The sequence below is a fragment of the Eulemur rufifrons genome, chromosome 14, assembly GCF_041146395.1.
Source record: "Eulemur rufifrons isolate Redbay chromosome 14, OSU_ERuf_1, whole genome shotgun sequence".
NCBI lineage: Eukaryota > Metazoa > Chordata > Mammalia > Primates > Lemuridae > Eulemur > Eulemur rufifrons.
The window spans coordinates 17,399,093-17,539,667 of record NC_090996.1 but is presented as its reverse complement, the minus strand read 5'-3'; the positions used below and the strand labels follow the sequence as shown (position 1 = coordinate 17,539,667).

The window sequence follows — 140,575 nt, the reverse complement described above, 5'->3', positions numbered from 1 at the left end:
CGGCCTCTGGATGCTGGAGGAAGCCCAGGGTGGAGGCTCTCCCGGGGCCTCCAGAGGGACCAGCCCTGCAGATTCCGGGATGTCAGCCCAGAAAAACTCATCTCAGACTTCTGGCCTCCAGCAGGGTAAGAGAATAAATCTGTGTCGTTTTGAGCTACTAAGCTGTGGTCATTTCTTCCAGTAGCTGTGGGAGGGGGCAGGATGCTCTCAGTCCAGCGCGAAGGAGGCAGGACTTCGATATCATTTACCCCAGAGGCGATGACCAGTAGGTGGGACGACCGGACGCACATCTGGACCGAGGATGACGGGCTAGAGTGGCTGTGCTCACACAAACACACGTGTGACCGGCTTCCAGCTCTGGGGGACGCCCCCAACCCAGTGGCCTGAGTGTCCCTCAGCAGGCTGTGGGGGAGTCTGCATGGCAGCCCCATCATGAAGCAAAGTTGTGGCAGTGTCTGAGCGTCACCGACAGTGAAAACTCCCTCCCAAGACTTCCGAGGGTCTAGAACTTGTCTTCATGCACATTAACTCTTCCGCCAAGGACTGTTTGGGTAGCAGGAATTACTAAATTTGTTTTATCAGTTATGTCTTTGCATCTGTTACAGCCACTAGTGTGCGGCCTGTGTTGCAGAGACAGTTCCTAATGACACTCCAGATGTGAGCACAAGTCCTCTTCTGAACAAACTGCACACATCTGCAGTGTGACTCCCCTGGAGCAGGGGTGGGATCTGTGGCCTTCTAGGTCTTGAGTGCGGCCTTTTGACTGAATGCAAACTTTACAGAACAGGTATTGGCCAAAATTTTATCTCGGAGAGAACAGATAGTTAAATTTTATGAAGAACAGAATCAGCAATGTGAATTATTGAAAGAAGATTTCTACAGGAATGCAGCATTTCTGTGTGATATCTTGTAAAATCTAAACGACTAGAATATTCCTTTGTGAGTTAAACTAATTCTATATATGATATGTGGCAAAAAAAATTCAAGCATTTCAAAAAAAGTTATCTTTTCTCAAAACACTTCTTCAAAAGGAAATTTCAGATGAACATTTTCCCCAGTTAGCAAAGGTCATTGATGAGCAGGATGATATATGCGAATCATTTGAATAATATGCAGCTGTTATAGACCTATTAATTGGAGAACACAGTGAAAGGTTCACTGACTTTGAGAATCATGACATCACACTCAAATGAGCATTTCAGCCTCACCTAGTTGATATCACCAAGGCACCCAAAGAACTACAGATGGAATTGATCGAGTTCTCAGTAGATGATATTTTAAAGTCATCATTTGATGCTAAGAAAGATTCAGTTGAAATATGGAAAAATGCAGTAGAATACCCACAACTTCGGCAACATGCCCGAAAAAAACTGCATTCTCTTACCTAACCCAAATCAAGATGCCCTTGAGGTCACAAATGACTGATACCCATCTAGAGGATCAACTGAAACTTCAGACCTCCATCCTGCAACCAAATATTCAAATGCTTTCCAACAAAAGGCAGACAAACAGTCATTAAAAGATTAGTTGACTTTAACAAATAGTTTTCATTTTTTGAAATTGTTAGATTTTTACAAAACAATGTACATTTTTAAGTATATCTAACTGAAGTTTCTTGAATGTGGCCTTATTTGATTACAGCTAAATTAATGCAGCTTCCAACATGAAAAGGGTCCCCACCCCAGCCTAGAGCCTGCTCAGAAAGTGGACAAGACCATGCCCTCCAGGGCTCTGAGCACATGCAAATTCTCCTCTGTCCTCTGTCCACAAGTAAGTTTCCTGTACATTTATATGGGTTGACTACACGATGTTGAGAAGCTATTTTTATCCAGGAAGGGACAAGTATGGATAAAACCATTTTTAAGTACCGCAGTTCTGAATGCAACTGTTCAGAGGTCTACAACCCCCTGCAGCAGGCTCTGTCTCACTGAAATGAATTTTGAGGCTGAACTCTATAATTTGTGGAAACAAATGCCCATAAAAAAATAGCTGTTTTAAAGAATGCATTCATCAGTTTGCTTAAAATTGGAATTCACCCCCACCCCAGGCCTGCACCCAGCCCTGGGGTCCCCCAGCCACGTTTATCATGGAAGACGGTCTACATGTCCTCCAGCTGCCTGGGAGGCCTTCCTGGCCACCAAAACTGCACCTTCCCCGAGTCGGCCCCAGGGCCTCATGGACCCTGCCTTGTCCATGTGCCACAGCAGTGGGCAAACTGCCCCTATCGGCTCCCACCAAAATGTCATAGGATCTCGTGGCAGCTCCACCAGACAGGTTCAGAAAGGATGGGATCCTATGTCCTTTTCTTTCTTGTTTGAGACCTATATCTGGGGCTCCAACACCAAAGGTCTGTGCTAGGCAGGGGTCTCCCCGGAGACAGGAGGCATGGGCCAGGGCACCTACAGCCTTAGATGGAACCAGCATCTGCTGATCAGCATAGTGGGTGCAGGTCTGACACTGAGGCAGGAGCAGGCACGAGGCAGGCAGAGCTGGAAGGAGATTTCTGTGGGATGCCAGAACCTTCCAAGAGCCCAGCTTCCCTCTGATCAGTCCCTCTCCCCAGTTGGATGCATTATCGAGGAGGAGGCCCTCCCCACCTAGCCCCCACGAGAGCATCTCGCTTCTCTCCATGATAATTTATACTTGCAATTTTGGCCTTGGTCAATAAAAGCACCAGAGAAGATTTACCCGTTCAATTTCAGCAGGAGGGGCAGGCACACACAGGCAGGCGTCTGTGCAGAGCTTCGTGTGGGCTCCTGCAAAGAGAAGCAAAGCCATCAGAGGAAATATTTGCACGCCGAAGTAGGTCAGCAGTTTCCTTGTCCCCGTGGGATTTGTGTTAGCAAGTTTGCAAGTGGAAAATGCATTCGGAACTGCCAGTCCCTTACAGCCCTCAATGGGAAGTGGGATGTTAATCCTATTGCTATTTTAAAACTTGTCTCAGGGTTGGGAGTAACTGAAATCGTTTTGGGCTTAATTTTGCAGGAGGAAGTAGCAAAGCCCGACAGGACGGGCAGGGGAACTGTGGCCAAGGAGACGTGGCCCAAAAGGGCAGCCAGGGCTCAGACGGGGCAGATGTGGGGAGCCAGGGGTGGAGGGGACACTCCGAGTGTGTGTGCAGCTTAGGACAGCTCTCCAGCGCCAGGTGCTGTCGGGAGGGACGGCTGTGGATGGGGAGGAGTGACAGGGAGCACAGGCTGTCATCACAGCCCCCCGAGGTCTGACTAGGAAGTGGCCCTGAGGAGGCAAACCTTTGCTGGGCGACCGCTGTCCTGCGTGTGACCTTATGGCCTCAGTGCCTGCCCTGTCATGCTCTGCATGTGGCTGCCACCCTTGCCCCTGTTCCCTTCTCCTTGGGGCCTGGGCAGTGGAGGCCACAGCGTGGAGGAGGAACTGGACGTGAGTGCGTGTGGTCAGAGGCACACGGCCAGCCCGCAAGCAGAAACCCAAGGCCGACCCTACAGGCTCCTGCAGCACAGGCTTGCAGCACACACACACGTGCACGCATACACATGCACACTCACACACAATCATTCGTATCCACACAGAAAAACACTGCCCACTCACACACACACACACTCTCACACTCACCCTCACAGCCACGGGCACACGTGCTCATGCATGGTCTGGCTCTGTCCCCAGCACGCACTGGCACAGCCTGTGCCCGGCTCACTGGCTCACACAGGTCCTCCCTGCGGGGGAGGCCTGAGGTGGGCAGCCGGGGTCACCTGGGGTGTCCTGGCACTGCCCGGGCCTGGCTTCCAGGAAGGCCACAGCTCTGCCCAGACAGAGCTCATTAACTTGTTTTTCCACAGTATTCTGTGTCCCGGTCACCAGTCCTGGGGCTGGACGCTGCCCAGGGCCAACTATGCCCTGTGAAAGAGAGAGCAGGGCAGTGGCAGCACAGCCGCCAGGGTGGCACCTCTGTGTGGGGCAGTGTTCCTGCTCTTGCACCAGCTGTCACTTCCCGTCACCCCCGAGTGTCCTGTGGGCCGCTCTGCGTGCAGCCCCAGGTGTAGCCTGCTGGAAACCCAGTGGGGTCCAGGCCAGACCCCCGGCCGGGCCAGGGCACTCCCGATTTTATGCTCACCGGGAGAGGCCGCACAGGCCGCCCCTCACTGGGGCTGCGACACCCTCTACGCTTGCAACTGTGGCTGCTGAGATCCGTAACGGAGTTCATTTTTACTGAGCTAGGTACTTTTCTTTTTTAACGCTTATAAAAAAGTTCCGTAACATGGAGCAAATTAGAGCTGATTTTCAGCTGTGAGTGCTGCCTGCAGAGAGCTGTCTAGTTCCTCAGAAACAGCTCCTGCTGCCCCCGACAGCGGCACTGCTGGTCCTCACTGGACATCAGGGGCCAGTTAGCTGTCCTAGATTGCAAGTTCTGCTGGCATTGTGACCTGCGACTTCTCCCTCTGCCTAAGGCTCAGAAAATGGAGAAATGTTAATTTTCCAACCCTGTATTCTCCTAAGTTCAGGGTTTTGGGGGGATGCGGGTGGTGGGGGAGAAAGCACCTCCGTTCCTTCCTTCTCATACATGTATTATATTCATTCAATCACTCAGTGCGAGTCACTGAGCCTCCGCTACACGCAGAAGCTGTGCTAGGCGCTGGGGTTCACGGTAAACACGGAGCCTGTGCATCAGAAGTCTTAGCGAGTGGCTTGCAGGAAAAGATCCGGTTTCAGGATAAGAGTTTTGGGGGCACACCCCACACTGTGGCAGGGGCCCAGACCGTCCTCCCTGGCGAAACCAGAGAGAACAAGCCGCAGCCAGGCCAGAGTAGGGGGAGCCTCTGGCAGGAAGGCCCCTCCCCACCTGCCCCTGCATTCGTGAGGCTCTCGGCAGGCAACAACGGCACAGCTGTATTTCCAAGATGCTTCAGAGCCCCAGCGCCTGGGCGTGGCCCCCAAACCCACCTGCTTGCTTCGGCACGGCCAGGGTGAAGGTCGGGGCTCTGCCCCTGCTGCTCTGGGGCCTCCCTCGCAGCACAGCTGCCGGCCGGTGGCTCCTGTTCACGTGGAGCTGGACTCAGCCTCGGGCCAGGCCAGGCGTCCCTGGGAGGGAGCCACTTTCACCCAGGGGGCATCGAGACGCTGCTACCCTCTCGCACTGGCCTGTCCAGGGGCAACATTATCACCAACCCTTGGAATCTTTGTGAAAGTTCAAGGTGATGCAGTCATTCCTCTCCAATAAACCTTTTCTTCCTCTACAATCCTCCTTGTCTTGGTAACTGGCTTTCTCTGCAGCGAGCAACAGAGAGAACCACATCCCCCACCTTGTGGGCTTGTTACCAGGTCAAGGGCCTCACCTGCCCATCAAAAACGAAGTGGAGGCAGGGCTCCCAGCACCTGGCCGAGGAGGGTCTCCTTTCTTCTTCCAGCCTCTGTCCAAGTCCCTCCCCTCCTTGAGAGCGAGGCAGGCACCTGTGGCGCCGTGGGCAGGATGCAGAGCCCCGGGCACCCCCCCAGAAGGCCCTGAGGGGAAGCTGCTTCCCAGGAGGGACAGGAAAGCGGGACCCTCTCTCAGAACCCTTCCCCGGTCCCACAGCCAGGGTAGTTAGATCGGAGGGGCTGGAACAGAGAAGGTCTCCCCCTGGCGTGCATGGATGGGAAGACAGGGGGGTTTGTTACGGCCCAGGAGATCAGAAAGACAAGTGCCCCCTCCAAGCGCAAAGCCCGGTGGGGTGGAGTTGGTGAGCAGAGCCCTTGGTTTCCCACAGAGACAGGCCGGCTCCTGCGCTCACTAGTGCATCACGAGTTCACTCGACTGATGTATTTACACGAAACCCCAAATTCATGTGGGCTCAGGAGCACGTCAAGAAAAGCCCCCAGGTTCGTCGGTAGAGTCCCCAACCCTGGGTCTTCTGAAGTCCTGCTCGTGCCACGGCTGCAGATGCCCTTTGCTGATAAGAGCTCCTCCCTGTTCAGGAGCCAGGGTCAGGGTCAGGGTTAGGGTTAGTGCTCTACTCGACATGCGCAGAACCCCCGTCACTCTCAGGGGACACGCTCCAAGCCCCCCAGTGGATGCCCCAAACCACGGAGGGCACCAAGTCCTACAAAGACTATGGTTTTTCCTACACATACATACATACCTATGATAACGTTTAATTTGTAAATCAGGCACAGTAAGAGATTAACAATAACTAATAATAAAATAGAACAATTATAACAAAACACTGTCATAAAAGTTATGTGAATGTGCTCTGTCTCTCTCAAAATATCTTACTGTATGCGATATTTCAGCCACAGTTGACCACAGGAAAGTGTAACCGCAGGGAAGGGGGACCACTGTAGCCTCAGCCTCTCCTCACAACATAGGACAGATCGGTCCCCGCTGAGCACAGGCGGAACAGGCTTGGAATGGAGAATCACTCGCTGCCCACCCTGGGGAGCTGATCTCGCAGAGGGCCCTGTCTCGGAATCGGAAGGGTGGGATAGGGTCCGCATGAGGTCTGAGCAGGGCCCCTCCTATGCCATGACTCTGTGCACAGGGGGACAGGGTGGGAAGGGAAGGGTCTCCGCTCCCTGAGCTCAGGCCACCCTCTGTAGCTTCTCTGGGGGCCCCGCAAGGCTGTGGTACCTGGTTGGGGCCTGGGTTCCTCCTCGATGCTGCAGCCCTCGGATTGGACGCCTGCTGTCATCTCCTTAGATCTGGGCCTCGCGGCTCTGACCCCGAAACATGGAGCTGTGGGCCCCAGGGAAAGTGGAGGCCATGTGCCTGCTGCGCTCCGGATTGGGCCCTCTCCCCAGGCCTGAGCCCAGACTCAACTCGCCCAGGGACTGTGCTCTCCCCTGCTTCTTCCAGCAAGCAGGGCAGGTGCCATGGAGACCAGCTCTGTCCTTCAAAGCCCCCACGCCCGAGCCAGGGGCCTGCAGAGCCACAGGACAGCAGAGAGGCCTGCCACTGGTCCCACTGGGCTCCTGCACCTCCGCCTGGCCCAGTAATTAGACTCTCTACAGAAAACCCCAGGAGACTGGCCAGTGTTTGACGTCTTAGGGGGTAAAAAGAAGCAAACACGATCATTGTTTATTTCCCTCCAATATACAAAAAACGAAATGCATTGGCACATGTGGGCTGCAGAGTTTTACCTGTCCCAAGTGCCCCTCTTAATCAGGCACTTGTGTTTTGCTGTGGGGAGCAGTCCGTGCTCATTAGGAGATGGCCAAGAGCCAGCTCAGCCGCTCAGCCCCCATGCGGCTGTCGGAGCAACAGGCAGGTGGCCAGGCATTTGCTCTGCACTCGCTTCTCTCTGAGTCTTCCGTTCAATCAAGAACTTTCCATTCAATCCGAGCAGCGTCCCTGAGCAAGGCTGACTGTGGCTCAGGTCCTAGGTCCAGGGCCCATGAAGGCTTTGTTGCCCCCAGATGCCACGTCACCAGTGCCCAGGGCTCCACCTTTGAAGTCCCTTCTTTGAGCTGGAGACTTTGCTTCCTCCTCTCTGTCGTTGCCGGTGGGAATCTGGCCCAGGCCTGACCCATTTCCCGCAGGAGCCTTAAGTGAGCTTGTCTGGAGCAGAGGACTGAGTGGGAACCGGGGGAAGTGCAGCCTTCCTGGGACAGGGTACCAGGAGATGCTTACTGGAGGCTGCCTCCTGCAGCGGCACCACGGCAGGTGCTGCAGCCGACATGCCCTGGCACAGGTCCTCCACCTGCTCTGCACTTGACAGTGATGATTCCTCCGCAGAACCGGTCAGGTCCTTTCTGTCCTCCAGTGCCCAAGACCAGGCGCTGCCTGGGATTCTTCTCCATTAACTGTGACCCGCCAGGCCCCACTGTGAGGGCTTTGGGGGTACGAGGGGGCTCTCAGCCACCAGCAGGTGACCCACTGGCCCTGGGACCATCAAGCCACCGATGGTGGAAGGGAAAGTGCTTGGTGCAGGTAGCTGTCTGGGCAGTGCCTGCCCAGGGCGTGGTGGCTTCAGGGAGCACGTGCCCCCACTGGACGGCAAACCCAGCTCCCAGCTGCATGCACGCCATGGCAGTCATGGCTGTGGTGGCACTGACACCTGGAAGAAGAGAACATGTGCCCTCTGTCCCCCAAGGCCACTCTTGAGGACCCTGGTGGGGGAACGGGCACTGTCAGTGTTGGCCGGGCTCAGCGAGGAGCCCATAGCTTCACTCCAGCTGTCACTGCCCTACCCCCGGCCCAAAGCTTGGCATGGGTCCCCTCTGCTGCTGTAATAGCACACACTTACTCCCTGGTTCCAGAGGTGAGAGACCCGAAATGCGTCTCATGGGGCTAACATCAAGGTATTGGCAGGGCTTGGTCCTCCTGAAGGGTCCTGGGGAGGATCCCTTTTTGCTCCAAGAGGCTGCTGGGACTCAGCCAGTGTCCCTGGGTCCCTCCAGGAGCCGCATCATTAGGCAGAGTCTGTGGCTCTGCAGTCAGATCTCTCCCAGGACAGCTGTCACTGCCCTCGGCTCACTGCACTCCTCCAGCGTCATCTCCCCAGCCCCAAACCTTAATGTAACCACATCTGCAAAGTCCCTTTTGCCGAGCAAGGTGCCCTATTCACAGACTCCTCGGGCTCCTATGTGGACAAGGCTGGGGCCGTCCTTCCCCCATCACAAGCGTCCTTTGGCCTCGGGGGCCTGGCCATCTCCGTGTGGGTTGCTGGGTCCTGGACGATGCCATGGCCTCCAGGCGCCCTCTCCAGTCAGTTCTCCCTCTGCCACCCACAGAATGTCCATCCCAAAAAGTCCCTCTGAGGACTCCCGCTGTCCTAAAGAGAAAGCCCACCCCACATGCCACCCACCCCTGCAGGCTTTGCCCCCTCCCTGCAGGGCTCCAGCCTCTCACGGTCCCCGATTCCGCAAACCCTCTCAGGCCAATGTCCCACCCACTTCTGGCTCTACGTGGAGTCACAGGGGGTCCCCGCATTGCACGTTTCAGGGGACCCCTCACTTCCCACTGCTCTGTGAGCCTGCAGGGTCGGAGGTGGCCAGGTGCAGGTGCTGGCCTTGGACTAACAGCCTCAGGAGGAGGACCAGGCTGGCCACCAGCCTGCAGCCCTCACCTCACACCTCTGCCCACGGGTGTGTGTGTCTGTGTGTGCCCAAGTGCGTCTGCACATGCGCATCTCTGTGTAAATGTGAGTGTGTCTGTGTGTATGTTTATGTGTGTGTGTCTGTGTGCAACTCTGTGTCTCCATGTCTGTGTCTGTCTGTATGTTTATCTGTGTGTGTGTGTGTGTGTGTGTGTATGTCTGTGGGCTCACAGGACAGTTAGAAGCCACAGCCCCCACCCTTTCCTGTCTGGCCTTCTGCTGGGGCCACGGGGAGGTCAGTGTCCTGGAGAACAGGTCCCAGGGACCTCTGAGTCACAGTACCGCTTCCGCGTTCCCCCTGCCCACAGTGGGGAGCGCAGGTGCCCACAGCCCCAGCCCACGGCCTGACTCACCCACCTGCCGGCTCCAGCTGGACTGTTTCCTGGGAAGGCAGCTGAGGACAGAAGGGGCCCGTGAGGAGGCAGGGCCCAGGGTCTCTCTGGATCTCGCGTGCAGCTTGCTGAGTGGCCTGGGCAGCCCCTTCCCTCACTGGACGGGAGTCCCCAGACCCTGTCTGCCTGAGGCCCAGACTTCCGGGAAGGGCCCTCGAGGCTGGGAGGCCCGAGCCCCCGGCCGGGGCTGGCGTGAGTAAGTGGCATTTCACTGTGTTCTTGGTCTGCGTTTCCAAAGTTTGCAAACACTGTGTCTGTTTCTCCCTGGGGAAAATGCCCCTTCAGGTCTGCTGTCCAGTTTCCTACTGGGGTCCTTTCCCGATTCTTCCTGATTTATAGAAATTCAGTACATATTCCTGAGGCTTATCCTCTGTTAGTGACGTCCTTAGTGAAGATCTTCTCATTTTTAGCTTCTCTTTCACTTTCTTTCAGGTGATTATTGGTTAACAGTTTTTTTAAACATATTCAAATTTTATCAGACTCTAAAAGGTAGAGCTTCTTAGAGTGTATTTAAGAAATCCCTCCCGCTCCGAGGCCGTAAATTGTTTACCTACATTTTCTAGGCAAAGTTTTTCAGAAAAACTCTCACACAGGCCTTGACCCATCTGGGGCTGGTTTTGTATGTTGGGAAGAAGGGATCCTGTTTCTTTTCTGCATGCAGAAAACCATTTCCCACACCCGGTGATTACTCTGTTCTTGTGGGGAGGGAAACCCCACAGGGGAACAGGACAGCAGGGCCCAAGAGAGGGACGAGTGAGCGCCCAGCCCAGACGCCCACCCTGGGCGGCGCCCTGATGTCTGGAAGTTGTGAAATTTTCCAGAATGAATTCAGCATGGGATTGATTTCAATCCACTCTAATCTGAAGAATAAATGTCAAGAAGCCCTCGCTTCCGGGGTGAGTGTGCAGTTTGCACAATCAGCTAAATGCCATCCGCGCCAGATGTTGGGGGTTTTCTGTTTCCTTTCACTGCAAAGCCCCGGGCAGGAAGGTGTGGGCAGCAAGATGAAGAAGGCTGTGCATGTGTGTGCAAGAACATGTGTGCACTTCTCTGTGTGTGTCTTGTGTGTGTCTCTGTGTGCATATGTGACTGTGTGTGTGCATGTGTATCTGTGTGCATCTGTGTGGACATTTGAGCATGTGTGTATGTGCATGCATGCACGCATGTGTGTATGTATCTATGAACATGTGTGCATGTGCCTTTAGTGTGTATATGTATATGTGCACACATGTGTGCCTGTGTGTCTTTATATGCATGTGTGTGCATATATGTCTCTGTCTTTGTGTGCATGTGTATGTGTGCAGTGCATATATGCATGTGTAGAATATATGCCTTTAGTGTGTATATGTATGTGCATACACATGTGTGCCTATGTGTCTTTGTTTGCATATATCTCTGTGTGCATACATATGTGTGCAGTGCATATATACATATACGTATGTGTGCATGTGAGCACTGTTTCTGTGTGTGCATGTGTGCAAAGCAATCGGCACATGTGTATTTGTGCACGTGAGCCCATGTGTGTCTGTGTGTACACATGCGTGTATGCGTGAACCTGTGTGTATGATGGGCTGAGTTGGCATGGTGAGGATAAGCATGTGCTGCTCTAGGCCCCATGAGGCCCCTCCTAGGAATGTAGGGAGACTTGCCCCACATTTTTTGGCGAAGGGGGTGGGTGAGGGTGGCAGGCAGAGTGCAGATGGCAGGGGAAGCCTTGGCTTGTAATGTCTGCTGAGGGGACAGGGGGCATCTGCTGCCAAAGCCACGCTCTTTTCCCTTTGGAGGCAGGTCCTCTATCCCAAGCCAGAGTTCAGTTCTGAGGGAGTTCACCCTGGGCTTTGGGTCCAGAACCTCCTGTTTTAGGGCAGGGCCAGGAGCTCCAGGTCTGGGGACAGGTAGCCCCCTGTCTCGCACAGGTGCCATGTGGCCTTACCCTGTGCTCTCCCAGACTCCGGCAGGTCCTGGTGCACATCAGTGACTGTGGCTCCACCTGCTGGCTCTCGTCAGCCAGCCTGGGGCTGGAGTCCAGGGCCACCACTTCCAGCTAGGGGGTCCCGGCCACGTCCTTGGATCTCCCCAGCCTCCAATCCCTCCTTTCTCCATGGGACAAGCCCCTGCCACACAGGGTGGCTTGGCAGGGGGTGGCGGGTCCTGGGCATCTGGCTTTTACTCCACTCAGAAGCCCCACAGTGAATCAAGGGGAGAGAAGGCAGGTCTGAGAGGATGGTCTTGGGCCCAGAGTCATTCGCTTGGTCTTAATTAAATCAAAAGCCCCTCCCACAGAAACTCCCTCTCCATGCTCAGAGGAGGCAGAGAGGCTGGAAGTGCCTCTTAATGAACTATTTGCTGTGAAACGCCTTTCACCTTCCAAGCTGCAGTCCTGGAATTAAACATGGCATTTGAATGCAATAATGAAGAGAGGGGAGCTCCTCTGTTAGCCAGCAGGACACTATGAAAATCCAATTAAGTTGTGCATTTTAATTCCCTTGCCTGCCTGGGCTCATTGCTGGATGAAGGCGCGAGAACGTGCAGTTCTCTGCGGTTTATCTGCACAGCCCAGAGGCAGGTGTTTTACCCACTGATGATAAAACCCAACAAAGCTGTGACCAAACAGGAGCAAAATGGCAAGTTATTAAAAATGAGCATCTTTAATTCCGATCTTTCAATAATGTAGACGGAAAGTGCTGGAACAAAGAGATTAGTTTGTACAAAAAGGGAATTAATTGTATTTAGCAGACCCCAGGGCGGGGAAAGTCTCCGGCCACCCCACAGGATGGTACAGTGGGATAATGTGGCCCCAAGAGAAAGAGCCTGGCTGGGGACCCCACGGTTGGTTCAGCAAAGAAACCAGCCTGGGTCTTTGGAATCTGAAAGCACCAGGGCGTCACGTCATGAGATCAGAGTGTTCACCTTGAAGTCGAAGCGTGTGGCCTGTGCAGACTTGGGCACAGGGGTAAACAGATCTGTCGATAACCCAGGAAATGCGAAAATGAACGAGACCACAGCTTTGTACTTCTCTGGACTCAGCTGTCCTGTGGAACGGGCTTTGCTCTCACTGGCGAGGGAGGCGTCTCTGCAAGGGACGGGGCACATCAGTTCTCATGAGGACTCCCCTTTGTCAGGAGGAGGAAGAGTGCTCCAGTGCTCCTAGCCCGACATCGCTTCCCAAAAGGAGCCAACTCCCAGAAAGTGTGTTCTGTGTAGGGGCCTCCCAACTATGGTTTTTGCATGAATACATTCTCACTACCTTCTTTATTCCTGAAATCCCTTGAAACTCCTACTCTACTAACGGCTAATGTCTCCGCTGGAACTGTCCTCTCTGAGGCTGTGGGCTTCTTTCTTTCTAGATATCAGTAATTGCATTTCATTTGCACATAGAAATGCTGGAAGCGAACACGCATCCACAGTCTTCCATCACGAACTGCAGATATTGATGGTCAATCAGTCGTCACTCACACTTACTTGCTTCGCAACCCAATGTGCACAACTAATGTTTTTTTTTTTTTTTTTTTGAGACAGAGTCTTGCTCTGTTGCCCGGGCTAGAGTGCCGTGGCATCAGCCTAGCTCACAGCAACCTCAAACTCCTGGGCTCAAGCGATCCTCCTGCCTCGGTCTCCCGAACAGTTGGGACTACAGGCATGCACCACCATGCCCGGCTAATTTTTTCTATATATATTTTTAGTTGGCCAGATAATTTCTTTTTATTTTTAGTAGAGATGGGGTCTTGCTCTTGCTCAGGCTCTCGAACTCCTGACCTCGAGCGATCCTCCCGCCTCGGCCTCCCAGAATGCTAGGATTACAGGCGTGAACCACCACGCCCCGCACAACCAATGTTTTGGACCAGTTCTCCTAGAGACAAAAGTCAAAATATTATCAGTGACCTCTGGGTGGTGGCTCTTTGTATAATTTGATGTTGATGTTTGTGACTATATTCTAAGTTTTCTGCATTGAGAGTAGACTGTTTTGAAGTTGAAAGAAAGGTACAAAAATAAGGAGGGTGAAAGGGAGAGAAAAGGCAGAGAGAATGAGCAAGAGAGAGAGAGAGAGAAGGGGAAAGGGAGGGAAGGAGTCAAGCCCCCACGCCCCACCCAGATCTTGGTCTTCCTGGGGGAACAGGTACATCCGAATCAGTTCACTTCTCAGAACTTGGGGGGGCAAAAGAGGTCCTGCCCTCGCTTGAATTAACCTTCAGATTTAACATCTGATAGTAAAATGGAAAGAGTAAATTATAACTGCAAGATAATATTTTTAATAGCCATAGATTTTATCACCCAATAACCTGGGACTTTTGGGGTCAAGATCACCAAAAATAAGGAAAGTCTGAGAACTTGTCACAGCGGTGAGGATCCCAGGAGACAAGAGGACTAAATATCTCTTCGTATCTGGGTGGGGTTCCGAGACAGAAAGGGACGTTAGGGAAAACTAAGGAAAGCCCAATAAACTCTGGACTTTAGCTACTACTATAGTTTCCATATTGGTTCATTAATTGTGACAATGTACCATGTAACATAAGATGTGAGGAACAGGGGAACCTCTGTACTAGCCTAACAATTTTTCCGTAGATCTAAAACTATTCTAAAATAAAGTTTTATTTAAAAAATTAAACAATAAAGGCAGGGCTCCCTGATATCATTAAACTCTGTAAAAATGCATTTATTAATGATCAGGGGAAAGACCTCCCCCAACACACACATGCACACGCACACACGTGTGTACACACACTAACCGGAGCACAGCTCACCCAGGGAGAGAAGCCCACGACTGACTCTGACATACAATGATCGGAACCCAAAAGCGATCACACCGCTGAGTATTATGCTGATACAATTATTAAAATTGCAAGTCAAAAACAGTTAATGGAATAATTAAGATAGATTGACCTAAAAGCTGATTTTAAATTAACCTGACACGTGCATACTATCTACGTAATTACTCTCTCCTATGATTTAGTCTCTCATTAAAATCACATTTCATTGGGAGAAATGATACATTTTGCACCATGATTGGGAAGAACAAGCCGTGTCCCCTCCCGCTTATCCGAGGAGGCAGAGGGGAGGGAATTTCCTGCCTTCCCAGGCTCAGTGTGGCGTGGTCTGTCTCTGCAATAAACCACCCTCCGCCCTAGCCCGCCACTCAGGAAATGATTGGAACCTGTTAAAACTGCGTCAGCCAGGGACCCCAAGTGGTGCCCGTGTGGGTGTCTATGAAGCTCTCCCCAGGGGAGGGCCGGGCGGGTTGGGGAAGAGAAGTGAGCCCCCCACCCAGACACCAGGAGATCAGTAACACATCTTGGGGGGGGCACCGGAAAGGGAGGGGCTGTTCTAAGGCAAACACCAGGTGCCAAGCAGGGCAGAGGAGGGTCAGCTGTTTGCAGCGTAAGGCTTTTCCCTGCCCAGCGCCACCTCCTTTCAGCGCAAGATTTCCTGCCATAACCCAGATGACATGAACTCCCTGGAGGGTTCCTGTCCACATGCAGGTGTTGGCTTACACCGGGGCTGCCCCAGCGCGAGGTCAGACTGTCCCTGTGTCCCTGAACGGGACTCTGGTGCCATGTGCCCACGCTGGGGAGGACCTCACAAGGTCCCCCTGCCGGAGGTGGGTCCCTGCCACCCTCCCTCCAAGGCCAGGTGCGTGATCCCAGCCGGCTCTGGAACAAGGGGTCACCGCAGCTCAGGGCTCCCTGCTTCATTTTCAGTCCTCAGAGTTACCTCGACAACATTTTAGAAATGGGTATCGGCTTGGCATTTTTATAAGATAAAGAATTTTCCCCACTAAAATTATTCAGATTCAGTAAGAACATATTATTAGGATGCGGGAAAGCGCAGGAGACTACAGAATGATCTATTACTTGGAGAGGTTTAAAATCCTAACGAGGAGAACTCTCCCTGTCACGCGCGCATTCTCTTAGTCTGGGGGAAGCGCAGAGTGGGAACTGGCTGCAACTTTATCCCTCTGATTTCTCTGGAACTTTCTCTCTGTGCTCTGCGGGGACTGTAAGTGGTGGTCACCAGGTAACTGAGATGGTGAAATCAAGAGAAGAAGAGGAGAGAATGGAGTTGACGAGAACCCAGGCTGAGTCAGGGTGGGGACCACCAGGGAGCAGACGCCACAGCCTTGTCTCCGGGGGACGGGGACAGAAAACAGCCAACTCGCCAGGGCCACTGTCAGGCCCTCGGCAGGCGCAGGAATAAGGGTCACAGCAAACGCAGTTCCAAGGGTTGAAGAGAAGTAACGGGAGGTGGAGGCGCCACTGCCAGCCCATTTGGAAGCATCTCTGATGTGAAATGCGGTGACACAGGCACGTCCCAGAACAAGGAAGACCATTGACCATTCCGTTGGTTCCCCAAGACCTGTGAATGCCATGTGTCCCTCAGGCAGCCTCGGGGCCTTCAGTCTTTGGGGTGAAAATGGAAAGAACCAGGCTCGATGTGTACTTTTGAATGCGTCAGAACAACGCTGTGGGATGACCAGTGTCCACCGCTGTGGGGCTCTGGGGGCCGAGGGCCTCCCCGCACTGTGGGCTTTGCCAAGAGGGCAGCAAAGCTCCTGGCCTGGTGGCTGGAAGGCAAAACTGCTGTCTCACACAAGTCCCTTCTCTATGTTTCCCCATTTTTCTAAAGAGGGTTTAAGCCAAGGTCCTGCTCTTACATCGATAACAAGCAGGGGCTCTTTATTAGCCCTTTACTGTATTCCAGTTCTACTCTCAGTGCCATATGTATACGCTCTTGCATAGTTCTCTTGACAGTCCAAAAAAGTAGCTACTTCTATTAGCCGTCTTTTATTAAAGAGCAGACCAGGCACAGAGATGTTAGGTAGCTTTCTGAAGGTCACACAGCTACCTTGCATTAAAACCAGAGGGTGCACCAAGGCAGTCTGGCCCCCTTGGGCTTTAATCACCGTGCTGTGCGGACACCCTCTCCATGGAGACCCTCTGGTGTGGGCCCCCACCCCTCACCCTGCTCGGCTTGGAAGTGAAGTAGCTTCCAGGAGACACAGGGCTCCTGCCTCCCCGGCTGGCCCCACACAGCCTCGAGACCTCCACCACCTACCTGCAGACTCAGGTTTCAGCAGCCCATGCTCTGCCTGTTCTGTTCCCCAGCTTTGTCTTAACTCACATGCAATAAAATCCACCCATTTTGACAACTGTATACAGTCATGTAACAGCCACTTCAATTAAGATATAGAACATTTCATTCTCCTGCCCCCTGCAGAGTCCCTCCTCCCATCCGCAGCCCAGACAGGCAGTGATGGGGTTTCTGTCGTCGTAGCTTTGCCTTTCCTGAAAGTTCGCAGAAATGGTATCATATTGTGTTCTGTTTCTTTTGTATTCAGTTTCTTTCACTAACATAACGATTTCAAGATTCACCCTTGTGGTGGCATTAATATTTTGTTCTTTTTTATTAATGAGTAGTATCTCATGAATGTATCACAGTTTATCAGTTTGCCTCTTGGTGGACATCTGAGTTGTTTACAGTTTGGATGTTTTATGAATAATGTCGGTGTTGGCATTTGTGTATAAGTCTTTGTGTGGACATATGTTTTCATTTTTCTAGGGTAAATACTTAGGATTGGGATTGCTGAGTCATGTGGTAAGTGGATGCTTTATTTTATCAGATAGTGTCATTCTGTTAGGTCTGGTGGGGGGTAAACAGGTGGCAAGGAGGTAGCTGGGGCGGAGAGCGGGAACCGAATTGTAGCTAGGAACCAAACTGTGGCCAGGAACTGTTACCTGGTGGTAACATGCTAAAAATTTCCCAGTAAACTTTAGCTGACTTAGAGCTTATTAGCACCTAATTAGCATAACATGGGTAGAGCTTCTTGGAAAATTCTAGAAAAGACACATGCGCAGGAAGGGAAATTATTATATAACCTACCCTGTTATGTAACCTGCCATGTGATCTGTTATATAACACCAACCTGTCAATCACCCCCCAAAGCGGGAAACTGCAGCCAATCCTGCCAGGGGGAAGGCGGGACAAACTTGTGGGCTTATAAAAGGCAGCTGTGCTCAGACTTTGGGGGTCTTTCTCCACTCGTGGAGACTCACCTGTTCCCCTCTCTCTGGAACGTATTTTCCTTTTGTGTAGCTTCCTTTCCTCTCGTTCTTTCTTTTATGTGATAAACTGTTTGTATTAAGTTGTTCTGTGTCTGTGATCACTCCGTCATCGGCTCGACTTGGCACCAGTGCTCATTCTTGACACCGGGACCCAGGGGACTGGGGAACATCCACAATTCTACTTTCCAAAGTATTTCTATTTTAAATTCCAACCAGATATGTATGCAAATTCCTATTGTTCTATATCCTTGCCAACACTTACTATTGTCAATCTTTTTAACTTCAAACATTCAAATAGTGGTGTGTGATATGACTGGTTTTAACGTGCACTTTCCTGACAACGAGGGATGCTGATCATTTTTCATGTGCTTATTGGTCATTCATATATCTTTTTTGTGATGTATATGTTCAAGTCCTCTGCTCATTTTAAATTACATTTTTGAATTATTGATTTATAGGAGATCTTTATACATTCTGGGCACAAGCCCTTTGTCGGATGTATATTTTGCAAAATTATTCTGCCAGTCTGTAGTTTACCTTCTATTAAACAGCAGTTTTCACACAGTGGACATCACAGTGCAGTGATCCTTAAGAGCAGCGAGAGTGACAGAGTGAGCTTTGCGATGGCCTCCTTCTGGGAGAAAGTTCGGGCTCCCGCACGGGGAAGGAGAGCCCAGGTGCCTGCGGTGGTCTCCTTGAGTCAAAGAGGTGGCATTGGGGTCCCAGGAGGCTGAGGCAACTAGAGCAGATGTGGAAGACCCGCAGAGGAGAGAGGACTGCAGCAAGAGAGAGCGTTCCATGCTGAGTAATTTTGAATTGGTCCCAGACATTAAGATATAATGTTGTGGACATTCTAGATTGTGTCATTTTCCACCAATGACGGGTGTTTCTTTGGGTTTATCGGGCAGCGGTCTTCTCTGGGCATGAACTGCACCCTTGGTTCCTGGTGGCAGCTGCGGCCTGAATTCAGACCTTCTGCCTTTCACTGGGAACTGAGCTGCTTTCATCTGCTGTGTGTGTGGTTCAGGGTCAGCCAGAAAGGTGGGCACACGGGTTTGGAGGGTCCCCTTTGCAATGCTCTCCCTTCCAGATGTCCCCTCACTCTTCTGTGGCTGCAGCTTCCTGTTTCCTCTTGCTGGTTCTGCAGGCCAGGAAGGCTGTGGCTTTCCCCAGAGCAGGGTCCCCCAACCTATGGTGAGTTGTGTAATTATTTCATCATATATTACAATGTAATAATAGAAATAAAGAGCACAATAAATTGGAAAAATTGTCTTCCATGAAAACAGTCCCTGGTGCCAAAAAGGTTGGGGACCACTGCCCCAGAGGACCCTACCTCCTCACGCACGGCCCTGAAGCACGTGGCCCCAGGCTAACAGCCACAAAAAAAAAAAAAAAAAAAAGAATTCACTTCAAGCAACTCCCTTATTCAAGGTGTATGCCCCATAATCTGCTGCTGTTGTTCCCGCCAATGCCTGCAAGCAGCTCTTTTTCTGCATTGTGTACAGATTTTGTAGCTGTTTTCTATGAGGGAGGGAGTTTGGTGTGATCTTACAAAATCGTTACAGGAAACAGAACCAGCAATTACCCGTCCACTTTTAGAAATGCCTTGTGCGTGAACCTTGCTTCCTTTGAGTCACACTTGGAAAAAAAGAGTATGTTTTGTCTTCCCAAAGGTCATGGTGGCTTCACTGCAAAGAAACTTGAGAAACAGATTATTGTCTTAAATCGAGCACAACTGCAGCGTGGCGAAGAGCCCCTGGATAGCCATGGGGTTTGTAGATGAGGGATAAGAAGTGGCTACTACACAAGAAAGACAGAGACACAGAGAGAGACACACACAGAGACATACAGAGACAGAGAGAGAGCGCCAGACAGACAGAAAGCGAGGGAAGGTCTGCCATGCCCGGTCTACTTCCAGGGCCCTGTTCTAGGCACAGAGGCCACTCTTCCCTGCCAGCCCTCTCCCATCCTGCCTTCACGTCCTCAGGAAAATGGAAAGCCTTTCTCTCTCATGCTCGTCCTCTGCAGAGCAGCCTTCCCAGGGATGCTGTTCCTCTCTGCTGCTCTAGCCCGGCTGCACCAGCTCCCTGCTGAGCTAGCTGCTGCAGAGTGTCCGATGGGCCCAAGCCCCGGGCTCAGCCCCCACACTCTGCACACTCAAGGGCCTCCTCAGTGGACGTGGTGCCCACTGGCCCCTCCATCCAGCATCTCGGGGCTCCATCCGATCCCTCCAGCCTATGCCACGTGCACCCACACCCCGTGCACTGCAGGGCTCACGGCTCCTGTTCCCTGAGCTCTCTCGTGCTCTAGGCTGTTACCTGCACCACTGCCCTTGCCTGGCCCCACCTCTCCCGTCTGGACAAGTCCTGCAGCAGGAAGGCCCACGTCCCGGCCCCTGTTTGTGTCTGGAGCCCTCCTCTCTGTTCTTGTGCTTCCCACGGGTCCTCCACCTCACTGGTGGTTGGTAGTTTGTGTCTGTCTCTTCCACCACATACCTGGACCCATGAAAGCAGGGCCCAGTTGTGCCCTCGTGGTGCCCTGAGCATCGGGCTGTGGCCAGTGTGCAGGGAACCAGTGGAAAGTCATCATGGCACATCGTGTTCTGGGTCGAGCACCTGGAGCTGGATCCTGTCCCCGGCCCTCAGGTCTGCGATGAGTAACGTCCCCTGAGCCTGTTTGCTGGTCTATGCCCTGGAGGTGCCAGCGTCTCCCTCAAGGAGTTGTGAGGGCCACACAGCACCTGAATGTCAGGGTTTTTACCGTGTCTGGAGTGTAGTCAGGTGTTCATGCATATGACAGCCACCCAAACCCATCCGTCAGTAGATATTCGAGTGCGTGTTCATTTTCACACGCCCAGATGTCCACGCCTGCACATGCAACTGTGTGTGCACACGCAGGGCACCTGTCCGCCGGGCCCTTCTGGGAGGCCAGAGCAGGACGAGATGCTAACACTGGTGGACGAGAAGAGACAACATGGTCCTAAAACACCAGAATGTCAAGAGCACAGCTCTGACTTTCAAGTGAGAGAGACTGAGGTGCTCTCGGATCTGGGAGGAGAGATGGGAGCACTGGGGCAGCAGCGTGAAGCCTTAGGGTTGGGCTTGAGCCACAGCTGAGCTTTGTCGCTACCAGGACAGAGGAGCCGCGGGGGCGACGACAGGGGAGCCAGTGTGGGTTCTGGGTCCTGGGGAGCACTGGCTAGGGAAAGCACACCGGCGTTTACCCCAAGCTTTTGCTGAATGCCTAGACCTCCCTAGGACCCAAGGACACCCGCGTGAAGGAAGCTCTCTGCACCCCGGGTACCCGGGGACACAGCTCCCTGGCTGGCGCACAGAGTGGCTGTTGTCAGCCCTCACAGGGCCCCGAAACAAGAGACTCGATCCCGGGAGGGACAGGAAACCCTGGAGACCCGAGCTCTGAGGAAGCTGCTTCTGCCCTCCCGGCAGCCTGTGTGTCCAACGTCCGACAGCCCTTTCCAAGCCCCGCTGCCTCTGAGGCTGAGGAGGGAACGCGTGGCCTTGGGGCATCTACAGCCATCGATTGCTTCATTCATTCATCCCACAGCTACAGCAGGGCTCTCCCTGGGCACCGATCTCAGTCACTGACCAATGGGTCACCTTCTGGAATGGCCCACGAGGTCGGGACCTGCCACCCTCCTGGACTTGCTTGTTCAGAATTCCAGAGGGAGGTCTAGTGCTCTCTGTGAAGCCCTCTGTGTCCTGGGTGGGTGGGACTTGGGACGGGGGTGGGGCAGTGCTTGCCCGGATGTGTCTCTCCCCACTGGCTGTAGGCCGCACGGGGCTGACCTGCCCGCTGTCCTGTGAGCACCACCTGGCTCAGTGTCAGCCCATGGGAGGGGCCAGAAAATGCCTGTCTCGCACGTGGGTGAGTGAAGAAAGGAAAGGAGTGGGGCAGGGGGTGCCCCACATTGCCTCTTCTGAGCAGCCGCCTGTCTCCAGCAAGACTGGAGGAGCAAACACGGTGTGGGCACTGTGAGCACGAGTGTGGGCGTCTTTCCCTCTCCCGTCGCTCGGGCGTGCCCATGGCTGCAGAGAAAGGACAAACAACAGGATTGTGGAAACTACCGACTCCTTCAGAATGTGCCAAGTCTCCCCAGCTCCACAGACTTACACTCTCTTGTGCACACTCCTGTCACAAGCATCAGTGACTCCTTTCAGTCCTTCCTGCAAAAATGCTGTCTCGGCCACTCTCTCGCCCTGGCCACGGCCACCTGCTCAGGCCACCGCTGGCTCCTGCTCCATGGCTCCCTGGCTTCCACCCTGGGATCCCTGCTGTGCACAGGGAGGGGGCTTTGCAGACGTCGATCTTGTTACTCCTGCTTCTGCTCCCAGTGCTAGGAACCCTGCTCTCACCTGCGCAAGCCACATGCCTGTGTCCTTATCCCCAGGGGGTCGGCTGGACCCCATTGGACACTGGCTGTACCCTGTTGTGGTCTCTTCCCAACTCCTGCCGGCCAGTTCCCTCCTGTGCTCTGCTCTGCCCCTCCCCACACTCCTGCACGCAGCTGGCGTCCCATGTGCTCCATGCAGCCACCACGCAGAGGTCACACCTGCCCTGAATCACAGCTGAGCCTGGCAGGGCTTTGCTCAGGGGCACTCTGCCCTGGAAATAAGAGGAGGTTAATCCCATGGCCTCTGGGACAAAGAGGCCCTGAGTTTCCTGGTCAGCGCAGCACAGTCCCTGCTGTGGAATGCGATTAAGCCTTTTGTCCTGCTGCCCAAGGCTTACCTGCCCGCCCACAGGTGGCAATCCCTCCACCCCTGGCTGCCCCCACAGCAGCTGCCGCCTGACCAGGGCCTCTTGGCTGTGGCCTTGACTCCTGTGTCTGCCCTGGTTCAGCCCAGGCCCGGGTTCTTCCTCCTGGGCTTTTCCTGGTGCCATCTACTCTGCCCATCTTTTCTACGAATATTTTTTTGAGCAGAGCAGAGCTGGTTTTTTTTTTTTTTTTTTTTTGAGACAGAGTCTCTCTCTGTTGCCCAGGCTAGAGTGAGTGCCGTGGCGTCAGCCTAGCTCACAGCAACCTCAAACTCCTGGGCTCAAGCGATCCTCCTGTCTCAGCCTCCCAAGTAGCTGGGACTACAGGCATGCGCCACTATGCCCGGCTAATTTTTTCTATATATATTTTTAGCTGTCCATATAATTTCTTTCTATTTTTAGTAGGATGGGGTCTCGCTCTTGCTCAGGCTGGTCTCGAACTCCTGAGCTCAAACGATCCGCCCACCTCGGCCTCCCAGAGTGCTAGGATTACAGGCGTGAGCCACCGCGCCCGGCCCAGAGCTGGTTTTAAAACATAAATCATTGTTTTAGCCAAATGCAGAGATTTCTCCCACTTTGAGACATAAATCTCTTTGTTAAAAAAGTCGTGTTTCGATGAAGGCAGGGCTAGGGCACACCCAAGCCCCGACTGGTGTGAGCCCACCGGAAACAGGGGCACGTCCAGCGAGTGTGCAGACAGCTGCACAGGGCAGGATTATAGCTTCACCCCTAAGTGCCAGACTGGATTACGGGGGCTTAGAAGGGAGAAAAGACAAACTCAGGCAGATGACTGCCAAGCCAGGGAGGCGGAGGGACAAAGCTCTCCCATGCGGGAGCCCAAGACAGCGGCACCAACCACGGTCCCTCCGGGAGCAGCCACTCCCTGGGAGACTGGCCTGCACCAGGGCATCATGGTTGTTCCTGCCACTGTGGCATGGCCAGAGGGACATCAGTGTGAGAACTAAAACCGTGAGGCATCACACAGGGTCCCGACCTGAGGCCAGAGAGCAGACTTAGCCCAGGGCACTCTCAGGTGCCCACATCTGCAGGGCGTCTGCACAGTCCTATTAACATACATGACAATGCAAAGGTGTGATAAAAGCCATCTGTCACTCATGAAATGCGACATTGCCTTTCTGCAAAGCCACAAGCCACCCGGGGGCTCAGCTGAGAAATGGCCATAAAATCCTGCATAATGACCTCAAAGTACTTTCTAGTATAAAGAATGTTCCAGGCAGCTGTTTCCATTACTATGTGCGATAATGTTGCGGCCCCCAGACTTCTAACATGTTCACAGTCTGGCGGCCTCTTCCGTTGGCAGCACTGAGTGTCTGCAGTGAATCCTCATCATGTTATGTGGCCTCCTCGCCCATTTTGAGTGTCAGGTGGACTTTCCCACACCAGAAGCGGGACCCAGCCGCCCTGGACACAGCTCCCTCTTCCCCAGCTCATCACAGCCCCCAACGAGATCCACGTGGACCTGCCCTATGTAACCGCCTCCTGTGACCACCACCCTATGGGACAGCTTGTGTGACCTCGCCAGTGACCCCACACCCCAAACAGACTGTGCAGACCCGACACAGCGACCCTCTCTCAGTCCCAGTGGGACCCACGGGGCTCCCCTCCTGCCGGCCCTGCAGGCCAGGCGTGCTGCCCTCTTCTCCTGGGGTCTCTAGGGCATCCGCTGCTCCTATTATTTCAGTGCTTTGTTGGGTTGTGGTCTCTGTGGTCACCTGACCGACACGCCTGGACCTAACTGTCCTGCAGGTCAGTTTGGTCACAGGTCAGACACAGTGGCATCAGGCACCAGCTGGGTTAACCAAGAGCCTCAGCGCTGGAGCTGAGCTCAGTCTGCCGTCTGTGGGGGGCAGGTGTGGCCATCCCAGCCCTGCCCCTGCCCGCAAAGGTAAAGGGATGACAGCAGCGACCCTTAAGCTCGAACTACATCAGAGGCTCGAGAGCCCTATTATTTCTGGAACAGGCACCAGAGCAGTGTCTGGCCTGGTTCACTCCAGAGTGTCTGAGTCACATTAGAAATTCAACATTTGTTAAGGAAATTGGCAACCCCCCCACTTAAGGGCATTGTGAACATGTCATGCACAGCAGACCCCCAAGGAGCCGCCCCTTCCTCGCCCCCGACCGGAGGATCCTACAGGGTCTCTGGTTTCCCTTCGGTGTGGCCGGGCTAAGCATAGCGCTTCCCACGGGTGTGGCCTGGGATCAGGACTAAGGCTGCAAGGGCCGTTGCTCCCGTGTCTGGGGCTCTGGGGCAAGATGGGCTCGTTGGTGCCCAAATCCCACATCGCCTGGCTGTGGCAGAGGGTGAGGACTGAGCCCATCTGCTCACAGGCGCCCTGTGGAATGGCCCACGCTAGGCCCAGCTGAGGGGCACAGTTTGCTCACCAACTGCCGGGTGGGCGCACGTTTTCCAATGCATTCGCCCAGAGGGAGGCTTCTTTCCATTTTGCGCAAAGGTTCTGCATGAGCTATAGTGGCCCTGTGGTCACAGCTCAATCACATGATGGCTCATGGTCAGCGCTGAGCATGACTAACCCTCAGTCTCCACTGACACCACCAGGCAGTCCCTGGTGTCCAGTCAGGCCCTCATCTCACTTCCTGTGACAAAGCCTTTGTATTACTTCTCATCTACGGACCCTACATAAAGTTGGAATATTGCGTCTACTAGACGGTGCTTAGGAGAAGATTACTTTCCCAGCGTTAGTATTAACAATTGAGGATCACACACTCCACACAGAGTCTGACCAGCACACGTGGTCAGCATGAGATCAGGGTAACCCCAACAGCTGGAACAAAATCAAATCTCAGCAGACACATCTGTAGCTAAGCTACAGATGTGAACTTTCCAAAGCTTTTTAAAATATTGGCAAAAATATTTTAAGGGTCCCATTACTAATTTCTTCCTAAAAGGTATAGGAATTCCAAACTAGAAACTACTACTGTAAGATAGCCAGCATAAAAGTGGAAACCTTTGGGCTAAACATACACTTTTCTCAACATTTTACTATGAAAATTTTCACGTACACAGAAAAGATGAGTTTTACAACATACACCACATACACAGATTCCCCCATTATTTTAACACTCTTGTTTTTCACATAATCATCTTTCTTTTCATCCTTCTATACATCCATCATTCATCTTTTTTTTTGTTGATGCATTTCAGAGCCACTGACATCAGTAAACTTCCTCCTGAACTTTCAGCACGCATATTATTAACTAGAGTTCAACAGCTGTTTACAGTTCAATTTTTCTTTTGAGGTACAACTGACATGCAATGAGATGCACAAATCATAAATGCAACAGGGTCTATGATTTCCACCCGAAACCACATCTCATGCCACAATGACTGCCAAGGAAATCCCCACCCTCGATCCCCAGGGGCAATCGCTCTCCTGAATTTTTTCCACCACACTTTTTTGCCAGAACTTACATAAATGGAATCATATGGCATATACTCTTCTACGGCTGCATTCACTCAAGTCGTTTTTGAGAATTACATATGTTATTGTGTTTCAGCTCATTTCCTTTTATTGCTGAACAATCCTACACTATATGAACACAACACAGTTTATCCATTCTCCTACTGGCAGTCACCTGCACTGTCTTCAAGTTTGGTTATTACAAACACAGTTGTTATAAACATTTTTGGACATGTCTTTTTCAGACACATGCTTTCCGTTCTCTTGGGTAAATACCGGAGAACCACTGACTCATACGTACATACTTCATTTTATAAGAAACAGCCAAAACTCTTTCCAGGGACCGGACCATTTTACAGCCCCACCTGCAACGTGTGAAATTCCCACATCCCACCTACGTGTGTGTCGTCAGCTATTCCCAGTGGTGTGTGTCGCTACCTCATTATAGTTTTAATTTGCAGTCCCCTGATGACTAATGATGTTGAGCACTTTCTCATGTATTTATTGGCTATTTGTGTATCTTCTTTTCTTAAATATTCAAAGTTATTTTGCTCATTTTTTAATTGGGTTGTCTTTTTAACACTGATTTGTAGGAGTTCTTTTTATCCTGAAAACAAGCTTAGTCAGATCTGTTTCACAAATATTTCCTCCCAGTGGGCAATCTGCTTATTTTCTTAAATGTGTTTTATGAGGAGCAGGAGCTTTCGCTTTAGTGAATTCTAATTTGTTAAGACAGCTTAGTAGCTTCTGAAAATGTTACACGTACATTTACCGTATGACACAGCTATTCTACTCCCAGGTATTACCCAAGGAAAATGAAAACATACATCCACACACAAGCCGGTACCTAAGTGCTCCTACCAATTTTATTCACAACAGTCAAAAACTTGAAATACTCACATGTTCATCAATAGATGAATGGCTGAAAAAAATTGCGTTGTGGCCACAGAGAAAAACTAGTCAGTAATTAAAAGGTTTCAACTGCCGAGTCACACAATGTAGATGAATAGCAAAAACACGCTGAGTAAAAAAAACCACAAACAAGTACATGCTGTATGATTCCATTTATATGAAATTATAGAAAAGACAGATCTACTCCACAGGGACATAAAGAGGACCAGAGGCTGCCTGGGACTGACTGGGAAGGGGCACGAGGAACCATTTTTAGTGATGCTGTTCTAGATCTCCATCATGGTCCTGGCTACATGGGTGCTTAGATTTGTCAAAACTTAGCAAAATGTTCACTTAAAGTGGTTTCATTTTTTTGCACATAAGTTGTACCTCAATAGAGATAATTTTAACAAAGAAATAAATACTGTATCTGGCTTAATACATCTTCAATGAGGTTTTTTGTAATAGCTCTTGAGCAAAGCCTTCGAGGGGCGCTAACCCTCTCCTTGGCAAGCAGCACCACCCAAGCCACGCTCTTACCGTGTGTCTGCGATCTTGGCCCATTGTCTCAAGATCGATGTCCTCTTCATTCTCTCTAGTTGCTCTTTTCTATAGTGAAAAACATAGTAACTTCAGAAAACATTACATCCATTCATTCAATTAATCAGTCGGCAACAAATATTTATTATGTGTCTACTAGTCTCAGGCTCTGAATTAGGAGAAGATGGAAATGTAAATAAGAAACCATATCTTCTCTGTATTTTACAAGGGGTAGAGAGACATGGAAGGGAGATTTCATGATTATTACAGTAACGGGATCAAAGAGAACAAACAGCAGATTTCATTTAGGCATGAGTGATTAAAAAATGTCACAGTAGGCTGCTCTGAGTAAAGTCATAGTAAGAGTCCTGAGCCTTGACCACAATTGCGTCTTTGTGAGAGAGCTCTTTCCCAATATATGGTTTCCATATCACTGCATTTTCTTGCCTTTTTATCAGTCCACAAATCTTCAGTTTTCACCAGAATATTAACAAAAAAAATTAAGCAGTCATGTTTCTGCAAAATGGTTTTCTGTACCCAAGTTTCCAATACAAATATGAAACAATGACAGGTAGATATTTGCTAAATGTTAAGAGTAAATCATACTCAAAAGTAAAATTGGACCAGAAAGTTAATTTCATGTAAAAGTATTTTATCTTAGTTTCAAAATCTAAGTGCTTGTCATCTGTGTGTGGTTATGAGATTTGCTATAGAGCCTTGAGTACAAAACAATACAACAGAAAAAATGAGTTTGTTTTTAATGAAATATTTGATAAAAGGTCTGACATTTATTTACATGTCAGATAGTATTTCTAAAATTTGATTCAGTTAAAATTCTAATTCTGGCTTTAAAAAGTCAGATAGCTCTGTTTCTGACTCCATTTCTCCTAAACAAAGACATACTGTAGTATCTACTTTTAGTTCCCAAAATTAAGTGACACCAATGTAAAGGGAGAATTTGAGGGAAACCTGTCTTTCCCCCCAAAATCTATGGTGCTGAACTGAAAATCACAACTTGTGACTGAGTTTTGTGAATTTTCTTGCTGAAGGATTTTGTAATTCCTAGTAGAGGTGAGGAAGCTGATATCCCAAAGAGCTCTCCCCAGGTTAGCTACTGTTAGGGTGTGAACTCCGGTGTGCGGGAGGAGAAAGAATTCTCACAGTGATTAGAATATATAAAAGCAAAAGTACACTTTGTTTCTTTGTTTTCCTGAGAAAGAAAGAGAGAAAGCAAAAGAAAGGAAGAAAAAGAGGAAGGAGGGAAAGAGAGAGGGAGGGAAGGGAGAAAGGGAGGAAGGAAGGAAGGAAGAGTGGCTACGACACACAGACGGAGGAAAGAAATGTCGGGCAGGGAGGAAAGTTGCTTGGTCCTTTTAAAGGGTAGAAATGGCTTTTTTCCCCCCTGCCATAAGGGACTGATAAAAAGCAGCTGTGAAGCTGCTGTGTTGGGTTTTTCTGTTTCTCACGTAATAGACTGGCAGCAGAAATCAGTTTCTTCTTTCTTCTTGGTAGTAGGAGGCAGCTGGTACTGTCTCTTCTTGAGGAAGCAAGGGAAGTTCGTGCTCTTACCGTGCACTCGGGAATTTTTCAAGGCTGAGAAAGAACTCAGAGATAACAAGTTAGGCATGCATGTTTTAATTAAACAAAGAGTAGTTGTATTGTGAGTTTATTTCTCTTACTTTCTGTTTGATAGTTTAATTTCCTCTGTTAGATAGGTTATTAGTAAGACACCTTTCAGCTACAAAAGTCAACCAGCTACTAAGTGGCAGGGAACCCATGGGGTCCTGCTGCCACGTGGATGGAAGGGCATTCATGACATGGGGTCATCTGCAAGCTTTGTTTGCGAGGTAGCGAGATACAGAATTTAAAGGCTACAATAAAAGCTATTGTCCATGCGGTATTAATAATTTCTTGAAATTTGAGAACTATAGACAGACTACATAAATATCATAATTACATAAAAAAGAAATGTACTACAAGGTAGCCCTTTTTCATGCTTTTTCCTATCTTTGACAGTAAGAAAAATCACAAAAGTTGCTTCTAAAGAATATTTATTAATACTGAATTCTATTACAATACACACAAAGGTTTATGTGAAGCTGACCACAGAAGAATGTGACAAGGAATGTTGCCGACTTCGTAAGACAGTGAGTTAGTATTTGCCAATTCTGAGAGAAGGGAACAGGCGTATTATTTTATTCTCTATTCTGCATCGAAAAATCCAAAAAGTTAAACATAAACAAACACTGGAGCAATTAAAGGATTGTTTTCTGTGCGGGAGAGGATAAATCCACGCAAGACAAAGGACCGCAGAAACAGACCTATTTTCGGGTAATCCCCTGACCACGGAGCGGCTGGGACCCACAAAAGTCACAGCCCCACAGGAGCGCGAACCGGCCGCCCCAGCCCGTCCGTGGCCCCGCCCCCGGCTCTGGCCCCGCCCTCGAGGCCCCGCCCCCGCACCATGCTCCGCCCCCATCTCGGTGCAGGTGCACAGCGCACCAACCCACTAGCACAAAAAAGGCCCGAGCCCCGCGCCGTCGCGGAGTGGCAGATCTACCAGTAAGCACCCGTGGAAGGGAAGATCCCAGGGAAGAGAAAACCCCAGCAGAACGACGTCCGAGAGCGTCGAGGGACAGAGCGCAGAACTCCCCAGTCACCCCGCCAGGTGGCCCCAGCGCGCCGGACGGGCCCTGCGCAGCGCCGTCCTCGTCTCCGTCTCCCTCCTTCCCCTCGAGTGACGGCGTGTTCCGGTCAGCTCGCACTGACGCCTCTCGGGCTGCCCAGTCCGGAAGCCATGCTCCCCCAGAGTTTTACGCCGGCAAAGGAGGCAGTCCTCAGATCGCTTCCTCCCAGAGTCTGCATCTGAGCGGCAAGACCCTCCGCCTCCCTCGGCCCCACCACCCCTCCCGCCCCGGGTTCCCCGCCCCTCCGCTCTCGCATAATCCACGTCGACGCGCGCTTCCGACTCTGCGCGTGCGCAGAAACCACCTCTCCGCCCTTACGCTCTCACAGTGACTGCGGACCCGCGCTTCTGGGCCCTCCACTCCGCGCTTGCGCAAGAGCCTCCCCGCGCGCCTCCTGGCTTCCGCGGGCGCGCTCTGGGGCCGCGTGGGCGCGCGGGCAGGTTTCTGCTGGTGATAAGCACCCACGCAGACACGAAACGCTTGTTTTATTTTTACCGTAAAGTTTTCCTCTTTAACAAGGGAGTCATAAAAATTAAGTTTTTAAGTAAATACTAATCGTTCTTTTACGTATTTGGGCACATTCATCCTTTTCAATTTCCTGGAACCCGGGTCTCCCCAGTCCCCTCCGGTCCGTTCGGTGCCAAAACCGGGTGTCCCCAAGGCAGTTGGCAGGGCGGGGGCTTCACCAGAAGGCTGGGGACAGTTCTTCGCGGAAGGGAGACAGGCCCTGGGCTGTGGACTCGGCCGTCCGGGTGGCAGACAAGGGAGGCGGGGATGCCCTGTGTCCGGAGTGAGCCACGGTGTGGACTGCGTCCCTCCACTCCTCCCTGAGACCCTGAGCTCCGTGGGGCATCCTGAAGCCGGTGTAGATGCTCCACGACCACCTCCCAGACACTGGGTGGAGCGAGTGTCATTAGGGGTCAGGCGGTCGGACCCCCAGGGTGGGGTGAGGAATTGATCAGGTGTCAGATGGTCGGACCCCCAGAGTGGGGTGCTGAGCAGAATGAATCAGGTGTGTGTGAGGGGGAGGGGGATTTCCACTAGACTGACTCAGCAGGATTCTTGCTAAAACTGAACGGAACCAGACAAGGTCAGGGACTAGCCTCACTCAAGTGCCATCAAAGGAGAGTCTTTGTTGTCTCTCCCGAGGCAGGAATGATATATTCGTGAAAAACAGGGAAAGCCTGGGTCAAGGAATCTGGCCCAAGCCTACAGCCCGGTGTTTGAAGTGAGAACGGGCCGGGAGGGAGGGAGGCCCCAGCAGGAAGGGGGCACCTGGGTCTGCAGAATGGATGGAGCCTGCCAGTCTGTGCAGGGCCACGTGGCAGGTTTAAACGTGTCCTCATTACAGATGTGGGTAAAGTCAGACCAGGATAGATAAATCCCAACCCAGAAGATGGCCTGGAATTTGTATTATAAGTTTCTTTTCTGTGTATTTCTGCCTGATCTGCCTCTTTTTCTTAAAAATGGATTACAGCATGGCAATTATGGTTAATCAAGATTTTAGTGCACTGAGATTTTATTGGCTAATTAGAATTAATTATAATTCTGGGATATTTAACATGTCGTTATGCAATTTCCACTGTTGCAAGTGGAGAAAGAAGTCAAGTGACCTGTTCATCATCTGTACCTATAATGGGCTTTTGAGAGGTGGCCCTGGCAGAAGACCCGCCTTGGACCTGCTTCCTCCCATCCTCCACTCTGGGCAGCAGAGAGGCTCTCAGAGGCCAGGGAGTGAGGACAGGCAGAGTGGAGCATCTTGCAGACCCTCCAGTGCGGCCCTTTTGAGATTCACCGGCCTCCACATCTCTCTGGGCCAGAACCCATCAAGTACCCGCAAACTAACAAAAAAGTGCAATATCTTGGGCCTAATAATAGCAGAGCTGTTCTCACCCTGGTCTGAGGGGGTGCCAGGAGGGGGGGTGAGGTATTTGATGGGTTCTGGCAGGAGAGTCTCATGGAGAGAGTCACCTTGAAAGAGGCTGCGACCTTCCCTGAGGCCCTTAGAGGAACTGAGATGACCCTGTAAAAAACATTGACCTCATCCTCCTGCTCCCTGCCAGTCCCGGCCAGGGGCCCCCACTGGCAAGACAGAACTGAGGGCCAGTGTCCCTTGCTGAGAGCAGCTAGGACTGTCCACAGAGACGTCTCCTCTCCTGGCCATCACTTGGCTACTGTTCGGCCGTGCCCAGGTTAGGGTTAGGGCTGGAGCAGGCCACAGTGGAAGTGTTTGTTTGCACTGAAGACATTGGCAAAGGCTACAAATTGGGGCTTGCCTTACTGCTTTTTTGATTGTCTAGACCTAGGAAAATGATGGAGAAAATGTGAATAATGCAGATTAAACTCGAAAGTGTTGAAGCCATTACACTGTGAATAGCACACAAAAAAATTAAGGAAATAGTCTTCTGGCTTTTAAAAACAATTATCCAATGCAGCAAAGAAGTCATTGACAAAGAAGAGATCAGACTGATGTCTCTGTTATTATTATTAATTGTTTTTGTCTTGCTACTACAAATAAAAACATCCATCCACGTTTGTGTGGGAACTACCTCCCTGGTCAAACACAGCCACAGGTTCCCTGTGGATACAAGAGTTTGCCAAAAATCAACCAAAGTAGTCTGTGAGAATCAATTGGTCACATGGAATTTACAAAAAAGGGCATTGTATATTTTATTATTTGTAAACTCTGTTCTACAGATACTTTATTTTACTAAAATTTATAATAAACTTATCCATGTGTATACGTGCATACATTTTTGTTTCTGCAATCCGGCTACTAAATGTTTACATTATAGCCATTGTTTGCAAATGTTTAAGTTATAACCACATGCTATTTTTACCCAACAGGTAAAATTTTTTATTAAATCAAATTCTTGCAGTTTTTGTATTTGCAGTTATATAAATTTCAGATACCGTTATGTTCAGTTGGTTTCTAAGGAGATATACTTCATCATGCACCTAGATTTGCAGAGTTTTGGAGATTTTCAGTGATTATATTTAACTTATTCCAATTGTGGCAAATCGTGGATTTATTCAACAGACGCACACCCCCGTGGGCTTTTCTGAGCACCTCCTGGCAAAGTGTGTCGCCTTCGGAAAGTAGACCTGGCGGGAATCCTCGGTGCACCATGCCCCACCCCAAGTACTTACAGAAGGGCCAGAGGGTCGGCCCTAAGTTAATGCCACTGGTTTACATAAAACCAAGGTAAGAGAGATTGATAAAACCAAATGTCTTGGTTCAATAAAAAGTATCTTAATTTCATTTTTTTTTTTTTTTTGAGACAGAGTCTCACTCGGTTGCCCAGGCTAGAGTGAGTGCCGTGGCATCAGCCTAGCTCACAGCAACCTCAAACTCCTGAGCTCAAGGGATCCTCCTGTCTCAGCCTCCCGAGTAGCTGGGACTACAGGCATGCACCACCATGCCCGGCTAATTTTTTCTATATATATATTTTTAGCTGTCCATATAATTTCTTTCTATTTTTAGTAGAGATGGGGTCTCGCTCTTGCTCAGGCTGGTCTCGAACTCCTGAGCTCAAACGATCCGCCCACCTCGGCCTCCCAGAGTGCTAGGATTACTGGCGTGAGCCACCGCGCCCGGCCTTAATTTCATTTTTTTAAATGTACAGTTAACCTGAAGGCTTCTTGTAAAACCATTTTATCTGAAGCTTTAGATCAAAGCTCCCCCGCATTTGGACGGGTGACGGTGTGCCCCTCCAGCAGGCTGCCCTGGCTGGGTTAGGGTTAGGATTAGGCTAGGTGGCAGTGAGGTTTGGGATCTGCTATTGACATTGCGAATCCTGCTGGTGTCCTCTGATTCTCTTTGCTCTGATGGGGATCTTTTGCCGTGTACCAAGAGCATTTTTTGGGCTTGGGAGTCAATCTCTCAGTGATCAAGTGTCTGCTCTGGGAATGTCTCTTTTTGGGCTTGGGAGTCAATCTCTCAGTGATCAAGTGTCTGCTCTGGGAATGTCTCTCTTCCCGGTGTGAAGCTGTCAGTCGTCTCTACTAACACTGCTCTTTGACGGGGCCTGGTGGGGCTCAAACACCGAGGCTGGACACACAGCCCTGTAGGCACCTGCTTGGGGCCAGCAGGGAGGGACAGCTTCTCTGTCAACCTCTCCCTGGCTCCTCTTTCATTAATGGAGAGTTGATGGAAGTTTCAAGGTTTTGAGTCTCAGCAAGAATCTTGGGTACAGATATTAAACTTGGGTGACCACGAGTGGCCACTCTTGCATAGTAGATTTTATCTTCATGAAGATGTGGTCTGCACCAGAATCACCAGGGACATGTGACAAAAATGCAGATTCCTAGGACCTGCCTGAACCTACTGAATAGAATCCTTGCCTGGGGGCGGGGGGCGGCCTGCAATCTGCCTTTAACAAGCTCTCTCAGTGAATCCCAAGTATTAGTATTTCAAATCAAGCGCCAAAGGCGTTTGCTTAGTGATTGAGGCCACTGTAGCTCATTGAGGCTGTGCCTGTTCCTAGCTGGGTGACCCTGGGCAAGTCACTCCGCCTATCCAAGCCTCAACTTTCTCTGTTGTAAACGAGAATAATCTCTCTTCCACAGTATAGAAGGAAAGATCCTTTTGGTTTCAAGTAATAAAAACCAAGGCCAAACTAAATTAGACAAAATGAAAGTTAAACATAGTAAAGATTATATTGCATCAGACAGATGGAAAAAGAGATGCAAACAGTTCGCTGTACCCTGCCTCCTCCCCTACAGGCCACGGGGAAGGTCGTGCTGGTCTGGAGAAGGATCACTGAGCAATATTTTATCTTCAAAATCAAAATAAAAAGCTCCTGGTTTCTGTTTACCAGGTAGATAAAGAAATCATAGTTATCAAGGCAGCAAAGTGTTCATTAAACTCCCTGCAAGGTGTATATTTAACGTGTCTGAATGTTCCCTGATGGAAGCATTTTCAAGGGCACCTCGCTCAGCGACTGTTTTTGTTGGCTTCTTGCGTGGGAACCTAACATTTACCTGGAGGAAAGGTCAGAGGCACGTGTCCATGTGGATGTAGAAGGAGAACTTCAGTGACAGTGGGGACCACTCCCAGGTGGACCGAGGAGCTCTCTGTGCAGCAGTGTCCAGACAGCACCTCATGGGCAGCAGCTCCAGGGCCTGGACTGACGCTGTCTGGGCAGAGCCCCTCACCTGGCCAGAGATAGAAGTGAGGGCTGCCATCCCAGGGGGCCAACTCTGGGCCACCGAAGCACCTTGTTTCCCTGGCATCTATCTCAGTTTTTAGGAAGGCAAATTTCTTGGGGGCTCAGAAAATGAATTTCATTGTCACCGGCCCATCCACAGAGCGACGCGCATTCAAACTGCCACCAGCATGAACTTCTCCTGGTGGCCTGGGTCCATGTGCAGAACCCTTAGGTGTGTGTTTTGTTTCTTTCCTATGTCCTCTGAGTAGCTACTGCTGCACATGGAGACTGGAGCTTCTTGACACACGTGTCTTGCATGTACGTGGGTGACAGTGTCTCCTTGACTCAAGGCGCGAGTCCCAGGGGACCTGGGTCTTCAGGGTACAGCTAGTGTGAGCATACAGTTCTGTGGTCAGTGAGTGATTAGTTTTTATGTAGTCATCTGAGCAGAATCGTAAGACTGAATGGTCAGTTTTCTTAGAGGAAACTGCTTCCTCATCCTGGCAAGTTTCTGAGCCGTGAGGTTAATTTTTGAAGGAATTCTCAGCTCCTAGAACCTGGCAGACAGGGATCACCTGAAGCTTTTGCCTGTGACCAAACTCCCCTGCGAGTAGACTGATCTGCTTCTCTAAGGGGTTGGGGGAGACCAAGGTCAGATACTGCTTCTGGGCAGGTGCTGAGTGCCCTCTGGCCCCTCCTCCTCCTTGGACCCACCCTTTCACAGGAGGGCACGTTCCAGCTGGGGAAGGGAGCCTGGTGGGCTCACCTCTGGCCACTGCTGTGACCATTGTGTGCCTGATGCCACCAGGGTTTGCCCCTCTTGGGGGGTGCCTCACGAACCATCAGGGGGTTTCACAGCATCACCTGGGGGTGTGGCATGGGATGCTAAGCAGAGCTTCTCACCTGCAGCAGGTGTGATCTTGCTCAGAGGGCACAGCCAGTGCTTTCAAACTATCATCTCAGAACAAACTTTCACCTACCGGAAATCTTGAGGGCATCCTAAAAAGGGTTAAATCAAACCCACAGGTCCTCACTCCCCCCGTGCAACACTGTGCTGCTTTGGCATAGAAATATTTACAGCGAAGTTCCTGTGAGATCCTGCAAATACACGACTATTTTTGATAACAGTTCTCCAAAGTCTTTTCTCGAAACCAGAGCGAGTTGTACCCTCCTCTGCAAATCACATCGCGCCGCCAGCTTCACACCATCTGCTCAGCTCAGGGTTTTGTCTCGCAGGCCTGGCTGCCGCTAAACTCCCCAGGGTGCAGCACAAACATGGTTTGCACATCCGCCAGTCTTGGCAGCCACGTGGGAAGGTTCCCACCACGTCGGTGAGGTGAGGGTCTACAGCTGAGCCAAGGAGAGCTGGGAAGCCCTTGGCAGGCACTTGGTGGGTTTGCTGGGCAAATGCAACCAGTCCTTATGGAACGACAGTCACACCTATGGGTCCAAGGTCCCTCCTGCCACCTTCTTGCCCTGTGGGGCTAACACTTAGCCAGGGTGACCTGGACTCTGAGCAGCCAGCCAGGGGACCAGCTCTTTGGTCAGGGGCCAGCTCCCTGCTGTGGCCTCCTGGGACCCCACTTCTCTCAAGACAACCATGTCTGGGGATTTACCAAGAGCTCTGCTGGAAGCTCAGTCTCCATGGGCATCACATGACCACAGAATCCCAATTTCCTGTCGCGTTAATGACTTTCACCCATCATATCTCCACGGAGGCAGCCATCTGTGGCACATGCCCAGCTGCGTGGTAAAGTCAGGGGGGTTGGACCAGTTCCTGAATCCAACAGCCACAGACGTCAGATCAGTATCACCCTCTGTGATTGGCCACACTTTTTCCTGGTCTATGATGCTGGAAAGAGATTAAGGCGTCGCTACCCTCACTAAAGGCCCAGGTGGCCAGAGAGTTTGAGCCTGCCAGCAGCACACAGCGAGGGCTGGTCCAGGAAACAGCATCGCCCAGTTCTGGCAGGCAGAGGACTGAGTCACCGGGTGGGCCGAGGGGCTGCCTGCTGGGCGGGAGGGCTCCCGTGAGTGGGGCAGGGAAGCAGCAGGTGCCCGAGTTTCCAAGGAAGTCTCGGGGAAGAAGGCTCAGAAGCCAGGGGAGCACGGCACGTGGCAGGGAGAGAGGGCCTGCGAGGGGCAACAGCACCGCCCTCTCTGTGGACCACGTCTGAGCACCAGGGCTCAGTGGAGACCAAGAGTGGCCATGGCCTGACCCTTGTGTGGCCCCACCACCGTGGTGTGGTGTTGAAACACCTGGCATTACCCAGGGACCCCTGGGACTTCCCTGTGGGGGCCATGTCCATGCCTGCACACACGTGAGGCACCGTGGTTCTGTGCCGACTCACGCTTTGAGTATAGCCTTTGTCTCACTTCCCTGGCAATGGGGACATTTCTGTAACTAGAACCTCCACTCCAGCCCTACCAGGGACCTGAACGTATCTGAGTTCATCTTGTCTTATTAAACTAATGCCCGTTGGCGAGTCATCTACTCTGAGCATCTCTGTGGTCAGCCCAGAAGGCCCGGCCCCGACCAAGTGGCCGAATCCTGACCTGGGAGCCGGCAGGAGGGGAGGCCTGTGAGGAATTGAAACGTGGGGCTCATAGGCCCTTCCTTGGGAGCCATGGCCACATGGGGACCTGTGCCGAGAAGTCACGGGGCGGGGCCGGGGGCAGCTCCTGAGAGGGGGGTGCAGCTGCAGGCCCTGCGCGAGGGTCCGCGGTGCTCACACACCCTCCCTTGCTCCCCAGACCGGGTGTCTGGTACCGTCTTCTGTGCCTCTGAGGCTGGGCTGCCCCCTCGGGTGGGAGCCGGCGTGCCGGCTGCACGGACACTGCGGGTCTCAGGCCAGCTCACTGTGCCCTTATCTTTTCCCAGCCCCCAGAAGTCATCCCCTCCCTTCCAGGGCACTCAAGACAGGGAGGCCACCCTTCCTGCCCTGTCTCAGAGAGCCCCAGGGTCCCCGAGGCAGAGGCAGGTCTGCCGTGGTCAGGGGGGGCGAGCCTGGCGGGAGGGGCGGAGTCTGGGCCGAGACCTTGTCACAAGTTCCCCATAAGCCCCGTGTGGGAAACAGGCTCTGTTGTTCGGTTGCTCATAATATCTCGCAATTTACCAAATGAGCTTCCTATGGCGCTAACCACCTTTCCCACCAGGCTTGCACTTTCAGTCTGGTCCACAGCCAAATGTCACTGCAGCTTTCCCACAGGACCGCGCCCTGCGATTCTCACGTCCTGGTTTTATTACGTCCACTTCCAACTGCAGCTTCAGGACGTCCAATGGTAGAGTAGAAAACAAACGAACAGCAGGAGAATTTGCTCTCTTCCTCCCTGAGTGCCGTTGTCTAAGTCTCGGGGTTTTCTCGTGTCTAACACATATATTCTTCACAATTTACGACCATGCATTTGGGGCTCGTGGACCTACGCGAAGACCCCCCCCCAAATGAGGACAAACAGAGTCCCCTGTGGCCCAGGGGCCAGCACTGGGTCCGGCAGGAGGGGCGGGCGGGGTGAGCCTGGGCTGAGGCTGTTGGTGTTGGGGGGGAAGTACCCGAGCAGAAGCGGACACGCCACGTGCTGGCCTGGGGGCAGTTGGCTTTCTCTGGCTGGCCCTGAGTTGGAAGTGACGCGGGAGGTGGTCAGACACTAGGGGAGCGCAGGTCGCGTGCGGGCTCCGGGGCGCTGCAGTCTCTGAGGCAGCGCACTGCTGTCTGCGTGGGAGAGGTGCTGGTGGCCGAGGGCCCCCGCGTCAGTGTCCCCTGGGCTTAGTGTCTGTCTGCAGGGACGGCTGCGACTCCCCCAGGCCCAAGGTCTCTAACGACGCCCCTCAGGTCCTGTTGGGAGGTCCCTGCTGCTCATGCTGCGGGCTCCGTGGGGGGGACTCCAGCTCCACTTCGATGTTGCGTTCAAGTTTATTTACAGGTCCTCGGAGTTGAAAAACATAGTGCCTAAAACCATGGAATCCGAAACACTCCAGTGCTGAAAATCACCAGGGGTGTTTCAGAGGGAAAACGGACCTGAGCGGCTTCTGCTAGGGGAAGACCCAGACCCCGCCTGGGGCATCTTTACAGGGAGCCTTTGCTGGGAGAAGTCAGGAAGCCAGTCCCGCCTGTGCCCTAAGCAGACACTGCTGGGAACCAGGCTTGTGTCCCTCCCCGCAGGGACCGGGTGGGGCACCAGGAGCATCAGGCGGCCCTGGAGCGCCTGCCAGGGGCTGCGGTTTCCACGCTGTGTGGGCTTTAATAGCCCCACACCATTACCCGGAGCAGGAAATGGATCCTCTCGCTCTGTGCGGATAAGAATTCCATTAATATTCTAAGAATTCCATTAACGTCCGCCCTGACCTTTGCTAATTCCAGCATCATTAGCAGTGCATACGTTTCAGAATCTCCTTAATGCCAAAAAGCAGCAATGGGTGTCTGCTGTGCTTACTTAATGAGCCACAAAATGAAGCCGCGGGTGATTTGTTTCTCGCGGCCAACCCCTGGTTAAGTAATGGCCAGGACGGGGCGGAAGGCGAAGCGTCTTGTCACCCAGACACACGAGGCACCGGCTTTTCCTATCACAATTGATTAAAGGTAAAAGCATTTGTGTGCACACACCTTGTTTTCCATTATCTTAAATTTTTCTTTTCTCAGTAATTAGTTTCTCCATCATGATTTTGGGAGAAGGTGAGCATCATTGATCTTTGTTTCTGGGATTTTGATAAACCGTAGCAGCAGCAGGCAGAGGTGTCGCCCCTCCCACCTGCTACACCCTGATCCACACTCCCCGGGGCGCCTGCTTGGCCTTCCCAGCCCCGGCCCTGGTGGCTCCTTTCACACAGCGGGGCCCCTTGATGGCCTTTCATCTCATCTATGTGAGCAAAACCTGTGTCTTTTTGTTAAAAAGAAATTTGAGAAAACCACACATGGCCATAATTCTTTGACACACTCTGTTTTTATGTGGCTCACATCAACTCCCATTTTCAGTAGGAATGTGGACGTATTTTACATGGTTTCTGTTTTAGTGCACATATAACATTGCTTTAACATATCAGCACTATCTTCTCAAGATCTACGATAATTTTGGAAATTATCATTGCAAATAATTGCATCAGATTCTAATAATTTCTTTTTCTTTTTGGTTTTTCTTTTTTTTTGAGACAGGGTCTTGCTGTGTTGGCCAGGCTGGAGTGCAGTTGTGCAGTCACAGCTCACTGCAGCCTCCAACTCCCGGGCTCAAGCCATCCTGCCCCCTCGGCCTCTCAAAGTGCTGGGACTACGGGCATGAGCTGCCCGCCCCCCCTGCCCCCCCGGCCCTATTCTAATAATTTCACAAGTCACAGTTCCGCTTCCCATCCCTCAAATGCTGAAAACATTCTTTTTGTTTCCTCTGTAAATTCATAGGGATACCACAGACACTTTCAGGAATGGACCTACCTCTCTCTGTGTTGTGTTGTTTGCTTTTTTTTTTTTTTTTTTTTTGAGACAGAGTCTCACTCTGTTGCCTGGGCTAGAGTGCTGTGGCGTCAGCCTAGCTCACAGCAACCTCAAATTCCTGGGCTCAAGCAATCCTTCTGCCTCAGCCTCCCAAGTAGCTGGGACTACAGGCATGTGCCACCATGCCTGGCTTATTTTTTCTATATACATTTTTAGCTGTCCAAATAATTTCTTTCTATTTTTAGTGGAGACGGGGGGGAGGGGGGGGGTCTCGCTCTTGCTCAGGCTGGTCTTGAACTCCTGACCTTGGGCGATCCACCCGTCTCAGCCTCCCAGAGTGCTAGGATTACAGGTGTTAGCCACCGTGCCCCGCCCTGCTTGTTCGTTTTTTCACTTGAATAATCTGCTTGGTGAGTGGGTGAGAATGATTTTCAAGAAGGCTGAGTGATTTGCAAGGCCGCACACACCTGCTTCTAGAGCCGGCATGGGTTTCTCAGGCGGAGGCCGAGGACAGAGCCCGGCAACTTTCCAGGCAGCAGACAGGACCCAGCCCTAGTCTCAGCCCCTTCATCTGATGCTCAGGCCGTATCCAACGCACCTTCCCAGGTACTGGCTGCCCTGGTCCCAACACCAGAGCTGAGTCTGCCTGTCGAGCTATAGGAGAATGCGCATCGTGTCCTGTCTGTGTCAGCATTGTGGCTGAGACCTACCCCGCCATTGCGTTGTGGTCAGGTCCGGCAGATGTCAGTCACTTTTCACTGCTGTGTGGCGTTCTCTGGGGCGAGTACCCCACACTTTGCCTATGAGTTGTGCCACTAGTGGACACTTGGGGCCCGTGGTGGAGAGCGTACAGGTCAGCCCTATGTGGGCCCTCCCCCGTGGGGCCTGGCATGCAGAAGTGTCAAGGTGGAAGGGTTAGGGTTAGATTGCGGCCCTCTTACTGGCTCCCTTGGGGGGTGCTGACCTGTGGAGAGCTGCCCAGTGTGGGGGCCCACACGGCAGGGACCGAGGGCAGCTCAAGGCAGCCGCCAGGAGAGAATTCCGCCAGCAACCAGATGAGTGAGCTTGGACCACAGCTGCAGCCAGGAGAGGCTGAGCCACTGGACCCCTGACTCACAGAAAATATGGAAAACAATCGCCGCTCGAGATGCCAGGGCCTGGAGTGATCTGTTAAGTAGCCGTGGGTAAGTAACACACGTGTTACCAGCTTCTTAGCAATTTCACAACATGTACGAAGGGCTTAGCTCTGTGCGTGGGACACAGCAGCCTCTGACGCTGCCCGTGGTCAGGTGTATGCAGAACCATTTCTTCCCAGTCAGGGGCTTGATGGCCCCGAGGCTGCACTTTGAGCCCACAAGCCAGAGTTGGACCGCATCACTGCAGGCCCACTGCCCTGCGCCCCCTGTTTAGGGAGCAGCTCTGTCCAGCCAGGGGCTTGTGTTTAGGACTCACAGCTGTGCTCAGCTGTGACCTGGCCTGATTGCTGTCCCAGGTGGGGTCCTGGGGCCTTTGAGATCATGACTCCGGGGCTCCTACCCACTCCTGGAGAAAGGCCAGGGTGAGACCACTCAACTCGTTGGCCTCCCTGCAGTGCGTGCATGCCCACCCGAGGCCATCACCCCCCACCCCAAAGAGGGGCTCACGGAGCTCCTGGCCCAGTGCAGGCCACATGTGGATGCCTGAGCCCAGGGACAGCCCCCAGCCTGGTTCCCATTGCCAGGAGGGAGACCCTGCAGGACACACCACCTGCCCAGCATGGCTGTCCCTCTCCCCCCCCCCCCCCCCGAGACACAGACAAGGGGCCAAAGATCAGAGGGTGAGCAGGAGCGTATGGATGGCGGGTGGCTTCCTGCTGTGCCTCCATCAAACAGGGAAGTGGCCGCAGGGTTCCAGAAAGGACTGTGGGGACATACTGATTCATTTGGTGAGGCTGATTTCAGATTGCAGATTTGGGTTTCTGGGTGCAGATGAGGACTCTGGGGACTGGAGGCCCTGGGGGAGGCTCTGCGTGGCCAGAAGGAAGGCAGGGGGAGGCCCGGGGTCAAAGGCTGCTTTGTCTTCCTTGGTGTCAGCCTCACAGAGGGTGGATTGCAAAGGGCCTCCCTTTTGCCCTGAGACCCCCACTCATGGGCCACACTCGGCTGGTGCCAGGTGCCAGGGAGAGGCAGTGTGGGTGGTCTCGGGCATCCTGGAGGCTGACAGACCAGCAGTGGGTTTCGGCGGCTGCCTTCTCGGAGCTACCCTGGCCCTGGCTCCACGTCTGTGGGCTCAGTCTGCAAGTCGGGGCAGAAGGGGATCTCCAAGGAGGTTGATGGTGACCTGGTGGGTCTGCGGCACCTGAGCACAGGTGGGCTGGGCCCCTGGAGGCTTTGACAAAGCCTGTGGTGGTCCCGTTATTGCGTCTCCTCCATTCTCTTTCCAAAGGCCACCGATCTATGTCTTGGCCTGGAGCCTCTGCCTGGCGGGGCCCTGGGACCCACTGTCAACCACAGAATGCCAGGCTCTGTGGCAGGGTCTCCCTCCCTGGCCACTGGGCCCCACATTTCAGAGGGGCCATCCCCGCTGCTCATGACCTGGGGCACACAATTTATCCACTGGCCTCTGTGGCCTCAATTTATCCGCTTGCTCAGTTGCATGATGGGTCAGAGCCGTTTCAGCTCTGCTGGGGCCACGTTGCCAAAATCCTGGCCGCTTTTTCCTGCATCCTGTGGTTTTCAGACAAAAAGGGAGCATGTTAGTGCCTGAAATGGTCTCACCTCTTGCTATTTTTGCAGGAGGCCCAAACGCAATTGTTAAAAATAGAAATAATGAGGGAGGCAGAAGCTCTGACCTTGAGTCGGAGGCCAGGACAGGGCTCCCAGGATTCTCTCCGGGCTCGGGATGATAAATGATCACCCAGCTGCATTTGTCCTTAGCTAATTCATCCTTGGCCCAGAGAGAAAGTTTCCACCTTGTTTTTTTAAGGAAAGCTGAAAAGGTGCTTCAGGCCTAATAGCTTTACTTGGCCTTTTTTGGGTGCTGGCCCCGCATTCTCGCCTGGCGATGCTATGGGCGTGTTCCCAGATCCGTGGGCCCTGCCCCGTCTGCTCGGGCCAGAAGCTGGCGTGGTGGTCGGACACCGCGTACCTGGCAGGCCCCACCTCCCTGCTGCCCCGAGCTGCACCTGCCCCCACAAAGGAGCTGAGAGCTCCCTTGGGAGGCCGTGTGTCAGGGGGACACTGGTGTCCCCCCCTGATGTCCTGGGTGGGACCGACGGGTGGGCAGGACCCCAGCACTTGCCTGTTGCGATCCCCCAGGAACAAGCCCTGGAGGTGCATAAGCTCCGCGTCACCCCGGCATCTCTCTGCACTCTCCCTTCACACACACCAACACTCAGGGCTCCGTGCTGCAGCTCCCCCAGCCCCCAGGACCACAGAGACGGGCAGGGTCCTCAGGGAGGCTGCTGCCCGCCAGCCCAGCAGTGCCAGCCCTCCTGGATTTGGACCTTGATTTTCTTTTTTTTTTTTTTGAGACAGAGTCTCACTCTGTTGCCCGGGCTAGAGTGAGTGCCGTGGCGTCAGTCTAGCTCACAGCAACCTCAAACTCCTGGGCTTAAGCGATCCTACTGCCTCAGCCTCCCGAGTAGCTGGGACTATAGGCATGCGCCACCATGCCTGGCTAATTTTTTGTATATATATATTTTAGTTGTCCATATAATTTCTTTCTATTTTTAGTAGAGACGGGGTCTCACTCTTGCTCAGGCTGGTCTTGAACTCCTGACCTCGAGCGATCCACCCGCCTCGGCCTCCCAGAGTGCTAGGATTACAGGCGTGAGCCACCGCACCCGGCCTCTTGATTTTCTTAAATGCAGGATGCGGCTTGGCTCAGAGCTGTGCCCCTGTCTTAGGTGTGTACGCATTGCGTTTTTTTCTTGATTTCCTAGTTTCAAGGAGAGAATCGGGAGGAAACAGACTAAAGGACTTTGCTACAGGTTGCAGTCGTGGAGAGGGGTGCAGCGTGGGGACAAGGCGGGAGCCAGGGACCTGGCAGCATCATGGCGGATTTTGGAAATGGGCAGAAACCACCATGTGGCCCGCGTCCTCTGTCCTCCCCACAAGGCCAGTCTCAGCAGGAAAGGAGGGTTGCCTGGCTGGCTCCACCTCCTCACGGCCCTGGGTGTGGCCACACCACGGTGGGGTCCCTCTGTCCAGGCCCACCCATCCTGCAGGGCCCCGTCGGGGAGGCAACAGATCTGGGGTCACCTCGCACACACCCCCTCCTTGCCGCAGGCCACGCACCCCTGATTTGTGTCCTCAAGCCTCAGTTTCCTCACCTTCGGTGGGACGAGGTTGCCTACCCTGGGGCGTCTCAGTGCTGCGTAAGACAGGGGAGGAACGTGCCCAGCATGGCACACAGCAGGCGCTCAATGAACGGTCACTCCCGGGGGCCAGCCAGGCTTCAGGCCTCCACCGCACGTGTCTGGCCCCGCGTGGGGCTGGCAGTGGCCGCAGTGAGGTGGAAGCCCCATCTGCCCTTGCCCTAAACTGGCAGCTTGCAGCTCAAATTGCATATTAGTTCCACAGCTGTGATTAGTACCCTGATATTTTATAGGTAAAAATCTGTATTTCCCAAAACTGATAGCAGCTGTCATACTAACTGGACTTTTCACTGGGACGATTCGCCTAGAGGGAAATTAATACATCGAATATGTGTCCAGGCAGGCGCCAGCCCAGCACCGCGTGTCTGCAGAAGTAAGCCCATTGCTAAATCATGAAGTTTATAGAAATTGGTATTTTAGCCACTGCTGGCCCCTCTCAGACAAGCTCCTGACAGTGGTCCCAGATACACCCAGAGTGGCCGTCCCCTGGGCCTCCCTAGGGACTCCAGGTCCTGGCTGCTCCCTCAAGTGACCTTTGAGTCTGACAGAGAAAGAGAAGCTGCTCCGTGAACTTCTGTCCCACAGGAGCCCACAGCAGCAGGAAGTGGTGGCTGGCCCATTCTCCGTGGTCGCGTTTGGTTGGGACAAGAGGTCATTTCCCAAAATGGTCTATGCTTGTGTTGGAAACTTGGGCTGTGCGGAGGTGATGCGATGCCCTCCGGCCGGGCCCCGGGCGAGCGGAGGGAGAGGTGGGGACGGGAGACAGCACAGCCAGGGGGACAGCAGGAGCCAGTAGGAGAGACAGAGCAGGTGACCTGGGCCCTAGGACGGCAGAGTGGAGGAGGTGTCCCAGCCTCTGGCGCCTTTGGCTGGGGAGCCAGCCCATCCGGGACGGCTCACAGGTGTGGTCACATCTGGAGAGGCTTCTGCGGGGTGCGCAGGAGCTGCCCAGGAAGGGCAGGCAGAGGAGACACTAAGCCAATGGCCACAAACGCCTTGGATCCTGGCGCCCCACAGTGTTGGAGCCAGGTCTTCCAGGGGTTCGCACAGCCTTTGGGACCAATATGATTTTAGCAAATATAGCTCTGATGGTGTTGCAGTTTCTAATGGTCAGAAACAAACGGCAACGTTTTAGGCTTTCTGTAATCCAGTCCTTAAAACTGGCACCCCGGATCAGTGCCCTGCAGAGAGCCGCCTGGGCCTCTAAACTGGCCAGAGAGTCCACACTCAGGGGCTGGCACGGGGGGCCACACTGAGGCTGAGGGGCTGGCTGCACCTAGTGGGGCCCTGGAGCCCCAGCGTCCCTGGTGCAGGGGGTTTTCAGGCAGGGCCTGAGGAGGGAAGGGGCAAAATGACTCCCTTGAGGCAGAAGCTGGGATGGTGATGGGGACAGAGGAGGAGACAGGCAGGCGGAGGAGCTGTGTCTTCCAGGGAGGGGCCAAGGCGAGCCCAGCCCCCTCTGCAGGCAGAAGCAGCAGCCGCCCCTCCATCTGAGGAAGGAGGCCGGGGGCTTTCTAAAGAGAGCCTGGTGTCCCCAGAGCCCTGTCCAGGGTGGTCCCACTCCCTGGCTCTACCAAGAAAATAAAGCTCTCCCCATGGCCAATGGCACCACTAGGGCCACTGTGGGCCTTGGCTCCAGTGTGGACGGTGGTCAGATCCTCTCTGGGGGTCAGGGGCCTGGAGGGATAGGGAGAGAGGTTGACAGGACGTGGGGGATCTGGGGAGGTTTAGGGTGGTGTCACTGGGCCACCATGGCGGGATCTGTGCTGACTAAGAGACTCAAGAAACAGAGATGCCCCAGGAGAGTGAGCCATGCTCCTCTGGTGCCAATGACAGAGGCTGGCCCCGAAACCCTTGTCCTCCCGTCTGACCTGCCTCCTGCCAGGTGGGACCCCTGTGGAGAAGGGTCCAGACCCCCTGACACCTGTCCTGACTCCCGCTTCCACTCTGTCCCTCCCCAGCTCTGGACATAAGCATCATTCTTTCACTGTCACCTCCATCCTTGCTGCCCGACTCTCCGCCCTGGTGGCTCAGCCAGGCCTGTCCCCCGTCCCCACAGGACACTGGCTGTCAGTCCCACGCTGCCTTTTCTTTATGCGTTTGGAGTGGAGCGGAGATGGCTTTCAAGGATGTTTCCTGCCTCTTTGGGCCAAATGCAGGGATTTCCCTGGGACTAAGAAATCAATCCTCCTTCTCAAATTCTGTTGCAAAGCCAGTGGGGGGTGGGGGGTGGAGCAGATCTGAGCCACGATTAACTGGAGCCCAGAAGGACACAGGCTGTTCAGCAAGCACCGCTGGAGCCCGCGTTGGGAGATCAGACAAAACAGAAGGAATGGATTTTATCCATCTTCTGATCAAGACAGCAAAGTGTGGCCAAGGAAACTCAGGCAGGTGACAGCCAAATCAGGGAGGGGGCAGGACAAAGCCCTCCCATGCGGGAGCCCAGGACAGCAGCACCAGCCCCGGCCACTCGGGGAGCGGCCACTCCCTGGGAGACTGGCCTACATGGGGGCACCAGCCATTGTTCCTGCCACTGTGGCTTGGCCCGAGGGACATCAGTGTGAGAACTAAAACTGTGAGGCATCACACAGGGTCCCGACCTGAGGCCAGACAGCAGACTTAGCCCAGGGCACTCTCAGGTGGCCACATTTGCAGGGTGTCTGCACAGTCCTATTAACATACATAATAATGCAAAGGTGTGATAAAAGCCATCTGTCACTCATGAAATGCGATGATGCCTTTCTGTAGAGCCACAAGCCACCCGGGGGCTCAGCTGACAAATGCCCATAAAATCCTGCATAACGACCTCAAAGTACTTTCTAGTATAAAGAATGTTCCAGGCAGCAGTTTCCAGGATTTATCTCTTTGCAATAATCTCCCATCCTAAACTATACCTGTCCCTCTGTGGCATTCCCTCCCCCACCGAAGGCACAGAAGCGTCTCTGACATGCTGATCAGTTTGGGGACTTCTCTCTGGGTGACAAGAGGCAGCATCGTGTGCAGCTGCTTGTGGCTTTGCCTCGAAGTTTGAGGGTGGAGAAGCTGTGGCCTTGGGGCCACATGTGGCCTTCTGGATGCCTGAGTGCAGCCTTTTGACTGAATCCGTATTTTACAGAACAGATTTGTTCTGTGAAGTTTGCATTCGGTCGAGGGGCCGCATCGGTGTGCAGGTGCCCGGAGCAGCACCCGGCGTGTGATCTCCCAGGTCGCCAGGAAGGAGGAGCCCACCCCTGTTTCCTATAGAAGTGTTGGGAGAGCAGGTTTTGTGTGACTTAGACCTGGACTCTGACTGGGGTCCCCAAGGGCAGGGTCCTCTCCAGCCAGGCCTCCGTGAGGAGACCCGCAGGCCCAGGCAGACCCACAGCAGGAGGGGCCTGCGGGGGCCAGGGGCGGGCACACCCGGGCTCACACTGCATGGAGGACGTGGCGGGGTTTTCAGGTTGGCACAAGGGGAAACAGAGTCCCACCTGAACGGATTGATCCGATGGGTGGGTCTGCAGCACAGCCCCTGCGCTGGAGAGGGGAGGCTGGAGGCTGAGCGATGACCCGGCGTCGCCCACACCAGGCCAGACCAGCGAGAGGCTTTTGCTCCCGACCCAGACATTTGAGGGTCTGAATAAGAAGTTTCCTTGTAATTTATTCTCTCACTTGAATCTTGCAATTGCTTCTAAATATCCAATCTTATTTGTCTAATATTTGCATTTTCATCTCTCATCACCAAATCTGTAGATTACATTCATGCATAAACTAATGTTTGGTGAATACCTTTTAATTTTACAAAACGCCTCCTTCTGAAATGACTGCGCCCTTCCCAGGGAGAGACAGGATGACGTCGCCTGCCACTTGGAGAGGAAAGTATTTTGTGAGTCTTACTAATGTTGGCTCTCTACCTGAGCTTAGCCAGTGTTGATGAAAACCAGAATGACTTCTGCCTTTGAAAGGAAAGAGACAATTAATTGGTGACATCTTCAACTCCTGTGTCCCCTCCCTCTCTCGGGTCCCTCTGGCTGTGGGGGGCCGTGGCCTCTGAGCAACGCCCAAGGACATCATCACTCGCCTGCCAATCTGGCTCTGAATGCGTCTCCAGTGTGACGTCTTCCGTTCCTAAGAAGGAACGTGCTCTGAAGTGGCCACTGAGAACACAGCGAGGCTGCTGCACCAAGAGCTGCAGAAGCCGGAGCTCCTGGGAAAGCCGCTGCCGCAGACGCACCAGCCCCACCCGAGGGTCCCCACCTCCACCTCGGAGGCCCATCCCGTCTTGGCTATCCTTCGGGCTGCTCCCCGCCCCTCTGTGGAGGCTGCCCCGCCTCTGTCTCCCCCTTCAGCTTCGCACCCTCGGACACTACAATGCTGCCTCTGCCCCTCCACTTTTCCCGAGGCAGGAGAGTCCCCAGGTGACAGCAGGGCACAGGGCTCCCGGCGGCCAAGTTCCCACCCAGGACCCGACCCTCTACAGAGGCTGGACATGCACTTAGGGAAGGACTGAACAGCCCCGACGTGTCCCCACTCAGCTGAGCCCTGCATTTAGAAAAAAGGAGACTAAGAGGCCGTCACTCAGCTTTTGTCCTTGGGGCCCTGTACTCCACGTGGTGGCTTAGACACTGCCTTCTGCCCTCCTCGGCCCGTGGGGGGTCCAGCTGTGTGGCAGGGAAGCCACGGCCCACGAATGCCAAGCGCCTGGCCCCACAGCTCACAGGTAGGGTGTGGCAGGAGGAGGGGGTGAGCCCGGCCTGTGGACGCCAAGGCCTGCGCCCTAACAATCCGCCAGGCTCCTGGGAGGTGCACAGAGCCATGGACCAGAGTGCTCAGGGCTTTACTGACCACGTGAGCAGTGACACGAGGCGCACGTTCACAGACGGCAGCCGATTTAGCCCTCACAATGAGGAGACCTCGGCTCAGGACAATGTAGTCACACACTCAGGGTCACTTGGCCAGTGAGGGACTCCAAGCCCTCCTGCCCCACTGGGCACAGCCCTCCATCGGGGTTTCCCGTCCAGGGTCTCAGTGCCTCCTCCCTCCCCCACCTGCTGCCTCCCGCGTGTCAGGAGAGCCCCAGTTCTGAAATACAGTACATAACTCTAATTTGTAGGCTTAGAAGTCATTGCTATAAGTAACTTCTCGGTAGAGAACCAAGCTACTCCAGCTGCAGACTTACGTGTGTTGGGGGCCTTGAGCTGGGGCCGCACACAGCTCTTTCCCTTCCCTGGCTCTGCCCCTTGAGGGGGAGCCTGGTGGGGTAGGCGCTCAGCAAACGGCTGCAGAATGACCAGGTTTCTGGGTCCTTCTCTTCACCCACCCCGGTTCCCTGGGAGAGTCGTGGCCGAGTGACTGCGATGGGCTGGGTGATGTGGGTGCAGTGGACCCCAGGGTGCTCCGGGCAGTGGCATCCCAGCCCCCTGCAGCCTCTGGCAGCTGGTGGAGGAGAAGCAGGCGGAGGTCCCCGTGGAGAGTAAGCTGTGGCCAGACGGCGCAGGGAGAGAGTCGCACTCCAGAGAAGGCGACATTGAAACTGGGCCTTGACGAGAAGTATGAGGTGGTCCAGAGAGAGGAGGAAGAAGAGCGTCTGCAGCCCAGGGAACAAGGCCGAGGGGCCGGAGTGCGGCTTCCATGGGTGGAGGCGGAAGGTCGCTTGGGCTGGACAGACACCAGCGTGGTCTCCTGCCCCTGTGACCCGCCAGGCTCTTCTCAGCAGACTTGGCACAGACCCTGAAACACAACCCTCCCTCTCGCCCCTCCTGCAGACTTTACACAGGGCCAAGGATGACCCACTGGTGTCTGCTGGGGCATCACTAACGGCCACTAAGCAGGCACCGGACTACAGGGTAACACGGTGCTAGGGTGGGGACTCCACCTTGCCAAGAAGCTGGTGGACCCAGGGCTGGGCCGGGGATGGCTCTTTCCGCCTACGTGTGGACATTTAATTCCTGCACTTGCCTGGGGGGAGGTCCCAGTGTGGTCAGTTGGCCAACGCGGTCAGCTGATGCTGTTGTCCCTCTGATTATGAATTATGGATGCCTTTTTGCTTCATCAGCACCAATTTAGCTTGTGAGGGCCGTTCGGTGAACCCAGCAGGGAGCACATTTCATACTTCTGACCTGCGCCTGCTACTCCACAGTCCTCTGTTTCCAGGCTCTGTCTCTGCTGCCTGGTGGGCCCCGGGTCGTTTGTGTGCAGGACGGTGCCCGGTGGGATGTGATGAAAATAGGTGCAGAGTAGCAGATGGAGGAATATGTAGCATCGAAATGAAACGACGAAAATCACACAAGTAGTGTCAGGTGGTGGTGAGCGCTGAGGAACAGAAGCTGGGTGAGGGACAGAGGGCCTGGCGGGCAGAGGCGCCAGGGAAGGCCTTGCTGGTGGGACAGGGTCCGACATGGAGGTCTAAGGACCTGTGGGGACGCCCCAGCTGTGCAGAAGGACGGCTGTGGGCACCAAATGCCAGGCCCCAAGGAGGGAGCCTGGTGGCCGGGTGGGCAGAGATGTGGGCAGGCACTCGGTGATCTTGTAGGCCATGGCCAGAAATTTGGATCTGATTCTGAGATGGGGAACGGTTGGGCGGGGGGTGTTGGGCAGAAGACCCGCTCTGTTTGTCTGGACAGGTTGACTTGGGCGCTGCTGCTGCGTGGGGGAGGGGCTGCTGCCCTAATCCAGGTGAGAGAGGGCAGCTACTTCAGGTGGCAGTGGAGGTGGTGAGAGTGCTGGTTTGGGGACATATTTTGAAAACTGGGTTGAGAGCTGCACGCAAGCGCAGTGTTTCTGATTTCAGGTTTTTTCAGATTTTGGAATATGAGCATAGGCATAATGAGATGCCTTGGGGCTGGGGTCCAAGTCTAAACACAAAATTCACTTATGTGTCTCGTACACTTTATACGCAGAGCCCGAAGGTTACTTTACACAATATTTTTAACAATTTTGCACATGGATAAGGTTTTGACTGCAACCTGTCACATGAGGTCAGGTGTGGAATTTGCCACTAGTGGTGTCATGTTGTCGCTCAAAAAGTCTTAGATTTTGGATTTCTGCTTTTCAGATTAAGGACGTTCAACCTGTGGTTCTTGAGTCAATTTTGGTAATTTGGCTTCTAGTTTAAAAATACCCATTTCATTTACGTTATCAAATCTTGCTGTGCGGGGTGGTAGGGACTGCTTTAATGTCCCCCTCATGTCTAGTCCTATTCCCTTCTCATTGCTAACGGCTCTAATCTTTCTCTTACAAAATGTTAATCTCGAAATGTGATTTTAGTCTTTTTGGAAAACAACTTTAGTTCATTAACCAGCTCCACCATTGTTTCTTTTCCTTTGAACTCGTTTTTGGTTTGTTCTGTATAAATTTGTTCCTTCTTTATTTGGCTTACTTTATTCTTTTTCTAGTTTCTTGAACGGAAAGCTTAGTTCGTGTATTTTTAGTCATTATCTTATCATTTTCTGATAAATGCAGTTACCCCTCCAAGTTTCCTCCAAGCGCCACTTGGGTGATATCCTGCAGTTTTATTATAATAGGTTCTCATTTGCGTTCATTTTAGAATAGTCTGTAATTTCCCTTTTGGTTTCCTTCATAACCCAAAATTACATGTGAGTTTATATTTGTGACATTAATTTCCAGGTAGAAATATTTTTAAAGCTTAGCTGTTGTCTTATTACCCTGCATTGTGTTCCATGAGCAGACCGTGGATTGTGTGTGCACATATACCTGTATACACCTGCCTACCTCTGCAGACCCAGTAAACGGACTGTGGATTTGCATGTGCGCATACACCTGTGTACACCTGCCTACCTCTGCAGATCCAGTAAATGGAGTGTGGGTCGTGTGTGCGCATACACCTGTATACACCTGCCTACATCTGCAGATCCAGTAAACGGACTGTGGATCCTGTGTGCACATACACCTGTATACACCTGCCTACATCTGCAGATCCAGTAAACAGACTGTCAATATCTGCCTTTTGGAATTTCTTGACATTTTTCTTATCATCAAAATAATGGTCAGTTTTTGTGATTATTCCACATATGATAGAAAAGTATATAAATCATGTATTTGAGGGACACAAAATAAAGTCAAGCTTTTTAATTGTTTTATTTGCAGGTTTTTGGCTTGTTGATCTGTTGTTGCTTTTAATTAGTACAAAGAAATTCTAGTTTCCAAGCCCCTTCAGGCTGTGGTTGGAAGGGAACAGACCAGAAGTCCAGGCAGGAAGGGCTCTGGTGGGCGGAGGGGCTGGCCTGCTAGGGATGGTGGCAGGACGGACAAGGCCACTCTTGTTCACAGAACAGACCCCAGCTGTCCCCCGAGTTTCTCAGACGCAGCCCAGAGGACGCAGATCCTGCCCGGCTCCCTCTCCTGTGGCAGCATTTCCTCTTGCAAGTGGCCCCCCTGACTCCCAGCGTGAACCCCGACAACCAGGCCCAGCCCCACCAGCTCCACGGTGGCCATGGGAGAGGCCCTAATATTGTCACATTCCCTGGCTCCAGACAAGAATTAAATCACACGCCCCATAAAGCGCTTGATCCAGCACCTGGCGCAGGGTGGATGCGCAGTAAAGACATGACGGCCTGGCCCTCCTCCTGCCACCCAGAGCACCAGCCTCCTCCAGACCTCAGCCAGCTGCTCCTGAGCTCCCAGAATAGCCTGTGGCCAGGGCTGGCTTGTGGTAAACAGGCCGGAGCCTCGGGGTGGGTCCCGGATGAGTAATCCTTGGGAAAACAGTGCGGGATCCGGAGAGTGCAGGTGCCAGGCCTGAGCTGCGTGGGCCTCGCTGCTCCACACTCCCGGGCCCTGAGGGTGGGACGCTTCCCTTTCTCTCCCCCAGGAAGGAGCCCTGGGCCATTGGGCAGGAAAGCCTGTCCCCCGAAGCTGGGGATCCTTGGCGAGACCTGGGGGTACAGGGGTGGGCTGGGGTGGTGAAGCCTCACCTTCCGGCCTGCAGCTCCAGGACGCTTTTGCTCCAGCTCCTCCTCCTCCTAACCCATCGTGCACCCGCAAGTCCCTTTCCCACCCTCGCCCTCAGCACCGGCGCCCCACAGATGACCAGCCCGTTAGCTTCAGTTCTGCTCCGACATCCCCCATGCAACTGTCCACAGACGCGCTTCTCCTCCCCTTCCTCACACAAGGGCAGCACGTTGACCGCTGCTCTCACCTCCCTGTTTCCACCTCCCTCTGACCATGAGCAGCTCTCGGAAAGATCACCAGGGGCTCCCACAGGCCGGCTGGGGGCTTTGAGTTCATTGGAGGAGTCACGTGCTTTCTCAGCTGCCCTCCACAGGAGCAGGTGGGCACCTTTCCTGGCCATGAGTTCCAGGGACCCACAGTGATGGACCCCACCCTGCCTCCTGTGCAAGTTCCTCCTCCTGCCCTGGTCTCCTGGGGACTCTGAATGTGATTTTCTGGCCAAGTGCCTGCACACCCTGGACACCTCATCCCCTCCTCCTGGCTGCTGCAGGGCGGCTGCCGCACCTCGCGAAGCCCTGGTGTCCTGGGCAGGTTTCCTTGGCATGAGTTGGTGGTGAGATGATTCGATGGGGCAGTTGCTCCCCCTCCAACATCCTCAGAACCCCAGTGAGACTCGGGTCCAGGAGCTGGCGTTGGTCCTGCCCTCACCCCCATTTCTCTGCACTTTTCGCGTGGAGGAGACCAGCCTATGCCTCCCCAAAATGTGACTGTAGAGACCAGAATATGCCACCCCAAAATGTGACTGTAGCAGAGACTAGAATATGCCTCCCCAAAATATGCCTCTTTGGCATTAGGGTTATTTTGAGCTGCCTATTTTGAGAAGCTGCAGCCGCAGGAGAAGCTCTGAAAACAGGATGGACGTGACCCTTTGTGAGAGAAATTTACATCTATAAAGGAAATCTCCACTCACGGTGTCTCCCACTCTGTCCCTGAATCAGCAGGGCTCTCACCCACGGAGAAGGCACCACTTATGTGTGGCAATTTCCTGGGCCCTCCCCACACCTCTTTTTCTTTGTTTCCATTGAATGTGGCATTTAAGGCTGAACTCAGAGCCATGTCTTTGAGATGTGCTCACTTTTCCCTGAGAATCTGCCATGTATACTGGAGGCATACAGCTTATTCAACTAGTTTTTCTCTTGTTAATCTGTCTTTTGTCACAGGGTCTGTGTCTGCTCAGACCTACCAAGGGAAGAGAGATGATGACTCTTGCCCCCCACAACACAAAGCCCTCTGCTTCCGTCAGGACCCCTTCAACGCCTGCCTATGCTATGCCAAGACCACCCATCACGGCCACCAGTGACTTTGCATGGCCTCACCGGCCTGTGGTCAGCATCCTCCCTCCCCCCTGGGCTTCTCACCATCTTAGGGTCACCGTCACGGCTTCCTGAGCCTCCTGACCACTCAGGGCAGACAGGGCTCAGTTCTCAGCACTCTGCACCCCTCATTCCTGGGGAGCCCACCCCCCCACGGGCTTTGCATGCTCCAAGGACACATAGTCCAGAGTCAGGTTCCTAATCCCCAGCACCCAAAGCTGCTCGTCAGAGAACAGCCGGATAATAGTGGCTCCTCCCCAGGGCTCTGGCTGGGTCACCTCCCCCTTCTCGCTGCACAGCTGGTCTCTTATCCCACCTCTCTTATCCCACTGTGGCTGTGGCCCAGCCCCCATCTGGTCTCCCTGCGTCTGCCGAGCCTTCCCCATCTGGGCCCATCTACCTCTCCGTCTCCAGCCATTGAATGGCCCCACCCACGGCCTGGCCACCATGGCCCCAGCCCTGCACCCCTCGAGTGTGTCCTCAGGCAGCCCCAGCCTGGGCCTTGGCATTTTCAGGTTCTCTGCTGAGGACACTGCCCCACAGACCTCCAAGCCACTTATTCCCTCAGGAACAAGTTTCAGTTACAGCCACTCTCTGAGCCCAGGCTGTGAGGCTACAGCGAGCTATAATGACCCACTGCATTCCAGCCTGGGCAACAGAGCAAGACCCTGTCTCAAAAAACAAACAAAAAATCACTCTCTCAGAAACCAACCGGTATAAAATAGCCATCTCCTCACACCCAGAATTTATTACCCTTCCTGCCGTACCCAATTTTATGTTTCTACATAATTCCTGTCACTGTCCGACATATTTTACATTGGCTTATTGGATCCTTCAGCAGAAAAAAAGCCCCCAGAGCCCATGTGGTCTCTGATGGGGGCCACGTGTTCACCTCCAGGTGCCTTCCTGGACAGCCCAGCCTGGCCTGGGGTGGGGGGAGGGCGTGGGGGGGGGGTGGGCAGCGTGTGCTCTGTCCACGAAGCCACAAGGCAGAGGCCTCAGGGAGGTCCAGGCTCTGTGTGTGTGTGTCTGTGTGTGTCTGTTGTTTGTGTGTAGCACTGTGTGTCTGTGTGTGTGTAACCGTGTTTGCTCTCTGCAATTTCCAAATCAAATTACCGATTGAACCAAATCGAATTACTCCTCAGAGCACTGCACAAAGGAACCAGGCAGAAAGATCCAGCCAAGGGTGCCGCTCAGTCCCCTCTGTGGGGTGTGCTCTGTCTTCAGACTGTTGTCACATGTCTTCCCTCGGCCTCTCACCCCTGGTCCCAGGGTGGGTGGTGGTGTGTGGTCTTGGAGGCTCCTGCCTCACTGAAGTGCATACGTGTTGGGCAAGACAAACGATAAATGGGAACAGAAGAAAGTGTCTTCAGACACGGGGTGGCAGGGAGGAAGGCGGCACCTCAAAATGACCTGGTGAGTCAGCCAGGCTTTTCTAAGGAGGCAACAGCTGGGCTGAACCAAGAGCCACTCGAGGGAGCCCTCCAGTGGTGAGTGGCAGAGTCTAGACAGTCACCTTGGCTCCCACAGAATCCACTTTTGGGGTGAGTGGGGTGGAGAGGGGGCCAGTGAAGATAAGTGTGCAGGGAGCCCCCCACACCTGATGGAGATGGTTCATCGGGTCAGGCCACCCCCACGCCTGTCCTGAGGGCACTAGCCACAGCTCTGCCATCCAGGGCCTGTGGACAGGGAGGGGCGGGAGGGCTGGGAGCCCACAGAACCCAAGGCCAGTGGAGAAACTTGCTGGTGTGGGGTGAACACAGCCTCAGACCCACAGTCCTTCTTGTCACAAGGCATCTGCCGCTGATCTTGGTAAAGGGTGGGGAGGGTGGGGGGCTTCCTTCCCATCCTCCATCATCCCCTTGGTCTCTCTGGGTAGCCCTGTCTACACCCAATGTGTTGTCCATGTGAGTGGACGGAAGGAAGGAAGGGAGGAGCTCGGCTTACACAGGTGATACTGTGTCTCCTGAGTGGCCACTTCCAGGTCAAACCGACCTTCACCCTCTCCCTACACAGCCTCCAGCTACAGCTGCAGGAGTTCTCTGATTTCCAATGGCCTCAGACGTCTGTTTCACCGGCCAGCTGCCTGGGACCCCTCTCCTTCACTCAACAAGTGGGCACCACTCATCTAGTGGGCACCTACTGAATGTCAGGCACTGGGCCAGGTACCGAAATTCAGTGCTAAGTCTGCAGGAATGATGTGCTCAGTGTCCTAAATTCACATAAGTGGAAACTGAGGCCTAGAGAGGGCAGTGAGGGCCGAGGTTACCCAGCAAGTGAGTGAGTGCAAGAGAAGGGGGCTCCACCACTGTGCCCTCCCCCAGGGCCCCCTACCCTCTCAGTCCTGCTAGCTGGGGCAGATGGGCTGCTGGGTGGGGAGGGGCTCTTCCCCTCCCTGCTTTGGAAATCTGCGGGCACACTGAGCAGCCTGTCTGCTGGGCAGCAGGGGTGTGTGTGTGACCCCTCCTCTCACACGCGCCTTCCTACCTAGGATTTTAGGCTGACATTCACGTTAATTAATATTCCCTGCTGGAGGCTGGAGACCCAGAAATGCCAACTGCAGAAGCCACGTGTAGAGGTGCCGCTCCCCTGTGTGGGGGGGACCGATTTTGCGCACTGGGAAGGGAGTTGAGAAACACACACACACACACACACACACACTGCCCCGCCCAGAGGAGGAGGTGCTGCCCCCAGCACACACCGGGTACCTCTCAGTGCCAAGCAATCCCAGCTGCACTGCCGGCGCCGCCAGGGTTAAGGCGCAGGCGTGGTCCCCCTGGGGTGGGGTGGGGCCCAGCCGGGTGCAGGGGCCTCGCCGCCTGCTTGTGCCCTCTGGATTTGGTCCCCAAATCGCGCTCCTCTGGCCTCTCCCGCGGCCGCGGTCCTGTCGCCTTTGCCTCCTCCTCCTCTTCCTCGCCTGCTGTGGGGCCGCGAGACCGGCCGTGGGGCACAAGGTCGCCTCCCGGCGGGGGCTCATCCGGCGGCGCAGACGCCCAGCGGCTCCGGGGAGGGACTTGGCCTGGGCTCTGGGCCTCGGCTCATCTGGGGAGGAGCCGAGAGGCTGCAGCTGGCGGCGGAGGTCCTAGCGCAGCGGCCAGGCCGAGAGCCGCCCGACAGGGCCCGCCCGCCGCGCGCGGGTCTCCGCGCTCTGCAAACCGCGGAGGAAGGCGCCCTCTCCTTAGCGGGCCGGGAGCTGCAGAGGCATCGCGGGGCGCGGCCGATGGGAGGAGAAAGGAGAGAGGGAGCGGAGCCGGCCCGGGCCCAGCCGTGACTCGCGGGGCTGCGGCTCCGCCAATCTGCGGGCGCTGACGCGGGGGGCGGCTCCGCGGTGCTCGGATATCTGCCCGCCCGGGGCGCGGGGCGCCGAGGCTCGGCTGTGCGGGAGCTGCGCTCCGAGACCGCCGCTGCACCTGCCGGGGACCTCGCCAGCCGCTCCGTGCGCCCCCCTCCCGCTCCCCGCCCCCTCCCCTTCCTCTGTCCCCGCGGCCCTGAGCCCTCCCTGTCCCCATCTCCGGGCCGCAGCGTGAGGGAGCAGAGCCCTGCCCGAAGGAGCCGCCCCTTCTCTGCCCGCCCAGCGCCTAGCGCGGGCCACGAAGCTCGCGGAGAGGACCGCACTGTGGATCGGGTCGCTTCGCCCAGCCGCCGCCACCGCCCCCGGCCGGGATGGGCTGCCGCGTGGGGCCCCTGAGCGCCTGATGAGCGCGGCCGCAGCCCCGGAGACCCGCGCTGGCCTTTGGGTGCGCGGGGCCTCACCCGGCTGCTCCCCCTGCCTCCTGGCCAGCTGCTCCCCGCGCTCCCAGCTCAGAGGAGGACGCGGGCCAGTGGGCCCGGCCGCCGAGGGCGCGGCCGCCCGGGAGAGACTAAGAGGGAACGGTCCCGACATGGCCCGGAGAGCCGGCGCTTTGGCGGCAGGCGCCCTGCACGTTGTCCGGGCCCGGGAACAGCCCTGGAGCTGGTAGCTGCTCGGGCGCCGGATGGACCTTGACCCGCGAGGCAGCGCCGCGTTCGTGACGAGCCGAAGCTAGAGGGGCGCGGGCGGAGAGCGCTCCAGGAGGTTGCTGGGGTCCGAGGCCCGCTCGCTTGCGCGGCCATGAAGATGATCCTGGTGCGCAGGTTCCGCGTGCTCATCCTGATGGTGTTCCTGGTGGCCTGCGCCCTGCACATCGTGCTGGACCTGCTGCCCAAACTGGAGCGGCGCGCTGCGCGGCCCTCCGGGGAGCCCGGCTGCTCCTGCGCGCAGCCCGCTGCCGAGGTGGCAGCTCCCGGCTGGGCCAAGGCAAGGGGCCGCCCCGGGGAGCCCCCGGCCGCCGCCTCGGCCCCCGGTGACGCGGGCTGGCCCAACAAGCACACGCTGCGCATCCTGCAGGACTTCAGCTCCGACCCCTCCTCCAACCTCACGTCCCACTCACTGGAGAAACTGCCGCCCGCAGCCGAGCCGGCCGAGCGCGCCCTGCGGGGCCAGGATCCCGGCGCCCCGCGACAGCGAGACCCTGCGCACCGGCCGCTGCTTCGAGACCCGGGCCCCCGGCGGGCGGTACCGCCCCCTGGCCCAGGCGGGGACGGTTCCCTCTTGGCCAGGCTGTTTGAACACCCGCTTTACCAAGTGGCTGTTCCGCCGCTAACGGAGGACGATGTCTTGTTTAATGTGAACAGCGACGCCAGGGTTAGCCCTAAGGTGGCAGAGAACCCGGTCTGGTGAGTGAGAGTGCAAGGTATTGTGTACAACTGGTTCAGAGACCCCCAGGGCGGGAGCCCCCAGGGGAGCGGCCGGGGCAGGGGAGTGTTGTGCGGTTGGGAGCATGCCTCTTGCTCTGGGCGCTGCCTTTGTCTCCAGTCCCACCTCCTGGGAAGGGCTGCTGTTCCCCGTGGCTTCTGCTGTGTGAGGCAGACAGGACCCTGGGAGCCAGAGCAGTACTTGGGCCCCACTTAGGAGAAAGAGTGCTGGCCAGCCTGGCTTGGGAAGTGGAGTCAGGCAATGAATGAATGAGTTGGGGACTTGGGGAGTGAGTGAATGAGTTGCCTTCCCCTGGGAAGGTGCTGGCTGCTGGGCTTTCAGGTACTTGGCGATGTCGGTCTTGGTGGACACCTCAGAGAAGGTCCGATGTGCCTAATGAGTCTTTTAAGTCCTCACTGAGAACAGCACTAGCAGGGGAGTGTGCCGGCAGCAGTAAGTACAACAGAGAGGCTCTCCAGCAAGGGTGCAGGCGGGGGTGCCCGCTGCAGAGGGGCCATGGCTTCAATAAATGGCGAGAAGCCACCCCAGGAGCATCTTTTTAAACTGTCCTGGTTAAACTCTTCCCCCCAAGGCCCTTCCCACAGCTGCACAGATCAAAACGGGCAGATGCTGCAACCCAGAATAGTGAAATATTAACCACCAGCAAGGTTAGAATAAATAACTACCTGCAGGAGGTTACCCAAGCAACAGAAAGGAAGGCCAGGCTTCCAAAACATCTCATTGGAAATCCTTTCTCCCCTGAAATTTGGCCAGGCCTGGTGTTTTCTGTCTGAGCATGCTGGGCTATTTGGTAGCCTCTGAGCTGTGCCTGCTGGCCAGGTTCAAGGAAATGCCCAGAAACTTGAGAATTGGAGCAGTGGCCACAGCGGGAGATGGGCTGCCCAGCGTGGTCAGGGAAGTGGAGCCTGGAGGCTTCTAGCCCACCCTCGTGTCCACTGCAGGACAAGACTTGGGCCGAAAGGGTCTCAGCTGCAGGTGAATTACAGCTGGGACAAGTTCCATGTTCCTTCTGGGCCAGCAGGCCAGAGGAGGGTCTGTCCTTGCTCCAGAGCAGTCCCTTGCCCCCAGAGATGTGGGGGCAGGCCCTGTGGCAGCAGGCCCTCAGTTGGAGGCGGGCTGGAGAGAACGGCTGCCTCTTCGCTCGCTCCCCACCCAGACTGCCCTCATTAAAATCAAATTTAGCGTCTTGCATCACTCCCATCCCTGGCTGTCGGAACAAAAGCAGAGAGCTTGGGCAAGGTTTCTGACAGACGGGGTGTGTCTGTGGTCAAAGACAAGTTCTCTCCTCCGCTCCCGGGAAGTGCTGACAGCCCCTCACACCCCCCGGTGACATCATACTTGCTGGGCAGTTTGGGTGACCCCAGGACAGACGTGGCGGGGTAGCGGGACGGTGCTGACGTTCTGGGATGAGTCTTGCTGTAGTTATAGCTGTCCGTGGCGTCTCCCACGGGTAAGTAAGAATTACAGGCCTGTAGGTGTGTTATTAGTTGGTAGAACAATAGCCACAGGAGAAAGTGCAGACATCGCAGGGCCCTCCCTGAGCAGAGGCACCTCCATACATCTGCACTTACTCAAGACGTTGGTGTCAGCGATCAGTCCTCTCATTCACCGAGCTCTTGCTGCTCTGTCCTTTTTGTTGACTTTGGATCGTCTCATTGTCAACAGGCCACATGAAGGTGCCGAAGGTGAAGGGCTCTTGAGCACTGGGGAGGTGGCTGCGGACTCCTATCCCAACTGGCTCAAATTCCACATCGGCATTAACCGGTACGAGCTGTACTCCAGACGTAACCCGGCCATCGAAGCCCTGCTGCACGATCTCAGCTCGCAGAAGATCACCAGTGTGGGTAGGTGCCCCTGGGGTGGGTAGGTGAGTTTCATGGTGGGGTCTGAGTGCTGGAGACGGCGCCAGGGCTGCTCGGGCTGGCTTCTCCTTGCAGAGAGCTGGGAAGCTATCACTCGTTCGTTGCCGGAGCATTGGGGGTGGTTTGCACAGGTGGTGGGGGCTGAGGAGCCCGCGTGGCCTCTGAAGGAGGGACGGGTGCCTCACTCGCGAGCTCTCCGCAGTGGGTGTGCTGCCATTCTGTTGCAAGATGAGCGAGCGAGAGATGCCACAGCTACCCTGGCATTGAGCTCTGCTCCCTCACCTGTGGTGGTCCTGGGGGCGCCAACTAGACCCCAAGGTCTCCCCTCCATGGGTGAAGGAATGGAGGGGTGTGCCTGGTGGCTCCTCTCCCTCAAGAGCCTGTGCACAGGGCTCTCTTTATGCTTTTCGGCACACGCCCTGTTTGGTGGGGAGACACGGCTGAGAGCCAGGGAGGCTGCTCCTCGTGGCTTTGAACCAGTTTCCCATCAGAGCTCAGCCAGGTGCTGTGCAGCTTCCTGTGGACAGGACATAGCAGGGTCCACTGTGCAGGACGGAGGCCTGGCTGTCCAGGACGGAGTAGTTTGAAGGCAGCATCTCCAAGTACTTTGCGATCTGCTGACTCGGACAAAAAAGGGCATCCAATTGCTGATTTCAGGAAAATGTATCAGCAGCAGTTTCTGAGCGTGAAGTTTGGTGCCATTGTTCTTGAGCTTGTAGGCGATTGTGAAGGTCCCCATTAGTCACCAGTGGCTTGGAGAGGCAGTGGGGGATGGGCTGAGGCCCTCTGGTGGGAAGAACTGCTCCCCCAGGCTTTGCAGGGAGCTGCCCTGGGTGCACATGGCCGTGGGGCGGTAGAAGGGGCCAGGAGGAACCGGAGGGCAGTCAATGTCTTCATGTGTGTCTCGAAAGCGATTCTGGTGCTGAAAGGGTCCGGTAACCTGGGGTTCTGTGCAGTTGCTGACACAGGGGAGTCAGGCGTTACCTATTTGGCTGCAAGTAGGTTTTCCCAAGTTCTTCTTCAGAGGCTATTTTTGGATCTCCCTGCCCGGTGCTGAGCTGCTTGCTGGGCGCTCACCTTGCTGTGGGGAGACAGGAGGAACCTGCAGCTCCCTGGCCATCTCATGATCAGTGTGCCCTAGGGGAAGAGGGCTGGCTGGGCCAAGGTGGTGGTCTTCCTCCCTCCGTACTTGCTGCCCAGGAGGAATCCGAACACCTCCCCCACCCCATGCCTCCCCATGAGAGGCTCTGCCTCCCTGCCACCCCTTGCAGGGCTCCAGAAGGCTTCCGGCTGTACTGGGGGCTGTACTGGGGGCTGTACTGGGGGTTGTACTAGGGGCTGTGGTGGGGGCTGCGCTGGGGGCTGCGCTGGGGGGTGTTGGAGGCTGTGCTGGGGGCTGTGCTGGGGGGTGTGCTGTGGGGTGTGTTGGGGGCTGTGCTGGGTGGTGTTGGAGGCTGTGCTGGGGGCTGTGCTGGGGGGTGTGTTGGGGGCTGTGCTGGGGGCTGTGCTGGGGGGTGTGCTGGGGGTGTGCTGGAGGGTGTGCTGCGGGGTGTGTTGGGGGGTGTGTTGGGGGCTGTGCTGGGGGCTGTGCTGGGGGCTGTGCTGGGGGGTGTGCTGGAGGGTGTGCTGCGGGGTGTGTTGGGGGGTGTGTTGGGGGCTGTGCTGGGGGCTGTGCTGGGGGGTGTGCTGGGGGGTGTGCTGGAGAGTGTGCTGCGGGGTGTGTTGGGGGGTGTGTTGGGGGCTGTGCTGGGTGGTGTTGGAGGCTGTGCTGGGGGCTGTGCTGGGGGCTGTGCTGGGGAGTATGTTGGGGGCCGTGCTGGGGGCTGTGCTTGGGGGTGTTGGAGGCTGTGCTGGGGGCTGTGCTGGGGGGTGTGCTGGGTGGTGTTGGAGGTTATGCTGGGGGCTGTGTTGGGGGCTGTGCTGAGGGGTGTGCTGGGGGCTGTTGGAGGCTGTGCTGGGGGCTGTTTTGGGGGCTGTGTTGGGGGCTATGCTGGGGGCTGTTGGAGGCTGTGCTGGGGGCTGTTGGAGGCTGTGCTGGGGGCTGTGTTGGGGGCTGTGTTGGGGGCTATGCTGGGGGCTGTTGGAGGCTGTGCTGGGGGCTGTGTTGGGGGCTGTGTTGGGGGCTATGCTGGGGGCTGTTGGAGGCTGTGCTGGGTCGTGTTGGAGGCTGTGCTGGGGGCTGTTGGAGGCTGTGCTGGGGGCTGTGCTGGGTGGTGTTGGAGGTTATGCTGGGGGCTGTGTTGGGGGCTGTGTTGGGGGCTGTGCTGGGGGCTGTGTTGGGGGCTGTGCTGAGGGGTGTGCTGGGGGCTGTTGGAGGCTGTGCTGGGGGGTGTTGGAGGCTGTGTTGGGGGCTATGTTGGGGGCTGTGTTGGAGGCTGTGCTGGGGGCTGTGCTGGGGGGTGTGCTGGGGGGTGTCGGGGGCTGTGCTGGGGGCTATGTTGGGGGCTGTCTCACACAGCCACGGCCGAGTGCCTCTCCTGCTGAGAGTCGGTGTGCACGTTAAGGGAATATCTGCTGCATTGACCAGCTTGCGTGTCCCTCCAGCACATTTTACTGGGCACCATCTGCATTTCTGGCCCCTTCTGGGTAGCGGGGAGTTGAGGGTGGATCCAGCCTCAACACAGTCTGCTGCCTCCGTGGACCTGACAGTCGTAGGAAGACACTGAGGTGCCGGGTGCTTTGGAGAGGAGAGGGCTCTGCAGGGTGTGGGTGAGGAAGCCTCCCCAGCGAAAGGCGTCTGTCACAGGAGGGAGGGGATGAGAGCAGCACCGCACAGGTGGAAAGGACTTTGGGGAAGTGCCGTGCTCACCCTAGAGCCTCTCCGCAGCTCAGCTTCCCCGTCTGTCAGTGGGTCCTGCTGCGCAGGGACACGGAAAGGATGGGGCGAGACGGTGCATGTGAGCAAGCTTGTAAAACATTAACGAGCGCCCGTGCCCGGGCTTCCACCACCACCCTCGTGTGTAAGGGCAGGGTCTGCATAGAGGGGGCTTCGTGGACTCCAAAGGTCACCAGGCCCTTGGCGGGCACTGCAGTGTCCTGTATCCTTCAGGGACCGGTCAGCCTCCCAGCACACATGGGGCAACTGCTCTGTGCAGAGGTGTGGGAATTCTGTGCCCAGGAGCTAGAGAGCAGCTGCAGGGAGAGGACAGAGCCTCCTGGGCCTCTGGGCAGCTTTGCCCACCTTGGGGGTCCTCTGTCTGTCCCCATGTGCTGGCCTTGGGGCACCCCTACCCCCTTTGATCTGACTATCCAGGGCAATGGTGCCCAGGCTGCCTGACGTTGAAGCGCGGTGGACAGAGCCTGTTGCCAGGGAATCCCGGCCCCGGGGCGCTGGCGTGGCCTGGGCCTGGCGGTGTGCCCTGGTCACATCCTGTGCCTGTCTGCTTGCAGAGGGGCCGCCCAAGCTGCTCCCCTTTGATCTCCTAGACCACGCTGGCCCAGTTGGTTCTCTTCCAGTCTCCCTGGGGTGGGGCCGGTCTCAGGACTGGCTGGCTGTTCTGTCATTCTGCAGGTGCCCGGCAGTGTGGGAAGGCAGGGTGGCGGATGGGGCCTCTTGCTGAGGCAGGATGGTAGAATGTGCACCAGAGGGTCTGGTGTGCGGCCCGGTTGCACCGGTCACCGGCCAGAGCAACTTTGGGAAAATAGATTAACCCTCTAGTGCCTCTGGCTTCTCACCTGGAACATGGGGGTGGTTGTCATCTAGACCCCATAACCTCTGACTTGCAAATCTGAAATCCCAGCAAAACCCATTTGACAGCAAAACCTGACTCACCCTGAACTTATTTGGAGGCAAAACCTCAACTGTCCAGGCTTGTTATAAATCTGTATTTCCCTCTCCTAGAGTGAATCTCACATGCTCCTCTGAGGAACAGGCGTGTGTTTGATTATGGGGTTCCGCCCCAGACTCCTCGGGGCTCTGCGTGGTCTGTAGCACGCGCGCTCCACAGGTGCTTTGAGTCATCTGGGATATTGGTAATCCCCAAACCCTTCTGCCCCCAAAGATTTTGAAAAAGAACGTGGACCTGTGATAACTGCTTCATGGGTCGTTGAGAGGCTGAAATGAGCAAATGACTAAGGAGGGGACAGCAGAGCCTGGCAGCCACCTGCCGGGAGGGTCCAGCAGGGGCAGTGTTCCTGGGTAGCCGAGGCTCCTCTCTCAGGGAAACCAGGGCCGGGTGGACGGACGCCTGTTTCCTTGTCAGGGTCTCAGCCTGGACGCTGGGCCCTCCTTCCCCTGCTACCTTGGACCTGGGGACACTCACAGGTGAGTTCGTGCTTGTGCAGAGGCCTATCTCCCGAGGAAGCAGGAAACCCTCACCTGGGAGCAGAGTGGGACAGGAGCTGCTGCCACGTCGAGGCCCAGGTCTCCTGGTCTGCAGCTGCTGTGTCCCCGGGGGGTGCAGGCTCTCCTGGAGGGGTTGCCCCCACTGGGTGCTGCCCAGCCGACCTCTGCAGGTCCTTCTAAGTGTGGACATCCAGCTGTAGGTTTTGGTGAAAACCTGGCCATTTGAGACAGCAGCCCCTGCCTCGGCCCTGGGCTTGGCTGAGCCACCAGGCAGGCGTGGAGCTGGGTCCCCTGGGCAGGAGCTGCCTGCTGCCCTAAGACCTCAGCACTGCTGTAACCCAGAATAGGGGGAGCCCTCGAAGGCCAGCCCTGCCTTCCAGCCACTGTTCCCCAACTGGGGCAACCCCAGCCTCCAAGAGAGACGTGCCCAAGGTTAGCACCTCCTGCTCTTGGCTCAGGGTTCCGTCCTCTCGGCCATCCAGCCCCCGGGTGGTCACTTTAATCTTCAGTTATTCATCTCACTATTAAACGTGCGCTCGGAAATATTGTTGTGTTGGAAAGTGATGCCTGTGAGTTTCCAAAGCCTGCTCAGAATGGTTCCATTAAATCTCCCCTGTTCAGAACCACTTGATCCAATTCACAGAGCTCTGTGTGGTCCACAGCGCGGTGGTCATGGCCAGCAGAGATTTATTTATAGCCGGGCTCCTGGCTGCCTGGTAACTGGCGTGGCCACCTTTGAAGAGGCTCCCGACAGTATCTACCTCTGTTCAGCCTGGAGTCAGGCGTGTAGTGCTTTCAGCTGGGGCCGGTGATAATTAAATCGCTATCATGCACGATTATGGATGCAAAGAATAAATGACACAATTAACGACTCTCTACTTGGAATTACTTTAAAAAAAAAAAAGTCACACAGGCGTGTGAGGATTTGGGCAGCCTCTGGCTTGAAACATAGGCTTCACAATTGCTCCACCCAGAGCAGACAAAGCCGAGGTTGGGAGAACGTGCCTGAACAAAGGGAAGCGACTCCACGGGACAGAAGTCTCTGACACTAATTGATCTGCCAAAAGGGGGAAGAATGAATCCAGCTAAAATCCGGGACTAATTGGCCGGCCGAGCTTCGAGGAACAAAGGCCTTCAGCGGGGGCAGCTGCCTGTGGGTACCTGGGGGGAGCTCCCCGTCTAATTAGTCAGAGGCGAGACTTCTTGGAAGGCAGTTCCAGCCCAGAGAGGCCACGGTCCCCTCCCTGCTGCCACTGCAGGCTACAGTTCCACAACCTGGCTCTGCCCACCTGGCGAGCGAAAACTGAAGATATCCCATTAGCTGGGTGCCTGAGGCCCCAGCGCCGAGGGGCTTAGGTCGTGCCTAGAGGAGAGCGACCCCTCTGGAAAAGGTGATTTCAGGTGTTGTGCGGAGAAGGCGGCAGACAGCTCAGCCCCTGTTCAACCCTTTTCCAGCCGCTGATGGAGCATCAGGAACGAAAGCCCATGCTGGTGAGGACTGGGGTCCCCCCGGCACCTGCCCCCTCTGGGTTGAGCAGAGACAGCAGGCGTGGTTGTGAGTGCCTGGGAAACCACAGGAGGGCTCTCTGAGGCGCTGCCAATAGTCACAGGGAGGGATATGGTCCCCACTGTGGCGATGCTGCAGTTTCCCTTTTAAGTAAATATAATTCCAACATAAAAGGGACCTGCTTAAAGAAAAATGGGCATAAATACCAGCCCAGGCAGGAGGCAGCTACAGCGAAAGCACCCGAGGGTGGTGCATAATGGACGGGAGTTGGGGTGGCCTGACCTGGCCCCACGGGGAGCCCAGGGCAGGCGTCAGCTCCTGGTCAGCCTCTCCTGGCTCCTCACACTGGAGCAGGTGCCCACAGCTCCAGCCGACCCAGTGCCAGGCCTCGGTGCCCACCTCGACCGGCAGGCAGATACACCTTTTTTTACAGGACTGGGTCCCTCAATGCCCAAGGACAGTGGCACAGAGGGCTCTGTGTGGCACTGGAACCTGGGGCAGTAGGCGGACCTCCTCTCCAGTCCGGGGTGTGTGGGGCAGCGCAGGAGAGGACAGGGTGACCTAAGCCCTGCTGGAGTCACGATCTCCAAATTGGAGCCATCCTTGGGCAAGGCCCTTGCTTCCAGCACAGACGGGGGTCCCAGTTAATCTCCTGGAATAATGGTGCTTCACCATGACCCTCAGACAGTGGCTGTGGAAAAGTTGGACCACCTGACCATGACCCCCAAGGACAGTCACTGGTTGGCTTCACAGATGAGATGACCAAGGCCAATGGCAGCAATGTTGGAGGCCCCCACTGACCACTGGGCAGGGTCTCACCTGGGACATGTTTGTGTGGTCCACGGGCCTTTCAAAAATGGGGTTGTTAATCTAAAAGTTAGGGGACGGCCCATCCAAATACAGGTGGGTTCTTGTTAGAAATGGGGAGACAGTTGGTGCTGGCCCAAGTTCCCACTAGAACCAAGGCTGAGTGGTGGCTGCGCCCAATGTCCCAGGACCCGGTCACCCCCATCCCCCAGCTCCGGGCCACGCACCTTTTACTTCAGGGCCGTCTCTCTCCTCCCAGGGCTGCTCTCGGTCCTTCCTTTGGGGAATTCCTGGTGGGTTGCAGAGCTGGCTGGGGGTCTGGGGACTGGCCAGGGTCACACAGATTGGGACCAGGCGCCGAAGCCCATCAACATTTCTATGATAACAATCTTATTCTTTTATGCACGAAGTTTATATTCATGAGAAACGTCACCATGTGCTGGGGCGGCGACTGCATGTTAGAATGTCCTCCGTGCTGTGCCGTGTTCCAGGGAAAGAGCAGAGCCCGCTGGCGTCCAGGGTGAAGTAAAAGCACGGGGCGCTCTGTTACTGTGCGTCCACACGTGTGGCGAGTGCTGCACGTTGCCAGTGGTTAGTGTTCTTTAGTCGTGTCTTCTCACGTCTGTCTGGGGACAGGGCGCCAGGGAAGACGCAGAGCTGCCGTGTTTGGCCTACAGATGGCAGGTGGCCAGGGAGGGGGAAGAGTGTAGGGAAGGCTGTGGGCCCCTCCCCACGTGCATGGAGCGGAGGTGTGGCCGTGGGGTGGGGCTGCACCGGGGAGCCAGGCCTGGAGGTTTGGCAGTGACTGAGACTTGGTGGTGGCTGCAGAGGCAGCTGGGGACATGGGGAGCGGGTGGGGCAGGGAGATTCAGCAGGCGCTTCCCTGAGGGGCTCGTAACAGAGCCTCGTCACTATGGGGGCATCAGGACAGCCCCCACCCAGCCTGGCCTTGGTGGGATTGCCCCTGCGTTGGGTCTTTCCCAGGCTCAGGCCACCCGACTTTGACTGACCCCCATCCACTGGGAGGCACAGAGGCCCACAGGGGAGGTGTCTCCACCAGCTGGGGCCATTGCCGCCACGCCTGGCTTCTCCCACGTGATGAGCAAGATTCCCTCCACTCATGACCTTTGGTCTGTCTTTAAGAAGAAAACCCCAAATTGTGCCCTCATCCTTGAGCCCGAGTCTGTGTCACCACTCTGCTACCTGCCCGGCCCCCTTTCTGCAGTGGCAGAGTGGGGACTATCCGCTTGGCGCACAGGCTGGGGACAGCTGCGTCTCCCACCCACCCCAGGGAACACTGTGGGCCTGTGCCACGCCTCGGGGCAGCTCAGGGGTTGGCTTTTGCAGGGAGACCAGGACTGATTTTAGAGAATTCCGAATGTCTTTTGGCAATAGACCGACTCGGAAGACTGAGTGGTGGGCCCAGGCAGGAAGTGTGGCGAGTCCCTAGTCCCTGTGAGATTTTGATGCCCGCTAATGTCTAGGCGTGTGCTTGCTCCGTGGGAGAGGCTGGCAGTGCCACAGCGGTGACGTCGGGGGAGGGCAGTGCAGACGGGACTCGCTTCTAGAGCGAGAATGACCACAACAACCACATTTGCACAATACTTTGTTATTTAGCAAACCGGGATTACGAGCCAGGAAGGAGCTGATGCGCTGTCCCCAGCTGTCCCTGGAAGGACCAGTTGACTCCAGTGACCCCACTTATTAAATGGGAATGGGGGACATCAAATGGAGCTTAATCGAGCCACAGATTTTTTAATCGTGACTTTTTAAAATCTTACTAAAAATGTAGTCCATGTTCAGTGTAGAAATTTAGAAAGCATAGTTAAGGAAAAAATAGAAAATTAAAATCTTCTGGAGCTCTGCTCTCCGAAAGGTACCCACTGGGCCTTGGGGGCCTGTTCATGCATCCCAAGTTTGGAAACTCATGCGCTTGTATCCGTGTTTTCCAGAAGGGAATGGTTTATAGAGTGTAAATGATCCATGGGATGGCTTGCTTAATAATAAAATCGTAAGCAGCTTGCCGAGTCGTTCAGCATGCCAGGTGCTGGTTGGGAAGGGGGACAGCCTTCTTCTGCGTGGGGTCACGTGCGTCACTCCCCTGCCCCCGGGGCTGGGCCCTCAGAGTATTTCCAGCGTGCAGTGGGGTGAGATTTGTGTGCCGCCTCCTCCTGAGGAGGGCACAGCCTTGGAGAGTGTCGCCAACAGACCTGGCCACGTGGTGCTCTGGGGGCACCGCGTCCAACCCCGTCTCCTGTGCACTGGGGACAGCACTGTCAAGCACAGCACAGCGAGCCTGGGGCAGCGGCTGGAGCAGACACCAGCTCAAAGGGAACGGAGCAGTGGCCAGGCCGGTGTCTGGGCTGTGCACTCAGGGGCAGTGAGAGCCACTGGGAATGTTGAGGGACTTCCGTGTGGCAGCTGGTCCAGGTGCTCCCTTAGTCCTCGCAAAGGTCCTGGGATGGATTGCGGTCGGTCGCCATCCTACCCTGCAGGCCGGCTCTTGGAGGTGTTGACGGGCTTTGTGATGCATGCGCCACTTTGATATTAGTCCCATGACGGCCCCATGAGGGAGGCTGTGCAGGTGTCCTGAGCCCGTTTAACAGAGGAGGAAACTGAGGTTAGAGAATTCTTGGAGAATCCAGCATCCTCGGGAATGATTGGCGGCTCACCCAGGCCCTTCCCGGGTGTGTGTAGGTTTGTCAGGGTGTGCCTAGGTTTGTCAGGGTGTGCAGGTGTGTAGGTGTGTGCAGGTGTGTCGGGGTGTGGAGGTCTGTGTGGGTGTGTGGGGTAAGTGGAGGCGTGCAGCGCGTGACCTTTTCTCTCTCCCTCCCTGCAGCCATGAAGTCGGGCGGCACCCAGCTGAAGCTGATCATGACGTTCCGGAACCACGGGCAAGCACTGTTCAAGCCCATGAAGTGAGTGCCCAGGGCGGTGGGGCGGGGTGTGGGGTGCGGCCGGCTGTGCAGGGGTGGAAAGTGCACGGACCCCGAGTGCCTGTCGGGAAAGTGACCTGAACCCCCACTGCCTCTCCTCCCCCATGACGCCCTCCCACCCTCAGCTATGGGTTTGGAAACCCACTGCTGGGTCGAGCTTAAGCATTTGTATTTTACACAAGGAACCTGGAATGCGGACACCAAAGAATGCCTCTCTGAGAGAGGTGACCTTTGCACATTTCCTGTGCACCCAGGACCTGCCCGCAGTACCGATGAGGGGCTGGACTGTAGCTATGCCAGGCTTTGAGACCACGTGGTTTCTCTCAACTGTCCAGGGGGCCGTCCTGGCCCCACAGCAGCCAGACAGTGTGACGTGATGGGGGGGGGTGTTCCAACACGGCTTATTTGTGGGACTAGATGACAGGCTGGGTTTGGCCACAGACCAGTTTGCCATGCTCTGGATAAAACAGAAACTATGTCACCAAAATCAATACTGAAGCACTTCGTGACACATGAAAGTTTGATGGAGGGAAATTTGAAAGCCACCTGGGAGACTCAGAGTCTGCGGTGTGTGATGTGGGCTCGGGTACCCTGGGGTACAAGGCTGTCCTGCCATCTCTACCAGGCCCAGGCAAGGCCACTTTGTGCTGGCGAGAGAGTTGCAAACCCAAACACCTGTAAGGATGGGCCAGTCGTCGGGAGAGGGGCTTGGCTGCGGGGTGGGTGGCAGGCTGCAGGGTGTGGGACCCGTGGTGCCAGCTGTCCCTTGGTTCACCAGATCTTGGCCATCTGGCCTGATTCCTAATTTTCAAGAAAAGCTAGAAACATGGATTTTTTTTCCCCCTGTTTAATCTTCAAATTTAAAAAAGGTTGGTAATTAATTCAGAAACATTTAAAATAAATACTTTGCCAGTCAAACAAAATATAGCTGCTAGCTTGCGAGTTGTGGCTGACGGCGTGTGTTTGCAGCTGGGCTTTGTTTCCGGGCTCCAACTTCTCTGGGAAGATGCCCTGCCCCGAGCTGAGCGTGTTGCCCGTCCCCGCAGGTCTGAGGAGGCGCCAGGAGTGTGCAGAGGCCCAGAGCTGTTGGCAGCGGGTGGCGGTGGGCTTGGCCTATCTATATTGGGTGTGAGGTTGCGCATGCTTCCTTTCCTGTTTCTGTGTGAGGAAGTGAAATTCATTCCCTCCTTATGTGTGTCTGGCCTGGGAGGGACACGAGGGGCTTGGCCTGGGGGTGGTGGACAGCTGGCTGCTGGCCGTATAACTGGCCTTGTGCACGAGCCCGCGCCACCGCCTGGTGGCTCTGAACCTGGGTGAGGAGGGTCAGAGAGTGAGAAGGCAGCTCTCAGACTCCTGCATACACGCAAAGGAGCTATTTTAAGAAACCTCATTATCAGGACGTGGTGTGCGGAGCTCGGGGCAGGCAGGACAGGCTGCTGGTGGCCAGGCCCTTCCAGGGCAACTGCAGGAATCCGGACAATGGCCGAAGTGACAGCGTCTCCATGTCCCCTTCAGCCGTGCGTCAAGGGCACAGGCTTGGCTTCAAGAGACACTTTTATGTCTCTCGTCTGGCGGATGCATTTTTCAAAGTCAGGTATATTCTGAGCTGCTTGGGAAAGTTGCCCCTGGCTGGAAGGGTGGCCCTGCTGCCCCAAGGGACAGGACAGTGTGTCGTGGGGACTCAGGGCGCCCACCCAGTGGGGAGCAGAGCAGGCTGGACTCCAGTTCTGGTTGTGCTCCTGCTGGGTTCCCTGTGAGAATCCCCGAGGCTCCGCTTCTCACCTTTGAGGAGTTAGAATGTCCGGCTGTGGTTAGTAACAGCAGCAGCGACAATGGCGTCACGTGAGCTGCGCCCTGGGCCGGGCTCTGTGCTGAGGGCGCAGCACCAGAACCTCTGTGCTCTGCCTCACCCTCATGCAACGCTGTGAAGAGTGGAGCCCAAGGCCCGGCCCAGACTTCCCGGCCTCCCCACTGTGGCCATGGGAGGGGCCGAGTTCTCTGGAGCCCCGCTGGGCAGGGCCTGGCCTCCGGAGCTGGTCTGAAGTCTGGGGCCACAAACAGTCTGGGGCAGGGCTGTGCCAGCGCTCGCGGAGGCCCATGTGAGGCATGGCTGAGTGGGGAGGTTGAGGCTGGGTCAGTCTGTGGCTGTGGGAACAGGGTTGAGAATCCTGCAGCTGTTGGGGAAACAGGCTGGGAAGGGAAAGGAGGTGTTCAAGGTTGACCAGAGCCAGAGCAAGGCCATGGGCGTCCAGAGGCCGGCCCGGCCCCTTCTTCCCGCAGAGCACACGGGGGAGGCGGGGGCGGAAGTGGGGACCTCACACCATGGGCTGGAGGGCAGGCGTTTTACAAATCATCGACATTGCTCCACCCCCCTCCCAGCCTGGGCATTTCGTGGCACCCAGACCCTCCTCCGCTGACCGCGGCCTGTCATGGATTGTGGTCCTGTTGCTGCAGCCATTCACACCCGACGACCTTCGGACCGGGCCAGGGCCTGGGGGCCGTGCGTTTCTTGCTCCCCAGTGGCTGCGGTTTCAATACAGAAGCAGCTGCGGTTTATGACCGTAGCATTAAGAAATTAAAGTCCATGATTAATAGTTCTCTTTAAGAACGGACTTTCTTCTGCGAGCTCATAATAGCTTTGTAAGTTCTTAATACACTATTAGGAAATAATGAGATGCCCACAGTGTTTTTCCTCTGGGATTTTAAAGGATGTAAGTGGAGAGTCTGAAGGAGGGGGCAGACCCGGGGGTCCCCCAGAGTGTCACGTATGTGGCATGAGGGTGACTGTTTAAAGTTTTAGTGGTTATATATTTTTATTTTATTTAAAAAACTTTTTTTTTGAGACAGGGTCTCACCCTGTCGCCCAGGCTGGAGTGCAGTGGGTGATCGTAGCTCACTGCAGCCTCCAACTCCTGGACTCAAGGGATCCTCCCGCCACAGGCCTGTGCCACCGCGCCTGGCCAGGTTATATATTTTTAATAGACATAGAAAGACACATATAATGAGCACATTAGCCCCTGAGCTCCTGGATGTTCTTGCTTTAGAGTTAAAGTGTTTACTTTTATTTTAAAAACAGCTTTATTGAGATATAATTCACATACCGTACGGTTCACCCACTGAAAGTCTGCAGTTCGACAGCTTTCAGTACACTGCCGGGGCTGCACACCCCGCCCCACGGCCAATGCCAGCCGGGTTCCTCACTCCAGAAAGAAACCCCTTGCGATTTAGCCATCACTCCTCAGTCCCCCGCAGCCCCTCTGCAGCCCCAGACGGCCGCTAGGCTACTGTCTGTCTCTCTTTAATAATAATTTGCTTACTCTGCATTTTCATATAGATGGGATCATGCGATACATTGTCCTCTGTGACTGGCTGATTTCACTAAACCTGGTGTTTTCCAGGTTCACCTGTGCTGTCGCCTGTGTCGGTACGGCACCCCTTTTATTCCTGAATAATATTCCATCGCATGGATAGACCGCATGTGTTTATCCATTCATTTCTTGATGGGCATTTGTGTTGCTCCGGCTTTTTGACTATTATGAATAATATTGCTTTGAAGGTGTCTGTACAAGTGTTTGTGTGGACGTATGTTTTCGGGTCTCTTGGACGTGTACCTAGGAGTGGCTGGCTGCTGGATCGTGTGATAGCTGTGTTTAACTGTTTGAGGGACGGATAGTCTGTTTTCCGCAGTGACTGCACCGTTTTATAATCCTACCAGTAACGTATGAGAGTTCCGATTTCTCCACACCTTTGCCAACACATGCTGTGATCTGTCTGTGTAATTACAGCCGTCCTGGAGGGTGTGCAGGGGTCTCTCCTGGTGGCTTTGTCTTGCCGGCCCCTAGTGACTAATGATTGCATCTTTCCGTGTACGTGTTGCCATTTGTACATCTTTGGGAGAAATGTCTAATCATAGCTTTTGCCATTTTTTAGTTGGGTTATTTGTCTTTTTGTTATTGAGTTGAAACAGTTCTTTGTATATTCCGAATGCAAGACTTATCCCAAATATGGTGTCCTTTGAAGCACAAGCTTTGAATTTTTAGGATGTCAGGTTTATTTATTTATTGTTGTTGCTTGTGCTTTTGGTGCAGTACTGAAGTTTTAACATTGAAAAAATATATATGTTGGGGAAACAGTGGTGCCGGACATGGCAGTCAGCAGAATGGGGCTGGCTTCTGGAAACAGTGGTACATTCACAGGGCGCAGGCCTGAGGCAGCCATCCCTGCCATTTGACCTCCCTGGGACTCAGTTTACCCATCTGTCAACAAGGGCATTGTTTTTTTTTTTGTTTTTTGTTGAGACAGAGTCTCACTTTGTTGCCCAGGCTAGAGTGAGTGCCGTGGCGTCAGCTTAGCTCACAGCAACCTCAGACTCCTGGGCTTAAGCGATCCTACTGCCTCAGCCTCCCGAGTAGCTGGGACTACAGGCATGTGCCACTATGCCCGGCTAATTTTTTCTATATAGATTTTTAGTTGTCCATATAATTTCTTTCTATTTTTAGTAGAGACGGGGTCTCGCTCTTGCTCAGGCTGGTCTCGAACTCCTGACCTCGAGCGATCCACCCGCCTCGGCCTCCCAGAGTGCTAGGATTACAGGCGGGAGCCACCGCGCCCGGCCAAGGGCATTGTTAAAAGAGGTCTCGAAGCCACTTCCAGGCCTGAACCCCACGGAGCTGGTTGAGGAAACGGCTCCAGCGATCCGGCTGCACGAGGCTGGGGGAGCAGGTGGGAGGTGGAGCTGGGTGGACGCAGCCAACCCTGTGGGTTCTTGGCAACAAATTCCAACTTGCTTCTCGGAAAGGAACTTCCAGGCCTGCCCACGGCTGCTCCCGACGCTAGCTGTGGCTGCCTCCTGGCAGAAATGTTCATTTGGCCATTCCGCAAGCACTTACCAAGCTCCCGGGCCTGGCCTCGCGCCAAGGGCTGGAATTGCAGACGTGACTCAGACCCGGCGCCCTTGGAGAAGCCGCGAGGGGCTCAGACCTCCAGACTTGGGCGGCCCCACTCCAGGTGCGCCTAACAGTCCTCACAATCACACCCTCGCTGCTCAGGGGGGGCTCACACAACGTGTGTCGTCTGAGGCGTCCTAGGGAGTGAGGGGCCAGCTTCAGAGTTGGGGCCGGCTTCAGAGTTGGGGCCACAGGTGCACAGAGTGAGTGACACGATGAGCAGGTAGGGGGAGCACACAAGATTTGCCCACCGCTGGGGAGGGTCCGGCTGGGGAGGAGGTTATGCCCCCTAGGTGTTCAGGAGGAAGTCTCAAAATCTTTCTGTAGCTGAGGACTGAGAGTCAATATGAAGGTCACGTCACCCTTGGCCAGAGGAGCACCCCGTATTCGGGAAGGCTGGCTGACTCCAAAACTGAATGGTTTCCACGGGGCCAGGTCCTCGCTGTCCCATACTGTGGGCTGTCTGCAGCCGGCACAGTCTGTGGCTATGTAAGGGGAAGTTGTTACGGTGCGGTAAAGTTACACTCCGCTCGTCTCTCTAGTGTCCATGCTGCGCCGGCGGATACGGGCACACCCCCACTGCAGAGCGTGCCGGACAGTCCTGGACTTGACACTGAACTCGCGGGAAGCTGAGGCACGGCTGCCAGGGAGGGGCAGAGGCGGGTCCTGTGGGTGCTGGGGCCCGGGTGCCAGGAGTTTCCCCAGAGCAGTGCTGGCGCGGCGAGGGCCAGCTCCTGCCACCGTGCAGAACGGGCGGAGGCAGAGGCGGGAGGCTGTGTCGGGTTCAGGCGAGAAGACAGCGTGGACAGGCTGGGGATACGTAAGAGGCGTTACGAAGAAGCACATCCGCTGGGTGTTGAGGGAGTGAGGGCTCCGGGCCACTTGGGACGTCCAGGCAGAGCCATGTGGCACCTGAAGAGTAGAAGACTGACGCCAGGTTACGTCCCAGGTCACCCACGCCGTCTGTGCAACCTGCTCCAATCGCTGCCCCGTCTGGGCCTGGGGTTCCTTAGGCCCTGGGAGCCTGGAGGCTGAGGCCGCAGGTCCCTGCCACCCTGTCGCATCTCAGGGGAGGAAAGGTCGGGATTCCCAGGATGAGTTGAGTGGTGGATTTGGCAGGAGCTCCGCGAGCCATTGTGGTTCCCTCCCCAGGGTTAATCCTTGTTCTTTGAATGTCTGGACACTCCTGGGCTTTAAGTTTCCACTTCCAATGTTAGCGAGAAGAGGGAGACTGGTGTCCTGGAGCGGCGGCTGTGTGGGATCGGGAGGCCATACTGGGCTGGCCTGGCGGGTCTGAAGGCTCCTCGCAGCCTCCTCCTCAGAGCGGAAACGCCCTCTGCCTCTGTGCACGGCCAGGATGGAACGTGTCTTTGGTGTCACTGAGGAAAGAAAGGAACAGACGTGCCTGTGGAAGCTTTGAGAGAAATCAACGGTAAGAAGGAGAACACCACCTCGAATTCTGAACATGGGGATTGCCGACGTCCTGCAGGTCTGGCCCTGCTTGCGAAAGGAAAGCAAAGCTTGAAGGTCAGGCTCAGGGAGGTCTGAAGTGGCTCATTCTGAGTCCGGCTCAATGAGCTCCTGTGATCCCCGGACGGGGGCTCCTGAAGTTCCCTGAAGGCCGAGGGTCTGAGGGCACGGTGTGAACAGGGTCTGCCTGGCAGGCTCCCGGGACCAGGCCCCGCCAGTTTCCAAATAAGGCCACATTCTGAGGTTCTGGGCTAGGACTTCAGCATCTCTTTTTGGGGGATACAGGTCACCCCATTACAACACCCCAATAAGACGTATATTCCATGTACACCCAACACCTTTTTTCAGTGCCTGGGTTGACAAAGGTAGTGAAGAGTTTCAATCTTTATGGTTAATCAATTCCCCCACCAGTCTCCCTTGGGACTGCTCTTTCTGTATGTTGTGCAAAGAGAGACTGCATTAGATCAAGATTAAATATTATAAGTGTTACTAAAATCCAATAAAACTTTAATTTTGCCAACATATAATAATTCCTCATCTCTTCCTCTTCTCTCACCTTTTTTAAAATTTACATTTCTATTGAAGTATAACATTCATATGGAAATGTGCACAAATCGTAAGTGAATAGTTCAATGAATCCCCACAAACCAAGCACACACAGGCACCCAGTAGGAACCCGGAACCCAACCAGAGTTGGGTGTCTGTGGGAGTTGGGTGTCTGTGGGCGTTGGGTGTCTGTGGGCAGTTGGGTGTCTGTGGGAGTTGGGTGGCTGTAGGCAGTTGGGTGTCTATGGGAGTTCAGTGTCTGTGAGAGTTGGGTGGCTGTGGGTGTTGGGTGGCTGTGGGAGTTGGGTGTCTGTGGGCAGTTGGGTGTCTGTGGGAGTTGGGTGGCTGTGGGAGTTGGGTGTCTGGGAGTTCAGTGTCTGTGAGAGTTGGGTGTCTGTGGGTGTTGGGTGTCTGTGGGCAGTTGGGTGGCTGTGGGAGTTGGGTGTCTGGGAGTTCAGTGTCTGTGGGAGTTGGGTGGCTGCAGGCAGTTGGGTGGCTGTGGGCGTTTGATGGTTGTGGGTGGTTGACAGAGCTCTTTAGCACACATGATGTCATTTGACATTTGACGTTTATGACTACCCAGGTGTGGGTATTATTTCTATTATCAACTTTCCTCACAGAGGAGGAAAGTGAGGCTCAGAAAGTGTTGACATTAACAGTGAGCAGGCTTCAGGGGACGCGAGTCCAGGGTCTCTGACTGTGGGTCCAGGCCTCTGAGGGGACATTATACTGAAGCCAGGCAGCCTGGGGCTTGAGTCAGATGCTGGCCGGGCCGTCTTTTCTGAGGAGGCTCTTGCCCTTCCTGCTCCTTCCCGGCTGGAATTTCTGGAGCCACATCCACTGGGACATGCCTTAAATACTCGCATTTGTCTCGTGTCTACTAAGCTGGCTGAGGACTCCCAGGGCAGGGTCCCAGCCCCATGTCCGTCTCCCCTGACCTGCCTGTTCCCTGCAGGTCCAGCCCTTTGGCCCAGCATCTGAGTGAACCCAGTGGAGGGTCCCATGGGCTGCTGGGAAGTTCCCTGCTGTCGTGTCTTCTTTTCTTTCCTTTTGCAAAGAATAGAAACGTGCATGTGTGTGTGAGTGTGTATCTGTGTCTCCCAGAGATACCGCCGTGAACAGCTGTTCCCAGGCCAGGATTCCTCTCAGCCAAGATGTATAAACAGAGGCAGCTGCAGAAAAATTTGCAGGCCGAGACAGTATTTCTAAATGCAGAAACCCGAGCCCTCCTTCCGGGCTGTCACTTGGGCAGCGGAGCGGGAAGAGAGCAGCCCCGTCCACAACGTCATCCCCATAATATCTCATGGGTTTGAAGAGGCGCCTCGTTCTGCCTGAGCGGTGCCCTGCAACCCAGGCATAGCTCTGGGGCCATGGCTGACGCCTCCTCTCCCGAGCTGAAGGGCCAAGAGGGGGGTGGCGGCTGGTTGGCCCCGGGGCTGAGCAGGTACAGCTGGGAGATGCAGGGAAGCCTGACCATGGCTTTTGCTGGTGCCCTGGGGCCACACGTGAGACCACACATGGGGCCACTGAGATTATACCCGCCCATGAGAGAAGCAGACACAGCCTGAAACCACAGCCTATGTGTGGCTTCTGCAGGACCAGTGTTCAGCTGGGGGGTTATTTGGGTCAGATGCCCAGGCCCCTCTTTGGGTCAGCACCCTGGCTCCAAGATCCCCTGGGTTAGTGACACAGTGGTCCACAGATGGCTCTGCCTGACCTGGGGCCCCTCCCTGGTACCCTGTTGCATGGAGGAGTCTTGTCCAGCTGTTGTGAGCAGTGAGGAGTAACTTGCACCCGGACCTGGGGACCAGGTGGCAGGAGCTGCTCTGAGCGGTCATGGGATGAAGGTGCCTGATATAACGGACTCAGGCTCAGTCCCTGGAAGGACATCTGGTGGCAGACAGCTGCCCGGTGCAGGGAGGTCTCTGGGAGGTGCGGCTTTCCCCGAAGCTGCCTCCTCTTCCCACATGCTGGGCTTCCGAGCAGGCAGAGGCCCTGCCAGGCTTCTCTGTGGTCCCACGTGGCCATCCCGGCTGCACGGGCATCTGGGGAGGACGAAACGGATGCAATGTCAGTAAGAAAGAGGGCTTGACGGTGACGGGGCCCGCACCTTATGATAAAAACGTGTGCCCTTGAGACTGTTTCCTCTCACCTTTTTACAGGGAGAGGTGCGGGCGGAGCCGGTGCTGGGGTCGGTAGGGCCTGTCCTCCACGGAGGTGGGAGAGGGCGACGTGGCCCCGCCTTTAATTGAGGTTCTGTTGATGTTCTCGTTAGATAAGCCGTGAAGGACCCTCGCAGCAGGGACGGGGGCTGCCCCCATTGGCTGCTCAGATGCTTTGCGGGGTGTCCATGTGAGGCGGGTCAGTGGGACAGGGCTTGGCAGCTTGGGCCTATTGCTGTGGGCACAGGCCTCAGTGTCCTCCGTGTGAAATGGGTCGCATGAGTCACAAAGCAGGACGCGTACTTGTGGCTGGTGCGTGTCTGCCACGCCGGCTCCGTTTGCCCTGCACCGAGGTAGTGTTTAAGCGTGGGCAGCGTATCGGGGGCCACCCCAGCAGCCCTTCTCCCACCGGCCTGGTCCCACGGCTTCCCAGGCCTCTGGCACCGGACTCTGGACGCCTCCTGCTCACACCCTGCAGGGTTCCCCCCACGGCCCCTTTGACACTATGCTGTGACACGGCCGAGCAGAGCTGAAGGGACCTCAGGCTTCAGGACCCTGGGCCTGGAGAAGACATGTCCAGCCACCCGCTGCTGCCCCAGGGGCTTGGGAGGCAGCGACGCAGGGCGGAGGGCCCAGGCACTGGGTGCAGGCGCGGTAGCCTTGAAGGCTGACTTGGATTTCCTGTCCGGCACGCGGGCTGGGGCGGGGCCCCTGGGCCCCTGCAGGGCTGTGGGGGGGGGAGTGGGAGGAGCAGGCGGTGTCCGGGGTTGGCCGGGTGCCTGCAGCGCGAGTGCCCCTCAGGAGCACTGGAGTGGACGTGGCCCCTGCCAGAGGCCAGAGCCGTGCAGAGCCCAGCCTGGCGTGGGCCTGGTCCCAAAACAGGAGTGGCCAAACAGGCGGGCTGGGAGCCATGCAGGCAGCTGGTGTCCGCCCTCCCTGGGCCTCCGGCAGGGATCTGGAAGGGTGTGGGGCTGCCGAGGGACACACGGACCCAGCTCCGAGTGCGTGTGGCGTGGTGGAGAGCCCTCAGAAAGTCCCAAACCTGCCAGAGATGCAAAGAGCAAATAGCCTGGTGGTGGACGCAGCTGGCGGCACTTGGGCCACAGACTTCCTCTGTGGACTCACAGTCCTGGGCCCGGATGCAAACCTGGAGAGCCTTGGTGGGCGCCGGCACAACAGAGCCGAGGCCACTGGCGCTGAGCCCATTCCTGGCACAGGAGGGCCCCCAAAGAAACGGGGGCCCAGAGGCCTGAGGGGGCCCTGGTGTCATGGAGGTGTGCTGTGGGCGGGGGGAGGCCCCGAGGATGGGCCATTCCCGAGGATGAGCCACTGATTGCGACAAGAACCCGGGCCTGGCCTGCTCCTGAGTTTGCTGAGCGGGATGCTGAGAATCGGCCTGAACACCCTGGGAGTGAGCGCCCAGGCAGCAGGGTACCAGGACCCTGCAGAGGCTGCAGGACCGCGTGGCCAGGGCTGTGCATGGTGGGAGGAAGGGGAGGAAGGTGTCTGGGGTGCTGAGCAGTGCCGGGAGAGGTGCTTTGAGTGGGTCCCGGAGTGAGTGGGGGGTCCATGAGTGGGTTCTGGGGTGAGCAGGGGGCCCTTGGGCAGGTCCTGGGGTGAATGGGGGCCCTTGGGTGGGTCCCAGGGTGAGCGGGGCCCTGAGTGGGTTTTACAGTGTGGCCTGGAGTTCCCAGGGCAGCCGTGTGGAAAGCCTTCTAGGCACATGACCCTCAGGGTAAGACTTGGGGAAATAAAATGGTTTTGAGGCTCCGTGAGTGAGTGGTTTGGAATTTCCAAGATTTGCTGTTCTGTTGATAAGTAATGCATGTTTCTGTCCTCTGTGCCCTCACCAGCCCCCAAAGGCAAACAGATTGCCCAACAGGAGTCATGGGTGTGGGGCCAGCAGGAGGCCGGGCCTGACCAGGGGTGGACAAGGACCCTTTTGTGTCCACACTGGGCGTGAACCGCCTCCACACCAGCTCCCCGCGCTGGCCCTGGCTGGGCGGGGCCCCCAGCTCTCCTGAGCTCCTGCGTCTTCCCTGTGGGGACACCCGCCCGGGACCCTTGGGCCCTGATGCACTCAGCAGGGAACTGCCTGGACCCCGCGTGCTGTCCAGGCCACAGTGGCATCCGGCCCGAGCTGTTGGCCCCAGGCGTACAAGGTGCCTCCTGGGTCCCGTCGGAAAAATGTTCCCTAATGATCTGGGCAGCTGGATCCTCTGGCAGAGAGAGGCCAGGTCCACCCTCCCCTTCTCCCCAGCCACGGTCACTGCACGTCCTCGCTGAGCACCTACTGGGCAGCCAGGATTCTGCAGTGACCAGAGCACACAGGGGCCCACCTTGCATGGAGCTTAAATTCTGCAGTGACAGTCAACAAACTCGGGGACAGGTCGGCAGGAGCTCTGCAGAGAGGTCACCCTGTGGAGCAGATTGAAGCTCAGGGCTGGCTTCAGGCGGGTTCCCCTGAGCTGGCTGTGGCCCTCTGCAAAGTGGGCGCTGCGCCTCTCTGTGCATGCGCCGCCCCGGCCATGTCCTCGGGGGCCCAAGCAGCAGAGTCGGAAGCAGAACATTCCTGCCAGGGGCCTGCAGTGCTCAAGTCAGAGGGAGGGTGGGAGGCTCCTGCCTGGAGTGCTCCCGCCTCTGGTGCTGGTAGCAGGAGGAGCTCAGGGTGGCTGCTTTGTTCACTCTGGCGCTCCCTGGACACCTTCGGGAGTGAGCTATGGTGGTAGCTCATGAGGGAGCAGCAAGTGCAGGGTGTGGGATCACACTAGGGCCTTAGGGTCAGGAACGGTTGGGGGTGGCCAGAACATGGGGCCTATGGGGCAGGCTGGAGGCTGTGCAGGGCTTCGTGGGCTACGTGGACGCTCCAGGAGGCCAAGGGGAGGGCGCTCCTGAGGCTGGGTGTGGGCGATGGTCTGAGGGCGGCCTGCAGTGGTCAGGGCAGGCCCAGCCCAGGTGCTGGCCACACGGTTGGAGACTAGGAGAGCAGGAAGTCTCAAGAGCAGCTGCTGCCACCTGCAGCCTCCTATCAGGGCCACGTCCTGCAGGCCCTGGAGCAAGGAGCCTGCTGCCCTGTGCCAGTACAGGGAGCAGAGGGCCAGGGGGGAGTGTCCTGGGCCCCCGGGGCCCAGGTGTGGCATTGAGACGGGAGCATGCAGTATCTGCGGGGCCCTGAGACCCTGGGGCCAGATCCCAATAAGGGTGAAGGGAGGGGCCCCTCGGGGAGACCAAGGGATGGAGGGCAGCCCAGTGTGAGGGGTGCACAGCAGCAGGTGAGTGCCAGGGGTGCAGGTGCATGCGTGTGCACGTGTGCATGTATGTGTGCACATGGGGGTAGATATGCACATGTATGCTTGTATACGCATGTGTGCTTGTGTGACATGGGTGGGTGTAAATGTGTGTGGGAGGGCATGCACATGCATGTAGGTATGTGCACATGTGTACACATGTGCACGTGTGCCCATGTACACGGGTGTGTTCATGTGGGGTGGGTGTGAACATGTGTATACATGTGTGCACACAATCGTGTGGTGGTGGGTGTGCATGTGTGTGCATGTGTGCACACATGTATATATGCATGCATGTGGGGGATTACGTGTGTGCTCACATGTGTGTGTGTACACCCATGTATGTGTGTATTTGTGTGTGTGTGCTTGTGTGATGGGGGGTGCACACGTGTGTAAGCGCAAGCCTGTGTGCGTCCCTGTGGGGGAGTTAGGATGAGCTCGTCCCCTGATCCAAAGCAAGAGGCCCTGGCGCAGGCTTCTCCTGACTTGAAGCCGGGGTTGTCCCCGCGGCACAATGACGGAGACTTGGGATTGGAAAGTTGTTTGCCCACCTGCTTGTCCATGAGCTCTGGGCCAGGTGCTGAGTCTCACTGCGGCTCCACGTTGTGTCCCAGCGCCAGCCACGCGGCAGGTGCTCAGCGAGTCGCTGTGAGTGAGGGAGCAGGGGCCTGGCTGGGCGTGGGCCGCGGGGCCGTCTTTCTGGCTCTGTGGGCTGTCCTGGCCGCTGCGGGCCAGGCCGAGGCAGCGGGAGCAGAGGCAGGTGACGAGGTCCAGGGCGGGCGGAGCAGACCCTGTGGGGCAGACGAGTCCCTGCAGGTGACGTCTGCAGGGGGGGTCATCTGTGTGTGGGGGGCTTTCCCAGCAGCTGCCGAGGCCCTCGGGGACCCCGCCTAGTGCCTGCCTGTCTCTTGCTCTGTGCAGTGGAGTGGACCCCGCAGGTGGTACTGCCGTCGCCTGCTGGCCCCAGGTGTAGGACACTTGGGTGTTTCTAGTTCCATGGATTATTTTTATAGTCAGGAAAAAATGAACTTTATTAATTTGAAAAACAAATAAACAACAATCCTGAAACGAGCTTTCGAGAGACTCTGCTGAGCCCTCTCCAGGCGTTGGGGAAGCAGGAGGATTCTGGCCCTGCTGGAAGGAGGAGGCTGAAGGGGTGCCCCCGCCCCCAATGAGCCTCTGAGACCCCCTGAGCTGCCCAGCCCGCGGCTCAGGACCGTCCTGCATCTCCCTGGGGCCCCTTGCCTGCCCGGCACCCTCGGAGGACAGCTGTCAGCCCTGTGGGTGCCATTGTCACCAAGAACAAATTGGATTCCAACAAGCTGGTTGAGACGGGACAGCAGGAGAAGGCGGCTGACCCTTGGGGCACACCAGGGGTTGAGGGCTTGCTGGATCCGCTGGGGGGGGTCTGTTGCCAGGAGCGCCATGTGGGTACGGCCCCTGGAGAAGGAGTGTCTTCTCCAAACCGCCTGGTGCAGCCTGGGCCACTTCTCGCTGGTGTCCACGCACAGGGGACATAGTTCTGTGCCTCTCGGCTGCTGAGCTGTCTAAGTCTGTGGGAAAGGCTGGCTAGGAGCTGCCCAGCCCAGAGACCCCTGGATGGTCGGGGGGGAGCGGGGCCTTGGGAACAGTGACAGCAATACCAGCAATACCAGTGCTGACGCAGAGGTGTGCGTTGCAAGGCTTCTCTCTGTCAGCCCTCACAAGAGGCACAGCAGAGCCCGTCGCTGCCTGGCCACAGGCAGGACCTAGAGGCGCAGGGAGAGCGCTGCCCGCGGCCACCCAGCTGCAGAGCGGGGTCTGGGGCGTGGCCTGACGCGTGTAGAGACGTGCTTCCCCGAGGCTCTGGGTGGACGGGCACAGCAGTCACACCACCCAGCCACTGCCGATCGTCACTCTGACTCGTCCAACCCTTTCTGGTTTGCTGGTGGCCACAGCTACATTAACTCCGGAAGGCCACCGAGGCTCGCCATCTTCTACCCCTAATTGGCAGCTGGAAGTGTCTTTGCTTAATAAGATAAAAAGAAAAGGAAATTGTTAACAATTATATAACAGTTTCAGAGAACCTGGTAGGGAAATGAATACAAATGAAGTAAAAACTTGGTAAAACCTTCCGAGAGCTAACAGGCCCATTTTACAGATGGGGAAGTTGAGGCTTATTCCTCCAGCCGTCTCGGCAGCCGGCAGAGCCCCGAGGAAGCCGGCCTCCCCAGCCTCTCCTCAGGAGAGGAGTCTGAGGATCAGATTCCTCAGCCTCCCAGGCCGGCCCACCCCGGCCCACCGTGGGTGGGTCCTTGGGGGCTCCTTGTTGCAAGTCAAAGCAAGCCCATATTCCCCCCCAAAATTCTCCTGAACATCATTATCAAGAGTATCTTTTTATGGTTTTCTCCAGCTATTACGGTCACGGGGTGTCTGCTGGTGTGTGGGCTGAAGCTCTAATTGTCCCAAAAGGGGAGACGATTGAAGGGAGGGGAAAAATATGGTTCTCATTTTGCTGGGTTCTGGGGAGGACAGTGGAAGTTGGGGGTCAAAAGCAGTTTGATGGGGTCTAGTTGTTTTTAAGGCCCCAGAAGGAAATTTTGCAGATTTAAGATCTCCTTAAATAAGCAGAGAACAGGCTAACATGCAAGCCCCTAACTCTGAATTTAGTTTATTTTTCCCAATAATATTTTTTAAACATCCAGGGCTCCGTGGAGGAAAAACAAGATGATAGCAGTAACCTTGGTGCTAAATATTTAATCCCTGGTTTAGTCGTTAGTAGCAGTCTGCCTTTTTATTACTTTTTGATAAAATGAGCTGCAGGGACTCCGGCACCCGACGCAGCGCGTGCCTGTGTTTCGGGGCCCCTGGGGCGCCCGTGTCCACTTCGCTGAACGCTGGATGGGCGGACAAGGGTGCTCACACACAGTAGGTCTTCAACTTTCAAGCTTGGCAATCAAGTCTAAGCCATCGCAATTACTTTTAAATGGAAATGACGTCAGGCTTTCCTCACAGTTACAAATCTTTGAACCATTAAGATTGATTTTCTTTAAATTGACCACAAGAGGCGAAGAGGCTCTTCTGAATTGATTTTCCACCGAGCCAAGGAAGTGAGAGATTTTCTCCCTTTGTATCTCGCATTGAAGAGCTGCCGGCGGTTTCCTGTGTGGCCTTGCCCTGGGCGCGACTGCGGCTTGGGGCTTCTGCACCGTTGGCTCTGGAGAAAGTGGGTTTGGTGGAAAAGCTCAGAAATCTCCGAGTCCTTACACACTCTGGGGGGCTCTTAGGTCAGCGTGGCTTGGCTCAGACTCGGTGAGGACTCAGGCCCCTCTGCTGGGGCGGGGAGACCTCCAGAGCCGGCGCCACAGCAGGAGGCTGGCCACCCAGGCCAGTGCCACAGCTCAGCGTGGGGGTCAGGTGGGTCTGCGTCCCCGTCGCCAATCCTACAAGATGCCCGTGGAGGGGGAGGTTGGGGCCAGGGGAGGATGGGGCGGATGCTTCCCAGCCAGCTCTCGGGAGGGCAGCAGCTTCCTCGGAGCTGGTGTGAGCGGGGAGCAAAGGCACCCTAAGGCGACGCGGCAGGTGTGGGTGACCCACTGCTGGAGCCAAGGTCTTTAGGGTCTCGGCAGAGCCACCAGCCTCTGCCACACCTGACCAGGTCCATCCCGCATCCTCCACCGAGAGCGGCCCAGCTGCGATTCAGGCAGCTCCCGCCGAGGCACAGGTAGCGTCCCGGGCGGCCTCCTCCACAAGTTTACAGTCCTGACTTAGGATAGCTCCGTGCTGGGGACGCCCCACCCTAAATCTCGGCCCTGGAAGCTGCTTCCGAGCCCACCTGCCAACCGTCCCATCTGCGGACGGGATCAGAGCCGGGTGAGCAGCGGCACAGAGCACGCGGTCAGACTGCACCCCACCCGACACACCCCCACCCCACTGCCACGGGGCCCCCCATAAGGACTGTGTCTTCTGGGAACCTTACTGTGGTGTCCTCTAGCAGGTGTGTAGGTGCCTGGGTGCGTCCCTGCCCTTTCAGTGCTGAGTCCCCTGTGACTTGCTCACGTGGTGGGTGAGAAGCAGCCCCCGTGATGGGTGGCGGGAACCCATCGGGGTCCTGTCTGCAGCGGCCAGGGCTCAGGGCCCCTGTCCTGGCTGGCACGACATGTCCAGGTGACAGTTGAGACAAAGGATCTCACCCCTCGGGCTGGAGCGGGGGATGCCAGAATTAGCGCGGATGCTGGCGGTGCTCTCCCAGACTGAAAGGTCAGGCTGAAGTCACTGCCGGGGAGCCCCTCACCTTCCAGAACATCTGCCGGCTGAAAACCTGGTATTAAACAGCTTAATATATCTCGTTAATGACAAGGTGGCGGTTTTCTGCTGTGTGAGTGATGGGAAGGTTATCCAAGGGAGAAAGGCTGAGTTTTGCCTCCCACCTTGCCCTGGTGAGTCAGGGAGCCACTGTGTGTTTGGGAGGAAAGGAGCCTCTGTCTTATCTGGTTTCCTGTGTCCCCGAGGTTGCCTGGGAGGGGGGCGGAGGGGACAAGCTCGCTGGCCCGTTCTGTGACAGTCTGGGAAATGCTCCCAATATGTCGGGTCCCAATCCCTGCAACCTGTAAATCCACCTTGTTTTGAAAAGGGGTCTTTGGAGATGTGATTACGTTAAGGATTTGGGACGAGGAGGTCACCCTGGGTCACCCTGGGCCCCAAATGCAATCGTGCGTTCTCGTGGAGGGAGGTGGAGGGAGGTTTGACAGAGGAGGAGGCCACGAGACCAGGACCACTGGGAGCCCCCAGGAGCTGGGTGAGGCAGGAAGGACCTTCCCCCGGAGCTTCTGGAGGGACGAGGCCCCATAACACCTCGTTGTCAGACTTCCGGTCTCCAGAGCTGGGGTGGGATTAATTCCTGCACAATTGAGTTCCCCAGTCTGTGGCTCTTTGTCATGACAGCCACAGGAGACTCGTGGACGGACCCTCCGTGTCCCTCTGCTCAGAACGCAAGGAGCCACTCACCAGGCTCCAGTGGACGGCGGTGGGTGGGTGGAGGCAGCAAGCCTCAGCCCAGCCGGTGACCTTGGGCAGTCCTTGGCTTCTTCCAGCCTCAGTTTTCTCATCTGTAAAATGGGTCTAGGAAAAACACCTGTCTCGTAGATTGTGAAATTTCCATGAGTGGGTATATATGAAGCACTAAGAATAGAGCCTGGCACATAGAAAGTTCTGCGTGAGAGTTTGCTATTATCAATAAGACGTTGAATAATGTATATATTGATAAATGGATGGAAAAGGGCCATGTAAATGTGGCTGTGGTGTGGACCCACCTCCAGACCCATGGGTGATCCTGGCAGGGTGCGGGCTGGTCCCCAGCCAGGTCCTCCTGGCCTCCCTTCAGGCGTCGCTGTGTCTGGCCCATCCCAGTCGGGCCCCAGAAAGGCCGTAGACATTCAGCCCTGTGTTCAGACCAGGGCTGCACCCCATGGACGCAGCACGGGTTGGGGCCTAGAGCTTGGGGCTCTGAGTGTCACCAGTGCTGGTTGCAGATTTCGTCTGTGCCTCTTACTAGCCGTGGGCAGGTTACTTCATCTCTCCTTGCCTCAGTTTCCCCATCTGTACAACGGGAGAAACGACATCATGTTCCCAGGTTGTAAGTATTTAATGAGACAAAGTAAGTGTTTGATAGACAGTGTTGCTACTGTGGCTGTTACCATGACCCAGGTACATGCTGGAGATCTTCTTACAAGCCCCAGTGGCCCCTGCCAGCCGCGTTCCTGGGGACGGCGGGGCCCTACAGTTCGCAGTCACTGACTGGCAGCAGGGTGTTCCCACAGTGTCTCGGAAGCGGTGAGCTTTTCGTTGGAATCCGTTAGGACTCATGTTCTTTGATGAAGCTGTTGGGGGAGTTGAAATAGCCCTTGACAAACGTGTGCCGATGTTCATCCATTCAACACGCTCTCCCTGGCGCCTGCTGCGAGCCAGTGACACCGAGCAACATGTCATCTCAGAGGGGTCGGCGCTAAGATGATAAGACCCGGTGGTGGCTCAGAGCAGGTCGGCGAACGCCTGCTAAGCACGCGGTGGTGACTATGGCAGTTTTGCAGGCCAGACGGGTTCCATCACCAGTACTCGACTCTGCCACGGTGGCACGAAAGTGACCACAGACGACAGGCAGACCAGTGAGGCTGTGTTCCGGTGAGACTTTACTTACAAACCTGGCATCAGGCTGGCTTTGTCCTGCGGGCTGTCGTTGGCTGACTCCTGGCCTGGACCCGTGATGGGGGCAAGTCTGTTCTTCAGGAAAGATGCCAAGGGAGGGGGTGCTGGGTGACCAGCGTCACAGCATTCCCGGCTGGGGGGCAGCAAGCACAAAGGTCCTGTGGCAGGAACAGGCAGGTTCCAGCAGGCTTCTCCCATTTAAGGAGCAGGCAGGTGGAGGCCCTGGAGGGTGTTAACAGAGCAGCTTCACCTGGTGAAGCCTGGCGTGGTCAGGGCCGGAGGTGTTACCTGCTGGAAAGGTGGTGCTGAAAGATACGCATCAGGTGGGGTCAAAGCCCCCGGAGAGACCATCCCGCAGCCGCACTGCACAGCCTGGGCCGGCGAGGGTGTTCCTGGTGAGCCCTGGCGTCGTGGGGAATTCACCCGCCCGTTTGAGAGCCAGACTGGGTGCTGTGGCCCTGGGACAGGTGAGCACCTGCAGGAGCGCATGTGGCTGGCCGAGAGGTACCCAGTGACGTGTGCAGACTCCCCAGCTCTTAGGGCCTGTTGAGTGCCTGGTTTTCCTTCTGCCTGTGCTGCAGGGCTTGGTTTGGCCGCGGTTTTCTCTCGTGAACAAAAGGTTGATGCCTGGCCCACCCCTCTCTGGCCTCAGTTTCCCATCTATGCCTGGGGCCTTGGGACTCAGGGCTGTGGCCTCTGGGGACGGCCCTGTGACTGCTCTCTGGCCCTGGCGTAGCCCTGGGGTCCACCCTCCCGTATTGGCTTTTCTAGTGGCCTTTGGGGCCCCATCCAAGCAAGCAGAGGGTGAAGCTTGTGGGGCCTTCCTGGGAGAGGGGAGTGTCCAGGAGTCTTCCTGGGACCTGGCCCTGCTGGGTCTCACCAGGTTCTGCCTTTCCCTTTGCCCCTCACCGAAACGGCTGCCTCAGAGCTGTGGCTCCCACCTCGCTCCTCTGCCGGTATTTTACCAGGATGGGAACAGCCCCGTAGGCAGTTTTGAAGTCAGCCTTTAAACTTCATTTTCCTCCTGCTCAGGACTGAGCCAGGTGGGGCCAGGTGGGGCCAGGTACGGCCCGGTACGCGTGCTCTGACCTCAGAGGCAGTGGTGCGGGGCCCTGGTGGCCTGTGTGAGGGGTGCTGGGCCCAGAGTCTCCTCCTGACCAGGGTCTCCCCGGGGGAGTCTCGGCAGAGGGTGCAGGCATTTGTCACGTCCGTGTAGGACTCTCGGGGAGCAGCTGCTGGGCCCTCCCTGCACCCCGGGCACCAGCCTGGCCCCCGCCCCCAGGCCTAGCATCTGCCCAGTGACCCTTGGCGTGTGGCCCTTCGGGCACAGTTGACCTACAGAGAACAGAAAGGCAGCATTGAAAAGCCTCCCGCCAGGCTCTGCCCTTCCTGAGGCTCCTTCCTGCTGGCAGAGCCATGCGGATGTCCTGTGGGGCTCCGGGAATGTGAGTTTCAGGGCGAGCGTCCGACTCCTCTCCTCGGTGGGCCCATGAGCTGTCGTCGTGCCGCAGGGCTGTGGACCCCAGACCTTCTCCAGGATGAGATAAGGAAGGCCCTGGCACCCACCCCAGGACACCCCAACCACCCCCCTCCCAGGGCCAGCAGGGCCAGCAGGGCCAGGTGGGCCACGCCAAGGATGGGCCGCAGCCGGGGCACTCGATCCTCAGAGCTTCCTGGGTTGACAACGGGAGAAATGTCAAAGCCGGGTGGTGCAAGCCAGATTCGAGCCACGTGCACTTAGCGCGTTGGTGTCTCTGCCCCACACAAGCCAGCACGTCTGCTCCTTCGCAAATGCAGAATGTGCGTGAATTGCCGCTTTGGGGGGCTCTGTCCTGCAGCCGGGGGAGCCTGTGCCCCGCCTGTGGCTCTGGTTATGTGAGCATCGGGTTAAGTCTTCCCCCGACAGGCCCTGGCAGGGGCTTCTCTTTATGTCCACCCTGTACATAGTTGATCTAGTGATTTATTTTTACTTGTTTCCTTCTCTGAACTTGATGTTTTACTTATCCCACAGAAAGCAAAACCAGACTTTGAGTCTGAGTCCTGCAGCGAGGGGGTCTTGGGTGGGCGAGGTCCTGCGTGGGGTGTAGGGGGAGCGGTCGCATCTAGAGCCTGAGAGGCCAGTGTGGCTTGGGCTCGCTGGTCAGCCCCGCTCTGTCTGGGCCCTCAGTGCCACCAGCTGCCTCCCTCTCTGTCTTGCGGGTTGCTGACCACGCTGGCAAGGACTGTGGCTTCCAGGCCTGGGCCCCGGGCTCCCAGGGAGCTCAGAAAGACCCTTTCTGTTCGAGGAAATGTGCGTCCCCAGCTGCCCTGTTCCCCCTGTCCCCTGGGTCAGGGCAGTTGCGTGCTCTGGTGCTCTGCCAGCCGCAGGGCCAGATAACATCTTTCCACATTTCCATTCCCCGCCACCCCAGAACAAAAGCGTCAAGCCCTGTACCTGCCCTCCGCACCTGGGCACACCTGGGCGCACCTTCCATCTGGATGCCCTAGGAAAGGAGGGGCTGCCAGGTGACTGGTTCGGTGAAGTTCACCCCCGCCTGGTTCTAGCGGGGTCAGTACTTTTCCAGTGTGTTCTCCCCAGTGGCCATCGGTGGCTGCACCTCCTGTCCTGTGCACGGCAAGGGCCAAGACCTCCCCACAGAGGGGAGAGCCAGCCTGCCCGGCTCCTCGGGGCCACCCCTCCTCCTGACCTCCACCGTCCCCTCCCTCGCCCTTGCGGGTGTGAGGAGAAAAGCCCCAATCTCCCGGGGTCATCCCGGCACTCTGGCTTCTGGCAACTCTAGAGACGTCCCGTGCCGTTCCTGCTTGGTGGCCTGGGCCTGAGAAGCCAGTGTGGCCGGGCAGGCATGACTCTGGGCCAGAGACACCTCCCCTGTAGCAGAGACACAGCTCTGGGGCTCTCGATTCTCTTCTCAGACGTTTCCTGCTGGTAGCAACACCCTCTAGCGCCCAGGAGACGGTGGCACGGAGGTTGTCCTTTCACGAACTGTTACGTGGGCAGTGGGGGGCCAGAGTGGACTCCGGCCTTCTCCGTCGTCACTGGCTATGCACAGTGAGCAGTTTTGACACCCTTCATCTATTTTGGTGCAAACCTTGAGCAGTGAGGGGGAACCAGCCTCTTTCTCAGCGTGTGCACATTCCCGGCTGGCCCCGGGCGGGAGTGTCCAGGCCCCCCTGCCCGCCTGTGTGTTTCCTGGGTGCCCAGCTCTGTCCACAGGGCCTCATCGGGACTGTTAAATTTGGCCCCTGCTTTGAGGTGCTCACAGCTCATAGGAGCCTTAAAACAGCTCCCAGCAGCACCGAAGGCCTGGAGGGAGAGGGGCCGAGTGTCCCTGCGGAAACGCAGAGGAAGGGTCCTCCTGCCCAGCGGGAGGGAGGCCACACAAATACCATTCCGGAACCTGAGGAGACACCCCCCACCGCTGGAACCTTACCTGGGGGATGTTGGACCCCGTATGTACATCTCTGACCCCCTTTGAACACCCTGGTGCTGGGGTTCCCCCCACAGATCTAGGACCAGACAGGAGTTGCACGGATCCTCTCTGAGCTGGGTGATCGCGAGCTATTCTGAGGAACAGGCCGAGAGCAGGTCGGCCCAGGCAAGATGTGGGTGCTTTGGCTGTGGTCCCCAGGGTCTCCAAAGGGTGAAGCAGACCAGCCCCCCAATTCTGAGCGAGGCCCCTCGCCTGTTGGAGGCTCCTAGTGGACACCGTGCCCCTCAGGCTCTGAGGCTACGGGCTGCTCTTCCCACATTGGCTCCTGGGCTGCAGAGGGCATCTCTGGGTTGATCGTGGGGACCCCTGGGGGTTCAGCTGCTAGTTCCGTGAACAGCCCAAGGAGGTAAGTCCTCGGAAAGCCCTGACGTGTGAGATGTGGGAACTAGGAACTGTTCTGAAACTAGGTCAGCCTTGAGGAAGTACCTGGACCCTTCTCAGAGCAGCAGGGCTTAGAACCACCTGGACTCCAGGTGTATGAGCTGCGCAGAGCAGTAGGCAGGGGCAAGGGAGGGAGAAACAAAGGCCAAATCACTGGCAGATAGAATTGCTCGGTTTTTATAATAGCATCGCAAATATTGCCACTGTCAATCCGGCAGTGAGAGCTCAGCGTGAATTCACAAGGAGATGGTGGCAGCGACTGTGGAGGTGCCGGTGGTGATGCTGATGATGGTGGTGACCATGGTGACAGTGGTGACGGTGGTGACGATCGTGATGATGGTGGTGGTGATGGTGGTGACAGAGGTTGAAGAAGTGAGAAGCTAGGGCTGGAGGCTGCCGACAGATCTGGGCCCTCTCCGAGCGTCTTCCGTCAATCCCCCATTCATTCGTTTGTTATGAAACACCTGCTCTGAAGCTGCGCTTGGCTGGGCGCGGATCCTGAGGACAGAACGCTCCTGCCCCCAGGCCCTTCCCCCAAGTCCCGCGAACAATGCCGCCCAGTGTCGCTCGTGCCAAGTGCTCCTGGGGGCAGCCGCGTTCTGTCTCGGGCCACCAGGGGAGGCCCCAGGGGGCTGGGACAGATCGGGGCAGAGCTGGGGGGGAAGTACAGGTGGGGCGCAGGTGGAGGCCGGGGCCTGGGCATGCACCCAAGTGTGTCCTCCCTGGGACGGGGCAGCAGGGTGAGGTGGGGGCGGGTGCAGGGGAGCTGCCCAGTGTTACAGAGGGAGTGAGCAGTAGCCTCAGGCTGCGGTGAGGGTGTGAAGGGCAGGGGTGAGTTTGGGGTGGTGGGACTGCCCCCCACCCTGTGGCTTCAAAGGGTTGCATGGTTGGCAACCTCGTTCTTCCTCCACCCTCGGGGCTGCCCTGCTTCCCTCCTGCTGGCACTGCCCAGAGGGCTTGGGCTGGAGCGGTGGAGCCTGGCCCCAGAGCAGGGGTGAGGCTGCCCCCCATTCTCTGCCTGCCGCCTGTGGCCCACTGGCAGGACGTGGGCTTGGGCAGCAGCCGCCAGGTGGGATGTGCTTTAATGACGGGTTAGTGCGGTTTGCTCAAGTCGGCAAGTTGCTCATCTGAGGAAATCAAACTCCATCTTCCTCGGCCACTGAAGGCTCCGCCCCAGCCCCTCTGCAAGGCTATGGTGGGAAAAATCAAAGGGTCGGGGTCCTGAGCCCTCTCGCCAAGGCCCCTCTGACAGCTCAGCTCAGCTCTGCTCGGCTCTGCCACTGACCCTGCCCAGATTCCAGCCCCAGGCGGGGAGGAGGGGCAGCCGCCTCCAGGGCTGTCGTGGGGCGATTGTCCATGCACATTCTGTGTGCGGCCGCACCTGATGCCATCAGCAGCCTCCTCTACCGTGTCCGTGGCAAAAATGGGCGACAGCAACACCCCCAGGCTCGGCGAGGTGACTGGGGGAAGGTGTCCCTTGTTCATCGGCGTGACAGCTGCGTTCTACTCTAAACAGCACGCGGACGGCCCTCTGGCCTCATGCGGGGCCGGGCGCAAGGCTGGAGCCTTTCCTCACCAGAGTCCTGTCAAGGTGAGGACGGCATGTCACAAACGGTCTGTCCCCGCATGCCCAGCATCCCAAACTGGTTCCCAGCAGGGCTGACGGATGTCCTTTATTGGGGTGAGTAACGTTCAGGGAATTCAGAGAGGAGCCGGCAACAGCTTTCTGAGAACCCTGGGAGGGAGGGATCCGCCGGCCGACGGGGCTGGAGCGGCCGAGGCCTGGACGTGGTCCTGCCCCAGGGGCAACGCACCTCCCGGGGAAGAAATCCGCCACTCCGCACCGTGTGCCAGCCCGGTGGTTTGTTTGGCCATAACGTCGGCTGGTGATGGGGGCTGAGAGCTCAGAGGGGCTCGGCTAACCCTAACCCTGACCTTAGTTGCACGTTTGGTGGGAAGGACCCAGGCCGGGGAGGCTGAGGGCAGGGAAGGGTTATCGGGGAGTGTCCTGAGCCTCCGTCGTGGGAGCTTTCACTCAGGCCCAGCGGGGACGGCTGCACCTTGCCTGGGAAGCCTGGGCTGGGCCACGTGTGGGGCCGGGATTCTTCCAGATCTGTGATTCCCAGCACCTGGGAAGGACACCAGCTTTTGATCCTGGTAAATTCTTATTGGGTTGAGGGCTGAGTTCCCGCCCTGAGCCTGGCCTGGGAGGACCTCCTGGGGTGCACTGTCCCCTGCAGGTGGCAGCAGGGACACAGAGTGGACGCGGAATTCACGCAGGAAGGACTTCTGCTGTCAGACGTGACTTTGGACAACGCTAGGTTAACATTTCCAAGATTTTAAGGCCAAACGCGTACGTGTATGGAGACCTCAGAGTGTCCCTGCTTCCCCTGGAGTTTGTTGAACATTCCGGAGCCTGAGATAAGGGAGACCTTCAGGGTTTACAGAATGGTGCTGACCTTTCAGAAGGAGTCCTGCGTGTGGCTCCCAGCCCTCGGCGGGGGGAGAGGGACAGGGAGGTGCCACATGAGGTCCCTCCTGGGCTGTCTGTGCCCACTTGGCTGAAGTCAGAGCCTGGGGGCCCTGAGGCCCTTCTAGGGGGACGCGGAAGCCTAGGGAAGGTGGGCGGTGCCAGGGTGCACACAGAGGGCCCAGCCCGCACCCGCCAGGACACTTGGGTCCGGGGACGGGCGGAGCCTGTGAGCCGCTCCACCAGCCCCGCCTGCAGCTGAGTCCACTGTTCTGAAGGCTCAGGGACCTTCAGGAGAGATGGGGTGTCACCCATTTTACAGACAAGGAAACTTCTCAACAGATAAGACAGGCTCCGCCACTATAGGGGAAGGTATAGGTCATCTCGGGTCGCTGCAGTGAGGGCCGAGGAAGCCTGTGGATTTGAGTGGGACCCAGTAGCGTCCAGCTAAGGCCGGCGGGTCCAGACGTGTGTGTGCGCACGTGGATGTCTAAATCATTGGTGAGGAAACGCACTAGGAGATTGGCGTCCGCCAGTCTGTTTTCCTGATTAAACGCAGATTTCCTTCCCCTGGGTGCTGGGTGGCCGCTTCCTTGCTGCCCTGGCTGGCCTGAGCCGCCGCCAGCGCCATCCTGCTCTGCATCCTGGAGCCCCCGGCCCCGTCCTCTGATAGGGGGCCAGGGCTGGGCGGGTGGGGGGTCCGGACACCCAGCTCAAGGCTCAGTCTCAGGCATCCTGGCTCCCCCAGCCTGGGCCCCCACCAAGTCCAGGGACTGTGTGAGCAGGACCTCGGCGGTGGGACAGGGACAGGGAGAGAGTTAAACCGGGCACCTCCCACCCCGGCTCGGACCCTCTGTCTGGCCGGGGCCGTGTCGATGCCAGCACCACAAAGCACTTGGCCTGCGCTGCACTAATGGATGGGGGTCCCTGTGGGCAGGAGCCCTGGGCTGGGTCCTGGCTGTGCCACCTGCAGCAGGGGGCTCAGAGGATGTCCCTCCCCTCTCCGGCCTCAGTGTCCCCATCTGTGAAGTGGGGGTGCATGGTGTCCTGGATTCCTTCGTCACAGAAGTGCCCCCTGGGTTTTCAGGCCTGGGTGTTGGGGGCCAGAGTCCCATTGGGCAGCGAGTGGGCTGTGGGGTGGCCCCAAGAGGAACTGGCCACTTCTGAGAGCAGCTCACAGGGCTCAGGCCCCAGCAGCGCATCCACCTGCCCCATGACTTAGGGACTCCTTGTGTGCTGGAAGGTCCTGGGCCGCGTTCCAAGGGACACACATTCGGAAATGCTGACTCAGCCATCTGGAGATGTGCCGGGAAGGGTGTTCAGGGAGGCGGAACGGCGTGAGCAGAGACAGGAGCGTGGAGGACCAGAGACCAGCGTGGGAAACAGCAGCCGATCATGATCGAGGCCGGGAGGGGGACCCAAGGCAGGCTGAGCAGGCCGGCGGCCGGTACCCCTGTGGGCAGGAAACAGGCAGGCTTGGAACCTGGGTCCCTCTTGTCCACTTCAGACGTGCAGAAAGCCCTAGCCTCCCTCGCGTCCTGCCGGGGGTCGCTCCTTTCCAGGGGGCGGCTAAGGGCAGGTTTAAGGGACAGTTTGTCCAGCCTGGCGCCAGCCCCCGGGCACACCCTGCACAGCTGAGGGCGAGTCCTCCCCTCTCCCGTGGCCACGCTCAGCTGCGTGTCTGGCCTCTGAGGCGAGAGCGGCTTCTGCCCAACAGCCTTGAGGGGGTCGGGCTGGTGGCGCGGACGGTGGGTAGGGTGGGGGACACGTGGTAACCAGCTCCCAGGGGACAGGCCTGGGTCACAGAGTTTGCTGGTTTGTGGGGCAGGCACTTCCTCCATGGCTGGTGTCGCATGGGGCCACCGTGGAGTTGGGAGGACATGCTCGCGGACACGAGGGTGCAAACAAGCCCATTAGGAAGCGACGAGACTTGAGTACCTCTTACTTTCAAAATATAATGCGTTTAATTGTAGGTTTATATAAGTTAATGTCTAATGATGACCGTGTTTAAATGGTTAGCAGAATTATTGGAAATTTAACAGACGGCTCGAAAACTGGTTGGAGCTAGAGCCAGCACACCAGGGCACACACCCTGCACCCAGGGTTGTCTCGGTGACAAACCCTTCCCGGTTCTGTCCCATTTTCTGTAGGCAAACGAGGGAGCAGGAGACGCCCCCCGACTTTTTCTACTTCTCTGACTACGAGAGGCACAATGCGGAGATCGCCGCCTTCCACCTCGACAGGTGAGCCTCCACCTCGACAGGTGAGCCTCCTGCCCTCCCCTCCCCCTGAGGACCGTTGCCAGCGCAGGGTCACAGGTCCTTCACTCAGATCCATTCTGGGCTCCTCCCTCACCCGCAGGCCATTCTGGGTGGGGGACAACAGCGCTCAGTGACAGCAACACTAACGGGTACCTTCTCCCAGCAGCTGCCCTGTTCAGGGCACGGTGTGTACCTCAGTCCTTCAGCCCTCACAGCACCCGCTAGGTAGACACTATCTGTGCCCATTTCACAGATGGGGAAACTGAGGCACTATGAGAAACTATCTGCCCAGAGTCCCACACTCCTGATCATGCCTCTCACGCAGCGGGAGATGCCCTGCCCTCGAGGCACTTGCCATCAGACAGGCTTCCTCCTGTGCCCAGCATCTGTGACAGTGCCACACAGATGGCAGCTGTGGGCAGCGGGAACAGGGGAGGGAAAGAGGATAGGGAGGGCAGAGGGAGAAGCAGTGACCAAAGCAGACTGCCTGGAGGCAGCGGTGTTTGCGGTGAGAGGCCCAACCAGACGTGAACTCATCCTTAGGCTCTGCTTGGCCCTTGTAGGGGCTGCAGGCGTCAGGGGACCCTACTCATGGGCGTCTCAGCACCCCTGGGGCTCGGCATTCTGTGCTGAGGCGCAGTTTACAGGCCTGACCCTGGTCCAGAGGGTTGAGAGACGCCCCTGGCACAGCGGAGGGGGGGAGGTGCCCGCTGGCCTGCACCTGGGGGACCCTGATGGGACAGCGTCTTGCCAAGGCCAGCAGGGTTGGCCTCTCCCAGGGCTGGTTAGAATGCAAAGTCACATTGAAGTTTGCAAGCTTTTTGCAAGATCAAAATCTTGTATGGCGACTACAGAAATCCCCAGAAGTCAGATTTTCAACTATTTAGAAACAGCCCAAACCCAGAAATGGGCCTTTTGTGAAAAGATAAATAGGGGCCACGGAGCCAGTGAGGGTCGCTCATCGGGGACTGTGGACCCCTTGGTCAGCTTGTGCGTGAAGCAGGACAGCCCGGTGAGCCGGGGCGGGGGGGCAGAGGTGGCGGGTGCTCTGTGCCGACGGTGAGTGGCTGCGATCCGGCCCGCCCGGCCACCCCTCCACGGAGGACGACTGTGCGGGGCCATCACAACGTCCTGTGTCAGCAAGAAAAGCCCACATCCCACGTCTCCGTGTAATTAAGCAAGCGGCAACACAGTTCAGAAAGAGTTACAGTAAAAGGGGTTAATTTAATTAATTGTGTTTGAAATTCAGCCCTGGAACAGGGCCGTGTTTTAGTTATCTGGGCACTCGGCAGGGCCGATGCCAGTCTTCGAAGTGTGGCCAGCCCCGTCCTTCTGGGGTGCATTTCTGCCCCCTCACTGAGGACCCCGGCCCAGCCACCGGCCCCCGCGCTGGGTTTAAAGGAGGGGAGAGAGGCGCGGTGCACCCCGCCTGCTGCCGGGAGCCGCCCAGACGGAGCCGCCCAGAGCACAGACGCCCTTTTCTGCCTCTCTCTTGCCAGGATCCTGGACTTCCGTCGCGTCCCTCCCGTGGCCGGCAGGATGGTCAACATGACCAAGGAAATCCGGGACGTCACGCGAGACAAGAAGCTGTGGAGAACCTTCTTCATCTCCCCAGGTAGGCTCGCACGGCCCGCCCCAGCGGATTAGTGGACACGGAGGCTGTGGGCTCCGATACCCCTCGAGCAGGAGGCACAGAGCTGCCCCCAACCTGCCGTCCTCACCCGAGGAGGCACATGTGCCCCTTCCATGGCCACGTGTGGCCCCGCTTAGGGTTCCAGACTGGCAGTGTAGTCATCCTCTCTCCCATCTCCTGTGCTGGCAGGGAGGCTACTTCTACTCTTTATTTTATTTATTTATTTATTTATTTTTTGAGACAAAGTCTCGCTCTGTTGCCCAGGCTAGAGTGAGTGCCGTGGCGTCAGCCTAGCTCACAGCAGCCTCAGACTCCTGGGTTCAAGCAATCCTCCTGCCTCAGCCTCCCTGAGTAGCTGGGACTACAGGCATGCGCCACCACACCTGGCTAATTTTTTTCTATATATATTTTTAGCTGTCCAAATCATTTCTTTCTATTTTTAGTAGAGCTGGGGGTCTCGCTCTTGCTCAGGCTGGTCTCAAACTTCTGACCTCAAGCGATCCTCCCGTCTTGGCCTCCCAGAGTGCTAGGATTACAGGCGTGAGCCACCGCGCCCAGCCTCTTTATTTATTTTAAAAGGCAAAGTGATTCACTTTTGGAACCTCCCAGCCTCTCCAGGGAGTCTTCTTCAGGTAGCGTGGCCAGGGGGGACCTACCCCCCCAGACTTACAAACAGCCCCGCAGGATCCCTCTCGCACAGAAGGGGCCGGGCGGCCTCCCCTTGCTCGATTCCGCCAGATGGTGGGTGCCTGGGGGGTAAGCACAGAATGAGCCTGTTAGTGGACTTTGTCACTTGTATTCCCTTTTCGGGGTGCATGTGTGGTCCCAGCGATGCCAGGCCCAGGGGAATGAAACTCTGCCTCTTTGTGGTGGGTGACCCCGGGGGTCCACTGTGCAGGGCTCTGTTTTCTGCAGCGCAGGTTGGTGGTGTTTGCTGAGATGGGTGTGAGAGCTGTGGGCAGCTCCTGCCCCGAGAAGCACCAGGCAGAGCCGGGCACGGCCCTGGGAGAGCGTGGGGTGGTCCCAGCAGACGGGCCTGGCCCAGACAGAAGCTCTGGGAGGGGCTGCCTGGAGGGTGCCCTGCGTGGCCCCCGGTGACCTGACCGATGGTCTGCCCGACAGCCAACAACATCTGCTTCTACGGGGAGTGCTCCTACTACTGCTCCACCGAGCACGCCCTGTGTGGCAAGCCAGACCAGATAGAGGGCTCGCTGGCGGCCTTCCTGCCCGACCTGTCCCTGGCCAAGAGGAAGACGTGGCGGAACCCCTGGCGGCGCTCCTACCACAAGCGCAAGAAGGCCGAGTGAGTGCAGGGGCTGCGGGCACCGGGGGGGCTGGCTTCTGTCCCTAGGCGGTGAGGGAACCGGACGGCCAGGGAGGGGTGTGGGATCTCCGGCGGCCATGGGCTGGAAGGTGGCAGGGCAGCCACAGACGCCTCACACGGCTCCCTGCAGGTGGGAGGTGGACCCCGACTACTGTGAGGAGGTGAAGCAGACGCCACCCTACGACAGCCACCACCGTGTCCTGGACATCATGGACATGACCATTTTCGACTTCCTCATGGGTACGTCTGGAAGCCATGCTGGCTGTCCTGTTTGCACGAGACACGTGGGTTCCCGCGGACCCTGCACAGACCAGATGACACCCAGAGCTCCACGGTGGGCCGCTGCCTGGTGCCACCCGTCCGTGGTCTCGTGGTCCGAGGAGGGGTTAGGGTCGGGGTCACTGCTTTTGCTGTGTTATTACGGCACAGAGGCCCTGTTCCGGGAGGGAGGGAAGATGCCACTTGGCAGAGAGCAAAGGCCTCTGAGCTGTCACCATTCCTGCTTGTCCCCACAGGAAACATGGACCGCCACCACTACGAGACTTTTGAGAAGTTTGGGAACGAGACGTTCATCATCCACTTGGACAACGGCAGAGGGTGAGCCTGCTCTTGTTCCCGCAGACCTGCGAGGGGCTGGCCACCGCCTCGCCCAGACATGGGGGCACAGCCCACGGGGGAGGGACATGCGTGGCCCCAAAGGCCCCATCTCAGTGCGAGATGCAGGGAGGGCCGCCCGGGAGTGCTGGGTTTCCCCACCTCACAGTAAGCCTGTGTCACCCGGGGAAACTGAGGCCTAGAGAGGCCTCTGGCTTAGGAGAGCAGGGCCAATGGGTCCTGCAGGCAGGACCTGGCACTGCCAGCCACAGACAGACATCGTCCCTGCCCCTGCAGGAGACCCTGGTGGCCCCGATTAACAAGGCAGGGAAGTGAGCGATGCACGTGTAGAACATCCACGCCAGCTTCGGGTGCCCGGATAGTTTGCACGTGGGGCTCCGTGTGCCCACTGTGAGAGACGCCTCTGCGACTAAACGTGGGCCGACAGCCCTTCGTGCTGTCTGGACACAGCTGCCCAGGACCCCTCCTCTGAGTGTGCTGGCCCAGACGGGGGGTCAGGACCCCACAGCAGGGGGCTGGACACGCTGGCCGGCCTCCCAGCCCCGCAGCCCCTCGGGGACCTGCCTTGGCCCTTGGATGACTCTGCTTTCCCTTCTGGCAGGTTTGGGAAGTATTCGCACGACGAGCTCTCCATCCTGGTGCCCTTACAGCAGTGCTGCAGGTACAGCCCCCGCCCCGCCGGCCACCTCCTGTCCCATCCCTGTGCAGGGACAGATGAGGCCAGAGCTTGCCCTGCCCGAGCTGTCACACCGAGAGAAGAAAGGCAGGCTCAGCCCACTGCACAGGGCTCATGCGCCCCGTGCACCCCCCAGGTCTGTCCAGCTGGAGCCTGTCATACCTCGGCTCCTGGACAGTGCTGACGTCCCGTGTGCAGGGAGGACACACACGGTCCTGCTCTCCTGGCCATGGCTGCAGACTGTGCCTTCTGGGGGGCTCTCTGACCCTCCTCCTCTCCTGCTGCGGTTGGGGACACAGGCTTGCAGGGCACCCCGGCTTGTGCCTCTCTAAGGAGATGCCTGCTCAGAAAGACAAGCTGGGTTGGGGACAGTGAGCAGGTGTCCTCCTCGCTCTTCCTGGGCCCCTCTGGGTGGCACCCTAATGCCTCCTGCAGGGGAGAGGCAGGGGCCTGGCAGCTCCCACAGCTTAGCGCTGAGGGGGCATTTGATCTCCAGCCCCTCTGTGCGTCTCTCTGTCTCTGTCTCTGTCTCTCCCTCTCCCCACTCCTACCCCCATTTCCAACAGCCGGGCTTCTTCCCTCTCTCCCGAGGAGGCCTGACCCCTCTTCTCCTCCCAGGATCAGGAAGTCCACCTACCTGCGGCTGCAGCTGCTGGCCAGGGAGGAGTACAAGCTGAGCCTGCTGATGGCGGAGTCCCTGCAGAAGGACCAGGTGGCGCCCGTCCTGTACCAGCCGCACCTGGAGGCCCTGGACCGGCGGCTGCGCATCGTGCTGCAGGCCGTCCGCGACTGCATCGAGAGGGACGGGCTGCGCGGCGTGGTGGAGGACGACCTGGACACCGAGCACAGAGCCGCCTCCGCGAGGTAGTGACCCGCCGGCTGCCGCTCTGCCTGCCTGGACGGGAGGAGAGAGACGGGGCTCGGGGGACCCCATGCGCCGCGTCGTGAATTCAGTGAATTCAGAGACTGGACAGACGGTCCCCAAGTGTGAACTGCGGCCCCAGACGGCTGAGGTCATTCCGTGGAGGGTCTGATGGTCACGTTGTGTCAGCTGTTGCGACCAGGACAGGTCGGGAAGGAAGCGCTGTCTGTGCTCCGGGACAGAGGCAGCTGGTGGCGAGGTGCTCCATCCCTTTTGTAGGGAAAGGAAGCCTTATTTACCATTTTGTATTTATATATGGTGGATGTGTACACGACAGGGGCACATGCAGACACAGGTCACCTGCCCAACTGACGGAGAACCGTCCTCCCCACGGGCTCCGAGGGGCCCCTCGTGGCAAATCCACCTGCCAGTGCTCTCCCAGTATGGACCTAATTTAAAATAAAGACTCTTCTCCGTCCCTCGGCCTCAGAACTTACAGAGCTGGAGGGTCCCGAGGGACGTCATGGCCTGCGTGTCGAGGGACGAATCCGCGAATGTGGGTTTCAGATGACGAAACGACCGGTTACTCTACTTGTCTGTCGCGGCCTCTGGCTTTGCTCTGGACAGTGGTGTCGACACGTCACGCAGGGTCCGCTGGGCCCCGCAGCAGTAGGCTTGCCTTCGTAGCATTCTGTGGAATAGTTTGCAATGTGCTCAATGTGCAATAAAGATATGGCAAGTGTGTCGGCAGCGCACCGGGGCGGGGCCCCTCGTACCCCGGCACAAAAGCGAGTCGTGGCACTGTGCATGCCGGGCCCCGGCTCTCGAGGGGGCCTGGGTGTCTGGAGCCCAAGACCCGCTGGGGCTCTGGAGGGAGCGCCCGCCAAGCCCCAGTAAGCAGGCTGGACAAGGCTGAGGTCTCCAAGGCGAGGGTGGCGCCCTGTGGACGCAGCTCCATGTGGTTCCATGTCCTAGTGGGAGCCAGGCACCAGCCCTCGAGGGAGAGGGGGCTCCAAGGAGAGCTTACGGCTGAGGGTGCACTGCAGACAGATCTCAGCGTTCTAGAGGCACGAGCGTCCCGGGGTCAGAGTGCTCAAATTCACAGCCCCTTGGGCTGAGGGCTCCACGTGATCCCACAGTGGTTGCTTTATGTGCGCTGGGGCCCCCTGCAAAACAGTCAGCGTAAATCATTTCTAGTCTCTAAAGCAGAACTGCAAGGTCAATTTTATTGCTCTCATTTCACAGATGGGAAAACTGAGGCTGAGAGAAAGAAAGCCACTTAGCCGAGAGTCAATGTGGTTCCTGGAATGGCAGAGCTTGTGCCAGAGACCCCATGCGCCAGACCCCAGTCCTAGGCGGAGCCCAGGATGAGGCCGGCTCCCCACACCAGCAAACCGAGGGAGAACCTTGGCCCACGGGCCATGTGACACAGTGGCCCTGAAAGCTGTCTCCAGCACCCCAGGGCTCGGGCTTGCTGGGTCACCTGGGCCTCCTTCCTGCCATCTGCCAGCTGAACCTGGGGCCAGCACACGCTCTCCGCCTCTCTCACCTCTCCTCCCGAGGGAATCCTACCCCTCATCCCCCTTCCTCCCAGGGAGGGCTGCGGAGGTGGGGGCAGGGCCTGCAGGGTCCTTTGGTCTCCAGCACCCACGGCACCGGGGACGTGGCTGAGGCAGAGCCAGGTTCAAGGGCTGGGTCGGCAGCCCAAGGTGATGCGGAGGACCCGTCTGGCCTGAGCAGACCAGAGGGGCCCAGAGACCCCCTCTCAGGCTGCCTGGGCAGGATGGGGCACGGGTGTCACAGCCTTGGGCGGGAGCCTGGCTGCCACGTGCCCAGGGCCCCGTAGCCCGGGAGCCCTAAGAACTCAGACTTGGTGGACTGATCACTGTCACCCTGCCCACCTTACAAGGCCCCGTACTCACTCCCCTGTCCTCCAAGGCAGACACGCTGAGCACCGATTGTCAGGCCGGGGTGCCGAGAGCACTCCACAGTCAGGGCTCTGTCGTCATCACAGCAGCTTCACAATAAATACAACAAATTAGCCACAAACCAGCCCACTGTGCACAGCAGTGAGGTTGCACAGGGACAAGGACACCCCAGGTGGACCCTTTATGCAGGGCAGGGAGAGAGGTGCCAGGGGCCTCCCCAAATCCACGGCAGAAGTCCCCAGTGTGACTGAGTGTGAAGGCTGGGCCTTTACAGAGGCGATTAAGGTAAACTGAGGTCAGTGGGGTGACCCCTAATCCCACGTGGCCAGGGGCCTTAGGAGAGAGGCGAACAGGACACAGACACACACAGGACCATACAGGAGGACACGGGGGGCGGAGGGGGGAGAAGCCACCTGCCCTGCCACACCCTGATCTACACCCAGCCTGCAGGACAGCGAGAGACACGTGCTGTTCCAGCCCCGCTGGCAGCTCGCTGGCAGCACAGGGGTCTCTGGGGGGCGTTTCTCAACACCTCAAGCACACGGGACCAGGATGCTGCGAGTGGGGCTGGGCAGAGAGCAGGTGGAGAGACGCCAGGGCCACCTGCCGTGCCCACGGCCACCCAGCAGCAAAGGTCCTCAGGGGCCGCAGGCCGTGGGAAGGTGGGACCTTGCGTTAGTGTCCAGGCAAGTGTTCTCCGAGCTCGGGCTGACAGAGGAGAAGGCTCGGCGTGGGGAGAGCAGAGGCGGGCGCAGAGCAGCTACGGCAGGTGGGGAGGGGCCGGCAGGGTGAGTGCAGGTGGGAAGAGCAGGACACAGACTTCCAGAACCACCCGGGCCTGGGCGCAGGGCGCCCCAACGTGACGAGGGCCAGCCGCAGGGCCACACCGAGCGGGGTCTGGCTCACCTGTTTGGCATCAGTGACAACGGGATGATAGAAGCATCTGAAGGCCTTCAACGGAGCTGGAGCGAAAAGCCGCGGAGGACCAGCCCTCGTGGCAGGAGGGCAGGGGGTCCATTGTGGTCTGCACCTGGCTCGCCTCGATGCCTGGAGCCGGGGTAGAGGGCAACCTGAAAGGAGAGGGGACGGCCAGGGGCTGGGGTCGGGGGTGGGGGCCAGAAGGTCTGAGGGAGGCTGACCGCGGGGACCACGTGCATCCTCCCGTCGGCCACGAGAGGGCGGGCAAGAGCCATCGCACGTGCAGGCTCCAGGGACAGCTACATGGACGCAGAGGCTGGAAGGCGTCCACCGAGGCTGGAGCCTGAGGACCCTGGGGAGCCCTGCGACATGCACTGAGGTGGGACCCGACCCCCCGGAGGAGCAGGGAGCTGATGGGGGGCGGAGAGAGGGCCGGAGGGTGGGGGCTTGGTGTCCAGACGACGGGACAGAAATCAGCAGGATGGAAAACTGGACAGAGGGAACAGGAGGTGGCGCTGAGGCCTCCCAGGGACAAGCAGGGAGACCGGAGCTGGAGAACAAGAGGACAAAGAACAAACCGAGTTCGGGCCAGGAGGCCCCTGTTAACTAGCAGGAGAGACACAAGAGAGAAAATGGAAGTGAGGAAATAAACGGGAAGAAACAGAAATAAATGAACTTAGCCTGGACGGAAAGACATAAACTCCCGACCAAATTGTCCACGTTGCCACGGAATAAAAGGAGAACAGCAGAAAGGCCCAGACACGGCCAGGGAACTTCAGTGCCTGGAGAAGGGAGGTTCACGCCTGGAGCACACCCGGGACGCAGGTCGGGGCTCGAGGACACGCATCTCACCCACAGTGCTAGACACCGAGGTAGCACCGTCCCCAGAGCCCTCTTGGCACACAGATTCCAGGCAGCTGCAGCCCATGCACCCCCCACCAGGACGAGATCGAGGCAAAGGGGGACAGAGGCCCCGGGTGGTGAGGGGCCCTGAGGACACCGGTGCCCTGGGCTCCCGGACACGGCAGGCTCCGGGGAGGACCAGAGCGTGTGGAGTGTGCGGCACAGTGGTCGTGCCTACCTGGGAAACCGAGCCGGGACGGGAGAGAACTGTCGTGTCCGGGGAGAAAAGAGCTGTCAGGGAAGGAAACGCAGGCGCAGGACACCCGCGGCACAGTGTGAGTGACGCTCACAGACACAAGGTCATATCAGCCATCGCCACCACCACCCCGCAGAGGGGAAACGGCGCCGTCACTGCCCTGGCGAAGGGAGTGCGGGGGGAGGACGGCGAGTGAGAACTGAATCCCCCTTCAGGGTGGAAAGTGGATGCATATTGTGCAAAGCTTCAAAATAAAAAGTCACATTGTTATTTAGAAACACGGAGATAAACACAAAAGCAAAACAAAACACAGGAGTGATTTTCCCTGGGACCCCACGGGGAGGAGGGGTGGGGTCTGCCGTTTTCCCTGATCTGACCTGTGGCCTCACTCAAGACTTTCTGAACAGATTTCTCTATCACATTGATCCAATCCAACATGGAGTTTGGCGCAGTCGAGAGGGGGTGACGGCCCAGGCTGGGACCTGCCAGGCCCTATGGCCGCAGCACCAAGCCCAGAGCGGTCGCTCTCTGTGCTCCTCACAGCTGCTCCATGATGGGTTTGGGGGAGTCGCTACCCCACGGCACCCACCTCGCCCACTTCCCAGCTGTGGAGACTGAGTCTCAGAGGGCGAGGTGACTTCTCAGTGGGTGGCCCAAGGGCCAAGCTGTGTCTGTCACCCCAGAGTCCTCGTCCTCCACCTGCCCTCAGAATCTATGCCAGGCGCCACCCTGCCAGTGACACAAGCCCACCAGAGACTCCTGCAGAGGCGAGCAGGTGCCCAGGCTCTCAGACACATCCCCTCGGTGACAGTCTGTGTCCTGACAGAGCCGGGCTGCCTGCCTTGGCTGCAGGGGCCTACAGGAAATATTGGATTAGAATTCAAGCATGATTTTTTTTTTAGAGTCTCACTCTGTTGTCCAGGCTAGAGTACCGTGGTCTCAGCCTAGCTCACAGCAACCTCACACTCCTGGGCTCAAGGGACCCTCCTGCCTCAGCCTCCTGAGTAGCTGGGACTACAGGTATGCACCACCATGCCTGGCTAATTTTTTTTTTTTTTTTTTGTACATATTTTTAGTTGTCTAGCTAATTTCTTTCTATTTTTTAGTAGAGACGGGGGTCTTGCTCTTGCTCAGGCTGGTCTCGAACCCCTGAGCTCAAACGATCCACCCGCCTCGGCCTCCCAGAGTGCTAGGATTACAGGCGTGAGCCACCGCACCCAGCCTCAAGCATGATTTAAAAAACTGGGGGGAAAAAACACACACAGCACCACCTTGGCTCAGCCTGGGATGTCACTCGGAGAACAGAGGGGCAGGAAGGGGACAGCTCCTGGGGGCTCCTGCCTGGGGCTGGGCCCCACCGGCAAGCCAGGAAGAGGGGTCGCTGCTGAGAGTGGGGCACCTCTCTGAATTGAAATACATAAATGAGCAGAGTGGGTGGCCCTCACGGCCCATAAGGGCCAAAACGTGCGAAAAGGGGCTGGGAATGCAGGTGGTGGGTGTGCCCCGACTTCCCTGCCCCCACCCCAACAGAGAGAGGCTCCAGGGCCACTCCGTGGAAGGCAGGACTGCTGGCCCTCACGGTGGTCCCCAAATGTCCCTGCTCCGTAGCCACCAGTAGAGGATCCAGCTGCAGGGGGCAGACGCTTTTCAGCCGGCTCCCGGGTGTCCTGGACACAGGGGCTCCCAGCTCCGCCCCCACCTCCCAGGCGCTCACCTGAGCAAAGACTCACCCTCAGCATATCCAGCTCACGCCCTGCCCGAAACCCCAAGAGGGCCTTGGGTATGGCAGGCGTGCCCAGGTGGGCGTGGAGAGTGGCGGGGGGAAGACAGAGTCACCCAGACAGACCTCTGTTAAGAAAGCAGAACCCCAAAGCCCCTGTGTGTGTGTAGGGGGTCCTCATACGCTCAGGGGGTCTTTCTTACCCTTTGCAGAGCTGCGTTTGGAAGAAGGGGCTGGCAGGACTTGCTGGGCGCTGCTGGGAGGGCGTCCTCGGGCAGGGGTGGGGTCTGCTGGCCTCGCAGCACTGCCCTCAGGTGATGAGGGAGAGGCCCAGAGGCGGGGCCCTGGGCCAGCTGCGGGGCAGGGCCTGGGAGTGGAAAGCACACAAGCCTTGCCCCCAGCCCGCCTTGGCCCAGGTTAGGGGTAGCCCAGTGAGGTTGCTGCGGGGCTTTGGGCCCGTCAGCCCCTGCCCAGAGTCCCCGTCCCACGCCGTCTCTGTGGGTCCCAGAGCTCAGGACCCCTCCCCCTCAGCCAGGCTCACTGCAGCCAGGCGTGTCTCTGGATGGTCTGCAGGTGAGTACGCAGGTGAGCCCATTCTCGCAGGGACGCCTGCTCGTGTCTGATCCCCTTGCGCCATCTAGAGGACATCTGGGGGAAAGCAAGCACCTGACACCACCCACACCATGCTGTGTAGCAGAGACCAGGGGGCCTCGCCCTCTCCATGCAGGGTTTCAGGGTGGCCCCACCGGCCTCCCACAGCCTGGCCGAAAGCCCCGGGCAGGGGGCCTGTGAGTCCTGCCCTCCGATGTCTCCCCAGGACCTAGCACAGTCCTGGCATTTCACAAAGACCTGTTCTTCTCCATATGCGCGTTCCTGCTGGGTGTTGCACACAAGCTCTGCACACCTGCACACCGGTAAGTGTGCAGCACTCTCCTTTAAACAGAGGGCAAGAGAAAATTTGGAATTCTTCACAAAGGCCCTCACTGGACACGCTGAGCTGTCACCTGGCCTGGTCCCTACCGCCCTGTCCTGCTGCCCTCCTGCCTCAGCACTGTGGAGCCCCACCGAGGCACGACCGTGCAGGCCTGAGCCCGCGGGCAGGCAGGCAGGATGGTGGTCCACACTGTCTTCTTTCATCATCACGGTGCACCGTCATCTGCCGGTCCTTTTCTTCACCCCTTTCAGTCCCCGCAGTGGGCATTGGAGGGCTCCTACTTCCCGGCACAGGGTAGTGGCCCCCAAGCTCACCCCAGGGGTCCACGCCTCCTGGTATTCACGCTCTTGTGAGTCCCCAAGTTGCCCCACACTGGTCTGTGAGCCCAACAGGAGACACATAAGTGGTGGCCGCAGTCAGAGCTGGGATACAGAAGGCTCTGCCTGCCCCCCACCATTGTCCCTCGGATCTCTCACTGTGGGGACATTATTGGGCACGTGTGAGCAACTCCGTGGAGAGGCCCGTGAGTGGGGAGACACATCCTCCTGCCAACAGTCACGTGTGGGCACCGTCTCAGGAGGGGTCCTCCTGCCCCAGTCAGGCCCTCATGACTACAGCCCCGTGAAGGTCCCCAAGCCAGAGCCACCACCTAAGCCACCCATGAATCCCTGACCCTCAGAAACCCCATGAGACAACCAATTGTCTCCATTGTTATTTTAAGCCACCAAATTTGGACAGGCTCATTCAGGCTACACTTATACTCCTTAGCTATCTCTGTTTCTAATGAGCTACTGCACAGGTCCATGCAATGACTGAACTATAGGACTGTTTGTTCTCCTTCACTGGACACTCTAGAGGTGCCCCTCTGCCTTCCAACATGGCAGCTTTCGTATTAGTTTCCTGGGGCTGCCATAATAAATGGCCACAAATTTAGTGGCTTAAAACAACATAAATTTATTCTCTCACAGTTCAGGAGTCCAGAAATCTGAAGTCAAGTGTTGACAGAGTTGGCTCCTTCTGGAGACCCTGGGGGAGAATCTGCCCCAGGCCTCTCTCCGGCCTCTGGCAATTGCCAGTGACCCTCGGTGTCCCCGGCTTGTGGCAGCTTCGCTCCGTCTCACCCTCCACCACCCGGCCTTTTTCTCTGGGTCTCCATCTCCAGTTCTGCATGTTTTTCTGTGTCCAACTCTCTCCTTTTTCTTATAAAGACTCAGTCCTTGGATTAGGGCCCACCTTAAATCCAGGATGGTTTCATCTCAAGATTCTTAATCAATTACATCTGCAAAGACCCTATTTCTAAATAAGGTCACGTTCTGAGGTTCCAGGTGGGTGTGAATTTGGCGGCACTAACTCACTGCTGCTCTAATCCAGGTGATTGTCATCTCTCTTTTTATCATACCTCAGTCAGTTTTGTTTGTAAGCGAGCCTCGAGTCTTAACTCGGATAACAAGCGCCACTCTCCACTCAGGGGAGCATGTTCACAAGAGACACTGGGTCAGATATAAAAGCTCAAAGATGTTTGGATGAAAATGCACCATAAACACACATTAACTTCGAATCACGGCTCACATCCGGCGTAGACTTCCCGAAGCGAAGCTCCCTGCTAACCCGTCCTTTAGAAGCCACACGTTTGTCCTGGTGGGTGTTTGGGTATGAAACGTTTTGTTAGTGACTGATGGCTTTGGTGACTCTCTGGTTTTGGCATCCCTTGGGGCACAGAAATCCTTATTTCTGAGGAAAAGCTCAGACCAGCCACGACAGCTGAAAATCCTGTCCTGAATAGTGGGTCCAGCGTTCCCCTTTGCTGCAGCCATGAAGCTTATGAAGTCCCCAAACAGAGCGCTGTGCTGGGGTCGAGGCCGCAGCTCTGAACCTGAACACCCGCTGGCCCTTGCGTGTTCTGCCTGGCCCTGTGTCCGTCTGCTCGTTCACTGGCCATGTGCTGACATTTCGCAGTGGTTGAGAGACACACATTCCTGCCCTCAATGCTCGGGTACCAGGAACTGTCCTGAATGGTCCCCTGGAGGTGTCAGACAGGGCAGGACAAGGGCAGGACGGTCGTGGGCTGCAGACTGTGTCCGACAACAGCGGGACCCTGAAGGGACCTTGGCAAGCGGAACTTCACTTTCTGTCACACACTTCCCTGCCGCCAGCCCCTGGATTCCAGCCTCCAGGGCCGGCTGATTCCTCAGCTTTGATTCAGTGAGACCGTGGAGTCCAAGACATGAATCGGCACCCTTGACCGTGGGTGACACGGTCCCCTCCCGAGGCCAAGGCTGCGGGGCATCTCCGTTCTCTGCCTCCCGGTTAAGTGGGGGAGGAGGGCGTGGCTGGGCTGAGCCTTCCAGCTGGCTCCGCGCTCTGGTGCCGGCAGGTGTCTGGGGAGATGCTTTGCTCTCACAGAGCCACTTTCCAGCTCTTTGCGCCTTGTCCCTGCGCAGGGACCCAGGGCTCACCCCGAGCCTCACACTGCTTGGACTTGTGGCTCTCAGGAGCCTGAGGCGGCCACTCCCCTGAGTCTCCCACGTCCTCCCTCTCCCACAGGTGTCCCTGGCAAACACACACACAACAGCTGCCCAGCCCCTCCTCCACCCGCCACCTTTCTGAGCTCGAGTAGGGCCTTGTCCCTGCAGGCACCAGAGCCCCGGGGCTGCCACCTTGGCCGGCGCAGGGGGAGGACAGGGACTCTCCCACTCTCCAGCAGGCTGGGGCCAGGCCATTCTCCCAAACACCTGCCGCCAGATCTCCAGCTCACTCAGGAAGTTCCCTGCTCTACAGCTGAGCCCCAGAGAGGGAAGGCGGGGCAGTGACTTGGTCTCATTTGCGGGCCCCTCAGAAGTTTCCATAAGGAGACAGAGCCTACCTGACTCCCAGGAGCTGGCAGAGAGGAGGAGGGGTCTCTCCTGCCCTCCAGCCTGCAGGCGGGACTTCCCAAGGCCACCAGAGCTGGCCTTCTTGCACGCATGTCCCCAGATACCTGGTCGGCACAGCTTGGTGAAATTCCTTCATTCTTTAATTCCTCGGGCCTGAAAGTTTGAAAGTCCGAAAATTCAGTTTACCTGATTCAAGACCACCACCTACAACTACAGACAGATTTTAAAAAGTGTTAGGGCAGCAGTCCCCAACCTTTTTGGCACCAGGGTTTTATGAAAGACAGTTTTCCTGCGGGGTTGGGGGGCGTGAGGGGGCAGAGCTCAGGCGGCGATGCGAGCTCAGGGGAGCGGCTGCAAATACAGATGAAGCCTGGCTCGCCCAACGCTCACCTCCTGCTGTGCCCCCCTCCAGCCCAGTTTGTAAGTTTCATGGAAGACAGTTTTTCCACGGATGGGGGCGTGGCATGGCGGAGCTCTGCAGCCCGGTCCCTAACAGGCTGCGGGAGGTACTATTCGATCCGTGGGCACCTGGCTCTGAAGTATTAATACAGTAACTATAGTTACAAAAGATATGTTGGAAGTCACTGGGCACACCTGCCTACGGGCTATGTATTTAATGATATTGTTGTACCAATGTTACATTTCCCGAGCGTGACACTTAGGGCGAAGTGTCATGGTGTTTGAAGCTCACTTGGAGATGTTCCCGCAAAAACACTCGCCAGGACTTCAAGGAGGCATCTGAATTCGGCTCCGGGACGAAATGTCACCGCAGAGTATAATTAGAAAAAAATATGTTCATGCAAACAACCCTTTTCTTCGTCCAAGTAAATGAGTCAAGATGCTAACAACTGGTGAATCTAGACGAAGCGGCGTTTCTGGGGCTCCTGGTGTGCATAGTGGGTGTGTGTGATGGTGTCTCATGGTCTCCCATGATTTGTTGTTTTCATTATTTTTTCTTTCTGATCTTCAAACTGGATTATCTCAACAGACCTGTCTTTAAGTCACTGACTCTTTTTGTACGCCTGCTCCAATCGGCTAGTCAATCTCCCTAGTGAAATTTCCATCTGTTATTTTAATTTTCAGCTCCCGAATTTCTGTTTGGGCCCTTTTCATAATTTATATCTCTTTATTGATATTCACTATTTGTTCAAACATTATTCTCCTGGTTTTCTTTAGCACTTTGCCCACTGTTTCCTTTAGGTCTTTGAGCATACTTACAGTAGTTGATTGAAAGTGTTTGTCTAATAAATCCAATGTCTGCTTCCTTAGACAGAGGTTCAATTAATCCTTTTTTTTAATAACATAGGGCATATTTTCTTGTTTCTTTGCATGTTTTATTTTCATGTAATTTTTGTTGAAACGTAGACATTTGGAATATTATAATGTAGCAACTATGAAAATCTCCCTCCCCAGGGTTTTTTGTTGCTGTTTTAGTTGTTGTTTATTTATTTAGTGACTTTTCCAAGTTAATTTTATGAAGTTTGCATTTTTTGTTATATGTGGTCAGGGAAGTCTCTGTTCTGTTAGCTCAGTGGGCAGCTAATGATTCAGCAGAGATTTCCTTAAACACCTGGAACACAACACACCCGGGCAAAGCACCTCCCAGCCTTTGAAGAGGGGCTCTGTGTGTGTTTGGGGACCTGCCTGCAACACTCAGTCAGGCTGTTACAACTCTGCCTTAGCCTTCGGTTCCCGTCTGCGCAGAGCCTGCAGGTTGGCAGAGGTAAGTGCTCAGAGCCTTCTTAGGTCTCTTCCTCACTTGCACAGGGCCCTGGGCATGCGCCTTCTAGATTCCCAAGAATGGGTGGGGCTTTCCTGTGTTCTCCAAACCATCTCAGTGCCCCGTCTTTCCTCCCACACTCCCTGGTTAATCGTTTGCCACATCTGTCATCCCTGGCCCTAGGCAGCAGTGACTGATACATCCGACCTCAAATGTTTTGACAAATGCCCCTAGGGTAGACACCTGAATCCTTAGCGAGTTCCAGGCTGTGTGGACTAGCAGAAGCCCTTGGAGCCGGCCCACCAGGGAGCCACCAGACACGTCACAGCAACCACCCACAGCTCTTTGAGAATAAGGTCCCTGCTGTTCTCTCCGGGTGCTGGGTACGTGTGTCGGGAACGTGTGCTGTTGTCCTCAGGGTCTCACCAAGCTGGTGAGTGGGAGATGGCTCCAAGGCAAGGTTAGATGCCACAAAGCTCTTACTGAGATCCAGCTCTTTTCTCCTGATTATACATTCCCCTGGTTGCTGCGAGCTTTCCATTAGTGCGCAGAGTTCTAAGGAAGTTGGTTCTGATAGTTTTTGCCCATTTATTTATTGCTTTTGTGACTAGATGCATTCTGGAGTTCCCCACTGCATCACTTTCACTGATGTATCTATTGTGAAAGTCCTTTATAAATTCTAAAAACAAGTCCTCTATCAGATACATGCTTTTCAAAGATCCTCCCAGCTAATGGTTTGTCTTTTCGTTCTTTTTACAGTGTCTTTTGAAAGCAGACTTTCTAATTTTGATAAAATCCAATTTATTAATGTATTCTTTTATGCATTGTGTTTCTCCTCTTTCCCCACTGCCCACACGCTCTTATTTTATTTTGTGTGTCACAATTTTCTTTTCACCCAAAATTAGCTATTTGACTCATTTATTGATTCTCTAGATTTTAAAAATTATTAGTTTTTGCTTTGGTCTTTTTTTTTTCCTCCTTTCTATTTTCCTAAGGGTTGGCATTTTAATTATTGAAAAATATATATGTATATGTACATGTTTTAGTTCAATGTTTAATTAATTCGATGTAATACTTTCTTATTTAATAATAGAAGCATTTGAAAATCTGAACTGATCTTTGATAGAAAATATTATCACTTATCATATTTGCTAAAGAGCTTTAAATTGTATTTTAATTAGCTCCTCAATCCAAGTGTTGTTTAGCCAAGTATCTCTTCATTTCTAGTTTGATAAGGCATTTTTAAAATTAAACTTTTATCATCAATGTCTAGGTGATTGCACTGTAATTTCAAAAGGTGAAATGCATTATTTTTGCTTGGGAGACGACTGAGGTTCACTTGGCTTTGTTAGTTTTGGTGATTTAGCTGGTGCATCATCTAATATTATAGATGTTTCAGGAACATTTGAAAATTCTGTTTTCTTTGTAGGTGACAAAATTTTCTAGATACCTATTAATCCAACTTGCCATGAACCCTTGGCAATAAGAAACGTGCTGTTTGTAGGGGACAAGATTTTCTGTGTGTCTAGTTATTCAAATGTATTGATTATCCAAATAATCCAACAATAGGGTTTACTGGGTTTTGTTCAATTGGCCCGAGAAAGGCTGAGAAAGATGTGCTGAGGTTTCTGCACCATAAATGCATCCTGTTTATTTCTTTCTGTATCTCTTATCATTTTTACTTCATCTATTTGAGGACTAAATAATTCAGAAAAAAGTATGTGACCTGTTTTCTCTGAAGAGTATACCTTTTATGTACATGAAATGACTCCTTTAATATTTTTACTTTAACTTTATGCTGAGGTTGAGGTCAACACTTTTACTTTTTGTTTATTTGCATTTACCTGGTAACTCTTCCTTCATTCTTTTGTGCCCCGACCCCGACTGCCGGCCTTAGTGGGCAGGGACCCTCCTGCCTGTCTGTCCGCTTGGCTACGCTGTTGACCCCGCCCTCCATTGGACCCCTCCTCTGATGCAGACAGCCGTCCCTGTGCCCCGACTCCAGTACCCCTGCCTGTGACCTCTTGTCCCTGTGCAACAGACTCCTTCGGATTCCGTCTCTGAGGGGTCCATGGTTTCTGGGCCACGGGGTGTACCTGATGTTACGTACAGCTAAGTACCACGGGTAGTGTTGAGTGTGCACTAGATGTTTATGCATGTATTTAAATGGGTTTATTATATAGTCATGTCACATTGTAGTAGAGTCAGTGCTTTTAAGTTTTTCCCGTTATTTCTAAAGATTTGGTAAAGAGAGGGAAACGAACAGTAGATGCTGGTTCTAACTGTAACTGCCTGAACACTTTCTTTTTTTTTTTTGAGACAGAGTCTTGCTCTGTTGCCCGGGCTAGAGTGCCATGGTGTCAGCCTCGCTCACAGCAACCTCCAACTCCTGGGCTCAAGCGATCCTCCTGCCTCAGCCTCCTGAATAGCTGGGACTACAGGCATGTGCCACCATGCCTGGCTAATTTTTCTATATATATTTTAGCTGTCCACATAATTTCTTTCTATTTTTAGTAGAGACGGGGTCTCGTTCTTGCTCAGGCTGGTCTCTTACTCCTGAGCTCAAATGATCTGCCCGCCTCGGCCTCCCAGAGTGCTAGGATTACAGGCGTGAGCCACCGCGCCCAGCCTGCCTGGACACTTTCAACCACCGTAGCTCCACTTAGGTACTCATCTGCCCGGGAGGCAGGTGTGCAGCTACTCAAGTCTGGAAACAGCGGATTTAGTATAGGGCAGATCTCCATAAATGCTGTTTCTCTCACTTCACGTTGGGCAGGTGGAGCGCGCTCCCTGGGCACGCGGTCTGTGCTGCCAGCTGAGTGGGGCAGTCGCTGGTCGCCAGTCACTGGTACGTTGAAGTGTCACGGACTGACCCACGTCCTCCTCTCTGAGCCGGCGGTGAGGCGGGCAGCCTCCTGCTGGAGACTGGGCGGTCGGTGGAGTCCACAGCCCTTTAGAGAGAATCCTTAAGTATCTGCCCTCGTATCTGTTTCGTGGGGATGGGAGAAACATTTCCTCTCTGGCAGACGCAGTGCCCCCTCTGCAGGGACCCTTGTCCTTCCTGCAGCTCTCCTGGGCCGTTCTCTGAGCCGGATGGCTCCTAGGGAGGCATGCATTTTAGAAAATACAATGAAATGCCCATTCCTCACTTCAAATTATTTGATTTTAGAATTTCAGCTGATTGCAGCCATACTTGTACGTTTCAAAAATTCTCAAAAGAAATGTGTAATGACAGTCATTTTTATAAACTTGTGCTCATGGCTCTGTCTTCTTCAGTGGGGAGAAAATGTCACCAATTCACTTCAGTGATATTTCAGCCCCTTGGAGATCAGTGCCGCCACCCCTAAGTCCCACTCACCCACGCCTTAAATTTATTGTTGGTGTGAACGGGAGCTCTCCCTGCGTTCTTTCTGAGGAGAGCGGAAGTCATTTCGGCAGCTGCACTATTTACAGAACACCTACCCTGTGCTGAGCAGAGCTATATACTCTACGTCAGGTTCACACAACTGTTGAAATAGCTCCCGTGATTGTACCCATCGTACAGATGGGGCAGTGAGGCTCAGGAGCATGCTCCACCTGCTCAAGGTCACACAGCAGCAAATGGCTTATCCAGGAATCAAATCCTCCTCTGCCTGGCTCTACTCAGCCACTCTACCCCCAGCTGATGAGCAAGGAACATGCGGGCAGATGCCACTCGACGGCTGACACGGGGAAGGGCATCTTGGGGTCTCCAGTGCTCTCAAAGCCGCTACCCTGGCTGCTCCCGGGACGTGCATTTGCGCCGTACCCACTGCCTCTCACGCTGGGGGAGCAGTGGCCCGCGTTGGGAGTAGACGCGTATCCTGGCGTTGCAGGGTCTCAGCCCGACACTGCCTCACACGCCGGTGATGCGACTGTGGACAGTTCATGAGCCTCCCTGTCCCCACGAAAGGGGACAGCTCTCGGGGCCGTCCTGAGAGGAGGCGAGTCCGCAGAGGTGATGGTCGTGGAACCGCCGGCCTGCGGGGAGGTGAGTGTTTGCTGCTGCTCGGTGTAATTATTAGCACTCTTATTTCTATTATTGCTATTTTAGGGACAGTTTTGGCTGAGCATCAGAGATGCATCCTGCTCACCGCCAGGCCCCCAGTGAATCAATAAGTTATTTCACAAGTAAGTAAAGCACATGTTTCAGAATTCTAAGAAACCAAAATCCGCCAGCAAGGTTTTCTAACTAACCAAACTGTATTTTCCATTCAACAAAATAAGTAAACAACGTGTGCTGCTTCTCCACCATCTGTTTTTAAGGTTCATTTGTTCCCTACTTCAAAAGCGCCTTCTCTCCCTGGCTCCGTGTCCTTGGCTCTGTCTTAGGAGGGACACAGGAAAAGACGGGACCCGCCGGTGCCTCTCCTGGGTGAGCGCCGTGCCAGCCGGCAACTGCTCCGGTTCAGCGGGTGCACCGGGTTTTTCCAACTCCCTTTCAGAGGTGGAGGCTCCGGGTTCGGGTGATGACACACAGACAACCTTCTTCTGGCGACCAAGACTGTCCCCAGGCCATGGCACCTCCCTGGAGGCAGCCGCCACTCTCTGTCCCTGCTGGGCATTCACAGGTCTGGTCGTCGGAGGCCTCTGGTGACCGTTCAAGGTGTTTATCCTTCATTCCCAGGGCCTGGAGGACACGTGTGGTGTGAAAGTATGAACTCAAAGCCCGGTCTTCACTGCTAACTTTCCTACTCGCCAAAACAGAAAAATACATTTTTAGAAGAAAAAAAGCTCGTTTTGCACAGGAATGTTCTCCAGCACTGCTGTCGTGTAAAGAGCCTGATTTAAAACACAAAGGTCTAGTCTCTTTCTGGATTATAAGAACGGATTATGCTGTTTGAGAAACTAAATGTATGCCTTTTTTAAGATGGATGTTAATACCATTGGAAACCTGTCTGTGGTCTATTTGATGGTTTCAGAACGGATGTCTCTTCCGCAGCCGCCTCCGATGTGGATGGGCGTTGGTGGGTGGATCTAATCAGTTCTGCTCCCTACCCAAGTCCACTTCAGATCTGAGAGTCCTTGGTTTCCTCCAAATTTTAAGACATTCTGATCAGTCAGTCCCTCTAGAAACGAGGTTCGTTGGCTCACGGTTCTGCAGGCTGTACAAGAAGCCTGGTGCCAGCATCTGCTTCTGGTGGGGGCTTCAGGAAGCTTCCACTCACGGTGGAAGGGGAAGGGGAGGTGGCGTGTGCAGAGATCACAGGGTGAGGAAGAGAGAGAGGGAGAGGGGAAAGGGAGGGAGTCCCAGGTTCTTTGTGACAACCAGCTCTCAGGCACCTAACAGAGCGATAATCACTCACTGCTTCGGGGACAGCACCAAGCCACTCATGAGGGATCTGCCCCCATGACCCCAACACCTCCCCTGGGCTCCACCTCCAACACTGGGGGTCCAATTTCAACATGAGATATGGAGGAGACTTGGCCCAGCCAAGTTGACACATAAAATTAACCATTACAGTTCTTGCTTTTTCTTTTTAGCCATACTGATAGACATAGGGATGTCTGTCATCTTGAGTTTAATTTACATTTCCCTAAAGACTAAAAATGTTGGGTATGGTTTCATGTGCTTATTTGCCATCCATATATTTTTCTATGGTCAAGTTCCATCTTAAAAATTGAATTGTTTGCTTTACAAATATTTTCTCATAGTTTGTAGCTTATTTTTTAATTCCCCTGTCTTTCGAAGAGCACATGTTCTTAATTTCATGTGCAATGAATCCTTTTTTTTTTTTTTATAGATCATGTTTTTGGTATCATGTCAAAGAAATCTTTGCCTAACCAAAGATCATGAAGATATTCACCTGTGTTTTCTTCTGGAAGTTTTATAGGTTTAAGTTTTACATTTAGGTCTATGATCAATTTTGAGTTAATTTTTGTAGAGGGACCAATGTTCCCAAATGAAATATGCATTCATCCCTTGGACAATGAAGAGACAGGGGCACCAACCCCTGCTCAGTTGAAAATCCGCATACAACATTTGACTCCCCCCAAATTCACCTATTAATAGCTACTGTTGACTGGGGGTCTTACCAATAACACAGTTGATTAGCAGACATTTTGGATGTTATATGTTTTATACACTGTATTCTTAAAGTAAGATAGTAAGGTGGAGAGAATATATTTACTACTCATTAAGTGGAACCAGATCAACATAAAGGTCTTCATCCTCATCATCTTCACGTGAGTGTGCTGAGGAGGAGGAGGGGCTGGTCTTGCTGTCTTGGGGGTGACAGAGGCAGAGGAACCCACGTGTAAGTGGACCTGCGTGGCTCAGACCTGTGTCGCTCAAGGACCAGCTGTGTACAGATGTGTGTGTGTTTATACTACTTGTTCTCCAAGCCTGGATCTGCGGTTTGAGTCTTTCATTGACTTTGGAAATTTCTAGGCTGTTGTCTCTTCAATTATCTTTTGTTCTGTTCTCTCCTGCGTCCCTCCTGGATTCTAACACGACTGTTACATACTCAGCAATGTCCCACCGCCCGCAGTTGCTCTGTCTCCTCCTTTCTGCCTCTGTTTCAGTTTGCAAAGTCCTAGTGCCCGACCCTCGAGCCCAATGGTGTTTCTCTGCTATGTCCAGGCTGCCCGTGGAGCCACCTTCATCCCTGTCACTGCGTTCTTCCTTTGTCACATTTGAGTCTGTGACATAGTTTCCACTTCTCTGCTGAAGCTCCCCAATCTGATTATCACATTGCTGTCCTCGTCCACTGGGGCCGTTAGCACATTAGTTGTAGTTATTTTTATTACCTGCCTGGTAGTCCACATTTGTCTGACACATGAGCCTGGGTCTGCTAAGTGCTTTGTCTATAAACAGTGTGGTTTTGTTGCTGTTGTTGCTTGGTTTTGGGTTTTTTTTTTTTTTTCTTTTTTTTTGCCTCTGTTGCCCAAGCTGGAGTGCAGTGGCATTATCACAGCTCACTGCAGCCTCCAACTCCTGACCTCAAGCAATCCTCCAGTCTCGGCCTCCCAGAGTGCTGGGATTACAGGCGTGAGCCACCACGCCCGGCCCAGTATATTGTTTTTATTTACTTATGTGTCTTGTAAGTTTGGGGCTGAAAACTGCACACCTTCTACAGCAAAGCAGAACAGATAAATGTATTTGCCCAGAGAGGAGCCAGCCTGTGTTGGCTGGTGTCATTCTGGTCAAGCTGAGCTGGTTTACATCCCCTGCCCCTCTCAGTGTGACGCGGGCCGCAGTCCCCCAGCTGTGCGGGTACTCACGGGCAGGCTGGCCGGTCAGAGCCTTCTCTCCCTGTCTGCTCCGCGGTCCACGTCAGACCTTCCTTTGCTCCCGGGCAGGTCCCTCTCCCAGCGTGCAGCTCTCCCTGGGCAGCGGGATGCTGCGACCTGTGACCGGATGTGTGCTGGCGTTGTGGTGGCGGCAGCAAGTGGGGTGGAGGTCTGGGGTGTTCTCTGCCGTTCTGGCTCAGCCAAGGTGTTAGGTCTCAGGGTCTCTGCGGGGGGGGGGGGGGGGAGGGCTCTCAGGGGTACTCCCCTCCCTCAGCTGCAGAGGATCTCCCCAGGGCAGGGGGCTGTCCCCACCCTCTGCCCCCAGGTGCAGTTGGTTTTTCTTGGCAGCTGCTGCAAGTCCCTCCCCAGGCGCACCCGGCAGGATGGGGGAGGCTTCCCAGTCTCTCACTTGCCCCGTTCTTTCTTTTGAACATCCTGGGGTCCCGGAGAGGAGCCCACAGTGCAGATTCCCCGCTGCCTACCCCCCAGGCATCTGAACTGCCCCAGGCCACACGTGCCTTCCGCGATTCACTCACCATTCTCCTCTATGGCGGCACGTGCAGGTGCTCAGCGTCCGTTCCAGTGGAGGCACCTGTCCTTCCTGGGCTTGGGTTTGCTGCTCTGCAGCCTCAGTTCTCTTCCTGGTTCTGGAGCAGCTGAGGTTGTGTGGAGCACCCTGCATCCACTGCCTCGAGGACAGCAGGGACACTCTTCCACCCTAGGGACGCCAGAGTCCTCAGCAGCTTTCGACGTCCACTGATCTTGCTTGAGTTCTTCTTGTCTTTGATTTAAGGGGATATTATGTTTTAATTACCTGCTCAAACACTTCCAACCCCCTTATTTTTATTTTTTATAGTTGTAAACTATACATAATATTTTTCATTTTAACCATCTGCAAGTGCACAATTCAGTGACGTTAAATACGTTCACAATGCTACACAGGCATCGCCACTGTCCACACCAACGTTCATCATCACCAACACAAGCCCCGTACCTAGGAAATAGCACTGCCTCCTTCCCCCTCCCAGCCCCGGTAACCTCCCTCCCACCTCGTCTCTGTGAATCTGGCCACTCTGGGACCTCATGTCAGTGGAATCACACTGGATGTGTCCTTTATTCCAGGCTCATTGGACTCCGTGTGACGTTTTCAAGTCCATCCGTGTCATAGCGTGTATCGAAATTTCATTCCTTTCTGTGGCTGAATGGTATAACACTTAGGAAAAAAAACATCAGGGAAAGTCTTCATGACATTGTATATTTGGCACATACTTCATGTATATGACACCAAAGGACAGGCGTCAAAAGAAAAAACAGATAAAATGGACTTCATCAAAATTAAGAACTTTTGCACAGCAAAGGACACCACTGAGAATGTGAAAAGAAATGCCCAGAATGGGAGAAAGTATCAGCAAATCGAACATCCGACACGGAATCAACGGCAAACTCGCAGGCAGGGCTCACAGTCAGAATTCTGCAAGTAATTCATGGAAATGCCATTTGGTGGCCTGTCCACTGTGAAAGGGCCACCTCTTTACTTTGTCCTCGAAGTTCCTGACCTCATGGCTGCTCTTCTCTCCTGCATGCACCTACCCACCATGGAACCAGGGCTTGGAGCCAGACGGCACCGGCTCTGCTGATGAGGCGTCACCCTGCAGGGCAGCCAGTGCACGTGGCCCAGAGCCCGCCGCCCATGGATGGGGCACAATTCTGGGATGAGAGAGTTGGGGGGGGGGCACAGGGTGCCAGAGGAAATGTGGCCCCTGGACCCTGGCCCAGCTCTGATCTGTGCCCTGGACGTGGAGCCGGCGGCCGCAGATTCTGCCCAGACCCCATCAATCTGGGGCGGAAAGAAGTGGGGGTGGGGGCTGCGACAGTGGCTCTCCCTGGCCTGGCTGCCCACTCTGCCGAGCGCCCAGGTGTCTGCCCCAGGGATCTGAGCACCCAAGGAGAACCACTGTGTCCCAGGGCACGCACAGGACCTGGGAGCTCCCAGGAAACTTCCACCAGTGCGGGGACGTGCGAGAAGCTCCACCTCTACCTCTGGGGACAGGGACATCCAGAGAGCGCAGGGGGCGAGATGGGGGGGGCGGAAGCAGCGGGAGGCGGCGGGTGGCCGCCCCACCGTCAGACCACCCAGCACGCCGCCTCCTCCCTCCTCCCGCAGCGGGTCAGAGGGTCGCCGAGACAGCCCCCTCCGCTCCCCTCAGTAGCTTTACCGGTGGCTGGGGCCTCCCCCGAGCCGGGATTGGACGCCAGAGAACGGGGCGGGGGCGGCGGGGGACCCCAGAAGCCCAGGCTCCCCGCTCGGGCGAGAGCAGAGCAGCCCGCAGTGCAGACGCTGTGGCCCGCGCTGGCAGGACTTCTGCGCAGAGCTGGCGGCTGGCGGGCGGCGCGGAGGAGGCGGCAGCGGCAGCAGTGGCACCCGCGAGTGCCGGGCGCATCGCGATGTTTGACAGCTCACAGTATCCCTACAATTGCTTCAATTACGATGCCGACGACTACCCTGCTGGCAGCTCCGACGAGGAAAAGCGGCTCACGCGGCCGGCGTACAGGTGACGGCGGGGGTCAATGGCAGGGGCTTTAGGGGACAGCGACCCTCCTCTGCAGGGTGCTCAGGTAGCCAGGACCTGCCTGGGACGGAGGAAGGCGGGGGCTTTCTTCTGAGCGGGGCTTAGGGAAAGGACGCATTTGTGGGCACTTGGGGCGGTGGGGGGCGGAGCGGCTAGTGGGAGAAGTTTCTCTCAGCCTCCCCGGGGAGGGTCCCAGGTGCGGGGGAGAGCTGCTGGGGCCCGGGTGGGTGCGGGAGCAGCGCGCTGCAGGGTCACCGACACCCTGGCTCGGCGGCGGTTCGCAGCTACATCGCCTTGATCGCCATGGCCATTCAGCAGAGCCCGGCGGGCAGGGTGACCCTGTCGGGCATCTACGACTTCATCATGCGCAAGTTTCCCTATTACCGCGCCAACCAGCGCGCCTGGCAGAACTCCATCCGCCACAACCTGTCCCTCAACAGCTGCTTCGTCAAGGTGAGCTCCCTGCCCCACTGCCCCAACCCCCCGAACTGCCCCCCGCCACACCTGGCCCAGTTGTCCCTGGGGATGGGGACGGGGAGGGATGTCACAGCGGCAGCAGCGAAGTCCGCCCTTGGCTAGTGGGGCGCCTTCACCTGCCCGGTCCTGCCCGGTGAGGGCGCGCACCTGGCGGGGTGGGGCGCACGGGCGCAGCGCTGAGCCCCACCGCGCCACGCAGGTGTCACGGACCGAGGGCCACGAGAAGGGCAAAGGCAACTACTGGACGTTCGCGGGCGGCTGCGAGTCGCTGCTGGACCTTTTCGAGAACGGCAACTACCGGCGGAGGAGGCGGCGGCGCGGCCCCAAACGGGAGGGGACGCGGGGCACGTGCGCTGGGGGCGCCGAGGGTCCCCAGGGTCCGTCCGGGCCGACTGCTGCGCGGGGGTCCCCAGCCCCAGACGGCGCGGGAGTGGCCGGTCCCCGAGAGCCTGCAGCCAGCCCGGCCAGCCCGGGGAAGGCGCATCCCAGGGACATCAAGTTCAGCATCGACTACATCCTCTCCGCGCCCGGCCCCTCTCTGGGGCAGACACCCGAGGGCAGACACCCCTGGCTGCAGGCCCCGCAAGTGAACCTCCACTTGTGGACAGTGTGAGCTGGTGCTTTACAACCACTCTGGGTCTTCCCGCCAGACCCTCCCCTGAGCCAGGAAGCGCCAGCGCTGCCACCAGCTGTCACTTTGCAGACTGACAGCTCAGGCGGAGATCAGCCTGGGTGGGAGGGAAGGGCAGAGGTCTGTCTTAGGAGAGGTATTCATTTTGGGGTTGTGACTCTGTGTATTCAGAAAAAAGCTTCTCTGCGGGAAAAGCCTTACTGGGTTCCAGTTTTACTTAGGGTTGCTGGAGATCCACCAAGAACTCCTGCTCTGCAGAATAGAAGCCTAGGGTCCTGTCCCCTGGAGTCAAGGTGATGAAAATTCTGTTTAAGAACATCCTTCGTAGACAGCACGACCCGAAAGCTGCCAGTGTGCTCAGCAAACTGCCAATCAGGCCGGTTAAGCTCTTCCCTATAGTTAAAAATGCTAATAAAGTGCACACAGTGAAGATTGAACTAATTTATCCTGTGAATATTAGTTACCCCAATGTTCATGACGGTGTCCCTGTTACAGATGATGTGATCAGAAGTGACAAACATTCCTTGTGCTGTTGGCAGAATATTTTGATGATGGTTTAGGAAATCCATTGTACTTTTTACACAGGAAAGAAGGAAGGGTGGGAGGGAGGGGCCCAGATTCACCGGCGATCCTTGGGGCAAGCCCAGTTTCCTTGACTCTTCTGAGCAGAGAGGGAGCCTCTATTCTGGCACCTTCCATCCAGCAGGTTTCTCAGCCTCCCCGAGAGCAGGCTGTTGATAAAACCCCCGCTACATTGTGAGGTGTACAATTAAGGACGTGTGCGATTACAAGCATCCGAGGTAGGTACACTCCATTTGAAATGTAAATGATTTAATTACTGTGTAGAGATGGGCATTTTAAAAAACACAGTTATACACAGTGAAACTATTTGACCAACCTTATCATTTCTCACCACCCCATTTTTGCAGAGTTAATTGCTTTCTATGACTTAATTTGAACACTAGTATCGATTACACCTAATCTGATTCACTAGGTGACAATTGGCTCATTTTGTGAACGGCAAAAGCACACCCAAGGAGGCTGGCTGTCTCAACTGGGAATGAAATAGTCGGGTTTTATCGGACTCTCTTAAAAACAGGGCTGGGAGTCCATGAAGGCAGGCAGGCTGCTAGACAGGCCTGAATCATGCAAAAGACACGCTTAGCCCTGGCTCCACTTCTGTTGGGAAGGCTTGATATTTTGTTAAAGCCAAGTACTCCTTCACCCACCTACCCTGTAAATAGAGACTCGATGTGTCCTCTTAACTGTTTCGAGAAGAGGGAAGAAAGCCGTTCCTGGCAAATGCTGTGCAGAGCCTGGCCTCCGCCTCCGAGACGTGCCACTCACGCCAGGCCCTGCCAACCGCAGCCTCTGCCTACGTGGCCGCCCTTCAGCCTGGCAGGAGGACAGGGAGCCCAGCCTCAAATGCACTTTCCTGAAGGCAGAAATGAACCTGTGTTGTAGACAACTCTCCTTTGCAAATGCCAGGTGCTTGCTTCTAGAACTCTCTGCTCAAACTGCCAAAGCTTGTGGCGCTCCTACCACCTGCTGGGCACAGAGCTGAGCCCCGGGATAGGCGCTGTCTCCCTGGCCACACACTGGTCCTAGGAGATGGGCGTGTTGCTCTCAGGCCCATTTTATGGATGGGGGACCTGCAGCCCAGGCGTGTGGCTCCAGGTGGGCTGGCTTGTCCAGGCTATCACAGTGGCCGTGTGCACACGTGTGCGTGTGTATGTGTATCGTGGGTGTGTGTCATGTATCTGTCTGCCTTCCTGTTATTTATATCCCTTTGCCGGTTGTGCTAAAAGCATCAATTTAAATTATACTGGACATAATTTAGATGGTAAGATGCAAATGGTCTTACACATAAGTATATGGCTTATAGAGTATCCGGAGATATATTTTTCTGCGACCAACTGAGCAAATAAAATGTATGTTTTATCTTTTGGGTTCTTGTTTTATTCCTGCATTTTGTTCTGGCTAGAAAAGTCTGATTTGGAACCAAAAACCCTTTGCCCTGAACAGGACAGTGTTTGGAGGCCTCAGCCTGAAGGCGAAGCCGGTTCTTGGTGGCACTTCCCCTCTGCACACACATCTGGGGCCAAGCTCCGACGCGGCAGCCGGCGAGGCCAGGGTGGCACTGGGCGAAATCTGTGCACCGTGAGGTGTAGCATTTGTTTTGCAAAGGATATCAATCATGTTCTTAAAAGCAAAGGGACATTTTCAATTTGCCAGCATGTGACATCCTGCAACTTCAGAAAGGTTCCCAGCCCTTAGAGTGAATGGCATTTAATACCAACAACATCACCGGGGTGAGGGCTGGCTGTGACCTATTCAAATGTCGCCGCCACCACGCAGACTTGCCCAACACAATTATAATTAAATACTTTATGCCTCTCTTGCAAATCTGCTGATTGATCATCGATATGTACATTACCACCACATTACCCCCGAGCAGGCGTCTGCCACGCGCGGGTTATGGATCACCAGGTTTCCATCAGCGAAGTTGGGAGGCGCTGCGGAGCGCTGCTCAGCAAGGCGGTGTGTGCAAATTACTGTCGTGGGACCGAAGTTCCCAGGTCCAGCTGTGTCGAGCCCCGAGCTCCTCTTCCCAGGCCACTGGGAGACGGAGGGCATCCCCCCCTCACTGCCACTGGGCCGAGGGGCCCCCACCAGGTGCCACACGAGTGAGGCAACAGCCCCAGCTTCCTGCAGGAGGATGGAGAATCCCTTCCCGCGGTGGAGGGCGAGAGCTGCAATTTCAGAGCACACGGCCACGTCCGTGAGTGCAAACTGACCCCAGATGCTGCCCCTCTCCCCACTGCTGAGCCGTGCACTGGGGCATCTCTGCGCCTCTCCAGAAAGGCCCCCACGGCTGATGCCTGCCCTCCAGGCCAAGCTGAAACGGGACCCTGGGAAGCTGCCGTCCATCGGCTCCTGGTCTGCCGCCTGGGCAGAAGAGAGAAAAGCCTCATTTCCCTTCAGAGTCCTTCCTTCCTTTACTGGGTGGGCTGGGGGCTGTTTGCCTGTTCATTTGGCAGACATTTGTGTGCCCCGTGTTGGGCACAGGCTGCAGCCAGCACGTACCCAGGAAGTAAAGGAAGTCGCCGCGTGCACGTGGCTGGGAGGCCAGCCTGCAGTGCTGAGACAGAGGACAGCCCTGGTGGGTGCAGAGGTCAGCCGGCTGCCTGCAAGCCTCAGCCCTGAGGGCAGCAGAGCAGGCGTTTGCTGAGGGCTTTGGTGCACCAGGCACCAGCCTGAGAACGTCGTCTCTCCGGCACCATCGGGTTGGGAGCATGACACCTCCGGAGCACAGAGAGGCACAGAGGTCAGTGTGTCGTGGGACCTGAACTCAGGGCCAACCACACCTGTCAGTGGATTGTCCAGGGGGGCCCACAGGACCACTGGGGGGACTGACCGTGGGCTGCGGGCGGTAGAGTCATGGCAGGACTCCGGGTAATGGCCGCTCCCCCATCCCCAGAGGTTCAGTCCTCGGGCAGAGGCACAAAGCCAACGAACGAAGGACAAGGGTTCTCACGACCTCCACATCACGGGTCCTGCTCGCCCCGGCAGGCGAGAGGGCAGGCGGTAGACCCCAGGGCTCCCTCACATGGGTGAGGACGCAGAAGCCCAGAGGGGCCTCCCAGGCCCGGTCTCCTCCGTCCCCAGCTGGGGCTTCTGTCTGACTCCCGAGCACACGTCGGGGATGGCAGGAATATTCTGGCCCCAGGGATCTGGAATCAGGATGGCAGCAACCGGCCTGGGGCCTAACCTCCCCTGCGGCTGCGAGGTGGTCCAGGGCCTGCCTCCTGGCTGGGGATCGGCCGTGCCCACCCCCATCCCCCGCCGAGATGGGCCCTCCCCGTAATTGCTTCAAGAGAAACCCAGGAAAAGGGAAAGTGCACACAGCCTGTTACCTGTAATTTGAGTTTGCTATTCGGCCAAATTAACAATCCATAAACATTTGCAAAATTACATGTTTCCATCCTGTGAAAAATACCAAGTGCATCTTATGTAAATGCGCCCAATCTGAGCGCTTTGCCGCGGAGAGACGGGCGCTCAGAACCAAAGGCGAAGCTTGTCAGGCCACGCCGCTGTCGATTACAAATTAACAGGCCTCGTCTGCTTTTGTACAATTACATTTCCACCAGCTTTAGGCGACTTTAGACCCAGATTCCAAATAAGATGTGAGTTCACTGAACTGAAACTTGCAGTATTAGATTTATAATAAACAGAGAGAGGTCACACGGCTATGCCATTTTTAAGAAGAAAAGGAAATTGAGTGGGAACATTTGAACTTCACTCAACTTCCCCCTGCACTCTGTGTTGGACGCAGGCTACAGAGCGGCCACAGAGCGTTCCCCAACCCATGGGACTCCACAGGGAGCGGCCACACCCAGCCCAGACCCCTGCCCGTCTCATCCTTTGGGGTCGGCCAATATGTCCTTCCGTGCCCCCAACAACTGCGTGTCCTTCCTTTTCCAACCTAGAATTCACAATTGCTAATCCTTCAGCCTCACTTTCCAAATCTGCTCAGCTCCTGAGTTCCATAGAGTTTGTAGAGCGAGGTCAGATAACAAGACATTCCATTATTTGCCCCTGAGTTTGGGGTAAGAAGAAATGGGGTTGGGCCAGCTCTCTTAAAACATTTAGCACGATTGATTTAGGTCCAGACAGCATAGGCTATCTGTATCCATTCGTGTAATTAATTGTCTAACATCCTCTCACGGGCTGTGGATGCCACGAGGGAAGATGGGCCACCTCGGCCAGAGGCAGGGGGGCTGGTGCATCTGGGAGCAGGGGGAGGAGACAGTTGCCAAGCCAGGGACTCGAGAAAGTTTTGTTACACGGTCCATGAAAAGCCTCTTTTGTCTCCCCCACCCAGGGAAGGTGCATTAAGGCAGCAAAAGCCAGAATGACCCAGGCCAGTGGCTGGGAGTGTCGTAATGACACGAACGCTCTCTGTGCCAGACCTCGCAGGAGGGGAAGGACTTTCTCTGGTGTCTTCCTACAGCCACTGCCTTAGCACCCTGGGAGGCTGCAGAGCCGAGAACACCCTCCTCTGACGAATGTGGAAACTGAGGCTTGGAGACGGACCACAGTTTCAAAGTGACCAAACTCTGGTTCGAATCTGGCCCTTCAGATTCCTACCCCAGGCTGTTTCCAGACAGAGGAGGCAAAAATGGTTTATTTCACCCAGTTCTCCCCTCCGGGCGTGTCCCCTCCCTGGTGTGCAGAAGCACCCTTGCCACCTGGCGGTTGTCCAAGTGCAGACGTGCCCCAGCCACGGGACCTGCACTCACAGGCCTGAAATGCAGAGACAGAACATCACATGGGCATGTAAACACACATCTGTGCACATATGTATGCATACACACATGCATACACAGTCATGCACACAAACACATATCCTCACACATGCACAAGTACACATGCTGTGTGTACACCACACACACGTGTGCACACAGGACACACAGCGTGTGAAATGCACACATGTGTGCTTGGCAGAGTGAGCGTGTTCACCTAGTCTGTCTGCAGCCTGGGGAGGAAATGGTCCCGCTGAAGTCAGGCTGCTGGCTCCGTCTGCCTGCCATGGTCACGCCTGCACACCCTCACACACGCGCTTCCTCTCCGGGCAATGCCGTTTTCATCTTTGCAGCCTCGTAAAAGCCCCTTTGGCTTTCCAGCCCCGGTGCAAAACGTCCTGTGTCCGGCCCCCCGATGCCCCGGGCAGAGCAGTGCTATCTGGGCACACACTCCCAGATGTGGCAGTGACGCAGCAACCACATCGAACAGGGACACCTCATCTTCACCTCACATTACACAAGAGGAAACTGAGGCAAGAGGCCTGCCCAGGGCTGTCCCGCTCCAGGTGGGAGAGGATTTGCACAAGCTGTGCTGGTTCCAGAGTCCCTGACCGTGCCCACCCAAGGGAGGTGGGAGTCCCCGGGACCCCAAGTCCCCAGCCCTGCTCTGGGATTCCTGCGCTCCCTGGGCCTAGAGTGGCCCCACCCAGTAGGTGCTGGGACCTGTGATGAGGCCTGGAGACCCCTGAGCAGCCACGTATGTGGGTCACTGTCCCAGACACAAGGACGAGGAGCCCCATGTGCCTGGTGTTTCTGAAAAGCTGGGAACAATTTTCCCCATTGCTTTCTGTTTAGATTAACTGACTCGGCCAGATGTTGGCCGGGAAACTCCAGCTCGCTGTGTCCCTGTCAACACAGAGGCAGACGCTGCAGTCCTGGGACCTCAAGCTTCCCACTTCCCAATGAGGAGGGAACCCAACCTTCCCACTTCCCAGGGAGGTGGTCTGGGCCCGGTGGGTGGGCAGACCCAAGGCTGGGGCTGGGCCAGGGAGCCCAGCACCCCTGAAAGCGCCTGCCCAGCTAAGCCTGGAATCCACCTCTCCCTGCCCGTGAGCTAGTCCCAGCGGGGCTGCCCAGGGAGACCTGCCCTGTGCCTCAGCCTGCGCCCCAGGACCAGCACCCTGGGGGGCCCACCATCCTGGCCCCAGACCCAGGGACCCCATCTGCTTCCAGAAGCCGCAGCCTCCCAGGCACCACCCATGGCACCCGACGCACTTTCACCACAGTTCTGCCGAGCAGGCTGGGCGGTGGGTCTGAGCCCATTCTACAGACAGGAGACTAAGGCCTGGCAGGGGTGGCCCTGAGCCACACGCAGGCTCGCTCTGGCCCCCCAGCCACCCATTCCTGGGGGCTCATCGCAGCCCCTTCCCAGGGCCCCTGGCCAGTCCGTGGGAGGAACAGCTGCATCCAGAGCCCGACCCCCGTGCCAGTTGCTCTGGGACTTCTGTTGTTTCTCCGTGGCTTCCCCTCGTTGGCTCTGGAGTTGCCCTCTCCATGCCACTTGCTTCAACGGCACTAAGGAAGACTTTCATTTGGTCCTGTCGTGCTGGGGCCCTGGGGCCCTCCCGGGAGTGTGTGACAGAGGGTCCCATGTGGAGACAGACCCTCCACTCAGAGGAGACCCCCACCGACCCCCACCGTCCTGGTGAGGGGCTGGCCCACCCATCCCTGAGTGGGCACATGACCCCAGACCTCACTGCAGAGTGGTCACAGGACCCAAGAGCAAGGGGACAGACCCCAGCCCTGGGTCCTGGCCTGAACCCTGGGAGAGGGGCGTGCACTGTTTGGTGGGATGTGGTCTGGGACCGTGGGCACCATCCGGGGCCTGGGAAAGCCTGTCAGAGGACGAACCACACAGCAGAAAGCAGAGCCGAAAGCAGGGAGAGACAGAGCCCTGATGGCACAATTACAGCACCCAGATCCAGCCAGGCCTGAAGCCGCTCATCCTTGATTGGGCTTAGGGCAGTTTGACCAGGAAGGACTCCTGACTTGTATAAAAGTGATTCAATATTTGCGTAGCAATGGGAGATAAAGGCTTTAGCCCGAGAAACATGGTGGGATCAGGGCTGAAGAGACAGACTTAGCAGCTAAAGGGCCTTTTTACGGGGCTGCAGCACAGGCCGGGGCCCAGCGTGCGAGTGTGGCCTGCGAGCCGCTATATGAGCATCACCTGGGGAGACTGACACACGGGCAGGTTCTCCCCAGGTTCTGTGTCGACATCCAGCTCCGCCTACACGCCCCTGCATGACACCTGGGCCCGCAGCACACCTCCCCTTAACTTTTACTCACTGCCCAACCCACCAGTGCCTGGAGTCTGTCTGCAGTGACCGGCCACCTCTGTCCAGGTGCCATTTCAAGTCCTAGTGCTCTGCACGGTTGCAAGCAGAAGCGAGGCCCGAGGTGTCTCCTCCGTCCATTCTGGGGGGGGGGCACGGGGGGTGCACAGGGCCCATGTGTGCTTGTCCGCCGGGTGTGCGAGCTTGTCTGTGTCCCTGGGTGAGTGTGCACGGGTGTGCGTGTGTGCGTGAGCACGCATGTGCAGTGTGTGCATGTGCTCGTGCAGGCATGCACCTGGGGCTGTGGGTGCGCCCGTGCAAGTGTACACACGAGCATGTGGGGTGTGGGGACCTGGCAGGTGGCAGTGGGAGGGGTGCAGACAGGAGAGGGGAATCCCTGGGGACAGCGCCCCCTGCTGTCAGCTACAGGAACATGGGGTCTGACACCTGCTGACCTCACAGCTTCTCACACCAAAGCAACCTTGGCAGCCACTGCCTTTTTCAATCCCTTTTGTGCCAAGAAACTCGTAGGAAGCCACGGGACCTGCGGCTCCCCAATTTCCCCAGACACTTACCCCCAGTGGAGGTGTCCAGACGGCGGGGACACGGCCTTGGCCTTTGTGGCCGACCCAGGATCCCCACACGCGGGCTCTGTGCTCAAGGCTGCACCCAGCTGGGGACGCCGAGAAGAGCGCGGAGAAGCCGGTGCGCCCCTGACGAGAGCAATCAGTGCCCGCCTGCGCCGGACGTAAAGGTTAATCCATAAATCAAAGGGAAATGTCAGGTGCCTTTTAGCGCTGATTGAGATGTAATTGGGGGGTGGGCATGCCTGGTCGCCTGCGCTCAGGGAACCGGGCAGGCTGCAGAGAAATCACATTGCTGGTTTGTTTACGTGTCCACACTCACATCAAGACTGACCATCCCCCTGCTCTGGGGGACGCCTCTCGGTGTCCAGGGGACGCCTGCTCGGATGCCTCTCGAGCTTTCTGAGAGTGCGAATACTTAAGCCCAGGTGCCCCGGTCCGAGTGGGCACCAGGATGCACCTTAAACTGCCACAAGGACTTTCCAAATGCCCCCACAGAAAGCACCCCAGCCCAGGTCATCCCCGAGGGCTCGTGTGGCCTCGTCGGGACACAGCTCCACGTGGCAGCCCCGGCCCCACCTCTGCAACCATTGCATTGCCAAGACCGTCCGTGCAGCGCCCTGTTCTTTGGGGTAAAAGCAAGTGAACACTGACTGTACAAAACAACAATCGCTGTGTCTTGTGAAGTTTAAACCATAGATGGAAATAAAGTGCAAGAAAACAACAACGCAAAAGGCAGAGTGAGCAGAAGCCAAAGGTTCCGAGATCACAGTGATATAAATACAACAGATATGAACAGTCGTAACGGCAATGATTGTATTAGACTGTAAGTCAAGGGAATGTGTAACTAACAAGTAATTGAAGGAAAATATTAATAAACATTAGATCCATTCAAAAGAAGACACGGAAGGAAGAAAAAAAGAAACAAAAAATAAATAGGCAAAAAAGAAAACAAACGGTGGGGGGGTTGCTATAAATCACATTAGATGTAAACAGGCGCTAAGAACCAGCTGGTCATCAGACTGGGTTAAGAAAAAAACAACAGAACACCGCTTACGAGAGACACATTTTAACTCTACAGACACAAAAAGGTTCAAAGTAAAAAGAGAAAAAGACACCATAAAAACACTGGCCAATAGAACATCAGCGTGGCTGTGTCACTGTGCAAAACAGATATGACAGCAAAAACTTTTCTAAAGAGGGACATTTCGGAACGGTAACTCCTAAATCTGTATGAGGCTTCCAAATATATAAAGCAAAACCATCAGAATGCGAAAATAGACAAATGCACAATAACCGGGGCTGAGATTTTAATCTGCGTCTCTCTAGCAGATGGAGCAGGCGGGCCGAGGCCGGCGTGGGTCTGACAACACGATGAACCCACTCACGTACCGCCGGGGACCCCAGACCCCAGGCACATCCTTTCCAGGTTCACACAGAGCATTTACCAAGTTGACCGTATGCTGGGCCACTACAATCCTCAACAAATTTTAAAAGATTATAATCAAAGTATGGGCTCTTAGAAAAATCTAAGAATTAATCACAAAAAGATAATTAGAAAAACCCCAACTGCTGAATAATCAAACAATACACTGGTGCTAGTCTGTGATTCAGGGAGGAAATCAAAGTGGAAATGATAAGGTATTTGGTCTAAAAGGTAATGACACGGCAAAACTTTCAGGACGAGGCAAAGGTGGTGCTTAGGAGGAAAGTCAGGCCTCCACCAAACGCAGCAGAAAAGGAGAAAGGCTGAAAATCAGTGATTTAAAGTGTCTGTCTTCATTAAAAAAAACAGTGAATCAAACCTAAGAATAAAAATACTAAAGATGAGAACAGAAATACAACAAAATACGAAACAAAAGTACAACAGGGAAACTCAACAGACATTTTAAAAGATTAATGCCCGTAACAAAGGTCCGGCAAGACGGGCTTGGAAGCTCGGCTTCCCTGCGGCCGTTTCCGTTTCCGTGTGTGGCTGGGGACAGCGCAGACGTGGGTCTCATTTACGAAGGGAGGTGCCGAGCAGGGGCAGCGTGGGTGGAGCCAAGGCCTCGCACTTAGCTAGAGTAGAGGTAGTGTCTGCAGCCAAGTATCGTGACGGATGCAAGTTGCAGCTTGTTCTTGCAACCCCAGATCGCTCACTGCTCTTTCTATTGTTTTATAGAGACAACACCTGCACAGAGTTTTCCAGATGTTTGCCATTTTCTTCACTCATCCTCTGTTCCTGCATCTCACTCCTTCCTTCTGGGATCAATTTGCTTCTTTCCGAATTAAATCCTTAAGTAGTTCTTTCTGTGAGTGGTAGTATCTCCGTCCTAGCCTGAAAAACGTGCCCCCCCCCACTTCCTCGTCTTGGTTCTAAAGAGGCTTGTCTACAGCCCACATCTGCCGGCTATACTGTGGCTGTTTGGACTCTGCCGTCCATCCACTGGTCAGTCCTGACCATTTTCATCTATGGGCATTTCCCCCCGACCTTATATTAAGAAAATTTTAAACATAAATTTTTGTGCAGTGAACACCTATACGTATACCCACCATTTGGGTTCTACAACTGTTACCACTTTGCTATAGTTGCTTTAACACTGTGGTTCCCAACCAGGCAGGAACCAGGCAGCAGAGATCTGTGACCCCCTTGCTTTGGGGAAAAATCGTCTTCTGTGAAACAGGAAACAGGGACAGGGCAGGGCAGGGCAAGGGGCATGGCAGGAGGTGAGCGGCAGGAAAGCCAGGGAAGCTTCATCTGTATTTACAGCTGCTCCCCAGCGCTCGCATCACCGCCTGAGCTCCGCCCCCCCATGCCCCACCCCTTCCCAGTCCAAAACATTGTCTTCCATGAAACTGGCCCCTGGTGCCAAAAAGGTTGGGGACAGCTGCTCTAACACATGATTATTCCTTCACCTGTTCATGAATCCACCTAATTTTTTATGAATTTCAGTGAGTTGCACTTACCAGTACACTTATAATTAACTAGAGTTCAACGTTTGCCTATAAGGTTGTTTTGTTTTTCAGGTCAAATTTACCTAGAGTGACTACACGCAAATTTTAAGTGTGACATTATGTGTCTGCATGAATGCATACAGCCGGTGACCCAAACTGAAGGAAGATATAGAACATTTCCATCACTCCGCAAAGTGCCCTCGCGCCCGTGGCGTCAACCCAACCCCGAGGAAGGCTCTGCTCTGATGTTTTTATCCACAGGTGAGTTTTGTACGTTCTAGAATGTCATATGATACTTACTTTTGGGGATAAGGCTTCCGTCCCTCGGCATGTTCTGACGCTCACGGTGTTTGTGGTGTAAACCTAGGCTGTTCCTCTTCACAGCTGAGTAGGACTTTGCCCTCTTTTATTGGGCTTTTATCTTTTTATATTTGAGGTGCAGGAGTTCTTTACATACTCCTAATAAAGTCCTACATGTTTTGTAATTTTTTTCCTCCCAGCCTGTGTTTTGCCTATTCACTGTCTTAATGGCATTTTGATAAGACAAATTTTTAATTTGATAAAGTATAATTTACCTGAAATGTTTATTACTGTTTTTTCTGTGTCCTAAGAAACCTTTCCAACTCTCCGGTTATAAAGATATTATCCCAGAGGCTTTGTAGTTTTGTATTTTACATTTAATAATATGTTCTACCCTGAGTTCAGTTAATTGAAAATATGTCCCTTTCGCTTATTGGATTGTTTTGATGTCTTTGCGGGAAATCAGTTGTGCATATGTGTGAGGGTCTATTTCTAAACTCTCTGTTCTATTCCATTAATCTGTCTGTCTTGATATAAATACCACAGTGTATTGGTAACTGTAGCTTTATAATAAATATTGAAATCAGGTAGTGCTTGTCTTGCAACTTTGTTTTTCCTTTTTAAAGTTGTTTGGACTATTCTAGGTTCTTTGCAACTCCAAATAAATTTTATAATCAGTTTGGCAATTTTCTATGAGAAAATTTGCTGGGATTACGATTGCAATTGTGTTGAAGTCATAAATCAATTGCAGGAAAATCGACATCTTAACAAGTAGTTCCTTTCTTAAATACTACTATAATTTTTCTAATTTTTAATTTCTGATTGTTGGTAGTTTACAGATATAAAATTAATTTTGTGTATTCATCTTATATTCTACAATCTTGCTAAGCTCACTTATTAGCTGTAATTGGTTTTTTATATTAAATAGATTCCAGAAGATTTTCTACATAGATCATGACTGGGTGCTTTTTATTTATGTTCTTGCTTTATTTTACTGGCTACAACTTCCAGTACAAGGTTGAATAGAAGTATTAATAGCAAGAGTGGATATCCTTGCCTTATTTCAAGTCTTGAGAGGGAAGCATTCAATCTTTCACTGTTGTATATTAGCTATAAGTTTTGAAAAACAGATACCTTGATCAGGTTGAGAAAGTTCACTTCTATTCCTAGTTTGCTGGGAGTTTGTACTGGATGTTAGATTTTGTGAAATTCATGATCCCCACAATAAAGTATTATTTTTGTTTAAAGAGTAATTATCTATTGAAAAGATTTAAATAAGAAAAATATCATGTATTTACCCATGAATTAACTGTTTCTGTAGTTTTCATTTCCTTTGAGTAGGTTTATATTTCCATCTGGTGTCATTTTCCTTCTGCATGAAGGAAAAGTCTGCCTGACTTTTCTATACCATTTCTTGTGGTCCAGGTGTGATAGTGGTGAAATTTTTCAGCTTTTATATTGTGCATTCATTTTTGAAAGATATTTTTGCTGTGTACAGAATTGTAAATTGACCAATATTCCTTCTTCTCCCCTCCCTCCCTCCCTTCCTTCCCTTTAAAGATGTTTCTCCACTGTCTTCTCACTTACATTGTTTATGATGATAAACCTGCAGTCATCCTTACCTTTGTTCCTCTGTATGTAACATGTCTTTTTTCTTTGGTTGCTTATAGAATGTTCCTTTTACCATTGTTTTTAAACATTTTGACTATAATTTGCTTTGGTGTGATTTTTTTTTCATGTTTCTTATGCTTGGGGTTTACAGAACTCTTCAATCTATGAATTTATTGTTACTGTTACCTCAAATTTGGAAAATTTTCAGCCAATATTTCTTTCAAATTTTTGTGTCCCACTCCCTGCCCAATTACATATACATTAGTTTGCTTGAAGTTGTCCCACAGCTCACTGATGCTCTGGTCATTTATTCATTCTGTTTTCTCTCTGGTTATATGTTGGATAGTTTCTATTGTCATCTCTTTAATTTCACTAGTCTTTTTTCTGCAATGTCTTATCTGTTGTTAATCCTATCTTGCCTATTTTTTATCTCAGACATCATACTTTTCACCTCTGAAAGCTCAGTTTGGCCTTTATTATATCTTTCATATATCTGCTTAACTTCTGGGGGCACATAAAACATAGTTATAATAAATGTTTAATGTCTTTGCCTGCTATTTCTAACACTTACGTCAATTCTGGGCTGATTTTGGTAGATTAATTCTCCTCACTCTGGGACATATTTTCCTGCTTTGTATGTGTGGTAATCTTTAATTAGACATTGTGAATTTCACTTAGTTGGATTTTGGATTTTTTTTGTATTTCTATAAATATTCTTGTGCTTTGTTCTGGGAAATTTCTCAGCCATCATCTCTTAAACATTTCCTTTCCCTAATTTTTCCTGCGGAACACTAATTAAACATATATTACAGCATTTTAATTTAAGTTGCTTGGAAACAATTTGATCCCGAACAGGAACGACCGGTGCTGAGTTTAGGGCTGACCCGCCCCCACTACCAAGGTCAGACTCCTCTGTGTTCTCTACACAACGTCCCACGGACCACGGGGTTTCCAGCCTGGCTGGTGGAAACAGCCACTATTCCCTCCCCCAGTGTGGGCACCTGGGCTGTTATTAAGACCTCTAACCCTTTCAGGTGGCTCTAGCTATAGTCCTGAGTAGTTTACCCACATAAATGTGCTGATCAGCATTTAGCAGACTGTTCCAGAGGGGTCCCCAGCAGATACCCAGAATTCTCCTTCTGCACAGGTCTCCCCTCTCTTGTACTCTGTCCATCTTGGTCTTCCTGAACTCTCATTTCCATGTCCTCAACTCGAGGAGTCTGCCAGCCCCCCACCCCGGGTTCTGCCTCCCTGCGCCCTGTGCTCAGGCCCAGCAGCTGGGGCGACTGTAGGACTCAGTTTTCCCATCTCTCAGCGATCACTGCACTTTGTTTCCTGAGGTCTTTGACTGCTCTAGTGTCGTGTCGTCTGTCTGGTTTGAGTTATTTTAGGTGGAAGGGTAAATTCAATCCCTGTTGGCCAGAGGCAGTATTCTCTAGCTATTTCTATAAATCATCTCTTTGTCTTTAGTTTTCGGCTGTTTCCCTGAAGCGTGTCTGTGTGAGGGTTCCTTTTCATTGAACCTGCTCGGGATTCAGGATTCCCAATCTGGAGATGCACGACTTTCGTCAATCCGAGAAATTTCTCAGCTGTTTTCTCTTCAAATATTTCCTTTCCCTAATTTTCCCCGTGGATCTCTAATTAGACATAAATTACAGCATTTTTATCTAATTCTATCTTATTGGTAATTGAGGGGGAAATGCGGGTTCCCCACCATATAACAGAAGCACTGAGGCTGGAGTGCTCAGCAAAATTGTACAAAGCAGGTTAAGCAGGTACCGAGATAACTACTCGGCCCAGGAAAAGTGCCCAGCGCTCTCTTGGTGACCCAGCACTTCTCTTGCCCTGAAGCAGCCGGCGCAGTCGGGCTCTGACTGCTGTAGGACTGCGTTACCTGTCCTATGGCGCCCTCTAGCGACCTGCAA

At 55.4% G+C, this 140,575-nt stretch overlaps 2 protein-coding genes across 2 annotated transcripts; both read left to right on the top strand.

Moving 5' to 3' along the window:
* The first annotated feature begins 58,096 nt into the window (after positions 1-58,096).
* FAM20C (FAM20C golgi associated secretory pathway kinase) lies at positions 58,097-104,230 on the top strand. Its single transcript, XM_069485878.1, has 10 exons — positions 58,097-59,711; positions 61,417-61,595; positions 71,052-71,130; positions 98,235-98,327; positions 99,845-99,960; positions 101,101-101,281; positions 101,433-101,542; positions 101,818-101,899; positions 102,519-102,578; positions 103,212-104,230. The coding sequence occupies exons 1-10, from the start codon at positions 59,107-59,109 to the stop codon at positions 103,459-103,461; spliced, it is 1,755 nt and encodes a 584-aa protein (XP_069341979.1). The 5' UTR covers positions 58,097-59,106; the 3' UTR covers positions 103,462-104,230.
* Positions 104,231-124,343: 20,113 nt separating this feature from the next.
* Positions 124,344-125,558, top strand: FOXL3 (forkhead box L3). Its single transcript, XM_069485680.1, has 3 exons — positions 124,344-124,450; positions 124,753-124,921; positions 125,145-125,558. The coding sequence occupies exons 1-3, from the start codon at positions 124,344-124,346 to the stop codon at positions 125,556-125,558; spliced, it is 690 nt and encodes a 229-aa protein (XP_069341781.1).
* The last annotated feature ends 15,017 nt before the right edge of the window (positions 125,559-140,575 follow it).

Coding starts and splice junctions, on each gene's coding strand:
- FOXL3 (XM_069485680.1), top strand. CDS start 124,344: ATGTTTGACAGCTCACAGTATCCCTACAATTGCTTCAATTACGATGCC. Junction 124,451..124,752: donor CTCACGCGGCCGGCGTACAG/GTGACGGCGGGG, acceptor GGCGGTTCGCAG/CTACATCGCCTTGATCGCCA. Junction 124,922..125,144: donor TCAACAGCTGCTTCGTCAAG/GTGAGCTCCCTG, acceptor CGCGCCACGCAG/GTGTCACGGACCGAGGGCCA.
- FAM20C (XM_069485878.1), top strand. CDS start 59,107: ATGAAGATGATCCTGGTGCGCAGGTTCCGCGTGCTCATCCTGATGGTG. Junction 71,131..98,234: donor GCACTGTTCAAGCCCATGAA/GTGAGTGCCCAG, acceptor CATTTTCTGTAG/GCAAACGAGGGAGCAGGAGA. Junction 102,579..103,211: donor CCCTTACAGCAGTGCTGCAG/GTACAGCCCCCG, acceptor TTCTCCTCCCAG/GATCAGGAAGTCCACCTACC.